The sequence below is a fragment of the Diadema antillarum genome, unplaced genomic scaffold, assembly GCF_040938485.1.
Source record: "Diadema antillarum isolate AM-2024a unplaced genomic scaffold, OU_Dant_1.0 seq00000693_RagTag, whole genome shotgun sequence".
NCBI classification, from domain to species: Eukaryota; Metazoa; Echinodermata; class Echinoidea; order Diadematoida; family Diadematidae; genus Diadema; species Diadema antillarum.
In genome coordinates this window covers 2,582,683-2,726,861 of record NW_027271598.1, presented here as the reverse complement: position 1 = coordinate 2,726,861, position 144,179 = coordinate 2,582,683, and the positions used below count along the sequence as shown (strand labels likewise).

At 38.2% G+C, this 144,179-nt stretch overlaps 5 protein-coding genes across 5 annotated transcripts; 1 reads left to right on the top strand and 4 right to left on the bottom strand.

Moving 5' to 3' along the window:
• Nucleotides 1-25,244: 25,244 nt before the first annotated feature.
• LOC139737488 (leucine-rich melanocyte differentiation-associated protein-like) lies at nt 25,245-30,115 on the bottom strand. Its single transcript, XM_071648162.1, has 4 exons — nt 29,928-30,115; nt 28,067-28,327; nt 26,450-26,576; nt 25,245-25,358 (listed from the first exon to the last, which is right to left on the bottom strand). Exons 1-4 carry the CDS (start codon nt 30,053-30,055, stop codon nt 25,245-25,247), a joined length of 630 nt encoding a protein of 209 aa, XP_071504263.1. The 5' UTR covers nt 30,056-30,115.
• A 609-nt stretch (nt 30,116-30,724) lies between these two features.
• On the top strand, nt 30,725-54,598 carry LOC139737487 (uncharacterized). Its single transcript, XM_071648161.1, has 13 exons — nt 30,725-30,839; nt 36,687-36,826; nt 37,552-37,617; nt 38,969-39,253; nt 40,114-40,216; nt 40,977-41,042; nt 41,879-42,133; nt 42,557-42,675; nt 44,490-44,572; nt 45,080-45,275; nt 45,846-46,235; nt 49,096-49,098; nt 54,423-54,598. Exons 1-13 carry the CDS (start codon nt 30,736-30,738, stop codon nt 54,497-54,499), a joined length of 1,887 nt encoding a protein of 628 aa, XP_071504262.1. The 5' UTR covers nt 30,725-30,735; the 3' UTR covers nt 54,500-54,598.
• A 7,525-nt stretch (nt 54,599-62,123) lies between these two features.
• On the bottom strand, nt 62,124-72,479 carry LOC139737458 (protein FAM114A2-like). The gene is made up of 12 exons (XM_071648134.1): nt 72,356-72,479; nt 70,533-71,140; nt 69,857-70,018; nt 68,870-69,012; nt 68,273-68,404; nt 67,467-67,572; nt 66,575-66,739; nt 65,756-65,844; nt 64,616-64,720; nt 63,738-63,877; nt 62,764-62,893; nt 62,124-62,225 (listed from the first exon to the last, which is right to left on the bottom strand). Exons 2-12 carry the CDS (start codon nt 71,122-71,124, stop codon nt 62,124-62,126), a joined length of 1,866 nt encoding a protein of 621 aa, XP_071504235.1. The 5' UTR covers nt 71,125-71,140; nt 72,356-72,479.
• A 7,716-nt stretch (nt 72,480-80,195) lies between these two features.
• On the bottom strand, nt 80,196-115,107 carry LOC139737486 (uncharacterized). Its single transcript, XM_071648159.1, has 24 exons — nt 114,830-115,107; nt 113,882-113,965; nt 111,971-112,021; nt 111,540-111,586; nt 110,696-110,768; nt 104,337-104,418; nt 103,287-103,465; nt 102,296-102,431; nt 101,135-101,199; nt 99,884-99,984; nt 97,755-97,888; nt 96,656-96,809; nt 95,801-95,887; nt 95,100-95,253; nt 93,934-94,063; nt 92,639-92,707; nt 91,896-91,954; nt 90,149-90,262; nt 89,039-89,219; nt 88,467-88,550; nt 87,983-88,023; nt 85,339-85,660; nt 82,532-82,720; nt 80,196-81,536 (listed from the first exon to the last, which is right to left on the bottom strand). Exons 1-24 carry the CDS (start codon nt 114,944-114,946, stop codon nt 81,175-81,177), a joined length of 3,015 nt encoding a protein of 1,004 aa, XP_071504260.1. The 5' UTR covers nt 114,947-115,107; the 3' UTR covers nt 80,196-81,174.
• Nucleotides 115,108-118,440: 3,333 nt separating this feature from the next.
• LOC139737419 (cyclin-I-like) lies at nt 118,441-142,305 on the bottom strand. Its single transcript, XM_071648093.1, has 7 exons — nt 142,106-142,305; nt 136,319-136,481; nt 133,617-133,751; nt 126,440-126,514; nt 124,835-124,975; nt 124,178-124,408; nt 118,441-123,339 (listed from the first exon to the last, which is right to left on the bottom strand). Exons 2-7 carry the CDS (start codon nt 136,436-136,438, stop codon nt 122,956-122,958), a joined length of 1,086 nt encoding a protein of 361 aa, XP_071504194.1. The 5' UTR covers nt 136,439-136,481; nt 142,106-142,305; the 3' UTR covers nt 118,441-122,955.
• Nucleotides 142,306-144,179: the final 1,874 nt, after the last annotated feature.

Sequence of the window (144,179 nt, the reverse complement as noted above, 5' to 3'; positions counted from 1 at the left end):
GCAGCTCGCGATGTCAGAATTGCTTTATCGAGTGTCCAAAATGCTTTGTGACATCATTTCGCAAATAGTGCTCTATTTGGAAAATGTCGTAAACAGTGACGTCATTTTCCAAATACTAGTAGTATATAGAACGGAGCGTCAAACAGGCCAACATTCAGAAATAGTTAAAAATGCATGGAATCACGTGAAGGTCTTTGAACCAATCACAAGAAGATTAATTGTTGATCAAAAATACATTGATAATTATGTGAACAAACAGATCCGTATCAAAGTACTTTCTTATTCAAGTCTAAAATGCGTTATATAGAAACTGTAGCTATTATCATTATAGATAGTACTGCTACAGCTAGTACTACTTTGATATTCAATTCATTTACATTGACTTTCGTCCAAATCAATACGAAATTACGTGAATTCAAGTGACTCCTTGATTACTTTTCTTTTTTTTTAGGGTGTGAAGGATTCGATCTTCCTATTGTAATATTTCTCTACTTATAAAGATGTTATTCAGAAACAAATGTACAAGAGAAGAAGTGAAAGAACGGTTTGTTCCAGATTTCTTTCTGTGTCCATATCATGATTTGGACATGTGGTCGTCTCGTGTGGTGAAGCAAGGAAAACGTAAGGGAGAGAGACCAATAAAAACTGTGGTTATTATTGACTTGATTGATGGCTAGTAAAGAGCGCCCCTGCGCATCAGACTCGGAAAATTATTCTAATGAGGCATGGCTGAGTGTGTTATTTGTTCACGGCGTGCGAGAAAAATGACACTTTATGAGCTATTAACATTCCTAAATTGTCTTACTATAAGCGGAACTTGTTGCGAGGAGGGAAGGCGGTTGTTGTTGTTGTTGTTCCTTGTCCGATGTTATCAATCGAAGTTAAATTTCGTGAGCATTAATGAAGAGGAGTTATAAAACTCTAGCTAGCTATTTCGAGCACACATGACAAGCGTGACAAAAAAAAAAGACGATGGCAAATATTCGTATGTTCAATTTGTCAACGCAGTTTACTGCCTGTTTTATAATCATCATCGAATTTCCTCTCCTTTCCCAACAGTTTATGGCATCTCACTTGAAATATTTAGGGACGTGCGCACACTGAATCTATTTCACAACTTTCATATCGTTGATAAACGATATATATAGTGGCACACAAGAGACTATTAGAAGAGTCTGATCTGTTGGCTAAAGCCCTGCCTCAGCTGAAATAACATTATATGGATGGACATTTACAAAGTCATCTTACAAGCAACAAGTCTCAAGTAACTAGACCTATTGCACGCTGTTATTTTGCCTTTAGGAAAGGAGATTCCAAAGAAACTTCAAATAATAATTATAATGGAAAAGAAAATCTTTCTCTTGATAAACATGTTTAAAGAAGCCGGTTTTGATAAACAAAACCCGCATCCTAGAAAGCGAATATTTGCGTACACCAGACTAAATTTTGTAATCACACAAATGGAATTCTAAGTTGTTGTTGAGTGTGTGTGTGTGTGGGGGGGGGGGGGGGTCCCCGAAGTATGGCAGTGATATGACCGACTCATTTACACGTGAACACAGATGCTCAATCAAGGAAAATCAGGAGGAAAAATCATGAAAATCTATGTCATAATCAACTTTATCATCCTCTCGGTATCGATGTCAATTCCAACCCACATTATGCGGCCAAATTCATTTTTTTTTTCTTGTCAATGTGGAAAATTCTCAGCTATTATGTAGAAAAATGTTCAAATGGAATATAATGATGCTCTGTTGCCATGTTGTCAAAGTTACGCTCGCGATTCAAAATGTTTGTCTTTTTTTTTTACTTGAGGAGAAGAAAATAGTATAATTTGGCGCTGTCCTGTGTTCATGTCGTATGGGTAGTAGTACCGATAAAGTAGCGAAAAAATGCAAGTAGACATTAGATATGATATATCTAATGTCTACTGTATGTCCGAACTGGTAATTTACTGTAGGTAATTTTACCGTAGTTGTGTGGCTTTACAAGATTATAATATGTAATATGCTTATATAATTTTGTCTATGTAATGTTTCGATATATATAAGCGCTCTGAAATAGTCTTTAAACAAATCACTCATTAAGTGTTCAGGAGTATCATTACCGTTTTTCCCTGTTATCACATGTACATAGTTTGATAGGCAAGGGGATGTACTGGTGCTAATAATAACCATTGAACTCATCTTTATCACCACAAACCAATAAAACAAAACAAAACAGCAACAACAAGACGTTGCGATAGTGTTATGTATGATTCTGCACTGCCTGGTAGGTCTACGTAATAGGAACGGTGATCCTGTTCTCTTCTCAACTTCGGCTTCATTCCCAAATCTCTTCTTCTTCTCCTTCTTCTATGGACTTTCGAGAGTTGTCATCACTCATTCGTTTGTTTGTTTTTTACCTTTGACAGTCATCTGCTCACTATTCACAGGAGAAGGGGAGGGGAGGAGATGTAAACGTTAGATTTCGATTGATTGGTATTTTTCATATACACTTGTTTGACACAACACACTTTCGCTTATACAACTACACTCTGTGATGGTCAATGACTTTTAACCAAAAAAAAAATGATAAGCCATACAGAGCAACTATACTACGGCAGAAAATCATCGTTTATGGAGATTTACGAAAGGTTCATCCAGTCTTACGTCAAATATGACGTCAACACATGACACTTTATCTTTATTAAGAACGCAATATCACTATTTGCGTACCACCCAAACTAGCAACACAAGTTGTTATTGCCAACTTCTTTCAGGACATCATCCATACTATATTTTTATGAGTGATTAAGATCTGTTGAGAAGTCAATCGAAATATTGCCATTTACGAACTAAATTAGGAACACAAATGCCCAAAGCTATAGCTTCATCGTCGTTTTACTTTATCATTTGAATGTTTCAGCTTCCCCATGAATCGAATTTTTTTTCCGAATTTTTCATACTTTTACATCGCACGCGTGAACTCCTTTCCTTTTATCAAATTTTGAAGTTACATTCCATTTCCCAAATTGCTCATTATTGCCGATATTATGATGAAGGTAATTTGCCATCATTTCTGTGTATTGATATATCCTCGGATGGGCTCTGACATCAAATTAAATCTAATTGACAATATATTACGCGATTCTTTCTGCTGTCGCGTGACAAATAAACACCATTTGTACCGGATGTTGTTGGTGTTGTGGTGAATACTAAGCGAGTCTGATGGAGTCAATGTATGCTTTACGAGCTGGGGGAGGAGATTATTGAAGATAAATTTCGTTTTGTTTATTAATTTTGTTTTGGGTGTGATGTGAGGGTTTGTGGGCGTGTGGACTTTACAATTATAATCTTGTCACATGTTAAATTTACTGAATTACCTTTGCACTAAATCTGTGGGAGTACATGACTTCTAGATCAGTCACTAAAGATAGGGAATAATCTTTGAGCGTGCTGTTGTCGATGTATACTGTATGTTTTCTGTGCTAAAAAAAGAGTAATGCACTCTGACATCTCTCCCCCTCCCCCCCCCCCTACCGTCCATCTGTTACACAATTTTACAATAACAGGCTTCCGTGGTGATTTTCGTACTTCTTACTTCTGATTCTTTACAGGAGCGAGTGATTTGAGGATATTTCACCTTGATATTTTTGTGTAATTTTCACATTTTGGGCCCACTTCCATTCCAATTTTCTTTCCTTCTTCTCATGATTGTATACAACATGTGATTAGGATGAAATATTAATTTTCATGAGAGGCACGGTTTATCATCTACAGAGTACCAGCATGCTGCAAAATCTTGCCTTGAAAATTTCTTAAGACAGATATATAGGACAATGCTCTGTAATTTGACTTTCTCCTCCCCTCCCAACACACACACACACACACACACACACACACACACACACACACACACACACACACACACACACACACAAGCGCACTCTCTTACGTACACAGCTATACAAGCTGTACATCTATCCATAATCCCTTCACACAAACAAGCACAAGAAATAAATGCAGAAAAAGAGAAACAGATTGAGAAAGAAATACTAACACAGCACACATTAACTAATTTCTTTTCATTCCACTTGGCCTTTGTTCTTTTCGAAGCAATCTAATCTGTGACGAATTAATTTTCTCGAAATTCCTTCAGCGCACGCACGCGCGCCGTGTCTGCTCTTCATTGTTTATCTGCGTCCAAATGGAAATGAATTAAGCAATATAGAAAACGACTCTAGCAACATAGCGATGTCAGATGAAATCTAATTCCGTCCTCGCGTGGTCCCCGGTCGAGATTAACGCATTTATACGAGATGAATTTTCTCATTCGATCTTGACCTTTAAAATGTCGGACAGGCGATTTTCCTAATCAAGGTGTCCTGGAGAAGATTTCAGGTTATCAAGATATAATTAAAGATGGATCTACACTGAGGGACAATCGTAAGTATGAATTCGTTTTTAATATGATGCGATAAAACAATGCAGACAGTCTGTCTATCATGCCGATTACAATCAAATTTCCATGACATTCATCTGCAGCAAGCTTTTTTTTTCTCAGTAAAAGATGCCATTATCGAATATCCATCTCTTGATTTTGGAAATGAAATACATCCGAAATCGTATTTCAATCGGTTTTACGTCAAAGTGCTTAAGCCATCGTAGAGAATCTTTTCTCCTTTTTCTGACAATCCTATATGTAATGTATATCTGGAAGCATGTAACAAATCATCTAAAACTGAGTTTCAGATATTTTATTATCTTCAGGTTGGGTCTCACGTTTAGAGCAGAAGTAGCCATGCTGATGATATATCAGATAGGCCCTATCTTAGTCAATAATACATATACATACGAGAAAATTGAACATATAACGTTGCACTGCGGTGTCAATGTAAAGGCTGAGACATTTAATGTAGGACTTTCAACACGAACTTCTTTTTCCAAAAGTAGGGCAGAAGAGTCCACACAGTCATGGTGATACTGAAACAACACGAGGCGTTCATTGCAACAATGCTTTCTCTATCCATTTACTCTCTCTCTCTCTCTCTCTCTCTCTCTCTCTCTCTCTCTCTCTCTCTCTCTGTATCGTCAGTTAAAGTCTGTGGTAGTATAAGCCAGTTCGGGGTTAGCTCATGTGCACATGGGTACAATGACCTTTCTTCTGTCTCAGTTGATAAGGCGCTCCACTATAGGTTTTCAAGCGGCAGAATGTATAAGCTTGCCGCGCGTGTTAATATTTATGGAATTCGTCAGTCATCGTTGGTCACGTTAAAACAAAGGATGAACTTGCATAGACCAGGTGTCCAGAATGATCCATCAATTGACACCTTGCATGGAAAGCATCCATTTCATTATTTTGCATTGAATGTATTAACAATGTCTTTCTATTGATATTGTCAAATACCACTTTTGCTGTCAGGTAGTGCTGGCAAGCAACACATACAAGGATTACATAAATAACCATTACATCACAGATGCTTATCTCAGTGAATTTAAAAACCAACATGCTCTGCTGGTACAAATGACCTTTTTCTGCTCATGCTCAAAGTGGAACCCCGAACTGGCTTATTAACCACATTGTGATGACGTCAAATCAGGTGGTAAAATCACGTGATATTTCAGACCTGGTGACCATGGTGATAGTAAGACGTCCTTTCATCTTCATAGCAGTTTCAATAATTTGCAGGTGCCTCGAGCACTCTGCGGAGAGTTAGAAAATATGTAACATGTACTGAACTAATAAAGCACATTTCTGCTTTTCTTGGAAAAGATCGGTAGACAAATTTTGATTAAAAGAAATTAGCGCCAGACAATTTATGATTTATTTGGAATGAACGGAAGTGACAGGGCAATTCTTCTGAAAGAGGAAAACCATTGTAATTCAACATGGCAGAAAAAGCATAGCATATTATTATCAATTATGTACCAACAATGTATCAATAATGAGAAAGTGCTAGCCAATCACTTTCAAATAATGAATGATTGTTTACTTATTATCGGCTAAATCGTTTTGCAATTTTCCGCAAATGATCTTTTTAAAATTCTTTTTAATGGCATTTTGAATGAAAAGGACATACGTCAAATATTGAATCTATCAGTCTAAGGCTTTTACTTAAAGAGAACGGCATTGTTCCGTAGGATTCTCATAGCGTCCTTCCCAATGCTCTTACGCAAAAGAAGCCACTCGAAATGTACGTCAGAATTAGAACATAATGACTGCGAGCCCAATGTTCTGTACAGTCATGGACCACTACCATTATAGGTAACTTCCTCCATCCCCCCCCCCCCCGCAAATACTGTTGTCCCATAGAGGGCTCTACGAACAGTAATACTTCATTAACGGAAACCCAAACCCAACAGAACAATGTAAATTGAGTGAAAGCAGCAACATTAGAAGAACATATCAGTGAAAGTTTGAGGAAAATCGGACAATCGATGCAAAAGTTATGAATTTTTAAAGTTTTGGTGTTGGAACCGCTGGAAGAGGAAACTACTACATGTTATGACGTATGTGTAGACAACAATATAAAGAAAATATAAAGAACACTCCACTCTGAAAAATTCAGTTAACATAATTTGTATGTCAGTACACGTTGTATCAAGTTGGTAGAAAGTGTAATTTTCATGAAAAATGAATTTTTGTGGAATTCCCTTTATATTTTCTTTATATCGTTGTCCACACATGACGCCATAACATCTAGTAGTCTCCTCAACCAGCGGTTCCAACACCAAAACTTTAAAAATTTGTCCGATTTGTCCGATTGTCCGATTTTCCTCAAACTTTCACTGATATGTTCTGCTAATGTTGCTGCTTTCACTCAATTCACATTTTCTCTTTTGGTTTGGGTTTCCTTTAAATCTGCGGGTATCGATATATTTAACTCTGATATGAGTGGGTTAATCCAATTAGGATGTAGGCCTATACCATGTCAGGTAAGATTTGAACTCAGGATTGTCCGATCGAGACTTTGTTGCGACATCCCCGAGATCCCACCCCCTCCTCCCAATCTCTTTCATATCCCTCGAAGATCAGAAATGCTCGGAAATATACGTTTGATGTATTCCGATATGATTAACTTTGTCTAAATAATGAATCTAATTTCAGTAAATGAATTACTAGTTGCCAGTTAAGTTGGGTATCGAGATAAATGAGAAACAAACATTATTACATAAAGAAAAAAAAACATATAGAATTTGTCAACGAAATACTATGCAGGGACATTCCCAGTTTGAATTAGCTCAATGTTGAAGATAATCATGGGACTTCGAGTATTCTTCCTTAACTCTGATGCATTCGAATGTACGACCAGTTCGAACTTATTCGATTCGATGTTGTTGGTACTACTGAATTTAGAGCTACGAAATACGAAGGCCTAGTCAATTGTTTGATGTTATTACCGTACTACAGATAGTTGGAAGGTAATCGAATCTAATGGAAAACAATATTTTCTAGATGACTCAACTAGGAATGATGTGCCTACTTCAAGTTATACTTTTCACAAAAGTTTTAAACGTGTTTATCATTTGCATGCATACAATTCCACAAGAGCTCTGTAAAAGGCGTTAATGTGTGAGTTTAATAGACGAACTTAAAAATTGAAGGTCGCACAAATAATTACATAATTCAGAATCTGTTCTGAATTTCTGCCTCCATCGAAAACATCGGGGTGAAGGCCTTTTCACGATTTCCTCACATATCTGTATTCCTAAAATAAAAAATTTCACACATCACACATATCATTATGTACTCAGTTTTTGACCTAACGCAGGGTTGCCATCTTTCAATAATTATTAACCTACACCAGTACCGATCTATCTGTGGACTTCTTCAGACGTCTATATTCTATCTTTCAAAACTTCAACACAGCTTCACTTCAGTGACATGACGTATATACACTATACGCAGGGTCGTTTTCGCCAATCGTTCTTCCTACGCTGATCCCGAAGCACTGAAACCACTTTAGAGACCTGTGCGTCGATCACCGCTTGCACTTTCATGTCACTTTATACTCTAGCCGCTCGCCGATTAGCGTGTCCACCTGTTTCAACGGACCCACCGAGCGGCGGGATTCCGGCCGACAAATACTCGGTGGCACTCCACTGCATTAAGGATCGATTTCGTATCGATCGCATCATGTCGCTCGATCGTCTGCCTGCGTTGCCCGGGTCAGTTTATCGGAAACAGGAACTTTCGATGACCTCTCTCCTTTTTACCCCAATAATTTGCACGTTAGGAGAAGAAGGGGAAGGAACGTGATTTACATTTATTTCATAATAAGGGTCTGCATTCAATCTTCCTCCTTCGAAGAAAGAATTAAAAAAAGGCACGTTTATGAAAATGCGTGCATCATTCCTGGCGCCACGTGGAAATACAAGGTCCAGAGAGGGCAAATGTCGAAGCAGGCCAATTACGATATCTTTTGTTATGTTTAGGAAACAGTTTTATTTTATTTAACATTATTTTGCATTGCAATGCTTTACTGTCGTGATATTCACCGTAATGAATAAGTGACGTTATCATCTATTTTACAACCTATCTAAAATTATTGTTATTTAGCCTTTATATTTCGATCTTTATCATCATAATACTATTCATTAGTCATCATTCATTAATTGCGGCTGCGAATATATGAGAATTTCTCATAAGCGTTTTTTGATACCATAATAACCTCATCAAACCTTATGGAAAGACGCATTTAAATTCGTCAACATTTACACTGATCAGATTTCCGTTTGATCAGATTTATGACAACTTTTGAATACAAGAAACAGTATCACTCCGGTAAGGTGCCAGCTGCTGATAAGTCAAACTGGTTTTTTTTCAACGGTTAAAAACGAAACAGCTTCAGTTCTTTAGTCAGCCTGGTGATGGAAACTGAACAACAGTATTTTATTTTTCTTTTTTTTTTTAAACCGTGTGGTTTACGATCTTAATCAGCAGTAGATGTTGACGTAGAATCCAGATAGAGCGGGGGGGGGGGGGAACACTCCTTCCTGCCACATCGGTGCTATAAACAAGCACCTATCAATCCCGGCATCTTTTCAGGATTTGATGATTATCGGTTACGTCATTCATATCCCCGCGTGTTCGGTGCTTAAGTTGAGTAACCAACAGGTTGGTTCACAGGTTCATAAAGTATTCATAGCAGTGTTATCCACTCTGTTCTCAATTCTCATTATCGCGCAGGACAGCTAGGAAGCTAAAAGCTAAAAGCAGGACAAAAAAAAGACAACAACAACACTGAAACACGAAATCCTCACCGGAAATTAGCGCTAAGATGCATTCCAAAATAAAGACCAAATTCCCAAAGTCATGTGCACTTACTTTTAGGCAAGTCTGTTTTACTTCCGGATGTTGTTATCAGTGCAAGTTCGTGTGTATTCTTGATCGAGTGAAATTCTGTTTTGATGATTCTATACGGGCAATTTATCATAGGCCTACAGGAGTCAATGCAGGTTTTGTTATGTTGATATTAGGTTTCCTTCTTTCGAATAATCTTGAAAACTGACGGACGGGTTTGAGTGTCTCTAGCTGGAAATGTCTAAAATCTACACTTGGCTCACAGACTCCCATCTAAACTTCCGTAAGGTTTTAAAGCACGATTCGGAAGCAATCGAGGACTTTGGAAAACTTGAGTGACTAATAGCTTTAGATTGAGGTGATCTCTCTGCACCTGTCTATTGGATGTGTCTACTGACTGATGTGATTATTTTGTCAAGTAATAAATATATATATGTCACTGATCAGACCAAAACTGCACACGTATTAAAGTTTACATTAATTTCCTACATATGGTATACGAGTATACGATTGAAAATGGACAACATACAGTCCACAGATTCAGACATTCATTCTATACTCGCTCCGTTTGTGTGTTTCTTTTTTCAATTCTGTTGAATATAGGACGTACACTCGTCAAGTGTTGTTGTTGCTGCTGCTGCTGCCTTTGCTGTTTTGCTCTCTCGCTCTATTTCAGAGCACCCTTGACTTTTCCGCCTGATGAGGTAATTCTCCATATATTTTAGTTCTTTCCCTCTCTCTGAACAAATGAAGCATTAACAAAACAGAGCCATGCAAATATAGGGCAAGACAACCAGACAGATTGACCGACAAACGATAATTGATTGACACTTTTGTCTTGATGAGGGATCCTCCTACGCTTTTTTCTTCTTCTTTCGTGCCTCCCTCAAAAATGGCAGAGGAGTTTTGTAAGTTCAGTTGCAATCAGGTAATTATGCGCTTAACCTACTTCTGCTGCCAGTCGCAACGCTTTTCCCGCTTTCTATTATCCTATATACTGAGAAACCTGTAGGCCAATGAAGCGAACCGTCTCGCGCGTGTAACTACAGCCATGTTTGAGGAAGGTTCGGCCATAATTACATGGACCTATTATTCAGCACGATTCTCGCTGCGCGCCATATATTGCCTAATACCACTGATCAAAGCCTAATACGTCCAACTCAAGGTCAGAGTCAAGCGGAGTATATAGAGGCGGCAACAGAGGTCGCGATTCAATCTCGCAAATGTTCGCCAAAGAATTAAGAATTCAAGGCTTCGCTCTTTTACATAAAGCCAAGGTTTAAGAGGCTGTGGCAGTGCTCACGTCGTGTTCGAAGCGGAATTCATTCAATTTCGCGCGCCAAGTGACGATATATGACGCATGCTCTCGTAAAGTATGATTGAGTGCAAGGCTACAAGATTGGGAATGTTCGCTAATACATCATCCAGCATGCATGTTTTGTTCTCATTCGTTTGGTTTTACAGAAACTGGACCACTTTGTGAACTAAGCCCCTGTCTGATGGTGCACTATAAGCCCTCATCAAGCAGTTACCCAGTTTCCCCCTCACATTATTATTAAGGCCTACTTTCAGCGTTATCGGCACAATGAAAATGTAAGCTTGACAGGCGTTAAAGAAAAAAGAAAAAAAAATCTTCCTCATTCATTTTCTCTTTTTTTAACGTCCTGAGACATTAAAAATTTGATTTGTTTAGTTGATTTTTTTAACAACCTATTGTCCTCTTTACCTCCTATAGCATCCAATTGTCTCTACGTGTGAAACATTTGTCTTGGAAATTGGGACAATAGTGTTAGCCATGCATTTGATCATGAGAGAAATCGGGAGATATCACAGGTTTTAGCCTTATACCGATATTTTCATATTATCTTGGAGTATGCTACGTCACAGAACGTCAAACAATTTACTTTAAGATGACTACACAAGCAAGCTGGGGGGGGGTTGGATAAGAATTTCTAAACTAAATGAAATTGCAATAACCCATTCGCACCTTAATCTGCGCAACGGTCATGTCTGATGTCTTTCAAATGGTTTTAATTCGAGGTTGTTGTTTTTTTAATAAAATGTCAATAGAATTTCAATTCAATTTCACTCAGTATCAAAATTCAATTCAATATAGTTCAGTACAATTCAATTACTCAAATTCAATTTAGTTCAATTCAATTCAATTCAATTTAAGTCAATTCCATTCCATTCCATTCAGTTCAATTCAATTCAAGTCAAGTCAATTCAATTCCATTCAGTTCAATTCAATTCAATTCCATTCAGTTCAATTCAATTCAATTCAAGTCAATTCCAATCAGTTCAATTCATTTCCATTCAGTTCAAATCAATTCAATTCTATTCAATTCAATTCGATTCGATGAAGAAAGAGATTTAAGGGGAATGACAGTAAAAAAATGGTTACCCAAAAAAAAGAAATCTTGCTCGTTTGCTTTTAATAATCGTTGTCATAAAGTTTTTAAAAAGTGACAGGTTGCTTTCACCATTAATTCTTTCTAAGTTTACCCCCCCCCCTTCCCTTATCTTTCTTGGTTGCTCCAATTTTCATTTTTGTTTGTTCCTTTCTCCGTGAACCACCTCATTTGCTTCCATTTGTTTTTACCACTTCCGTGACTGTCATCTTTTATGTTACATCTTTATTTGAGTCATCTTGAACTCACTATTACTTCTTTGTTAACCCCCTCTCCACTTACAGACTGTTTTTCTCGTGTTTCTTATCTTTTTGTTCATGTATCTGATGAATTCACCACTCGAGTATTGGGATCGCGAAGGAGACCCATTACGAACACGTAATTTGAATCTCGCATGCGCGCAATTGCTCGACAAGGCTTTCAAACTCGACCACAATTTTTTCTGGCCATGCATATCGCCCTCTTCGGGTTTGCTCTTGAAAGCACTTAATTTTTATCATTTCTTTAAATTATTCGTTCACAGGGGGGAAAAGTGGGCAAACAACAAAACCCTTCAGTCGCTTCAATGCATATCAAAGTGTTGAGTTTTCTTTGTCTGCGCCAAGTAATCAAGGTTACAGCGTGGTATGATTTCGCGGTTCAAAGAAGAGCCTTCCTTATTTTCAAGAGTCACTATCTCTATTTCAGCAAGCAGCAAAGTTTACATTTGTTATCCAAAGCTGGCTCTTAAAGCAATATTCTCTGCTCTCAGCAGAGTAATTCATGTTTCTGTGCCTCATTACACATCATATGGTGTGAATCATTGATAAACACGTTAATTTCTTTTGGAAATCCTTAAAATCAGGTACTAAGTAAACTATTGTTGTGATCGCATTGTTTGTGATTTTATTGAGCGAACTTTATCATAGACTTTCATCACACGCAATACAATGTCACGATGAACAAAGGCAGTGTATCTAGATATTTGTTTTAGAACTGTAGTTAATTTATCTTTGTAAGGTACAAATAATTCATTCGCGGACGCCCTTTGCAGTGTATGTGTGTGTGTGTGTTGGTGTGTGTGAGTGAGTGAGTGTGTGTGTGTGTGTGTGTGTGTGTGTGTGTGTGTGTGTGTGTGTTTGTGATATTATGTCATGTGAGCAATGGTGACGGATGAAGTACTAGAAGTCTAGTTTGTTTTGCGGCCAAGCTTACCGCCAGCTACTAAGTACTTAGTAATCTGAGAAAAAAAACCATTAAACTTTTTCTTTGGTGTGTGTGTGTGTAGTGTGCAGTGGCGTATCTAGGGGGGGGGGGGCAAGGGGGGCACGTGCCCCGGGCGCCACTCCTTGGGGGCGCAAAAAACGGGGAAAAAAACGAAGAAGAAAAAAAACGAAGAAGAAGAAGAAAAAAAGAAAAAAGAAAAGAAGAAGAAGAAGAAGAAAAGAAAAAAAGAAAAAAGAAAAGAAGAAGAAGAAGAAAAAAAAAAACCTCGCCCGGAAAGGGGGGGGGCAGAAAACCAAATCAAACAAGATAAAAACAAAACATGATGATGACGCGGACAAAATGACGATGTTTATTGTGTTCACACAAGAATTCCATGTTCTGTCAGCTGAAATACAAAAATTTTCGGCTCGCTCGCTGCGCTCGCTACAGCCAAAATTTATATAAAAAAAGAAGGTAAGAACAAAACGAGATGATGACGCAGACAAAATGACGATATCTATTGTGTTCACACGTGTCATTTTATATTTAGCAGGCAAAATGTTTCACGGAGCAGCGGCTGCAATTTCTTTCGTTCTGAAACGATCGCCAATTGGATCAAAAGAATTAAGGCGCCAACGGTTTCGAACATACGGGGGCGCAAAAAAATCAAGCAAGATAAGAACAAAACGTAACGATGACGCGAAAATATGCAAATTTCGGCTCACTCGCTCATACAATTTAGAGTATTTTTTCAAGTCCACAGTTTGTTGGTATAAATCGTTGTCTATAAGGCCGTCACTATATCTTGAATAGAATTGTAAGATTTAATAAGCAAAAAATGACAAGAGTTCCATGTTTTGTAAGCTGAATTACACAAATTTTCGGCTCGCTCGCTGCGCTCGCTCGCCAAAATTTATCAAACAAAAAGAAAAAAGAAGAAGATAAGAACAAAACGTGACGATGACGCGGACAAAATGACAATGTCTATAGTGTTCACACATGTCATTTTATATTTAGCAGGAAAAATGTTGCACGGAGTAGCGGCTGCAATTTCATTCGTTCTGAAGCGATCGCCAATTGGATCAAAAGAGGACGCCAACGTTATCGAACATTCGGGGGGGGGGCGCAAAAAAATAAATCAAAAAAGATAAGAACAAAACGTTATGATGACGCGGAAATATACAAATTTCGGCTCACTCACTCGTACTAATTTAGAGTATTATAAGTCCTCAGTTTGTTGATATAAATAGTTATCTATGAGGTCGTCACTATATCTTGATTAGAATTTTAGTATTTAATAAGCAAAAAATGACAAGAATTCCATGTTTTGTAAGCTGAAATACAAAAATTTTCGGCTCGCTCGCTACGCTCGCTCGCCAAAATTACGCTCGCTCGACAAAATTTATCCAAAAAAAAAAAAAAGAGAGATAAGAACAAAACGTGATGATGACGTGGAAATATACAAATTTCGGCTCACTCGCGCGTACTAATTTAGAGTATTTTTTAAAGTCCTCAGTTTGTTGGTATAAATCGTCATCTATAAGGCCGTCACTATATCTTCATTAGAATTGTAAGATTTGATAAGCAGAAAATGACAAGAATTCCATGTTTTGTAAGCTGAAATACAAAAATTTTCGGCTCGCTCGCTGCGCTCGCTCGCCAAAATTTATCAAAATCTATTACATGTAAATCACCCTCAAAAGACCCCTTTTAAGTGCTTGAAAAAGCATATCATGTGGACTTTGTTTACAGTCCCTATACCGGGATGGGGTTGGGGTTGAACACTTTCAGAAATTAGGGGCGCAATTTTCGCGCTTACCCCGGGCGCCGTTTTCCCTAGATACGCCACTGGTAGTGTGCGTTACGTGTGTGTGCGCACATGCGCGTTCGCGTGTGCATCCGTTCTTGTCTGTCCCTTTTGTTCTTTATGTCTCTCTGCCTAGTCTTTATTTCCCTGTTTCAGACTCTCTTTTGTCTCACCCTCTATCTCCTCATAGCAATGACATGCTACTAGTATTCGATATCATGTTCCTCCATTGTCTCCCCCACGCCCTTTCCTCTTTCCCTCCCGCCCACCACCCCCCCCCCTCCTCTCTCTCTTTGCCTTTCCCTTTCCCTTTCTTCACTTGCATGGAATATCAAGTGTGATTCCTTTGTTTTGGATGTCACATCATGGAACGTGGTGTTGTAATTATATTCGTATGGTGTTGTAATTACATTACATATATAATATAGGGCCTCATCCACATCAAGCTCTGCTTATGATGACGGTCACCTGTATTGATTTCTCCTTTGTTCATATATAGATACATTAATTATGCCTTTATGTTGCTTTGGTTCATATTTTATTACAGACTGACGTTGTGAAATTGACATTTCTTATATTGAATTGTATGTTATGCTGTCTCTTTTTTTTTGGCATACTCTGTTTCACTTTGTTTTCATTTATTATTGTATATGGAGAAAGAAAATGCAGAAATGAACCAAACCAAACCAAACCAATTTCCCATTCATGTGCTTTCTCGTTTGGTGCGCACTTTCCGTGCTGTTTCATCTGTACATTAGACATTAAATCAGCTTTTCGGCAAGACATTTTTCTGCAATCCCCCCCCCCCCCCGTCCCTCCTTATTCGTGTTTTTTTTTTTTTGTTCTCATTATGTCGAGTTTCTCGTTCATTCCCGAAACAGCGAGATTACTAATATGATCGAATGTTAGGATATGTGTTTTTCTATCGACCTGCACGTAAATCTTCACTCAGTGACAACTCATAAGGCCGTCTTATCAAGTGGTCGTATAGCTGTGATAATTCAACAGCTAGTGTGGATTTCCACTATACGTGGGTGGAAGTTGCAGCTGCCACAATATCGACCAAAGACAAGATTGTTCTATTTTTAAGGTAAAAACAAGTATAGGCGAGACTATGGACAAGGGCATCACCACCCTCATCTTCCATGCAGATGCGATGTCGAACTGTAAGATTTTATGACTTCCTTTAATGTGCGAATTTAAGTCTATTTGCTTTTCAACTATCACGACTATTTGCGAATTAAATCAGTTTGAGCAAGGAGTGGCATCCCCCCCCCCCCCTTGACTGATGCGGAACTCATCGTCAATTAGTAAACTTAACATCATAATATCGATGAGAAATGTAAACATTCTCGCACCAGCGGGAAGACACGTTGTAAGAGCTATCGACGTACAGACACCTTGGAACGTTAAACTTTTCCTTGCATGGCAATGTGGTATATACAGTTGTATACCATGAAGGCCTATTGCTGGAAGCAGTCTTGACAAAAATGACCCACGTATGCACCACATCAACAAACAAGAGAGCTGTTATAGATGCAAAGGGGTTCGAGAAATTAATCATGATGATCACAATGATCGTTGTATATCAACATTAATTCTCTCAAAATGCGGGATGCCGACACCACAATGTCCTTTCGTTTGCACCTTTCCGCAGAAGTTACCCTCATTCCACCATGAATGTCAAAAAATAAAGTTTTCAAACGCCTCTGGAATGTTTGAAGTCGTCGCAGTCTTCTCAGTAGTAAAATTCAATCTTGAATTTGCGCTTGAGCATCTGCCCCCCCCCCCCTTTAATTTTACGTATACGCTACACATAACACTAACCTTCGATGCTCTGTGGAGGAACAGCTGACTTGCAATTGTTGCCACATGCAATTCATTGTCGTATTCTAAAAGGCTCGAGTCTTTGGGAATTCCATCTCTCGAGTACAGACGTGAACGTGCAGATATAATTCAAGTCTTCAAGATATTGCATGATATGGAAGATTTTCGTCCACCTGTTCTCTTTAGTGATCAAGTTACACGCGGTCATAAGTTTAAGATACATAGGGGAAGATGGTGCATGTAAGAGGGTATAGGCTTACTCTTTAAGCCATCAGAGCTCGGTGAATTCTGATATGGAACGGTCTTTCTGCTGATACCTATTGAAGCACTATCAGTTAATACTAAACAGTTCTTCAAGTCCTAAACCCGATGACCACTGGAAACAGAAGTATTATAAATTTGATCAAGACTGCATAAACTGCCCAACCCGTGGATACGTCATTACAATTAAAAGTATTGAACTTTCAGGCTCAGGATTATACCTGTTGAATGGCCCTCTACGAGCACTTTTGACTGTAGTATATTCAACGTCATCGTATAGGTAATTCAGGAATTACGACGACAGGAAAGAACCGAAGGGGGGGGGGGGGGGGAGATTTACCCATTTCTCTTCGGAGTTCATCGGCAACCCCTCCCCCTCCCCCCCCCCCCCTCCCCCTCCCCTCACAAAGGCGTGGGAAGCCGACGAGATACACTGATAATGATTTTAAATACGACTTAATGTAGGCCTACTTACGTAATTGCGACTTATGGAACGATTTTGATAATAAAGAGACCAAGCATGAACGTATCCTACGCAAGGTTAAAAAAAAGGAAAAAACGTATCAAAGAATATAAGCGATTCATTATTAAATCGATCTCACTCGTACAGTATATTACACTTACTACATGTGTTCTCACTCGATCATTTTAAGAGAGAGGAAGAGGAGAAAATAAAGGGGAACATAGAAATTCATGCAAAGATATACATGCATAAAGAATATGCATGAGTAATTCATGTTCATGCAAACATGCCTACATATAATTATAATACATACATACATACGTGCATACATAGGGCCTATACTTACATACATACATACATATTCATCAAGGTTCGACACTAACTTTTTCTTTTGTTGACATGACCATAAAATTTAGTGAGTCGATCGGGCCACCAAAACATATCTTTTCTTTAAAAATGGTGGTCCGACTTTTATTTCTGTCGGACCTGCCAATGGACCTCCGGGCCACCATTAGTCGAGCCTTGCATACATAATTATTACACGCATACCTATACATACATACTTATATGTGTAATGAAGAGATAAAAAGACAGATTATATGTCTATGTGTTTTCTCAATCAAAACACAAGACACATTGAATTGATAAGAAATGATGGACAACCGATTTTTAAAAGTTTATCATTGCTACTGGGATTTTTATACACATCAATAGGTCATTTCAGTTCATCGTCTAAACTGTATTACATTTGACTGCTTTTAAAAGTCCTTAACGAGCAAAATTAAATTAAAAGCAGTTATGATGGGAAATCAGCTCCGAGTGGCGAAATCCAATTACTTTGCCTGGTAGGTTCCCTTTCCCAGTTAACGTCATTCGTGTTTGGTTCGAGTTGTTCCCCTTCAGATGATTTGCAGTAAATAAGTGCAATCTCCATAGGTGTTAATGAAAATTACCGTTATTACGTGGGAAATTGAAGAGTTGCGGTTGGTTCTCCTATAGTTCTCCTTTCATCTCATCCTTTTATCTTTTTTTGTTGTTGCTTATTTTGTTCTCCTCTTCTAACTTCTTCTTCCACTTTACATGCTTCTTTTCTTCTTCACTATTATGGATACACTTGTAGAAGTTTGCGCTCAGTGCACTCGTTAGTTTTCTTTGACCATCTCCCGAAATTTGGTACCCTGCTGTGGAGATCATTGCACGGAGCGGAGAGACGAACTATGAGCTTATATTTTCCCTCCGTAGTCCATTTTGACCGGCCAAGCTTTGCATAATTTGAGCATGAAGAAGGACAATGTGTAATTTGAGATTTGACATTTCTTCCTCCCCCATGATGATCTGCAGTCTGTCCAAGCCGCTTTCAGAGTCAAATTAACTGGTAACGACCTGGTATTTCGTCCGGGGGGATTTTAATCATCAAAATCCATGATTTCTCTCTTCAATTCTATCTGATAATAGCGATGGTAAATTGGAAAAAGGACCGGACACTTCTGTTCGTCCGCCTGCCTATTTTCTGTCCATTCCACTCTAATGAGCTCTTGGTGATATTTTCCAAGGAAAATATATTTTTTTCTTTTTTTAGTTAACTTTGACTATACCACTTATTAGTAACATGCGGACGATGCGGCATATCATGGGCACTAAGGGCTATATTGGTGTGCAAGTACATTAGTTCAAACCCCTGAAAACATATTAAATTACAAGGAACAGAGATTATTGCAATATACCGCACATTTTTGTGCGCTACAAACCCCCAAACAAATAAAAATTGTAATAATGACCTTGCTTAAGGAAAAAAATGCAATCATTCCCCCACCCCACCCTTCCAACGAACACAAGAAAATGAATTGCATAACAACGAAATGATAGTTAATACGCGGAGGGAATGACCATGTGAACTTCGTTATAGTTGTTTCCCTTTGAACTCATGGGCATCGACAATTTATAGCAACAAAATGAAATACAAGAGATAAGTAATGTTGTTGCCTATCTGTGATTTACACTACTTTCATGGTGACTGCAACAGTTATGCCGGTGTGTGTGTGTGTGTGTGTGTGTGTGTGTGTGTGTGTGCATGTGTGTTTTTTTTAACGAATGATTTCATTCTAGATTTGTATAATGTATTCTTTTTACGTATATGCTCTTGTAAGTGAGAATAAGTTACATGATTCAATTATTATATTCAAAGGATATAATTATGTTTGGCATATGTCAATACTTTTTCGTAAAGGAATTATCAGAGGGACTGATTCATAATCGTGTAATTTATGTTGAAGAAAGATTATGTGCCGTATAACTTGAAAAATGAATGTGTTTGTGTTTTGAATTGTATTTGTATTGTTTTTGTTTATGTGACACCCAAAATGGGTTGATTCATGACTGATTTGAATGAAATAAATAAATATCAAGGAAAAAGTGTTGTTGTTGTTGTAGTTGTTGTTGTTGTTGATGATGATGTTGTCTTGTTTTTATTTTGAAAGTTTTGTTTGTTAATGAGTTTGTTTGTTTTTTGTGTATCCCTTACTCACATATAGGCTGCTGCAACATTATATCAATCACTGACCCTCACCCTTTTGAATTCAGAGCATGGCTTTATCCCTTGTACTATGGTGCGACTCCAGAGCATGGTGGATTACTGGGTATAGCTACCAGACAAGTACTACTGTTTGTGCAAGGGTCGATAAGTGAATGACCTTCAGATCCTATAAGATCTATAGTTTCTCCCCCTTGTTTTGATACATGTATCAATTTTGATCGTTGTGCGCAATGTTCAAGGAAAACCTTGACATAAACATCCCTAGAGTGTACACAAAATCATGCATATATTCTTTCGTATTGATTCCTCTCTACGCTCATACTAGAAAATTCATGATTGTGCTATAGAATACATGTACACGTCTCGTGTATCAATGCATGTGATCAACACCCCGCCAAACAGCGCTCACTATTATGGAAAGTAATAATCAATTCCACCTATACAACATACATTTCCACTGACAATAACATCAATCTTTGATGAATCTTGCACATTTAAATCTCGGAATTACAGCGGTCAAAAGCGTCAAATTTCAAATCGAAATCTCCAAACTGGAGAAGTCATTCAATTTCTGTACCATTTTATTTCAAACACGTTGATACCGTGGCGACACGTCATTCCACATTGACCAAAGGAAAAAAAAAAATGTCTTGCTCATGTCCACACAAATTTAAAAAGTTTAGTTTGCATGATAACAATTTTGCAACGGAGTGACAGACCGACCGACCAACCGACCGCCCGTCCACACAGTGATTCCTATAATCCTTTTTATTATACATTGCACAGTGTATTATTATACACACTCTTGTGTGGGCGGGGGTATAAAAAGTGACTGTATATGATTGCACACAAAATAATATCATAGGCTGGTGTAGAGCACGACATAAGAAATAATAAGAATATGAAGAGGGGAGAAAACCCAAGCGGCGACTTCGTAAAAGATAACTATACAGCAGCCGCTTAAACGTCCCACTAACCAAGTCTTAATGGGGAGAGTTGGGGTCATATTTCACATCGCCTCGGCGCATTAATTTCTCTTCCACTTCCTTGAGTTTATTCTGACTTTGGTGACACGTTCTCTTCAACATCGATGAATTCAACATGTTGTCATGGCAACCATACAAAAGAAATTCCCTTGTAATTTGCGACTGCTTCTCCTAGAATTATGTTCCTACAAATGCAGCACGTTGTTACTTTGTGTTAACTTGTGAAGGAGGTTAGTTTCGAACTGTTTTTACGCGAAGGAGGTCAGTTTCGAACTGTTCTTCAGATGCTCGGACTTGTGGAAGAACAGCGTGTGGCTGAAGCAAGTGCCCGTGTAGAAATAAAATGAATGAATAAATGAAATTGTACATGCATATTGATTTTAATCATTTCAATAGAATGAATGACAGGTAGGCTTACTGCGTTCAATCCTCATTAATGAGAGTGAATTTATGATCACATGTGAATTTTTGAATAACCCATTAATCAAATCATTTGAATTAACTTGTCATCATTCAGAATGAAGACAGTAACATACGCTCTCATTGCCTCATGTGCCATGCTGAAAATCAATTACAGTAGAAAATCATCTCAAATTCACTTAAAGACACAACACACCATTGTTATTGTTATCAAAATATTAGAGTTAGTTTTATTGCATATATCATTTCCCAATAAACTGAAGGTATACAGTATAGATCTTTATATGAAAATATACAAACCTCTTCATTTGTCATAAATCAGTGTAGTGCAACATGCAGATATAATGTATATTATAGATAGATAGATACTTGTAGATAAACTGCCAGATGGATAGACAGATAGACAGACAGATAGATAGATAGATAGATAGATAGATAGATAGATAAATTATAACATTCATGATAAATGGTTAGACTTCTCAGATAACCCACTGCTAATTGTAAAACTTTCACTTTAACCACAATGACACCATCATTGAAATAAAAAAAGAAAACAAAAATAGAACAAGAGTTATCAAGATAAACAATCTTGTGAATTATACAATACACAGTGTACTTATCCCAGTGACATTTGCAGCTGTTCCAAGTCCTTTATAAGGATTTGAGAATTCTTAATCCATGCAGATGACTATTTTCTGCAGAATCGGATTGTTTCAAAATGACAGCATAAGCAATATTGCAGGGTTTCCCTTTGATAAGTACTACCATAAGGAAAAAATACAGCAATATATCACCAACATGTATTTGGTAAAATATGTACACTGTGCTATGAAAGCTGTAACATTATGGCAAATAAAGGCTTCATACTACACTTAACAGTTTTACAAACTGTAATACATGTACATGTATAATTTTTAAGCACAGAAATGATCTCGATACATTTGCACCTTCGCAGGCACACTCTAGTAAGTCATGCTAGCACTTTTACATCATGGACATGATGGACATGCATATGGCGGGAGGGGGGGGGGGAGGTGCTACATTTTAATAGCAGTGTGTTGGTTTCGCTATTTGTTTTCTTGACAGTGTATTCATAATACGTCTGTTCTATCAAACCTGAATGAAACTTTTGTTTTCCTGCACTGTCAATGTTTACATGAAGACAATGACAAGGACTTGACAGTTTTTCTTTTAATACAATGTACATAATTATTCAGTCTAATTTACACCACAGCACCATTGTGTCATGCGAATTCAAGATTCCAGGAAAAATAGTATTTTCAGCATGTGATATTGCTTGATATGGAAACATGTAACATTACTTGCTTGTATGTGCTTTTCATACAGTGCATAGTTGTGAAGTCAACCACGTAGTCTTGCAAGGGAAATTAATACAATAGATGAGGCCTGCCTTGCCATAGACAATATTGATTATCAGGTATGTCTAGATGTACTGGAAATTGATATGGCCTCAAAGAACAATAACTGCATTAGGGCTAATTATAAATTTGCTGTGCCTGTGATCAATAATCAAGTGCAGTGCATTTCAGATCATGCACTTTTCAGGTGGTATCTTGTTGGGATCAGTACTGTATCTAGAACCATAAATCCACATTACATCACAAAACAGTCAAGTCTACCAGAGCCATACAGAAAAAAAAAGACAATCAAGAGGATGAATTAGAGTCCAACCTCAGATACTGGCCATGATGGTCGATGGCCATCTGGATAATTATTGATATTTCTGGATAATCGAGATACACTCAAGCACGGCACTTTGTAGTGCAAGTTGTGTTTGGGGTATGCACAAGGCACTGTCAATTTGCTATCTTTTACAAAGATTTACACGGTATTTGCCTCATTGACAACTTAAATGATGTGGAAATGAAATAAAAAATGAGCAGAAATCCGCATATGCATCAAAACTTTCTTATTACCTGGTATTTGCACAAGCTTTTCTGCATTTTATAAGACACTGGTGTACTTTTTTTTTTGTCAGGATGATAGAGACAGCTGGAAAAGAGAGGTATTGACACGTGAAAACACAGAAATAAATCAGCACTGATTCCAGAGTGCACCAAAACATGTCATTTTTATCATATCAATAATCATGCAATGTCAAATGGCAAGAATGGTTGCTCCTTTCCATACTCCATCAATTTTGCCTAATAATATCACTCCTTTCTTTCTTTTTTTTTTTTTTTTTGGGGGGGGGGGGGGGGCTGGGGGTAATACTCTACAATTGATGATGAACATAACCAAGTAGAAATTCTGTTCTGTTTATGCACTGCAGGGAGAACTTCATTATAACAAGCTGCTAGGGATCATGAAAATTTCCTTGTTATATCCAGTATCTTGTTATATCAGGGATAAAAAACACTAAAATATAAAAGGAATAGGACTTGCAAAATCATTTCGTTTATCAGTTATCTTGCTTTATATATGACCCAGTTATAATGAGGTTCCACTGTACTACCTTTACTATTTTGTAGAGCACACACAGATGTTGCAGTACAATGTATTGGAATCAAAGCACAGCTAACAACATGATCCAACATATAAGACAACTGTGGGCTAAACAGACCGTCTGTAAAAGAATGTTCTGGTTCTTTTTTTGTTTTGTTTTTTCTCTCTCTCTCTCCTTTCTCAAGCTCCCCGAGCCAGAAAAAAAAAAAAAATTAATCATTTTGCTTCAAACATGTTTGGGGTATTTTGTCAAGTGTGTTGTCCTATATCAATATGAATTACACTGTATTGTAATTTGCAGGAATTCTTTATAGAGATGGTAATCTTTTGGTGGGAAAACTGTCACTTAAGTCTAAATTGCAGAGTGGTATTGGAGTACAAGGGCAAATGCCAGTTCTTTCTTTTGTGGCCGTGGCTTGTTAAATTCAGCAACTTAATGCAGTTGAGAGTTTGGTAAATGTTCTTATGTACAAGAACGGTTCCCACGCCTCTTAAAGAAAGAAATAAAAATATATGATCTCAATTTGGAGAAGCAGTATCCAATTCAGATAGAGTTTGATTTCAGATTACATAATTTTTGAACCTTGAATACCTGGTCATAATTATCACCAGTGCCACTGTTTCAGGTACAAACAAATATGCACACACACACACATACAAACACACACTTAAAATCTCGCTTGAAGTGTTACAGTCGTTCACTGGGGAATTGTAATTCATTCCACAGACTTCGGCACACTGCTCCTGCCCTACCTAAAGATGGGAGATAGGGGGGAAATGCATTCTTTGTGCATGGCCCGTTGACTCAATTTTACCAATGATGTGGCCCATACAGGGGGGTTCACTGATTTGGTACGCACCCGCAGACACCTAGCAAATACTTGTGAACGCTTCTGTGGAAAGCATACACTCATGTACTCTCATTATGACACAACTAGAACAGACGAAGCTCCATTTCGACGTGCAGGCTATGACAAACAGTCCATCCTGCATAAGGAGGGGTCTCTTTGGACTGAAAAGGAGGCTCCCACTTCACCAGTTATCTTCCTACTTGTAGATGTATATCAAATGCTGGATCAAAGCTCCGATGGGACGGATAGGGAGCTTTTGGCTCAGCCAAAAATTTCACTTAATTCAGCAAGGTTAATACATATGCGAGGTGGACTGTGTACATGTACCAGCTGGTAAGGGACATGACATCACACAACTATTTCAAGAGTATGAGAAGTGAAATACATGTGTCACATGCAGTGCTGAAAATTTGAATTACTGTTTCTGACTATGAAATTTGATATTTCAGAACTAGAAAACTCTTGCCCCCAGAGAGCTGATTGATCTTGAATGATTTACAGGGCGTAAAATAACCGCTCACTACAGAACACACACACAAAGTGAATATGCATACCAGTACACAGCGTACTACAGAATGATGAGTGGCAAATTCACATAAATTGGCTGACATACATAAACCCAATAACACTCAGCTAGAAGACGACGAGAACACATGGACACCTTTGTCCATGCGCTCTGGCGTAGGAGTTGATGTGAGCTGATTTGCATAATATGATTCAACAGTACTTTAAAGTGGGGTCAAAGGTCATCACGATTCTCCTGCCAGGTCTGGTAGGTCTGGTAGGGAGTCGACGATGTTGTTGGTGTCCTCCGCTTCACGGGACGACTGCCTCCTTGTCTTGGATGACCTCCTGCTAGTCTTCTGTAAACGTGTGACACCATCGGGTCATAGAGTGAGATGTGAAATGAATGATTGCATATGAAGGAGAATTCCAGTGCAGTTGAAAGTCAAGTCTGAAAAGGAGCAAAATTTTCCTAACACAACAATGAAAATTTGATCAAAATCTGATGAAATAAAGAAAGTTATGACATTTTTTTAAGTTTCTCTAATTTTTCAAGAAACAGTTCTTGAACAGCCAATATGAACATGCAAACAGCGAAGTGATTACTAGTATGTAATCTCCTCACAGCTTGCCGTACCCTTTTGTACATAAAATTTTGAAATTTCCAGTTTTCATGCAAACGCAATTACGCCCAAGTCTCAAATCTTGATTTAACTGATTATTTAAATTCTGAAGTAATTCAACCAGGAATTGCATCATGTTTTACACTTCAATAACAGAAACATTGAATTTTCATCACTTTTTTTTGTGCACAATCAATGGAAAATTGTGAGGTGATGACATCATCAGCTCATTCACTTGCTTATTCATATCAATTATATGAGAACCGCTCAGCAAGTTAGTAAAACTTCACAATTCATAACTTCCCTTTATATATTCATCTGGTTTTGATCAAATTTTCATTGCGACACTAGTAAGATTTTACTCTTTATTATCAGACTAACTTATAACTGGACTGGAATTCTCTTCAAAGGCTCTGCTGAATGACTTGTAGGGAATGAGATCAACAAAAGGATTTGCTTCAATGCAGATATTCAAATGCCCCAATCTTTATGGCAATGAACTAAATGTCATCACACAATCATCCTACAGAACAAGATCAGATTTTTTGAAGGGCAAAGATGAAACAATAGGATGTATAGTGGATAAACTTTGTACTTTCCAGCAGCAGAGATTTCTCAGTCTGAATCCCATCTGATGCTTTGGTGAAATTAAATAAAAATACATGATTAGTGTCCCCACCCACTTCCGTTTTGGTGGCCGCCAGCTTTTTTTCTTCATTTTGTATTGGACACATCCCACCCCACCCCCCCAAAAAAAGAGAAAAATACGATTTGCTGTAGCATTTTTTGTCATGATGATGAAATCAAGGGTCATCAAGAAACCATACCTTCTTTGACCTTTGTTTGGTAGTGAACATGGGTTTGTAGATCCGTTCCGCCTCCTGTCGCTCTTCCCACTTGATGGCTTGGTCGTCAAGCATCTCGAGAGCTGGAAGCTGGCTGATCACATACTGTCTGCAGAGTGGAGAGGGAAATTAAAACATAGCCCTTGAATGAGGGAGAAAGATTTGCGGTGACACCATGTGTATGTAGTCCTTAACCGGATCGTTGTTTGGCAGAAGAGCCTAGAAAGAGGAGAAATGGAGAGGGAAGCGACATATGGGGGTTGTGAGGAAGGCAAAAAGTGAAGAGTGGGGACAGTAATGGGCTAGAAGTTGAAGTTGCCCATTACTGTCCCCCACTCTTCACTTTTTGCCCTCCTCACAACCCCCATATGTCGCTTGCCCATTACTGTCCCCCACTCTTCACTTTTTGCCCTCCTCACAACCCCCATATGTCGCTTCACTCTTCATTTCTCCTCTTTCTAGGCTCTTCTGCCAAACAACGATCCGGTTAAGGACTACATACACATGGTGTCACCGCAAATCTTTCTCCCTCATTTACTTCACCATGCAAACCTTCAAACAACACATAGCCCTTGAATGTTTCTTGGGTTTTGAGTGTACTCCTTGAAACTCCCTCTAGAGTAATGAAAGCACTGGTACTGAATCACAGCAATATTCATTATTAACTTCTTCACCTTGGTCAAAATTTTGCAGCTATATTAAATAATGTCAGTCAAATCTTAGTTGAATAAACAAATACATGAAGACTAAAAAAAAATAGAAACTTTTACAATATGACAAACACGACAAGGAGGTATGATGTACAAAATCCATTATTCTCATGTGACTTTGAATATCTTGATGGGTCTCCATATACTGTATGTAAAAGTATCTAAGCTGGTTGCTTACAATCACTTCATTTTGGATGCTATGGGCTAATACATACTTTTAAGTCGTCTAGTTTGAGCCCTGTTAACAGTAATAAGATGTCAGAATTTGACACAGTGACCTCCACAACATCTGTCCAGAAATGAAACATGTACCGGTACCACATTGCTGTACTGCAGCTTTGTTTTCAACCAAGTTTGATCTTTCTCAAATGTATCTTGGTGACTTTGGGTGATATAAACCTTCCCCTTTGACTGTGGCATCACAACCCCTGACACAATGACTTATAATCAGTCAGCCAACCTTTGAATGATAATTCAAAGGTTGGCCAATGATAAACTACCCCACATTACAGAGTTATAAATTTTACTAAGAAGAACATTTGCCCAGATAGAGAGACAAGAGGATAAAAGCGTAGCATATCTGGTACTTTTGGTAGGAAGTTTTATAATTGGAGGTAAAAATGGATGGCTCTTTGAACAATATGAATACTGTAAAGCCATACAGTCAGAGTGAGATCAAACCACAAGTAGATAATTTCATTTGACAAAAATTATGTGTTGCTCTTCCTATCACAGAGAGCAGTGAAGGTTTTTCTTCTATTTTTTTTTTTACCACAAAAAGATATAAAAATTTATGATTATTACAAAAATAGAATAGAAACACTAAAAGTTTAAACTTCCATACAGATTACACTAATCCTAGTGAATATTCTGGAATCTGCTCTGGTACCTATAGTCCAAGAACTGTTGATAAGTTCCCCCATTGAAGTAGCTCGGTGCAGCAGGGTTGTTCATCATACTGAGGAACTTCAGGCCTGGGAAATTCTGGGCCAGCATCTCGACGAAGGTGGTGAGGTTGTTGATCTTGTTCCTGTTCACCCACAGCGTGTGCAGGCAGGGAAGTGGGGGAAACTTGGTGTGCGATGTGACAAGGTTGTTGTCCAGAATCAGCGTGTGCACATTCTCAAACGCCTCCAGGGTCCGAAGATCTCTGTGGCGCAGTTTATAGAAGTCAAAGAAATAACTGTACACTGCCACTGCCAGGTAGGTTTTGCCCGACATTGTTGGAAAGTGTCCACAACACTACCAATAGGTAAAATTTGAAGCTTGCAATCTGCTGCTGCAGTGCTGGAAAATTATATGCAATGTCCATATGCTAGATAGGTGGTGGGCCTGTACCTTATTTAGTGATGGAGACTACCCAATGTGTGAGACTACGAGTGGACAGTTGAATGTACTTTATTAAACCTACAATACCTACCACCAGTAGTACAAAGTAGTAAAAAATAGTGTCTACTCAGTAGATAAAATTAACATTTGTGTGAACACTTCAACTTCACATACAATACAGACTGATAAGTTTTCAGACCACCATTCAATTCTGTGACTTGTCTGTAGAGTGAGATTGTGGGAACAGCATAATGAATTTCAACTTAACCCTAACCAGGCCGGGCTTTTTTGGGTGTTCTGTGGCCGGGGAGCGGTTGATTCAACCCCCCCCCCCCCCCCCCCCCCCCCGAGATCTCGGCCGTCGATCGCGCAATTGCCATGAAATTTGGCACGTGCATTACCTGTGGCGTAATCTACCAAGCTATACATAAAGAAATGGAAATTTTCGTCATATAATTAATTATGCTAATATATGCATAAAAACATACATTTCGCTCTAAATCAGAAATTAAAGCTCCTAGAATCCTAATTTCTGGTGAAAACATTCTTTGTAGCATTCCTAACAATGTACTTGAAAAAAAAATTGGTATCAAAATCAATTTCTTAAGTATTTTATTGTTTTAAGAATTTCTTATGTATTTCTGTTTTTTAGACCTTTTGTTTTATCATTTTTTTCCGCAAACTTTATGACAGAACCTATTTCAAGCATAATTATGCTAAAATTAATTAGTTTCAGCCTATGAAAGTGAAAATAATCATATCTTTATGAATAAGAAGAGAAAACTCCATTTGCATAGACTTTATACACAAAATCACGTTTTTGAGCCATTTTCGGTCTGACAGGCATGTATAAAACGTTATGCAGCGTCGTAACGGTATGCGCGATTTTCGCAAAAATGGTGTCAAAAGATGCGCGAGACTTGAAAGTAAAAAGTCAGCGAACGGCGCGGTCAAAAAATTTCATGCGGCAGAGTAGTCACGAAAAATGTCAAGGGGGGGGGGTTGATTCAACCCTCCCCCGGCCTTTTTAGGGTTAAGGAGAGGCAAGGCCTAGGCCCTACTCTTTAAATCAGGTAGATATCAGCCAACTGATATCTGTATTCTGAGGCAGGGGCGGATCCAGAGATTCCAGAAAGGGGGAGGGGACGCAAAAAAAAAAAAATAAATAAAGGGGAGTGCACACTCCCCCTTTCATTTTTTTTCTTCTTTTATTTTAATTTAAAATAAAGGGGGGCGCACCCTGTGTACCCCCCCCCATCGATCCACCACTTACGTTAGCTAGACTAATAATCCTATAGAGAAGGCATTTTTGTGTGCTTTTATCACAGATGTGCGACTTTGTAGAAACATTAAAAAATTAAGAAAATAAATGTAGGCCTATAGACTAAGGATTCTAAATGTTGTGCAGAAAAAAAGGATACGAAAACCGGTTGTGGCTCAAGTCAACTGCAAACGTAGTTTTGGAATAATGCTGAATAATGTTCTTTGGTAGTTCGGACATCTCTTGGTAGGCTAAGTTGAGGCGATGTGGGTCCTCCGACTCTGCCATATTGTGTTGTGCTGAATAGGACGCTGATATTCAGTCCAGTGAAAAATGCCAGAGAACAACGCAGCACTCCTTTGAAGTTCGATTCTTCAGTTCTACTATCAGTACGAAAACAGTACAGTACGAAAACACTAATGTTACTAATCTAATACAGCCAGTCAGTGTAGTCCCTAGGAATCAATCAGAGTCAGACCACTCATCCCTCCTGGAGCGGAGCTGGAGCTGAACCCGCGAGACCGGTTGGACGAATGAATGGAGTCTTTGACATTGGAACTGACTCTGCTTAGCTCCCGTGTCCCATTATCCCATCTGTTTGATCCACTGTTGTTGAGGGTAAAGTTATGAACTTCAGTAATTTCGATTAGGATGTAGTGACAATCAGCGCCAAGTTTATACCTGCACCTGTATGTACATGACACTGGTAGCATTTCCTACCAAGTGTATGCATTTGCTGGTGAAACCACAGTAGCTGAGCGAGCTGTAGTAAACACCGGCGGCACCCACGAACTATCCACTCTGTTTACCATCCGGATTTTGAACGGTTACGGTTAAAACGGATCTCACTCATCGCACGTGTGCTCTGTGCGCGTAAGCGCGCGGGCGTGTGCTCTCGTTTCTGTATTCGTACGTACATAACCGAACCGGTGAGCGCTCCCTCTAACATCAGTGCAAGACTTTCGAAGATGGCGGGCGCCAGTGGTTTCAAATTTGGAGGTGCGACTGCGACTGCTGCACCTGCAGCCAGCGGAGGACTTGGAGGATTTTCCTTTGGAAGTGGCAGTGGAGGGTAAACTTTCCTTACCTTTAATGGGATTCAGTTTAACCAGAGTTCTAGCAAAGTAGCAAAGCAATGAACACGCGCTTTCTCAAAGCCAGGACAGTGTATTGTTATACAGCCAAACACAGCAGGCCACACGTTTCACGCGTGTCTTTATCCAGCCACGTAACAAGCGTGTGGTTGTATCCATGGCCAAAGTGGCTTCATACAACTTGTCTTCTTTGACGTTAATCTGGCCCATTTTAGCATGCACAATTTATTGAGTTGTTCAAACCTTTAGACGCCTAGATGTGCAACAGTTTATTAAAGTGCCAGTGGAACACTTGCTAAAGTCACATGTTACTTGTTCTAATCCTACTTTATCTTTACTACAAGTCAATTGTAATTCCCAAATTGTCATGTCCACTCATGATTTTTTTTTTACTCTTATATAATCCTACCATAGCAGCCATAAAGCACTGTTAGCGAGGCCGTAGAATCTATGTTTAACCATTTTAGTGTGGAATGTAGTGTACTTTCGCACCTCCTCCTCAAATGATTTTGAAACATGCACAAAACTCACCCTAGTTATTAAGTAACCTAAATTAATTGCATCCGAGTCTCCAAAGTAAATAGTAAATACAATAGAAGTTAAGTTTTAAAACTTTTAGTTTTACAAGTGTTTGGAATATCTCGATCGCTTGAAATGATGCTCTGTATGTACACAAGCAATTGACACAGAGTCCACAGTACAATTAAATACGTTCAGTGCATGTGCATGCCGTACGGTTCGATCGTTTAATCTGAATGTAGCGATCACAGCGGCTTTTTCTATCTATGGTGTCTTTAAAAACCTAAAATTTGTTTTTCCCTTTTCCTCAGCGAAGTCTTGCGGTAGCGGTTGTAGATCTAGAAACTTCAAATAATTGTACATGTGTCTTTGTAGCTTCTTTACAAAGCGGTTGAGTGCATGCAGTCCTTTATTTCTCTTTCTTTTCTATCTTTTCTCTTTTCATTGTCAGGTAGACCTACGTATTGCCAACTTTCCCTTCCGTCCTATTAATCTTTTGTGTGTGTGTGTGTGTGGGGGGGGGGGGTTCTACTAATTCTAGATTGCCTCACTTTCTCAATTTCCTATGCAATTTTACTTTTTGTCTAATTGTTCTTTGATTCCTTCATTGGTTATCAATCCTTACCTTTCCATTATATTTCCTTTCCAATATCTTTTTCCTACATGTATGTCTCGTTCTGATGTACCATTTTATTTCCTTTTCAACCTGTATAATTCTTTCTTTCCTTCCTATTCATCTTTGCTTTCATTCAAGTTTGATTCATCTCTCGTTCTGTTCTATACCCCTTTGTACCTAGTGCATTTTTTTGTTTTCTTCTGTGCTTTCCACTTTTCTTTTCAAATATAACCATCGCTCGCTTGTTTTAGTTGGCAGAAAGTTGGCAGAGTTTCTCTTCTTCTTTCTTGCCATTATCTTTTATTTATATTTTAAGCGTACTTTCTATTCTGTAAACTTTTGTTTCAATTTTTTCCAGGTTTGCATCTGTAGTATCTGTGTATTCATTTCCTTCCCTCTTTTTCTTCCTTTTTATATTCTTTTACCATTGTCGTATAACCACATTTTTCACAATCTTCTTTCATTCACACACGTACCCTCACACCCCCCCCCCCCCACACACACACACATACACACAGCACGAACAACAACCCCAAATCAGTCGCTTCCATAAGACTCGGTACAAGCTGAGGAAAAGGCAGAAAAACAGGTTTGTCTTTATAAAGATACCATAGAAGAACTTGCTGTAAATGGCTATGAGATTGCTACATTGAGATCAATCCCTGCTTGCTGCAGTGGCGTGAACCCTGAATGTTTGTATGACCATGCTGTCAACGGCGTAGCCAGGATTTCATCTTAGGGGGGGCGGTTAGTCTGCGAGGGAGCGAAGCGACCGAGCCCGAGCGAGCGGAGCGAGCGAGGGGGGAGGGTGTGGGAGGGGGGTTTCCCCCCTCCCACGGTAAGAACTTTTTGCATTTTGATGTTGTAAATGGTGCAATTTGATGCATGTTTTTGCGCGTTTTATCGACGTGAAACAGTCCCACTTGTTTATGGTAGCAGTTTATTTTGATGTAGATGATTATTGAACAATTTGCCTATAAAAGGGTATAATCTAGATACACTTCTTGTATTAATTCTTTTCACTGACTATCATGAACGCGACTGAACCCGAGCGAGCGGAGTGAGCGAGGGGGTAGGGGAGGGTGTGGGAGGGGGGTGTCCCCCCTCCCACGGTAAGAACTTTTTGCATTTTGATGTTGCAAATGGTGCAATTTGATGCATGTTTTTGCGCGTTTTATCGACGTGAAACAGTCCCACTTGTTTAAGGTATATAATATAGCAGTATATTTTAGTGTAGATTATTATTGAACAATTTGCCTATAAAATGGTATGATTTAAATACACTTCTTGTATTAATTCTTTTCATTGAATATCATGAACGCGACTGAACCCTAGCGAGCGGAGCGAGCGAGGGGGGAGGGGAGGGTGTGGAAGGGGGGTTTCCCCCATCCCACGGTAAGAACTTTTTGCATTTTGATTTTGCAATGGTGCAATTTGATGCATGTTTTTGCGCGTTTTATAAACGTGAAACAGTCCCATACTTGTTTAAGGTAGCAGTATATTTTAGTGTTGATTATTATTGAACAATTTGCCTATAGAATGGTATAATTCAAACACACTTCTTGTATTAATTCTTTTCACTGAATATCATGAACGCGACTGAACCCGAGCGAGCGGAGCGAGCGAAGGGGGAGGGGAGGGTGTGGGAGGGGGGTTTCCCCCTCCCACGATAAGAACTTTTTGCATTTTGATATTGCAAATGGCGCAATTTGATGCATGTTTTTGCGCGTTTTATCGACGTGAAACAGTCCTGCTTTTTTAAGGTAGCAGTATATTTTAGTGTAGATTATTATTGAACAATTTGCCTATAAAATGATATAATTTAAATACACTTCTTGTATTAATTCTTTTCACTGAATATCATGAACGCGACTGAACCCGAGCGAGTGGAGCGAGCGAAGGGGGAGGGGAGGGTGTGGGAGGGGGGTATCCCCCCTCCCACGGTGAGAACTTTTTCCATTTTGATGTTGCAAATGGTGCAATTTGATGCATGCTTTTGCGTGTTTTAACGAGTTGAAACAGTCCCACTTGTTTAATGTTGCAGTGTATTTTAGTGTAGATTATTATTGAATAATTTTCCTATAAAATGGTATAATTTAAATACACTTCTTGTATTAATTCTTTTCACTGAATATCATGAACGCGACTGAACCAGAGCGAGTGGAGCGAGCGAAGGGGGAGGGGAGGGTGTGGGAGGGGGGTGTCCCCCCTCCCACGGTGAGAACTTTTTCCATTTTGATGTTGCAAATGGTGCAATTTGATGCATGCTTTTGCGTGTTTTAACGAGTTGAAACAGTCCCACTTGTTTAATGTTGCAGTGTATTTTAGTGTAGATTATTATTGAATAATTTTCCTATAAAATGGTATAATTTGAATACACTAAAAGTCTTCTTGTATTAATTCTTACAGTACACTGAATATCATGAACGCTGTCTGTTCAGCAATCAAACAGAAAAAGCATGCACACGAGGCTGTAGATAGGGGCATATCCCCTGCCACACGAAGGGGATTTTGCGTTTTCAGACCTGAAATTCAGCGATCTGGTGCAAATTTTTGGTGCAATACTTTTTCATCGAAGTGTTAAAATCACGGAATTTAGCTCTTATTCCGAATGTGCACCATCTGTGTGTATGTATAAAGTCTAGTGAGGTAGAGCTTTGGGGAAGGGGGATTCCCCCTCCCGCTCGTGGAGCTTTTGCGTTTTTAGAACTGAAATAAAGCGATCTGGGTATAGCCACAGTCTACGTCTATGCGTGGCGGGGGGGTGGGGGCGAGCAGGGAGAAGGCGTGGGCGAGTGTTATCTCCACCCTTCCCTTCCGATGGAGCTTTTGCCTTTTCAAGGTTGAAATTGAGATATCTCCTATACGCATTGATGAAATCAACATTTGGGAAATCACCAAAAAAAAAAAAAAAAACTGATGGGGGGGGGGGCTGAGGGAGGAAAGGGTCGATTAAAAGGGAAAATTCCCCTTTTACATGAGGGAACCTTGATTTTTCGGAATATAAGTGATAAGTCTTGTGCACTCAGAATTATTCATAATTTTTTGTAAATCTAAAAAGTGTACTTAGCTAGGGAAAGAGACACAGAGGGGAAGGGTTTGGGAGGGGGATACCCCCTCCCAAGCACGAGAGATTTTGCATATTTTGAATTGAAATTCAACGATCTGGTGCACACTTTGAGTGAAATATTCAAAAAAAAATATCTTATTTGATGAAAGGTTGCAAAGGAGACCCGCTTCATGTGCATGCATACAGTATACACGCATTTTTTTTTCCGCCTCCCAAATCCCCGGTCCAAATCTTAGGGGGGGCGACCGCCCCCATCGCCCCCCCCTGGCTACGCCAGTGCATGCTGTGCCGTCTGCTCCTGTGCAACGCAGTTATCGCAGAGAGAACTTGCCTGATCAGATGCCTTGCGAACTTGTGTGTGCAGGGACAGGGCTGTGCTGCGTTCAGCATATTCCAACAATTGTAAAAGTGTCAAAACAGTGATAGTTCCATTTCTACTGGACTTGGGTCTCGTTCAGATGCAAATATTTGTGGTTGTTGGCTGTTTAGATTGAGTTTGTGCAAGTTTGGAGATCGATTGATGAGGAGGTGCGGAAGTACACTAGCGCCCTTTTAAAAAAGTAACAAAAAATTGGAAAAATTCATTTTAGCAACAGCCACCCAATTAAAAAAAAAAATGACTATGCATACATTTCGTATACAAACAGCTTGGAATGATGTATCATATATACCAATAATATATCAACTATATGAATCAAGATTAAAGTTTTTATCATCTGTACTCTATTCCTGTCATATAAAACAATGAACCTATGCAAACACATGTGCTGCCATCAACATATTCCAACAAGTGTAAATGTGTCAAATGGTGTAAGTTCCATTTCTAGTGGACTTTGGTCTCATTCAGATGCAAATATTTGTGGTTGTTAGATATTTAGGTTGAGTTTGTGCACGTTTGGTGACCAATTGTTTAGGAGGCGTGAAAGTACACTAGTGCCCTTAAAAGTTAAAAAAAAAAAAAAAAAAAAGATATTGGAAGACTTCCTTTTGCAACAGCCATCCAATAAAAAAAAAAAAATACATGTAATTGTACATACAAACAGCTTGGAAAAATGTAGATGGCAATGATATATCAACTATATATCAAGATTAAAGCTTTTGTATACTCTATACTAAATACTTTTATGCTGTATTCCTGTCATAGCAATGAGCCCATGCGTACCGGTAAGCAACATGTAGCAAGGGTGGGGTAGTGTAGTTAGGCTAACCGACCAATTTGTAGCCTGCTCGGTCGCCGCTGAAATTTTGGCACCGCCCAGCAGTTTTTGGAGATGTCGAGCAGGCTATAAAACCAGATCATAAGTTGCTTCTGACATTTTGTCACTATTTAGTTTTCAGTGACATTCACCATGATTTCACTCACACTCTTGGAAAGCATTGAAGTTTTGGTAATCATGAAGTAAATACATACATGTATGCACACTTTGTGGGTCTCTGCTGCAGCATTTCCCAATGGAATCAGAATTTGACGATAAAAAATGGGGAAAAACTTGATAAATCTATTGCACTCTGAAACACATGTATAGTTCAATTGATCAATTTGATTTGGCACAATGCTGCCTACTGAGTACTATGTTACATGTGCATGTGTGACTCTCTGCCCTGCCTCTCCATGCGTAGTGCAACATCTACAGCCGGTTCCCTCAATTTCAACCCTACCGGAAGTACCCAGGCACCGACAGGTATAGCTACAGGATTCAACTTGGGGGGCACAACTACTACATCGGGTCTGTCAGGCGGTTTGCTGCTGGGAGGAACTGGTAAGGCATCTGATGATGATTTGCTTCTGTGCCAAGATATGACATTCTTTGCAAAATTAAGCTCTGAACTCATAATAGAACAAGAAGAAAAAATGAGTGTTGTGATCCAGCTAAACTGACAAATGAAATGCACAATGTAGGAAGTAAGGTAAAAATCATTGTGATTGTTACTGCTTCAAAGATTATTTTCTCTTATGAATTACATGAGCGAAGTTTAGATCTACTGTGAGGTGAAAGGACGATCACACATGTGCCATCAGCCACTTGTCATGCCTGTTGGGGACTTGATTATTGTGGCCGCTACCACTTTTGCAGAGAAATGGTACTGTGTGCTGTCTAGATCTTATCAAAATAGCTCATACCTGTTCATGCGCAACAAATGTGTCACAGATGTATGATAACAAAGGAAGGATCAAGAAAGACAAAGAATATTCGGGTTGTCTTTGAAACAAAGCTTTTCATATCCTTCTGTGCTTATGAAGCTGGATTTTCCATGCATAAGTATATGCTTTCATACATTTTAGACAAATTCTATACAAGATTTGATATACAGTGGTAAGCACCCAAGTGATCATCATTCAGAAGAGCCATCAGTCTGAATGTAGTGATCAGCTGTGTGTAGTAATCCCTTTGCAATCTCCATAGAGCAGACTTTGTATGCATGTTTGATTGAAGACAACACCCAATACCATTTCCACCTCCTCTCCTTCCTTGACTCGTTCCAGCCACCACTAGCACTATACAACAGAAGAGTTTTTCATTTGCAACACCAACAGCAACAACATCTGCAGGTGAGAAACAAGAGTTCACTATTTTGGCTTGTATCAGCATTTCTACAATGCCCAATGTTTAAAATAGATAGAGGGGGCTGTTCAGTAGTGACCAGCATTGGCATTTTTCTCTACGAGTTTTAGAACCAAGGAAGATCAATGAATTTGCAGTGTTAGACACACTGTGGGTTTTCAAACATCCAAACTGCATTCTTGCAAAAGTGTACAACAAAAGTGCTAGTAAATGGCAGTGATAAATGGTACATGACCCTGTGATGACCACAATAAGAAGCCCAGGCTTTAGATTGTCTCCCAGACATATTGCACTATACCCACAACATACATTGTACCTCAGCAATCCAGCTCTCATGCAGGGTGTTTAATATCATGAACAGGCGCATGAGCATAATTTTTATATATCTTTATATGTATAATTTTGCTAATGTTTTGAAGGAAAAATTGTCTATGTGAAATTCATGAAACAAAAGCACCTGTCTAATCATTCACAATTTTTAACAAGATTTGATATAAAAGCTGGTGATGGTATTCAAGGCGTCAGTGAGTCACTTTTTTGTGTGTGACATGGCTTCTGGTGGGCATACAGTGTTTGTTGAACAAGACTGAAATTATGATGTGAAGTATGATGTATAATACTTTGTCAATTGGGACTTGTATGATATTTCATGAGTGGTTGAAGTGGCAATTAAGAACTGCAGTTACACAATAAGAAGAAAAAAATCAACACTTTTTGATAGAAAGATTAGTGATTTCCCACTGTGGATACCCTTTACAACACATTTGTGTTATGAGAAGCAATATCTTTGTGAACTGTTGATTTATTAGTAGATATTAGTTGACTGACAAAATTGAGGGGGGAAAAAACCCACACCAAAAACCTAGCAAAATATACCATGTATGCAGTGTTCAGTTCTGTGGATTATAGCTAATTGTTAGTGTACTTTCACACTGCGTCATTTCTTGTTTAACCCTTTAGCATCTACACAGACCACAGTCACACCTGTAAAAACACCTTAACAACTACCGGCGCCAGCTGCTCCGTTTGTGTGTCGGTGCTTATGTGTGGGAAGCGTTACGTGGATTTGATAAATCATATGATTAACCTGTATCACCCTCTTCTGCAATGTAATCTGATTGAATTTATTAATGCAATCAGTCATCTAAACCTGTACTTGTAAACAATGTAATTTCATTATTTTCTTCATTTAGTAGAAGTAGAGATTGGCAGAAATCTCATGGTGCTAAAGCATTGATACAACTTTGTCTCTTAGGTTAATTCCTTATTAGCTTTTAGCCTTGTTATAATATGAAGCATTAGAAAGTACAAAAGATGGCCTTATTCTCATTCTTGCAGGAACAGGTCTTGGCCTGGCTCCATTAGGGGGTTTGGGCGGTGGAACTAAACCTGCCTCAGCTGGGCCTGGTCTGACATTAGGATCAGGAACAGGGCTGTCACTTGGTGGTGCACTAGGAGGAACAAGCACTGGGACTGGACTGTCTCTTGGAGGAACATCAACAGGTACTGGTCTGACATTTGGTGGTGCTAAAACAGGAACTGGGCTCACTCTTGGCAAAACAACAGCATCCTCTGGCCTTACACTTGGTGGGGCAACTACAAGTACATCTGGTCTTAATTTGGGTAAAGTACCAATAACTTACAATCCTAATGTCAATTCTGAGATACATGTATAAGTACTTAAGTTAATAAATTCATTTATCAATGAACTTATTAATTAATCAGTCTATCTATTAGGTCATTGATTCCTTGGAGTTAATTATATCATTAGTGATGCATAAGATGGTCTGTGGAAGTCGTGCTGAAGTGATGAGAAGTGCCGAGCCAGCATGGTTTGCTCCCCCAGGAAACATGTAGTGTTTGTTGTTTTTGTGCGGTCCTAACAGTTGATAGGTATGGATAATGTGCTACTACTTACCTGACAATCATCAGAAAGCAAGATGATAGTGTCTTGATCGTATAAAAGCAGCATCGTTGTTCAGCTAGCAGCGCTTCTCTTTGCCAGTATGTTTTGTATGCGATGACATGCAAGATGCTGATTCAGATGGTGCCTTTTTGGTCCAAGTGTTGTTACAAAGAGAACTCAGCTTGGCGCACTGCACCAGCAGTGATGGATTTAGCTGAAAGGAAGAGATCACGCTTAGGAGTGACTTGACAGACCTGCACTTACAATATGTAGTGATGCAACTTTGAATAGCTTACAACATTCAATACTCACACACACACACACACACACACACACACACACACACACAGGCACATACATGTATAACCATAGAAATGTGTCATTTTCCGGAAATATTGGAAAACTTTATGAAAGCAAAATGCTTTTAAAGATAAACCTAGCATCAAATATACTATCTACTACTTCCTGAGTGTGCATCCTTTGATTACAAATGTAGCATGTTGATTTAACTTATTTCACATACTAGATAATTTTTATTGTCAATATCATTTGTGTTGTCACTTTCCTTCTATTGTAGGTGTTGTTGCACCAACAGCAAAGATAGGGCTAGGTGGTATCAACCCATCAGCACTTTCTACATCATCAACAGCAACATCAGGCACAACTTCAGACTCCACAAGGTAAGAGTCCGGGATCAAGAAGTAGAAGTTTGTTGTTGTTGTTGTTGTTGTTTTTGTTTTTGTTGTTGTTGTTGTTTTTGTTTTTGTTTTTGTTTTTGTTTTTAATCATTATTACACAAAGTCCTAACAAGACCAAAATGACAGGAAAGATACAAATCAAGGATACATGTATGTAGTGAGGTGCATCATCACACTGTATTCATGCTTTCTCCTCCTCATTTTTAGAATTTCGGGACTAGATTTTATTCTTGAGTGCTTAGTAAAACTGAATGTAGTCGCTGTTATTCCCATCGTATTTGTCAAACAGCATAGCATATTGGGAAAGAGTCTAATACCAATGCATTGCAAATCTGAAGTACCTTTAGATTCTATAAGACTTGTTCGTGCTCTATGGTAACAATTAAATTTCCTGCTTTTGCCTTTATTTCCCCCCCCCCCCAAAAAAAAAAAAAAGTTCTGAACTTGAGAAAACAAGAAAAAAAGAGACTAAACATGAGATCTCTGTTATTGCAAGCAATGTTTGTCCATCCGCCCAGCCAAAGACTGAAAGTATAACATGAGCTCATGAAACTTGTGTTTTGCTGTAAGGTGCACTGCATGCTCATCTATATGTTCACATCGTTTCTTCAAGAATATGAAAGCTATCCAGTTCCTGTTATCAGTGCAAACACACATCGCATGAAACACAAGTAGAATTATGTGATTTATTCAGCAACGCGAAAGTTGATTTAATCTTTGACCCTCATTTTACTCACTTTAGCAAAAGCCAGGATGTAAAGGAGACTGACCTTCCGCAGCCCATATACCAGAATGTCCAGTCATTCAAGTGAGTGCATTTGCCGCCCCAACATTTACTAAAGCTATTCTTGCACAAGCAGATGTGCAGCTGTGACTAATTGTGTGTGTGTGTGTGTGTGTGTGTGTGTGTGTGTGTGTGTGTGTGTATTACTGTCATTTACTGCAGGACTCTGATTAGCTCAGTAAACAACATCTGTGTCAATAGATGGCTTTGCTTTGATTGTGTTTCTGCTCTGGGAGTTGCCTTTTCGAAGCACCTGTTGATAATAGGTGATGCTTGTGAAGTGTGAAAAAGTGCTGACATCGAGTCGCTTTTCCAAATTGAAATACCATCAATCATTGACCCGATGGAGTTTGTATGGTGTACTGTAAACAAGATTATTAAATCGTATTCCACATATCACTTATTTTTATCATTCACAAATGTTTAGCTACCAGCAAGTGTAGATAACAAATATCCTAGTTTACATAGCACGTATGCCCCTATATAAAATGATAATCAACCTATCTTCGTAGTGTTTTCACTTCTTACTGTTTTTTGTCAGGTTTCCACTGATCTGGACCTGATAAGCATTCATTTCAAGCAGCTTTTTTTTAAAGGGTTTTAAACTTTCCCTTTTCTATAGAATCACTGGACAGCCATGCAAGGGAAATAATTGTCAAACATATTTGTAGTTTATAGGGAAAGAAAAACAGATAAGGCCAGAAGGGAAAGGAGTTGCCATACACATGTTTATAAAGAGGAAGCTAACATAACCATCTCATTGGACAAAGTCAGAGGCAAATGTAAGCTGTAGACAGAGTCTAACTTGGGATACACTGCTTCATTCTCTGCACTACTTTGTATCACATCTTAAACTCCAGGGAGTATGTGAAGAAGCAGAAGGCGACCCGCGAGGAGATCCTGCGCTTCTCCGACAAGCCGCTGCACCGGATCCGGGAGGAGACGGCGGCCCTCCACCAGCTGCTGCGACAGGCGAGCAGCAGTCTCCAGCGCAACGCGGCCGCCGTGCGCAAGCTGAAGGAGCAGGCAGCCCAGCAGCTGAAGGATGTGGAGATCGCCCAGCGGACCAGAAAGATCCCTGCTGCCCTGCAGGTGGAATACTTTGCACCGGACGAGTATGTCTCAACATCCATGCTTCTTTCTAGTCTCATCATTAATCACTGAATTAGTTCAGTTTCAGAGTATAAAGAACAGTAGACACTCTCAAAATAATATGAAGAAAACTTGAGACTCTTGCAGTATACTCGGAACTATAATGACCACTTTTTGAAGAGTAAAAAATGTCTAATCATTTCATACACTTCATCTTAGAGGTAAAGCCAAGTAGAATTCAGGTTACATGATGAGAATTTTCATGAGGTTTAGAGATTGTTAGCATGACTTGAGTTTTAATCCTTATCACACAAATCTGACCAGTTCATGAGTTGTCCCATATTTCCAATTCCAGTACTTCTGCAAAATCCTATCTGCCTGGAAGTCACAAGGATTGACGTACATTTTGAAGCAACTCCTTGTCAAAACACACTCAAATCCCTCAGGTACTTCCAGCGTCTTGTGGGTCAGTTTGCTGAGGACATGGTGCTGTGTCGGCGGCAGATTGAGCAGATGGAGAGCTTTATGACGGCAATGGACCGGGGGTCATCCTTTTCACCCCAAGGTGTGTTCTTCCATCTCTCCCTACTTCTCCCATGTCTGTCTGTCTGTATTCCTTTATTCCATTATTTCTATCTTTCTATCTTTCTTTTTGTGAGACACATTGTGGGAGCTTGGCGCCTTTGAATGTTTCTACAGATAAATGGCGCTATAAAAATGCTCTTTCATCATCATCATCATCATCATCAACAACATCATCATCAACATCCTCATCATCCTCATCATCATCTTTCTTTCTCTCCATATCTCCCCTCCTTCCTAGTCTTCTGTTTCATGTAAGTAGTACCATGATGCAGTTGTGGACACATTAGATTGAAATTTTGATTAAATTGTGATTTTACTGCTAAATTGCATATCTTATGATTGTTTGGGGTGAAGAACTGGTGTACTTACAAAGCAGAATATTCTGTATTACTCATCAAGATAGCCCACTAGTTGCATACATAGGGCCTGATGACAACATTTGATGTGAATATGTTGTGGAGGTCAAAACACACATCCTTACAATTGTAACTCATTTTGTCAGTATTTGGCGCTCCTTACTGCAAAGGGTCTGTCAGATCTTTATTTTAGGCACACCCACTGTAATGATTTGTTCAAATAAGTGCTGTCTCAGTATGATGTAGTTTGCCATCTATTCTTCAAAGGTCAAATACAGAAATATGATCTGCCCTCAACCTTTGTCTATGTGAGCAAAGGATGTCTTCCAGCTATTTCTCACACAAGTTGAACCTATTGGCCCGACTTCACAAGGATGGTTTAAATTGAAATCATGGTTTCAATTTAGACCATGGTCTAAAATAAGCGTGAAATAGGCATACTTTTGACATGTGCGTATCAATGCGCATTTGTTACTGGACATCTGTTGCCGTACCCAATCGTGTCAATTGTATTTACGCAGAAAAAATTTGCATAAACCATGGTTTAAAGTTGTACCACCTTTGTGAATTAGGACTATAGTGTTAACCCTAAAAAGACTGGGCTATTTTGGTAGCTCGAAAGACTGGGGGGGGGGGGCCTAAAGGGCCCCCCTTAAGATCTCGGCCGTGGATCGCGCGATCGCCGCGGAAATTTGCACAATGGTAGTGTGCGATGTAATCTACAAGATCGTATATTTAAATTTTCCAAAATAGTCTTCTTTTATTTTATTTTGATTAATTATGCTAATTTATGCGAGAAACCAGACTTTTTTATCTAAATCAGTAAATAAAGCTCCAAAAGTGCTCATTTTTGGTCTAGATATTCTTTGTAGCATTCTTAGCAAATGTACTTAACAAAAAAATCGGTATCAAAATTAATTTCTTATCTATTTTATTGTTTTATGAATTTCTTATGTATTTCTTTGTTTTTTCGACCTTTTGTTTCTGTTGTTTTTTTCAGCAAAATTTGTGGCAGACCCTTTTTGAAGCATAATACTACTAAAACAAATTGATTTTAGCCATTGAGAGTAAAAATACGCATATTTATATGAACCATGTGATAAAACTCAATTTGTATTGACTTTGTACACAAAATCACATTTTTGAGCCATTTTCGGTCTCATGTGCATGTACAAAAAGTTATGTAACTTCAGAACCGTACCCCCGGGCGTCACAAATTTGGTGTCAAAATGTGCGGGAAACTCGAAAGAAAAAAGTCATAGAGCATCGTGGCGAGAGCATTGCGTGTTGCTGAGTAATCGCGCGAAATGTCGAGGGGGGGGGCCTTTTAGGCCCCCCCCCCCCAGTCTTTTTAGGGTTAAGCCTACCAGCACAGGCAAGTACAAAGACCCTGGAATTCAAACATGTTTGATTCCTATGTCATCTTTTATCCCCTCAGAGTTGTCCACCATCATGGTGAAGCTGAATGAGACTTTTGTGGCTCTGGCCGCCCAGCTACAAGGCATCCATGAAATTGTAAAGGTAGGTGTCACATTGCCGTGTGAAACACTGATGGCGGTACTCTGGGAGTGATATCTGCGCCATAATTGTTCAAGTTCGAGTTCATGTTCAAACTTATTTCATTTTTCTACGTTAAAATAATACATAAACATAAATCCCACTTTCTTCATTGACAGAAATAATGCATGTAAATTTGTACAGAGAAAACAATAATTGAAAACTTACAGTAGGAATACATTGCAATGGTTGTTGAAGTAACGGAAGTGAAACAACTGTCAATATGCACTGTGTGAAAAAAAATGGAGGGACCCACTATGACTAAAAAGACAAAGTTTGTAGAGTGTGGACCCCTCTTGGATAAAAAATAATGTCAAATTGTCACAAAGAGGTGACTGCAATTGTTTTAGGTGTATATTGTGTATATATGTGTTGTGAGTGAACGTGAAAGTGCTTTAGCACAGGCTGCAAAGACAACAGAGAGAAAACAATGATTTAATCTGAGCTAAATCCAACTGATCACACCCTCAGGCTCAGAAGGAGCAGTACCTCAACTACCGCCGAGTGTACCAGGGCGATCACGAGGACGTGTTCTCGGCCCGCCGCAAGGCAGCCGCGAGGCAGTCCAAGGCCCAGGCCCAGTCCAGAGGCCCTCAGGCTTTCTCGCAGTTCTCCAACATGGCGCTGTTCATGGCCACAGCTATGCACTTTGCCCAGAAACCAACAGGTAAAGGAGGAGTTCAAGCTTAGAGGTGCAGTCAAACCAGATATTTTCTGATTGTATCAAGACTACCAAAATTGATAGTTTTCGTGGCAGTTTGTGTACAATTGAGTTTCGGATCGGGATCAACGTAAACGATCCCCAAAGGATATGCTTTTTCTTCATAGTCTCAAAGAGTGTAACATCCATCACATATAAACTACTGTAAACATGGAAGTATTCCACGGTGTGAAAATTTTCATGAATTTCCCACTCTGCTTTACTGGTGCAAGAAATAACACAACTATTTTGGGGAGAAAATCAATTATGTACAGAAATACTCTCATCTGTGGATTAACTGAATTTGGCTCTTTGCGTGAAAAAACTTTACCAAAAAGATCAATTGCATAAAAATGTTTACTCTTCCGAATGTCATTTTAAGTCGAATATTGTTCGCACAATCTTATTTTTTCTACTTCTTTGATACTGTATTTGGAGATAGATATAATAGAATTGTGTGACTAGTCAAAGCATATGTACAGGGGAACAATGGCCAGAGAAATGACATTGAATTATCAAGTTTTTCTTGGTTTTCAGCAGGCATGGCTGGTGGTTTACAAACGGGTCTCGGTACCACAACAGGACTGGGTGGCACCACAACCGGTTTGGGTGGTGCCGCCACAGGACTTGGCGGTGGAACAGGCCTGGGCGGTGGAACAGGCTTGGGCTTTGGTGGAGGCACCTCCGGCTTTGGTACCGGCCTCCAGAGCAAAGGCTTTGGCACGGGAACAGGTGGTTTTGGCACCGGTACCGGAGGACTTGGGACCGGTCTGGGAGGAACATCCACATTCGGCACCGGTGGAACTGGTCTCTTTGGGAGCAAGCCGGCTGCAACCACCGCAACCCCTGGTCTCACCTTTGGTGGCAGCTTAAGTGCAGGAGCGATAGGAAGCACTTCTGGTGGCTTCGGATTTGGGAGCACTCCAGGTATGTAACACCACAATGGTGGCATCCCCCAAATTTTGTAGGAGGCTATTTCTAATAAAGTCCCAATTTAATAGGTTTGGCTCAAGTGTTGTAAACTCAGTATTCACAAGTTGATAATATGATTTGGTGGGTTGATTTGTTTCTTTAGTTGACCTGTTGTGAAAGCAGGAAGCATCCATGGCTAGTTGCATTGTCTTAATCAGTTTTCTAGTAATGAATGTACATTGTATGATTTAAAGCAGTGAAATTTATGGTAGTAGCCTTGTTATCTCGAGCCCCTCCAGTGTCCAGGAAATGTCGCTTGTGTAGGGCAATTGGCATCAGAATAGTACACGTAATCCAAAGAAACTGTCCCATTTTGCTATCAGCAATGTAAATTTGCATAAAATATCCTGTTTTCTCTCTAGTCTTAAATTCTTATCATTTTCTGTGTGACAAAGCACCAATTCTCTTTCAAGATTCTACTGCATTTATCAATTCATTGTGGAAACCACGCTGATCAAATTGACTAGACAACATAGAATCAAACAAGCAGGATGATTAAAGTTTCAGTGGAATTAGACATGACATGAGAAATGTTATTACAGTTTTTTAAAGTGTCACATGTGTTCTTGAGATGGTAATTCTGGTCACAACAGTTTGCAAATTAGGGAAGACAATGTAATTGCCCCTACTCTTCATCTGTTTTGTGCATGAAAGTAAAAAAGTCATGTTTTGGTTGGTAATTTAGCAACTATTTAACTATAGAACATGTGATGTGGTCACCTAATTTTATGTGCACTCATACATTTGTGGCCAATCTATTTCATGAAAGCAAAGGAAAATGTAAAATTCATAAACCTTGTTATATCTCATTTCAATCTAGTCCTTATCATCTTGTTTGTTTGATTGATAATTCTGGAAACACTGAAATGTGGAGTTTTGATTTTGAGCAATAATGAGGCCCTTCCCATTAGAGAACACCCTCCTCATACCATGTTTTCAATCTGTTAAATTGTTCAAGGACAAGTTCACAGTAATATACATGTGGATTGAGTGAATGCAGAGCATATATCTGTGGAACACATCCGTGAAAGTTTGAGGGAAATCAGACAATCTATTCAAATTTTATGGATTTTTGCAGTTTCTGCACAGTTGCTTCTAGATGAGAAGACTACTACAGCTTTATGATGTCATATGCATAGAACAATGTAAGGAAAATGTAAAGAGAATTCCACAAAATTTCATTTTTTGGAAAAAAGCACACATCCTCTCAACTTGTTACTGACGTAAATTAAGGGTAATATCATACCCCTACCTTCTGAAAGAGGCAAGTCAATTGCCCTTATATTATGCAAGAAAAGTGAAAATATGTTGAATTTTCTTCTTTTTTTTCACATTGTTCTACGCATATGACATCACAAGCTGTAGCAGTCCTCTCCAGCGATGGTGGCACTGAAGCTTCATAAATTCATGACTTTTGAGCAAATAGTCTAATTTTCCTCAAAATTTCACTGATATGTTCTACTAATAAATTGCTGCATTCTCTCAATCCACATGTATATTGAGGTGAACTTGTCCTTTAAGATGTGAGAACTGTAAGGAGAATATACTCCAGATTGGAAATTATATAGCAGTAGTGTGGGCAAACAAAAGCCTCAGTTGAGAGAAAGTTGAGCAAGGTCACATAGGTGTTCTGAATATTCCTATTCTACATGAGTAAGTCACCCGATAGAATGTCTGACAGTAGTCACCTTGTCCAGTGGGCACATCTCTGTAGGCATTTATGGTCTCTAGACCTTGCCTGTTTATTTTGTGAAATATCACTCGATAAACTTAAGATTTTCTTTAGAAAAAATTTTTACCCAATGACTCCGAAGGCTATTTGTATTTTATGTCTTCTTAGACAGAGAGATATGATTCTTTCACACCAATTCCAGGAAATCTCATTTTGTCTTTGGTGTTATTGAAAGTGCAAAACAAGTGAGGCTTTAGGAAAAGCAAAATTATGGTCGTATGACATTTACAGCTACATGTATTTTGAGGTCCACAAAAGATGCCATATGAGCTAATTTTTGTTCAAACTGTTGTTACCTCAGTGATACTCGCTCAACTTTTCTCAAATCTTTGCTATCTGTTGCTCTGATTCTACATATTTTCATCAAAGTGAACTTAATCTGTCTGCTAAATATTCCTCAAAGTATAATTGACAGCATTACTTTTTCCAAACTAAAGTGTGATGGTTTCGGTAGTGCTAAATCAGAGGTGTTGGAGTGTTTGCGTGTGTGTGTGTGTGTGTTTGTGTATCTATGTATGTGAACTGTATGTATGTACAACGTATGTGGAAGAGGGGATTTGGGGGAATATACAGCAGTCACAGCCCAAACCAAGTCCACAGTATACAACTGTAGTTTGATTTCTCATGGTTTGGGAGGATGAGGTCAGTTGAGTTTCGACTAAAGAGGGGCAGGGACAACTTCTGTTTAAGAAGAGACTGGTATGATACATGCTGTGACTATAAAAAGCTGATATCACAAGATGACGATTCGTTTTGCAGTGATGGTCTCTTTACCCAACCATTCTCTTCTTAAACATCGATATTAGATTAGTCTGTGACAAATGTCCAGCTGCTCTCTGCAAAGAATGATACCACTACATAAAATGAAAGTTACCTCTGGTGATGTATCAGGCAATTCATAATATATCCTCTTTATTTGAAATTTGTCATCTTTAATATCTGTGGAGGATGATTTAGTGAGGGCTTTGACAAATAGTAAAACATTACCAATTGAAAGCTAGTTTTAGTCATATTTTGAGCCTCTACTGTACACCACAGGTCTGCCTTTGAAAGGATAGCTGTTAAATATTGCCCAGTTTCCAGCTGGTGTTTGATTTGTTTGCGACGAACAGACACATGCTATTTTCAAACAAACTGAATGAGCTGCACTTCAACACAGCCCGATTCTTCTTAAGAGCATCTTTTCGAGAAAGGCTGTGCCGTGTTGCACCTGCATCTTTTCCTCAAATAGATAATTATAGATTTCTTTCATGTCAAAGACGTCATCTACATGCTTGTTCTGTCCACTTGTTACGCCTTAGTAGCTACTCTGTCATAGGACACCTTTGTCTTTAGTTCCTTTTTCTGAAGAAAAAAATACTTGTACTATCTTATTGAGAGAGAACACAAAAAATAGCACATATGTTTTAAAAAAAAAATATGAGTAATTCATATACTTTGGGTGCACTCAGAAGAGATTGCTCTTTTGTATTTTCTAGCTTTTCATTCATTTTAAGTGGGTACAATCATGCCATACATCCCAAAGACATGGTTATGATATTCTGTACTTTCTTGAAAAAAGTTTATTCAATGCGCTTAGATTTGTATATATGCTATTACTATTGCAATTCCTCTTTCAGCTCAATATGATGCATAAAGATTACTCTGCCCCGGTTGATTCTGTGTTGTGAAAGTTTAACACCACATTGTCCCAAGCATGGCAAAGTTTGAGAATTTTTGCCTTGCAAAGTTTCAGAAGATTTGGTAAAAGGCCTTGAAATTCAATGATCTGTGCATGGCACCTACATTGAGCAGTGCTTATTTAAAGATGTTTAGAGAAATAAAGTTTTCTGGCTTTCATACAGAAAATACCACAGAGAAATAAACAGAAATTCTTACCCCATATTATACTCCATCGGTAGCTAATTCTATATTTAATTTATTGCACACTGTATATTAAATGCTGGAAAAAAAGTGATTCCAGTGTTTGAAAGTGTAAAAGAATGTGTAAGCAGAGTGTATAGGCAGTTTTGTAATTCAACCAGTCTTCAAATATCCTTTTATTATCTGGTAATATGGTAAATGCCTGTTATACTACAAAGAGGTCTTGCCTTTGTTATCCAGCCACTGGAATAGACTTTGAAGCCAGTTACTTTGCCATCTTCACCTTTTATGTTCAGTACCTTCTAATCTCTTTGACTGCATGCAAACTTGAATAGTTAGCTCTTATAGTTGTCTATCTATGTCTTCTGGATCAACGTTTTTGTTCCCTTCCTGTCAAAACATTTCAGCCCCAACGTTCAAGAAATTGTAGCGCAGCGCTATACGGCTAAAGTTTACCTCCATTGGTAGGTTCATTAAACCCAAAACTTAATGGTTTATGGCATTGGTATTCCCACAACTTTCCTTTTTATTCACTTGTAAAGTTCCCAGTATATTTCCGGGTAGCAAATATCAGTTGGTTCCATGCTCTCTTCTCATGTATTTAGAAGAAAAAACGAACAAATGTAATTTGTTTATTATTGTTATTTATTCTTCTCAGTTTCTGTCCTATCAAACGCATGCTTCACCTTTTGGTGGTGTTTAGTTTCCATTGTCTTGCTTTGTGCATCATGTAGATTATTTCTTCTTTTTTTTTTAGCATTATTGTTAATTTTGGAATTGAAGGAGAATGAGGCAACAATGTCACTAACTCAATTTTTCAGCCTATTTGCAGTTTCTCATCAATCTTACACCAAAAATGTTATGCATGATCATGAGCTTACCTATAACATGCTGTCTCCTTTAGTACACCACAGTGCTGTGTATAACCTTTCCTCCAAACCTAACTGTACCGAATGTAACAGCTGTAATATTACTAATGATTAATGTCTCCAACTTTTCAATCATGTAGAAACTTATGGAGCACAACTTTGATCATATAGAAACTTATACAGCACATTTTTTTTCTCTCTCTTAAACAATGTTCTCCTTTCTGGATATGGCTGGGACTGTACTTTTTTTTTCGTCATTACATCTCTTGTTAAAAGAAGGTCAATATGGCAGTCAAATAGTGTGAATTATTGTTATTATTATTTTTATTACCATTATTATTATTTTCATTATTATTATTATTATTATTATTATTATTATTATTATTATTATTATTATTATTATTATTATTATTATTATTATTATTATTTAATTTATGTTGTTCTGTAGTATGGCATTCTACCTTACACTTATGATAAGTCTGTCTTGTTCTGTGTGAGATATGATACAACTCGATGTATTTGCACTGTCTATTTATGGGTATGTTACAGTTTTGGAAGGAATAATGGTATATGCATCATGTGAATAAATTTTCCTAATTGAAAGGAAAAATATTATCCTGTACTCAATTATTCAGCTCCTCTGAAAAATAATTCATTTCAGGAGTTTCCAGAATGACAACACTTACTTGAAGGACAATAACTTGACATTTTTATAAGCAAAGAAGAACTTTTGGTCATTTCCTGTTTACACAACCTTTCATTCCTTTTTGCGAGAGGCATTTATTATTGCTATGCAGTTTACCGTGAATCATGTGTCTCCACTTCAATTTGAGCACTTCCAAAACTGTACTATTTTTTCCCCTATATTGATGGATGAATGCTTGTGGTAATGGGAGTTGTACATTTTCTTGTGTCTGTGTTTCAGAGAAATGTTGTGACAGTACCATTAGTGGTTGTTTGTGTTGTTGTTGATTGATGCAATTTCTTTCCCTGTTTGATGGATTCTTTTAAGTGTCGCCGTCTCTTTCCGATTTGCATCTTGTACGTGAATTGACTTTGAACACTGGGAGTGAATCTGTAATGTGTTTTCCCATGCTATTGTGGATGTGTCATGGTGGTCCATTTGGTTCGAGTATATTTTGTAGTTAGTTTTTGGCTTTTTCTCCATGGAAAGGTTCTTTTTCATTAACACCTCTCCTGTGGTCTACTGTTTGCCTGCCAATGAAGTTGATCTATTCATATGTATGTAGCTCGTGTCCTTGCAAAATAATTGTTTAACCGTTGTGATTTTACTTATTTGTGGAAGTCCAGTGTGTGGTAGAGACTTCTGGACACAGCCAATTTCCAAGATGGTTCTCATCAGTAGAAATACATGATGCTAATAAAAATGCACACATAATCTTCCATGGTTGACATACATTTGTATTTGCAATTTCAAACAGACAACATGCCAGTCACCATGGAATCGAAATGCTTGTCACAAAACATAAACATGCACAAATGTATTCGTGCATTTTTTTTTTCCATTTTAAAAACATTGCTATCCAACTCTCCAGTTAGAGCTATTGAGTGGTAAATTGCTTGTAAATCATGCATTTGTCAAAGCCATCCCCCATTTGTTTTATTTGGTGCATAAATGTGATCAGAAGACAGAGAACAGTTATGTAGAATCAAAGAAGTTTCTTGAAGAGTGGGATAAATCAAAATGAGGCATGAGGTGCCAATTAGATATAGCCCACTTTCATGAAAGGGTAAATAAAAAGTTCATAGCTTGTGCTACAAAAAGAAAATAAAAGTAAAATCATTTATGTAAACTTTGACATGCAGATTAAATGTCTCAAAATGCCATAAATGTTATAATCAAGGTTACATTCTTTCCTGTAGAGGCAGATGAATGATTTATGAGCAATACAAGTGCAATGTATTTGGACCAGTCAGCTCACTGATCACACTAACTGTATTGAAATACCCATTTGGTCCTCAATACATTCTGAATATTTCTTTTCAAATTTTACTATTTTTCTTTTTAATACTGGTGTTGCTGCTACAGCAGAACTGATCTTTAAAATAACACTTTAATATGTGAGATACATTCTCCACAAATGGTATGCTGTCAATACTGCAGTGGTGAAGGATTGTTTTTAATGATAATGCACATCCATTTACACAATAGGAACATGAATTGAAATTTGCAGTGTTATATTCCCAGCACATCAAGCAGGATATGATGGCCTTTGTAGCAATTGATTGTCCTTCTTCTTGTATCGCAGTCTTTTTAGCTTGAACCTTAGGTATGTCAGGTTGTATTGATCAAACGGTATTCATCTTCATCAAATCTATGCGATGTGTAATCAAAATGAAAAATGCCCATCCAGAACTGGATTTCTCATGCCCACATGTGTACATGAATTTCTTGCCCGCCCACTTTTTAACACTCTCTTCACCATGTTGATCCATTCTCCTCTGTATGAATTTGTTCATCTGCTCACTGACCTCATGCATTCTTCCCTCTCGCTCTTCTTTCACGACCTTTCTATGCCGTTGTATGGAAATCTGTGCGTTTGTCTGTTTTACCCTTCCTTCGCATTCTGTTCCTATCTCTTTCCATGCCGTTGGCCCATCATGCTGTTCTCACATGTTGTACACTTCAGCACGTTGCATATAATTGGAGATTAGCACTACGAGCCTTGTACTCCATCCCAGCATTCTCAATGATTCATCTCCTCCTTGGAACAGAATTACACACATTTACACGTGCATTGCCAAATTGAAAATCATCAGCAGACTATTCACAGTTAACATGAGTTCTTTTTTCTTTCTTTTATTTTCTTACATGGCCGCACCATGTTTAAAACTGAATTCATTACTGTAGCAAGCAAATAGTTGTGGATGTTTCAGTGATATCAGATGTAGTGTGAGAAAGTTATGAAATGTTCCAAATTTCCAGTGATTTCACAAAACAGTAATATTTCTTGCAAGAACATATGCACAGTAGAAGAGGCAGTGAAATCTTAATGTCAAAACTCTGTTCATGGTTTATACTAAAAAAAGGTAAAGACCATGTCTTTGGTTGATAATCTAGCAATTGGCAACCTTTCCCCCTTAATAGACATGATCAACAGCTTTTTACAATACTTCTACAATATTTTAGTGTGAAAGATACAATGTACTCTCAATTCATTTTAAAAAAACCACAAAATTCTGAAAAGACAGTGTACACAGTGGGTCAATCAGTGAAATGCAAAGCAGTGACATAATCACCTCCTTCTTTGCAATGCGGTTTTGACCTGTATCACCATTTTGAGAAATCATATGAAACTTGAAATCTCATAACCCTCTTATTTTATGTTCAATTCTCATCAAACGTTTACCATTCAGTTTGTGTGTGTGTACTCAATGTATTGAATTCAACTAAGGATGAGGAGTTTCATTCTGCAAGATGTTATGTATTAAAACCTTATAGGCTAGTAAAGGAAAGATTGTTTTTGGAGCAGCAAAATTGAAAAGGTCATGTTCAAGAGGGGTCCTAGAAAAGAGACAACTTTAATACAACAAAAAGATTCTTGAGTCCAACAAACGGCATACCCTCTCCAGATGATTTTATCAGTGCAGTGCCTGCAGGAATCCAAGATGTAATCAAGGTTTCCTCTGTTTGTATCTATTGTCTGTGCATGCCAGGTTCTTCCTTTGGGACAACTACGACGGGCAAACCACTGCAGCTTCAGAAGCCCCCAAGCAAACATCGAAAGAGATAGAATGAGAGATTGAAACAGGGCCGTGGGGGGAGGGGGTGAATTGCCCAAATTATCCTCTGGCACAAACGTTGTCTGTGCTCCGAAAAAGAAAAAAAGAAAAAAAAAGACCAAAGGAACTGTTTAACAACATTACCAGTGTAGAACATTGGAGCTGTATGGTCCTACTTCTTACCAGTATCTTTGATATTGTGTTGAAATGTGGCGATAAAAAAGAAATGCAGTCAAAAATGATCATCAATGTTCCCCCCCCCCCCCAGGGAAAAAAAAAGAGGTAAAAAATATAGGACCACATTAACTATACTCATTTTTCTCAGACAATAGTGTTAAAATGAGCCATTTTGAAAAGAAAGAAGATGAGTAGCATGATTATATTTGTTGATATTTATATATTGATATATACAGTGGTTATATGCTCAAGTGTTTTTATCTACACAAACATCATAATATAGCTCAGCTCCTGAAGTTTAATGTTTTTTTCTTCAATCAAGCCAACAAGAATCAAACAGTCTCTTTCAGACAACTGTAAACTGTCCCTCTTTTTTGCAGAGAGGTGATGATGACCAGAAGTTTGTATGAGAGTCTAGAGTATGTTTCATTCTGCCTCGTGATAGAGCCAATATGTTTTATCAACATGTTACCGTCATTATATCGTAACTCCTGCAGGGTTATAACGAGGGCATACTGGGTTCGTGCAGGGAGGTGTTATTGAAGTAGTGGAATCTCAAATTTATGCATAGATTCTATGGCATGACAATAATATTACTGTATGCTGAGCATTCCACTGGCTTTGATGTTCCATGCTCCAAGCCACCCTTCTGTAGAGTTTGGATGTGGTTCATGATTTTAACAATTGTAAGCTGTATTTCAGAGGAAATGTTGAAACCCTGTGTGGAATGGGGTGGTAATATTGTGCATGTATTGAACAAATCCTTCCTTTTTTTTTTTTTTTTTGTTATTATTAATTTTTTTTTTTTTTTTTTTTTTTTGGGGGGGGGGGGGGGGGCAAATTTTGATGTTATTTATGCCCCAGGACTGAAACAAAGGAACATTAGTGTTCAGTAAAAAGTTAAGATTTAAGGATCTAAGCCACATTTGTGTATTATTTTGTTTACCAGGTTTAACACTTGAATGTTCAGACTATATAATTAGCATGCTGCAGTACAATTTTTTACATTATACTTGTTGACATGTCCTGTTCTTTGCATGCTGAATAATTTGCTGCAGAAAATATTGAAAGGGACAGCGAACTGCTGCTCACTAGGTTTGTTGTGATACCCGGCATATGAATGATGCATACTTCAACACAAAGTGCTCTCTTTTATCAAAGCAATTGATTCACATCTGTGAGAGAGTGCATGATGTCTCTGCAGCATGGAGCGTGGGTACAAAGGAGAGATTCTACATGTAGTTTCTTGAGCAATTACTTGAGCAACTGCCATGGGCCAATAGGTAAATTGCCAGTCTTCAAAGTAGTGGGGCTCTGTGTGTGCACTGGCATATAAGTTTTTGTGCTGAAGAAGGCTGTACACACGTGTAGTTCAATGCTAATGACAAACTGGGGGTTTATTAGTTTTTCTGTCTTTTAACTTATCATTTTTCAACAGCTCTTTAAGCAAATAAAAGAGTCCTAACTGCTCCAACTGCTCAACTTAGTTCTTGAATTTGCCCTGCACAATTGTCAACCCATTCAAAATGTGCAGAGAAAATTGTGAAGATATTTTTTCGTGTTTTAGAAATTTGTGGTAGCCAAAAGCAGCGCGAAATACCTGGATGCAAAAATTAGTGTACTGCGAAAGTTTCCACGTTTACAGTAGGGGTCATACTGAATCTCAAATTTTCATGTCAGCTGGCTTACATTAGAGGAAATGAATTTTCATTGTAAGTCACTCAATGTAGGCACAGAATGGCTGAATGCTGGTAGGTATTAATGAGATGTTATACGGTGCCACTAGATTCTTTGTCTTTTTCCCCCATTTTCTTCTCAACTGCCTTTGTGCCAATAGCATGTCATGGGCGAGATCCTTTTTTATTTTATCCAGCAGTCGTAAATCATGGGATTGAATTAGATGGTTGTGTGTGTTGCCTAATGTGTCAAATAATGTAATGTTGTATGGCAGTGTGAAACTACCGAAAGGGAACATTCACAAGGTATTTTACACAGTTTGATTGAGAAAAAACCTGGCATTCTATGAGTTGTCAGACAGACAGAGAGACAAAAAGACTTGGATGGTTCATGATGTGATTACGGCATGTCAAGGAAACTGCGATGAAAAATAAAGTTGAAGTTTGATACAATGTATATGAAAATATCGTTTGAGCGTATACAGTGTTTTCATTGAGTGTGTGTTTGATGTGTATCTTTGTACAGATTTAAAGGGGAAGATTCCCCAAATGTACATGCAGATTGAGTGAATGGATCAACATCAGCAGAACACATCTGTGAAAGTTTGAGGAAAGTCAGACAATCTGCTCAATAGTTAAAAAGTTTCAAAGTTTTGGCGCTGCCATTGCTTGATAAGAAGACTGCAACACTTTGTGGCATCAGTGCAGAACAATGATGTAAAGAAAATGTAAACAGAATTCCCCAAAATTTAATTTTCCAGTAAAAGCAGGTTGTTGTTCCTGACTCACATCAAGGGTAATATTAGTCCCCCTGCATTTTGTAAAGTGTTCTTTCATTACGCTAGAAAAACGAAATTTTCGGAATTCCCTTGATATTTTCCCTATATTGTTCTGCTGTGACGTCATGAAGTGTTGCAGACTTTTCACTCGGCAACAGCGCCACCACAACTTTAAGAATTCATAACATGTGAACAAATTGTCTGATTTTTCTGTTACTGATGTGTTCTAATGATATTGCTGTATTTACTCAATCCACAATGTATATTTGGGGGAAACTTCCCCTTTCACAAAGTCTGCTATTACAGTACAATATTGAGGAAGAAGAACATACATGACAAAATACACATGAAATTTCAGTTCCATTTGAGACCCACTTTAATAAGAGACTCAAGGATATTATTTCATACAGCAAGATTTAAAATACTGTACATGTATACTTGTAAGAGTGTACAACACACTGCAGTCAGTGGCTCGTAGAGCAAATTCATGTGAATTAAGAATTGAAGGGGTCAGTGCAATATAGTGCTAACCCACACAGTAGTCATTTTGAGATAATCGCTGTTGAATGTTTGGAATGTCCATACATTGTGCATTAATAAAACATGAATGCATGCATTTTTTACCATCTTATTGGTTTAATTCAAATATGATATTTTCACGGAAGTTAGAGTAAAGGATAAGGATTATGAAAATGCATGTAACTCAATTTTTACAAAAGTGTGGGTTAGCACTATAGTGCACCGACCCCTTCAATTGTTATTGTGCTTTACTGGTACATGAACATGATTTACTTTTTGTTAGCAATACTGTGACATCATACCTATCAAAAAAACACATTTCTTTACCTTCCGGATGATATTTTTTGTTAGTACATGTATCTCTATCACTAAACTAGGAGATCAATGAGAGCTTTTGTTTTTTCAATGTTGCATTTGTTCCTACAACTACTTCTGTGTCTAAGGTTGGCAGATGTGTGATTTTTTTTTTTTTTTTACATTTGATTTTACAATAATACATTGTATAACTGTATTATAGAGTTCATCACTATCTGTCACACATCCAGTTCTATAGTGTTTATAGATATTTCAGCAAGCCAACATAGGCCTTAATATAAAAACAGAGAGAGAGAGACATTTCAGCACATACAGGCTATTGTCGGCTAGCACAAAAATAAGTCAGTAGATGCCTTCCCCACATGAGAGTGATTCCTTACAGAGTCATTTGAAAAACATCTAGCTCTAGATTTCTCTTCATAGATTTTGCTTTTTAGGCCCTTTCCAATTTTAAAACAGAACAAAACTAAGACTTCCTGCACAAATTATGCTTTTAAAGGTGCATGGTCCCGGTGTTTTAGTCAAATGCATAGGCGGGCGCACGGCGCAAGTTTCCTATAGAGACCTACGCTATTGACTCCTCTTTAGCGCTTACGCTTTGGCCCACTTCCCCAAGTCCAAAGAAGTCCGATTCACTGTAGTCAGTGGTCGGATCACAGTTCGGCTCATGATTCAGCTGAGGGGGATGACAGCTTTAGCAAACTTCTTTTGTGATGTCATAATAACAAGCACATATGCACGCACCCTGGCATTACTGCAGACTGCGTGATGCGCAGAGAAGACAACATCCACAAAGGCAACGTCACTTAGCAACACCTACGCACTTTACTCTTGATGACAGCTCAACTTTGGTAATCTTCGTATCAATGCTAACGGTGATCGGCAGTATCATCAACAGCGCCCTCTACACTACTGGGACTATGCCCCTTTAAGTCTACTCACAAGACATACAGCACCACTAATGTACATACAATTGTACATGCCCCAAAATCAGGATAACACACAGCATCTTGCCAACAAGAATGCTGATTTCATTGACAAAACTAGATATATCGCTACGGCAACTGATATGCCTCCGCCATAATGCATGCTTCTCCTAATAGGTCTATAGTACAATGTCTTGACAATGTGTGATGACAGTTTAAAACAATTGGCAAAATATTGAAATGACAGGTTTGACACAAATGTGCTGAGTGTTCACTTTCCTAGAACTAGGTTCAATTGGATGAATGATTAAAATGTCAGAGTGCAGGTATTTGGGGAACTGATGATTTTTACTTGACTTTTGACCCTTTTATAAGTTTATGCATTGAGTAATTTTTCAAGGTATTGAGAAAAAGTATAATTTCAGTATCAAATGGGAAAATAGCATTATCTAAACCTGGCCTTTGACCTTTGACCTTACAGTTCCAAAGAGAATCACTGTTAGGTTGAACATGCATAAATATGTAAGTTTCATGATGATACCTTGAGTTACTTTTGAGATATGGAGGAAAAAGTGCAATTCAGCACTTTCACTTGACCTTTGACCTTTTGACCTTTGACCTTTTGGCAAGAAACTTCCCACAGAATATATATTGGGTAATACATGTATACATCAAGTAAAAAAAAAAAACAACCTTCATTCACGGACGGACGTACGGACGGACGGACGGACGGACGGACGGACGGACGGACGGACGGACGACCCGAAAACATAATGCCTCCGGCCACTTTGTTGCGGAGGCATAAAAATGGCGGACTAGATTTCTATACGCCTCCATGTTATGACAGCTAACAAGGGAAACGTGAGTCACTTTTACCGCAACAAAGGCCAAGCCACTGCATATCCACAAGGACCCACAATCCATGGGCAGTTAGTTATAGACTCACTTTAATCATGAAACCTTGCCAAAGTGTTTCCATGCAATATATTCCTCATCTTTAAGCAGCATTTAATTGAATACACTGATACGTACAATTGACTGTAAACATGGGAACTGCTTTCTTTTAACTCCCATACTCTATACCTGGCAAGATTCTGAGATCTGCAGATATTGTACAGGCATAGGCAGAAATACTCTCTGTACATTACTGTGATACCTGTAGGGCATCAGAAATATTTTGGTTTCCATCTAGTCGATATCGCATGAGTCTACCTTGCATGAGTCAAAAAAAAAATGGCTTCAAAGATGAAGAAAAATTCCATGCAGGATGGATTTCTTTAAACGTGTTCATTATACTGTGCAAGTAGAAGAAATTCATGAAAGACAAAGGATTATTCCTCTGGTCCCTTTGGATTTGACTTGTGCATGGTTGACTGTGTTTGTCTTGAGAGTTTGACACTGACATGTCTGGAATTTCCACCTGTGAAATTGAAACCACTGAAGTGAAGAGGTAAAAGGCATATTTATAGCTTTCATGATGCAATTCTTGTTAATTGTACCTTGGTTCATGGTGTGCGAAGGCTTTCCATTACACCTGCCCCACAATTCTACACTGGCAGTCTCTGTACATCAGATGAATCAGAATATCACAGTTCTGTGGTATGCACTCTTGTCCACTACAAATTAAATTAGAATGAAACAATAGCTTAAATGGTATCAGTTATCATACCCCTCATAATGCAGTACTTGGTATTTACTTGGTAAGCATATAAACTGTTAGGCAAACCCCACTACTAAACACAATGTATTTTTGAGGTGTAGCTATGCTGTATGTGTGCATATTCATAATGTGTAAATGAATAATAACCAAAACACAGAAATAACAGCTAGAATGATGTAATCGACTTTGTGCTTCAGGATATATAATTATAATAGCATTTTAAACAAAGCTTGCTAACAACATTAAATATCTGATTCTATTGGGGTTTTTTTAGCACACAAATATAAAGTTTGTTGCTTCTGGAATCAAGCACTTGAAGACCACTTGATAAGAAATGTCCCATAGATATGACCCGTTCCAGAATGTACCCTGCTGGAAATGTGTTGTGTATTCATTTGCTCCTGCTCGTCATGGAATATTTCATAACTTGTGGACTATTTCAGAAAAGCTCATTTACATCAATATGGATAGATTAAGATCGTATCTATGGCTCTTGGATTTCTGAATACCGACACAATTCCAATTTTGAACAAGATGGCACAAGTCTAGGTATACCCTACAGCCATGTGTCACATATTGAGTTGCCTACTTCTTGACTGCTGGCAGTGTACATAATATGGTCCTATATAATTTGCTTCATGCATGCAATTTTACGTAGATGTCACATACATTTACCTAACATGAGTGAGTATATCAGTATACTACACAGCTAACAACAACAAATAAATAAATAAAAAATATAAAAATAAGATATTTGCACATTGATACAGGCATGAACACATTTTTTAAAAATTTCATACAGGCTAGTAACATGCAAAAAAAAAGAAGGTTTGTTTACACAAAAAATGATGCATATGGTAATCACTTTCACTTTTCAAAGAAAAGAATTGAATATGCCTGTACATACATAATACACATCATTGTCTACTGTAAAGCTTTTTTTTTTCCAGAAGGCTTGTCTGGAATTATGTGTTTACATGGTGTGTTTGAGTAGGTGTGTCTGACTGTTTTACTTTTCAATCATTTTTCTAGATTTTTTTTTTTTTTTTTTGGGGGGGGGGGGGGGGGTCGGGGAGAGTTCCACAGGGAAAATAATTCATATTTATAAATTCATATCAATGTAACAGATTTGGAAAAGTGCATCAATGACACATATTGAGTCAATTATGACATCACCTTTAAAGCATTTACGATATGTGGAGCTGACAAAAACTGAGTTTTGGCTGAGAACCAAAGGTTAACTGGTTCAACTCAGCTCATCTGGCTCACTGTGAAACATATATTTCATACAGGTATTCTTGTACTACTCTACCAGTCCATGTACATTGTTACGATGAACTTGACAAATCCACTCTGTCTGTAAAGTTCCAAAACCAAATGCGAATGTCCATCAGTATTGACATTGTTTTCATCATAACCAGCACATTTTTTTTTCCATCAGTTTTTCTGATTTTGACGCAATCTGTCTGGAATCCCATCACAAGGCATGTACATGTACGTCCAAAGACAGGGTCACTAGCCGAATGCCATTAGCGATGCCGATGTTCAAGAATTGTCGACGCGGATGAGGTGAGGAGGGGTTGCTATGACGACACCTCTTCGCTTCTCCTCCTGACGGCAATATCCTGCAGAACTGGAAGCAAAAGCTGGAATGCGTCCTGGATGTACGATGTGCTGTTGGAAGCCTGTAGCCAGAAAGCGATCACACACATTTTGTTGGCACTTTGTGGACATGCAAAGCACTCTTCATTTCAATGATCTCTTTGGAGATAAGCATTGAGATCTAGCTAGATTTTTGACTTCCCAGTCTTTGCAACTTACAGTATAATATGGTAATTGGCATGGTTCAATACAAGGCAAAGAACAAACAAACAAACTTGAAATTCATAAATTTAGATATTTTCTCTGAAGTTACTAACTTTCTGGTACCAAAACTATAGTGAGGAATCAATTGAACAAGTATAAAACATAAAACACTGATATTTTCATGAGCAAAGAGATTATGTGTTAGCTCTGGATGTCTCATAATTTTTACAATTAGGCACTTCAATTACTTTTTTTTCTCTTATATAGTATACTGACTGCTTCTCTGGACAAACACAGTAACTGCTTGATTACACAAATTCACTATTGTTACTGCTACAGTGTAGTGCATTGACAGCTACAATTCAGTATAATGATTGCATCAGAGGATGTGGACCGGTCAAGGTATGAGATGCTGACCTCGAGGTAAATGTTTGTGATGATGGTGTTGACCTCCTCTGGCTGCTGCGACTGGTCCCCCATGGAGCTCAGCATCTCGCAGAAACGGGTCGCAATGGAGCTGACCTCTGCCGACAGAATACTGGCCAATCTGATTGGAGGAGGGAGGAGAGGGGAAATGAATGGTATGGTTCCAACTTGGTATCATTGGGCAAATTGCACAGATGCTTGTACCCTCGCTAAAGTGAAGCTTGTTACCATAGTTATTTCAATCACAGCTACATGTAAAGGAAGACAACTTGTTGATAACTATACATAGACAGCTTCTTCACTACTTTGAACAAAAAAAAAATCTAAAATTGTCTTGCAGGATGTGGAGTAATGTCATGTCTATTTCTCTCTTGAACCATGCCACCATAACTTTAGCTGCCAAGCTGACCAGGGGCCCGTTGCATAAAAGTTACTATTATGGTAACTTTGCCATCCAATGGTAACTTCCATGGAATTCTTGATTTTGATTGGCTGTTGAGTATTGTTGCCATGGTAATTACCATTGGATGGCAAAGTTACCATAATTGTAACTTTTATGCAACGGGCCCCTGGAAAGTGCAGAAGACTGTGAGATCTGACCTTTTCCACTTAATCATGGACGTTCACCTCATACACTACATGACTTTTAATTTGGACTGTGTCTGGTCATCCCTTCTATAGCAGGAATTGTCTAACCTTGTGATAAACAGCTACAAAGATCTTTCTGTACTACATTACAAAATAACTTTGCAGATTGCTTTACCAAAAGAAGATTTGCAACACCATTCCACATGATGCTTAACACTCACCACACACATTACCACTTTGTCATTCATCTTAGTAACAACATTTTTGGTGAACAAATCACATTGCCAATCTAGGCAACATTTAAGAAAATGATAATAGATATTTTTATATATGGCAGGGCAGCAAATTTGGACAACTTCAGAAAACTTCCAGCTTACTTTGAGAGTGTGGTGGCACGTTCCACTGGTCCCTTGGACTGGTCCTGGTCTAGTAGCATGAGTTCTGCCACTTTGTGGAACTGTTCTATAGTCCTGGCCGTCAGCTCTGCCAGGACCTGCATAGCCTTGGCATGAACATCCTGACAAAGAAACAGAGCAGAGTTCAACATTAGTGGTGGTCCGGTGGCCCGGTGCCACTAAGAATTGGTGTCGCGCCGCCAAATTTATCTGTCTGTGGCCCGACTGGGCAACTAAGATTCAAACTGGATTGGTACTTTTGCTTTAATTTTCATGCCACTACATATCTTTTGGGGGCCATCAAAATTTTACATTTACAGATTTTAGTGGCCCGAACGGGCTACCAGACAAAAAAGTTAGTGTTACCCCTAAACAGAGAGTCATCGAATGATGAGTATGAGGAAAGGAGAACTGTGAGACTCCTATATTGTATGTTTTCTGTCACTCTCACAACAATGTTTACCAAGATTGGTTACTAGTACTTAATTAAACAGAGTTTAGACAACAAGTTTACCCACAAACATTGACGCTGATCCAAAGTATCACAGAAAATTATGACACAAGACTAGTATTTTCTACCAAGGTGAGTTTGAGAGGAAATCCTCCTTTGAAAATGGCAGGACTCAAATGAAATAAGTTGATTCAACTGGGAAACAAAGATCAATCATCCCGAATGTGTCTAAAAGTTTGCAGAATTTTCCATCCCGTTATTTTTCACACTTCTCAACTCAACAAGATACAATTATCTAAATGTCTTGAGGACTGCAGTCAAAGATTTAAAGATGAGGAGAAGGAAAAGGGAAACAGGATAAATGATGGATTAGTTTTTGAGTAGGATGTACGACAAAAAGTTATCACACCTGAATCTGAAGCTTGGAGTCCTCCCCTCCGTCTCCTCCGGAGGACTCTGGGGCATCTTTCTCAACTTTGTGCGTCGACAACCATTCCTTAGCCTCCTTCTGAACCTGTGCGGGGTGTAATGAGCAATACAAAAATATTAGATAACACCCACAGCAAAGAAAAAATATTCCAGCATACTGACTTACTTGGACTTGATAGATAAAAGAGACGCTTGCACACTTTGATTCAACAGACAGCTATGACAAGGTACAGGTAGCAGCTGCATAATATGTTCTCCATTTTGTATACACTCAAGGCAGAGCAGAGCAACATTATTAAGATGTTCCCTTTGTACTGCATCTTATGGTTCTGTTCCACATACTAGATAGATTGCACTGGTTAGTTTACTGGTCACTTCTCACTACTTCCAGGGATGCTAACATTGTAGACAGTATTGCAGTATTCTGAGGGCTAGAAAGGTGTATTTTTTTATGGAAGATCTACTTTTCCTGCAGTAGACATGTGAATTAATACTATTTGGGAAAAACAGTATTTTCCACGAATTTGCAGTATTCTTTGCAAAAAGAAGAAGAAGAAAAAAAAAGAGAGCAAAGTACAAGTTCTTGCGAAAAAGGTAACAGTTGATATCTCTGCACTACACTCTTGCCCAGAATCTTCTCAAATCTGAAATTTACAATGCATGATGTGAGGTAGTTTCTGTAAGGAAAGTTGTCAGGATACACTTCTTTTAGAAAAAGATAGAAGGGTTTGTCATTTTCGTATTATGAAAACTGTAGGAAAAATGTTTGACAGCATTATACAATAATGCTTACTGTAGTCCCACCCATGCAAACCTGCGTGTGTAGGCCTTTCAATTGAGGCACTGCAAAAATTCCCATGGATAAATCTTATTTCAAGTATTATGCAAATGATATGAGCTTTCTATAAGCCCTAAAGATCATGGTCATCTTTGCAACCTAAGCTTTGGTAAAATGAATGATCACATACTGTCATTCTCACAAAAGCAGCTTTTGATAATCAACATAATCCCGTAAAAGAACAGTATGCTTTGATTTTGGCAACTTGCTGCTAGCATTGCGCCTGGTTGTGAATTACAAACAACTATGAGAATGATCTGACCTTTGCACTCTCAAACTCACCCGCTGCAATTTGTCAGGAGTGGCAGCAATGCTGAGACTGAAGAGGAGCTCAGTGACGACATTCACAAAGTCTTGATCATTGGTGGCGTCTGCAACAATGCAACAATCGAAATACATCACTTTAAAAAAAAAAAAACTTAGGAAATCTGTAAGTGAATTTAAGTGTTACTGCCTAAATGTACTAAAATAAGATCGACTGATGAACAATTTGAGCTCGAAAAAGACAACAATTGAGAGAGAGTCATTTACAAATCAGACACGATATCTTCTGGGTATCATACTGAGACCTGTCTTTAGTTACTGGTATGTGTCTTGTACCCTCACTTGAGTAAGTTCTTCATGTTTTTGTGTAAGAAACTTCACTGTTTTTACTTTTTAATAGAACAGCACACATGATGTTGTAAATACCTGACCCACATAGTTATATCTGAGAACCATATGTAGCGTCATGGATGACTTCAAGTCTGACATGCCACTGATTACAGCTGTTTGCACCATTTATCCGAAACAACAAAGAATATGGAACTTCATTGCCATCTTATCAGCTACTTTGGTTATGCTACCTTGTTTGATAACAACTTTCTTCTCTTTGGGCCTTGTTTGGTTTTCCACTACAGCAGTATCAGGTTGCTAAAACAGCAAAAACAACAGAAAACTTACCCAATGCCGGCAACTTTATAAACATAGAATTAATGGTAAGTCATGCATTTATTTATTTATTTTTTAATGTTTACCTGGTAAATTTTCATTTCCAAATTCAAAGACCAAACTTTAAATGAGGCATCAAGCAAAGGTGGGAAAAAAACAAAGAATTCACACCTTCCTCAACTGTGTCAACATCCTCAAGCTGGAAGGCATCCCTGACCTCCAGCAGCTCGGTCTTGACTTCATCCAGGGTATCCTCTGTAACCGTGGCAACAGCCGACTGCACCTTGGTCTCGCTCTGGTTGGAGAGCATCTCCAGGGCTTCAAGATGGGCAAGACCTTTCACAGCAAAGAGAGATCAGTTCAGTTCAGTTCAGGTAAGTTTGATTTCATTTCTGCTCTTTCCATTAAAATCGTACATTAATTCACAGTACATGTTTCGAACAAAAATCTACAAAATAAATGTCACAGTAAAATGATAACGCGTATCCGGGCAATTACCCCCCGGCTAAATACTGGTTAGTGGTAAGCTTAGAGTAACGATTAGGGTTAGGGTTAGGGTTAGGGTTAGGAGTTTGAGTTAGGGATAGGATTAGGTTCAGGATTAGGATTAGGATTAGGGCCAGGGGAAGGGTGCGGGGTAATTGCCCAGGGGGTAATTGCCCTAGACCCTGATAACGATACTTTGAACAAATTCAATGAAATCAAAGCTTGGGGATCAAAGGATACAATCTTCTCTCATATGAAGATGTTTTCACTTGATACAGGGCAAAGAGTAAAATCTTTTATTCATGACTCCTTTATCATCACAAAAACGGTCATAGGATCATGAATAAGCTCCATAGAATTTCAGCACTTTGTAGCTGCACAACTCAGAACCAAAGACACACTGGAGATTTTTTGCCATTCATATGCACAAACTGAATTTCAATCTTTGTCATACAAAACAAATTCTATGAAATTGAATAGAACTAAATTCAATACGATTGATCAATAGTTAAAGCAACGCTCTCTCGAAAGAAAAACGAAAAAAAAAGAAAGCAAAGAGAAGCAATTGAAGTACTACCTTGAAATTGGTCAAAGAGGAGACCAAAGTTGAACTTCTGCAAGTCTTCTTCTTCTTGCCGTCGCTTTGCTTCAGCCTCGGCCTCCTCCTTGGCTTGCCGTAAGACCTGACCAGGGATGATATTGAAGTTTGTTGAAAAAATCGGAAATTAAAATTTTCAGGTGATTTTGATTTATGGAAAAAGCAAAATGTGTGTAGATTTGAGAAAAAAAAATCTAAAATCAGATCTAAATCTACAGAATATCATGCCTGCTGACAAGAATATCAGCAGGTGCTGTAGCTTACAAAACAACTTGGGGGGGGGGGGGGAGGGGTCACCAGATGAATCCCTTTAATTTGTTATCTTTTTTTTTTAAATAAAAGAAATTAAAAGGGAAAAATTAAAGGGGCACATTCGAGGGTATTTACATTAGTGTAACATGCACGAGGCACAGCTGAGTACATGTGGCTCAACTTTGTGAATACCCGAGAGTGAGCTGCATCTCCACTTAAGCACCAAAAACTTAAACCTGTGCATTATTTGTTTTATAAAATGCTTCTCTGGGTATCAGTCAGCCACATGCAGAACTTGCTCAAAGGCCAAGATGTCCGAAGAAATGTTCCAGACACACTAAACATGAACTTGAAAATTGTTTACAGCAAGTAAGTGATTGAGCGGGCTGGCTTGTAACTGATTGAGTGCGCACTGCTGAAGTATGCAATTGTGATGTTAGTGAGCCTGAGTACAGATAAAAAGGTTCACATTCCATAATAGGAATAATGCTACGATAGTAACAACAATAACAATTGCAAAGCACAATGCTTACTTCTGACAAGTTGACCTTCTCTGACCTGGGGACAATCAAGGCCCGCTTCTTCTCCAGTCGAGGGTCCCCTTCCTGCAGGATGTCCATTGTCTTCCGTCCAATCATCTCCAGTGCATCCAGGCCCCCTGTCACCTGTTGGTTGTCAAGGCAACATAGTGAGAAAGGATTTTTTTCTTTTTGTTTTTACACAATATGAGTGAACTATTGTGTTTTGGTATGAGTGACATGACATTTCACTAAGAAAATTATGCCTTATGAATCTTTTGTGGCAAAAGGAGAAAAAATTGTCGGAAGTTTGCATTCTTTCACGCAATCTAATCAAAACGCGCAAAAAAGCATAAAATTGTACATATGAACATGTTCACCTGAATAGGGCATCATATCAATGCACATCTTATGATCGATTTTAAGATGTGCGAAAATCATATTTACAGAAGTCACTTTTATGGTGATATTCATACCGTATGCATGAAATTATACCAATTTTTAAACATCACTTAGCATCATACAAGGAATGGTATAAGCTCTCTATATCAAATGGTCAAAATCAAACACACAAGAAATACAATCTGTGTGAATCACACTGATGGCACATACTGTTTTCTCCATGACGTTGGTGAAGGCTGAAGCGCCAAATGAAAAGAGCCCACCGATCCCAGCTCCTTCTCTCTGCTCTTCACCGGTCTCTTCCTTGCCCCCAGATTCCCCCTCCTCTGCTCCACCAGATGCCTTGTCTGCTGCTGTGTCAATGGAACAAATAAGAAGGTCTTATATCAAAGGTTCCTTGGTAAAAGACAAATATAAATCAAAAGAAAATAGGAAACAAAACAAAAACTTGAAATGGAAACATACAGTGGTTACTTCTGTAATCATGGAGACTCGCTGACTTCTGGACAAATTCCATGTTAACCCGTTCAGGACGAGTCCTGAGTATACTCGGGCAGGGGTCTATGGGAAATGCATGTTGTACATAGCAAAATCAGTCCGTCCTCAATGGGTTAAGATGTCTCATTCACACAAATTGCCAAGGCGTCTTCTCATGGACCTGCCGGTACTGCAGTTCTTCATACTATATAGATACAGTACACACTGCATTCACCAACTGCTTGGTTGACATTTCTTGGCAAGCTTTATAGTAATCTGTTCATGTGTTTCCCAATTTATCAATGAACCATCCATGTACCTGAAATAAAACTGGGGATAAGGCTATTTACATATACCAGCATTGGCAGAGGAGTGGATAGGCCTACAGAAAACTTGACTTTGGCTCTTTTAAATGTATTGTCATGGCAAAGTCGTGCATGTTTGTACACTTACCAATATATTTTTGGATGCTGTTGGTATAAAAGTGCTGGCTTATTAATAATTTACACAAATTGACAAAACAATAAAACAAACAAACAAAACAAAACGACCTCTTATGATGTTACTGATCTCAATTTCTGTATCCATTTACTATTATGCTCAACAATGTATTCAAATGCACCTCATCTTGTCATGTATATTCTGGATCATTTACTACAGAGCATCAGCACACATTACAGACAGACCATTGCTGGCCAATCACAGCTCTCTCAATTGCACAATGATATCTGTTGCTGGTCTTACCTCCAGACAGAGCTGGTTCCTTGATGTCAGCAACTTGTTCCTTCTCTTTCTCCTTCTTTGCAATCTCTCTCAGCTCCTCTGGTTTGGGAACACCAAGCGTTGACTCAACATTCTCAAGCACAGATGTCAAGCCCTTTCCTGATAGAAGTAATATCAACAAAAATATGTATTAAGAGTAAGTTTTCCATACTAATACTTATTCTAAAGCAACAAACACCTGACAGACAGATAGATAAAATAAATTAGAATAAAATTATGTTAAAGTTTGTGTGTCCCATTTGCAACCCTGAAAACTAGATTCATTTCATAAGCTGGTATATTGCAAAGGTAGGTAATTTAGACTTTTCCTCAGAATAATAAAACTGGAAACTTTTTTTATGATGGAGAGGGAAACAATACTATAGATTTCCAGCAAAGTCAGTCAGACCCCATAAGAATTTCTACCCTTATTCTAAATACAAAAGGGTAGCACATTCTCTGAAAGTGACATGGGTTAGTTTTTCATTTCTTTTAAAAAACTTGGAGGTGTATTGCTGTAAGATTTCATGGACAATGTTCCCAGACATTATTTTCAACCATGCAAAATTTTACAACATTTGCAAAAAGAATACACAGTCTTTAAAGATAACAAAGGAACAATGCTCACACTTACCAACATTGTCAGAAACTTTGGTGACTGTGGCCGCAGCAGAGGAGAGAATGGAGGAACCCCAGCCACCCCAGCCCCACCCGCCGGACCCCGCCCCTGCTGTGGCGTGCTGCGGCGTGCCGCCGGACATCGCATCACTCCTGACATCCCCCGCTGCACCTCGGTCCCTGATTTCTTCGGCCACCGGCTCCTCCTGCCTCTTCTGCTTTTCCTCCTCCTCCTTCACCGCTTCATCGGTTTCCGCTCCAGTCTTTGATTCTGCATCTTTTGCCTCTGATGTGTCCGGACTTGGCATCAACGTGGAATGCTCAGATTCTTTCTCGCCTCCTTCATCCCTGACTTCACTTTTAATATCTGCTTGAGCCTTGCTGTCTTTGATTTGTTCTTTTGACGTCTCCTCCTGTTTAGTCCTACCAGCAGCACCACCAGATTTCTGTGTGTCTTGTTCTTTTATGTCATCTGCAGCTGGACCAGCGGACATTGCTCCCTGGGGGGCATCGCTCTTTTCACTTGATTCTGTAGCTTCTCCTTTCTGCACATCTTCGTCACCTTCATCTGCACTCTCAAATGACACCTCACTGTCAGTGTCTTCCATGATGAAAGTGCTCAGCCTGAAAACAAGCCATATGAAGAAAACTTAATTACACACCTCTTCAAATGACAGTATTTCAAACCATTCAAATGCATCACAGTTAAAAAAAAATTAAACCATCAATTTCAAGGAACGTTGTACCATACCAAAAAGAGCTCTGGCCTTGATAAGTTTCAAATTCAGTGTTTGACACATTTTCAAGATGTTCGTCATTTACAAAAACACAAACACACACAATATAAATGATAAATGATATCAGGGCGTCTCACCTCCCTAATGATATCTCTTTGATTATCCTATTCCCATTCAAAGTGTAATAGCAGGGAGAAGTAAATAATGGCATTCATGTACATTGAATGATATCGAGGAAATTTCATTTTAAAAAAGTTTTGCATTTCTTAAAGGTAGAACACAGTCAGTGGTAGTACAAGGTTCCTACTCCAAGCCTACTGAAGTGCTCTCCGTGGTACCTCAGGGCAACGTGCTGGACCCTCTACTTTTCCTTATGTATATCAACGAACTACCAGACGGTTTGGAATCCAATGTCAGCCTATTGGCGGATGACTGTGTGGTGTATCGGCCTATCAAAACCTTATCAGATTGTAACCTGCTGCTGCAGAAGGATCTCAAACTCTTGGAGAGATGGTGCTCCCGTAATTCATCAACAGGCAGGTCATGATGCATAAGAATATGATCCACAACAATGTAGATCTCCCTATTAATTTACAGACCACATTCAAGAAACGAGACCCCTCTGTACGTCTGTGTCTACAAGAAGATCTCACCTGCTCTCCCTTGAGGTTCCTTTTAGCAAGACCAACTGCTTTCAACAGTCTTTTTTCCCCAAATCCTCCAAAGATTGGAACTCCCTCCCCCACTCATTAATTTCCATCAAGGATTCAATGGCATTCATTAGATTCAAACAAAAGCTAAAGGAGCACACAGCTCGATTAGATACCGTTCTCTCAACGTTGAGTGATGTTCCAGATGGAGCTTTTCAACACTGAAACCGTGAACGTGAAACTCGTATGTTGCTTTTGCTGTGTTGCTGTTCTAATATGACTCATTTATTTGTAATTGTAAATGTAATCTCAAAGAACCTAGTCTCGTAGAACGAAATTCACGACGCGAACGGCAACGAGTGGGACTATAGCAGCTGTTCATTCATTTTAAGTCACGAACACCGATCAAATCTACGAATAATTAAGAAAGGAGGAGACTCATGGGTACTCACTCGAGTTTAGAGGACGACAAAATCTTTCACTTGCAGAAATTCAAGCTGATGAACTAATTCTTTCTCGAATGCGCTGCCGTATTGCAGAAGCCCACTGACGTGACGTTTGAGTTTTCGTGAGTCGTGTTCGCTGATGTGTTTACGTACACGTCATTCACTCACGAACAGTAGATGGAGAGATACCAGAGCTGCGGAGAGAGAGTTCCCCCCCCCCCCCCCCCCCCCACTCCCCCGGTCATCGCTCCCTGGGGATTAACTTCAAATTATGTAAGGCTGTGTGTGACTTCAATAATATTCTAACTTTCATATAAGAATGAACATTTTTGGAGACTTTTTCATACAGATACTGATTAACAAAATAAAGTATCAAAGAGACACACGATCTTTTAACAGTTTGAAGTGGATTCTGAAAACAACAGATAAACCCAAGGAGCTTCAACCCTAAAGAGAAACCAATGGGCATACCATAATTTTACTTTCAAATTAAATTCTTTGTGAAACACCCCCAGGAATAGTGGTACAATATGCTAAGAGGGGGGGGGGGGGGGGAGTGGTACCATGGACCCTTGACCAAACGACCAACAGTATTCCCACACACACCACGGGCCCTGCAACCCCCCCCCCCCCCCACACACACACACACACACACTGTACACACAGACCTAAAAACATTCCTTGGCCTCTGAAAAGGAGATTGTTACTATCTCACAATTCTTAAACCAGTGGCATTTTTACTTTTCAATCTAAGCTATGCCAAGTTCCCCGCCTCCACTTTTTTTTTCCTCCCGGATGTGGCACCAGAAAAATGTTAAGTCTTTTTGTTGTTGTTTTGTTTTTCTTTTTTTTTTGGGGGGGGGGGGTTGTTTTGTTTTTGGATGGTCAGCCGATTAACCCTGTAAGTGGCACTAGAAAATTGTGGTTAAGTCCTCTTTTGTGTGTGTGCGTTTTAATACAAACTGGGCCACCTCACTTTAAAAAATGTACAGCGCCGGCCCTGAAGCTTGCCAATATATAATACAGGACAGTTGCCAATGTTCCCACATTTTGTTACAAAATTGCACACACAGCACCAACACAAACAGATATTGTGAGAGATGGATATACCAACATGAGTGGCCTAAAAGTACACAAACACTCACCCACCTACACATCCACATACATACACACACATTCACCTTATCACACAAATATACATTCACACACATACAAGGACACATTTACACTTGCAAAAATTTCTCACGAGGTGACAACTCTTTGTACTGCGGGCTGTAGAGAATTACACAGACATGTTCATTCATTGTTTTACTTATCAATATATTTTTCTTCTTCTTTGTGAAACAAAAATATCATGAACAGTGTTCAAAGAAATATGAATACTCAAACTCATCTTGAACCAAAGTGAAATAGCAAAAAGTGAAAGACGAAGACTAAAAAGTGTATAAATTGCTAAAGAATGAAAGTCCAATTCTAAATATAATATCTATAAACTACTGGAAAGAATGAAATTAATTAGTCTATAAACTTACATACGACTATCGCCTATGAAATGTCAAAAATCACAATAATCTTTGATGGAAATCAGGCCAACAACAAAAATGCACATTGAAAAGACCCTGTTTGGATATCACATCCCTCTTGCAATATAATGACATACGAGTTGCCAACAGACCTAGCCTCCATGTCACATGGATGCCGGCAGCAGCGTCCAATCCTAGGATCCCAGAGCTACAGCAAACCAGCTCTGACACACCGGTGTCTAACTATGGTACATACTTTCTAATCATCTTTTTTTTTTTACCTTTCTTTTTAGTGTTTTCACACACGACAAACTTGAATTAGCATTCAAATCTTCCTTAATAGTAAACTTGCAGTGCTTTTATGAAAAGAGTCCTGAATAAGCCCTAAATCACCGCAATATTATCTGTAGCTGAGAAAAGATTTCACTTCCCTATAGGAAAAATGGACATACCGGTAATTGAAAGACTCAGTCACATCTTATACACTTTTCATGTATCCTCAGGAGTCAATACAATTTCAAACCGTGTCAAAGTTGACTTTGATGAATTGAGTAAGATCAAATAAAGAGAATGATTGATGCTTCTTGAAGTTGGACCTAAAATAATTTCATCAATTTCATATCAAATTGCAACGACATGTGCCGATTACCAAAGAAGATAGCTGTCGACTCAAAACTCTCTTATTGGTTCATGCACAAAATAAAAATGTTTCTGCTGATAATTCAACATCTGTAAAACTCCCCCCTAAGAGTCCTCATTGCTAGAACACTGCAACTTATACATTTAAAATATATATATATACAAGGGTAGAACATTTTTCTTTTTATTTCAGAGAAAGTAAATTTGGTAATGGTATGTTGTGAAGGTCAAAATGAGATTGGACACATGACATCATAGCATTTATTTTCCTGTGTGATTGCTACTAATGCCACTGTTTCACAGGTGCATGAGAAAGCTTACAATTCCATTACTTTCTTTCATTATGTGTTTCCATGACACTTGCATCATTCTCTTTGTCTGATTTACTCTATTCATTAAATATGACTCAAATGGTGTGGAATTACACCTTAAAAACATGACAGTATCTAAAAAAAAAAAAATCCATAATCCATACTTCATTGAATTATCCAACACACTCATGTAATCAACAGACACGGTATTATTTTACTTCAAAACAGGTCGATACTTTTGCATGGAAAACACCCTGCAGTCATGACTATGAAATGAAATACTACTATTGCTTTGAAATAAGATATATATAAATACAAAAAGGTTTTAAAAAATATGTACAAAACTAAATTGCTAAACAACGCTCTTGCACAAATATTGTCATTCATATTAAATGGTTGGCACATGACTCCAATCCTTCATACAAAACTTAACTCCCAGGCAATTGTTCATCTAGAAAACCAAAATAAAACCTAACTGCCATGATATAGACAGAACACAGACCGTTCATTAAAAGATTATTGGAACTCAGTAACCAAGAGCATTTTTCAATACTATTCTCTTTGTCAATAAGGAACAAGGTCTATATTGGGCTGAAGTCCTTTTTCATCTGACCTTTTCTCATGCACAAAGTATCGTCTTTTTTGTTGTTTTTTTTCCAAGTACAAATAAAGGTCACTTACTTTCTTTGGTATATGACTTTTTATAATATTCTCTGTACATTTCATGTGCATAATGAAGATGTTCACTGCACAGCAGTGATCTATTACGTTTTATGAACTCAGATGAAAGTGTTCTTCACTCAATGCACTCTAAGACTTTAAATCATTAAAAACTAATATATGTAGCAATATTATAAAACATGTTCATACACAAAGGTAATGTATAATACGGGCTGAGCATTGACACTTAATCCTACTCTTATCTTGCCTAACAAAAATCATCATTATTCAAACTCTGTCTAATATTCTATTGGCTAGCCCCACAACAGATAATATGGGGTGAAACAGTTGCTCAACTAAAAAATATATGCAGTGACTACTTTTGAGCTATTGATAAAGTGAAAGCATTATTTCTTGCTTGACAGATGTGTATTTTATCTTCTTCTTCCTTTTTTTTTTTTTTAACTGAGGTCTATCTGAAAATAATCTGTGATGGACTAAAAACTGAGGTTTGGAAGAAGTTCCATCAATTTGAGAAGATGTTACATACATAGAATTATTGCTCAAGTTGTCTCATGGCACAATCTGGAAATACATTTCCTTCTTTCTAAACTTGCTCAAAAGTTGTATGAACAGCACAACCTGTACAAATATGGCTATAAAATATGAATCTAAAAATGTTTTGTCTGAACAAAACTCTAAAAAAATGCATGCCGCTTAAAAATGGTGGTAAAATTATAAATAGTCCAAAATGTGAAAATCTAATTCTCAAATACTTCATGGAGCTCAATAGTTGTAAAATAAATTCCTATACAAAATAAATGAGGCTATGTCAATGAAGCCTTAGTAGACTTAATTACATATGAGTCCTACATTTCAGAATAGTATGAGTATTCTTTATCCTACAATTGAATGGAAGCTCGACTTAATACATTTTTTTTTCTTTGGGTCATACTATATGATAAAGTAAACTATTAGTTGATATGCTACTAAAAAAAAAAACCAGCAACATAAAACTGTTTTTTTGTTGTTAATCTAAAGGCATAGGGAAAAAAGTTCAATGTCAATGCTTAGAAAGCAGAAGTTGTATCATTTCGTTGTGTGCCTGGAAGAACGACACTAACCCACGCGAGGAGTATATTAATATACGCACTTCGTGTACGTTTGCGGTGTTCTTCTGGGCAACTGAAGATTTAGGGAAAGCAGACTAAAGCAAGAAGCCTCACGTCAAATCAAGACAACTTTCTTAATTCTCTCAAACTTAAACTTTTTCAAATATTATTTTCTGTTATGAGTGCTTTGTCTCAAAATTATGCATATCATCCCCTCTTTGAGATGGATCTTTCCAGAATCTCTTTCTACGACAAGAAATAAACAACAACATTAAACTCATTCATATCTTTCTTTCTTTTTTTTGCAAAATTGTATCAGACATATCAAAAATACTCCTATAATTATATCAAATACATCTTTTTCATATTTGTTTGAACTTTTCAAACAACTTTGCTTCACTTTCACAGCAACTCATATCTGCCCCTTTTTCTTACACTTTTGCAGGACATTCTCTAACAAAAGGCATTTGGTCTTAAAATCATATACCTGGGTATAGTCCCCTCTTTGGAATAGATCTCTCCAGGACTTCTTCCATGACAAGAATTACAAAACCAAAAACTCATTTTTGGGCAAAAGTGCCACAGAGATATCAAAAATACTTTTATATGTAATCTCACAACAAACATCTTTATCATTCTTTTTCTTCCTTTAAATCTTTAACATCTGTTCACTCTTACAGCAATTCATATCTTCCCCCTCTCTGCAATATTTCTGGAAAAAAATTGTGAAACTGAATTTCAGAGACACTTCTCTGGCATGTTGAATTCTATTCAGAAATTAAATCTACAGAAAATGCAACATTTTCCTCATGCAAATTACAGGTCATTCACCCATTCTGATAAATAAGCTGTGATTAATCAATTTCATCTATTCCACTTCTGATGAAAATAAGCAAAATCAATACAGAGCAGTTGTTTCCTTTTGACAGTAGCTCTAAAATAGTAAATGTGATGGTCCCATAGACTGAAATAACTTTGAACTATGTCCACAGAATCCTTTGTGAATCCACACCATGCGCCTTCAATCATACTTCTTAATACACATGCCAACAACATGAGGCCCTATCAGGCACACTCTTCCTCTCCCTTTAATGCCGATAAATCAACCCACCGTTTGTAGAGGATGTGCTTAAATCACGACACTAGCATTCAGCCTCTAAATATGAGAGTATTACACAAGCATACAGGATATTCTTCTGATTGAATTCAAGAGGAAAATGCTCAATACTAATGAATTGCATGCAGTAAATCTACTGGTCACAAAACCAGGCACGACTCAGAAAGTTCCAATACAGTGTTGTTCTATCATGTTGACCATACAAAGAAAAATAAACAAGAGCAATAATAGCAAATAACATATAATAGAAATGATGTTAATCATGGATCTTTTGTGTAAGGCACATTTATCCTCTATCTCCCCCAACCCCCCCCCCCCCCCAAAAAAAAAAAAATATATATATATATCACCACCACTCACTCCTACTTTTTAGTACCAAAATGTGACTGATTCTTCTATACTACTTAAAGAGCAGTACTTTATCAGAATATAGTAGTTTGGCAAACAGCAAAACAATGACTTCAGATATTACAGCTTTTGGAAGAGTTCAGAAAGTCAATAGAAAAGAAAAATGCTGCCACCTTATCTGACACATAGCAACTTTTTACATCATCTGATCCAAGGTTTCACTGAACCGAAATCTAGCAAATGTCACACAGACCTTGTACATTCTACACATGCTGACTTTGCACACACACAAAATGAAGCACCATAAATGACACACACAAAAAAACAACAACCCATAGTAAAGAGAAGCTTTTTAGCTTTCAAACATCAGAGTCAACATAAACAGCCGCTATGCACATTTGGCAAAATATTCACCCACATTCAACCCTTCCCGTTAACACAAGAAATGCAGAGAAATATGTTTTTCTTGTAAAGATTATATACATGGCAACATATCATGATAAACCAAGTTGAAATACACACCTCCGATGGAGATCAATTCATTTGGCTTTACATAAAGAGAGATGCAAGATATTACACACAAACACCACATTCACACTTCACAATACTTCAAAACACACATATATTTCAATCCTAAACTAATTCATACACCGTCAATCATCAAGTACTTACACCATTGAATATTTAACCACATGCGATAAAGTACTTGGGCTAGTAAAGCAAATATACAGCGAGTCAGTATCTTTTATGCACGTTTGGCCGAGTTACCTACCAACACAACATACCGGGTACTCAATACATACAATCTTTACATCATTCTTACAGATACAGACAACTGCATATGTAAGATATCAAATCACTTTACTTCTACTTCTACAAAGTTCTATGATACACCTATATATCTAATTTGTCATAAATTTAGATGTCCTTGCGTGTTACAAATAAGACAACCAACCTCTTCTGAGAGAGTAATGGCAATATACCACTAGAATAGAACTTCAATTGTAGTAATGTTGTGTCAAACACCAGGTACAGCTACAGACACAAATAACAATGGAATAACTGCCATCCCCCCCCCCCCCAAAAAAAAAAAAAAAGAAAAGAAAGAAAATCAAGAGAGACTGTTCTACGAATGAAACATTGTTCTGGCATGTAAACCCTGCTGGTACAGGTTTAAACAACATTTTGCTGCAAAGTTGGATAACTCTTCAAATACTTTGCTAACATTCACTGCAGATATGACACATAGTTTTGAGGGTATCTGATGAGAAAATAGTATTACCGTAGCAATCTGTTTTTGTTTGTTTCTAAATAATCCTCATTCGCCAAGAAAATTTCTTCTTTACTAGCTACCTCTCAACAAAAGACAACAAGCTTCACAGAGTTGGTTTACCTTGCAAAACATCTTCCTTGACCCATACAAAAACAAGCTACAAAAAACAAACAAACAAACTCAAGACTCATCTTACAGCCATAGGAAGTTTCTTTCATCCCACAGGATACATGGCAAGGGTAAAAAGAGTATTGCAAACAATATTTCTGGCAAACTTATGAGGCATAACACAAGAAGAAGTTATGTTTCACATCTGAACCATCCCTAGCACTATGGTAAGTTCACTGAGTGATACTTACGGGGTAACAAAACAACATAACTGATACTAAGCAAATATTGAACCTCAATTTGATTGTCTCAATACATTAATATATAGTGAGATAAATGAATATTTCTAACTTTTACTTTTTGAACTTGAATGTACACTCAATCCCTTCTATTTACATCTTCGCCACTCTCAAGCACAAATGAAAGTATTATAAAAAAACATAATGACTCCGGCAACACTTCGTGGCGGAGGCATAAAAAAGCACCAAGAAAACAAACAATACTATACAGCATTCTTGAAAAGCTGAAAGATCAAAATTAACTTATTTGACACTTCTCGTAAGAAACATTGAAGGTAAGGGACAGTGCTTGGATGAAGAAAAATTAAGCATATACACATACAGTGAGGACAATACACCCACACACAGCTATTTTGCAATCTGTCAACTGAATATTCTAAATCAGAAACATCAACAACTAGCACCAGAAATTTATTTCATATTCGAGTTAAATCTTCAGTAATATATCACCTGTCCAAACCATTAATGCCATAGATTGGGGTTTAACACCATATCTGCTTGAATCTCATGTCCAAGTAAGAGAATTTCACTTTTCACAAGCTCTTGATACAAAGCTGTGAACAGCAAGGAAGGTTTGTGAGGACAATAATGTGCTTAAGACCATTCCTATTCACCAATTCAAATCAAATTACATTGATCACAACTCTATAAAGTGGTACATATGTCGGCTCTGAAGACACAATAATAGGCACATAAGTTGCTGAAAACCACTTGTTATATGAAAATGGTTTGAGACCATTTTCTGACCACAATCATATTGTAAATACAGAACTCTCTTGTCTTTGTATACTAGGGCTATCAACACTCACACACATACAATCTACCAACACATTTTATAAAGGAGTAATACCTTCTGTAGTTGCCATAGAAAACATTTATGTTTTGCCTTTTTCAGCTGCAATTTGGTATCTTTCAATACCATAAGTAGGTCAAATATAGTGATTAATACAATGTTCATGCAAGCTGGAATCACCAGCAACACACAAATCCTGCTGCTGATTAAGTAGACACATCTATTCAGTAATTCTACCATAACATCAAGAAGTGATCACATGAATTCTTTTTCTATTTACTTTACCTGTCATAAAACCAAAGATTTACACAGGAACATCATTTACTTGCATACGATCACGTAACAAGGAACTGGTTCACAATTATGCTACACAACTGAACATTCTATAATCCTACACATGACTACAAACACAAGCTCCATACATACAACATTCTACAAACCATTAGTATACAAGCACTAGATGATAGACAGACTGGCAGCACAAAAACACGTAAACTGTTAACCTCTTCGACACATCACAAAGGACAAACTGCAGAGCAAGCTCAACACACACAGGTACATGGAGTAAACACTACTGCATAGCACCGAAAGAAATATCTGAAACAACTACAGCAGTCAAGTTTTAAGTAAGCCTTCCAGCTACTAACCACTACTGGTGTATGGCACCTGGGTCGGGCTTGAGCTCAAAACGCCACTGTCTTGGCTGCTGCAACTACTGTTGCTGACAATGGAGGTGCTGTGTGTGCCATATTGCACACCACTTGATGGTGTTGCAACCACACTCCCACTGTTTGATGGTGTCATATATCCTTGTGGCTGATGATGTTGCTGCTGCTGCTGCTGTTGCTGACATGCTGCCTGTGACGTCATGTGGGCATGAGCGACTGGAGCACCGGAGTAGGTAGAATGGGGCACACTGGCTTGGACTTTGCCTCCTGGGTACCCCAGTGACCCAGCCAGCTGTTGTTGGTACATGTACACATTTGGGTTTGGAGCAGGCGACACTATAAAATGAAGTTTTAAAAAAAGAAAAGAAGCAGCAGACAATTACAAGTTTACACCTACTTTTTTCAGAAGCTAACTCTTCATGTGTCAAGCACTTTAATCATTAAACTTGCCGAGCTTTTTCATAAGCATTTAGTAATCTATCCAAACTTGACCTACTGGTAGTTATAACGTTAGGAAGCCTACTCAGGTGTAGTAATGTGCCTCAGACCAACAGAAAGGTCACGATGACACAATAGGGGATTAGAGGGATTAGGCAGGGCTCGACACTAACGGTGGCCCGGTGGCCCGGGGCCACCAAAAACGCACGTCGGGCCACCAAAATTACAGAAATAAAGAATTTGGTGGCCTGATCGGGCCACCATAAAAGGTCGGATGTTTGCCTTTGGGCCACTAAAAATAAAAGTTAGTGTGGAGCCCTGGATAAGGTAATCTCTAATTGACAGTTTCTAGACATCAGTGCCAATTGGAGAAGACAGCACTCCAACACGTTTGTAAACTGACAAACACAGCCAAGAAAAACATTATCTCTGGTTCTCTACACACAGCATCGTATGAAACAATGCTAATGAATTTGATAATGTATCAGTATGATGCTATAAACTACATTATACATGACGGCAAACTTCAATGAACACTGCCAAACCTTTAACCAAATGACATCACATCACACTATACTTTCATGTACTGTATACGCCACATATTTTGCGAGGTTTTCATTTTTGTGAATTTCGTGAGTCAGGTGCTATTCGCGAAATTAAAGACACACGAAAATATTGACTCTGATCCCAATATGAATGTGACATACACGTATACATTTCTCCGTTCAGTACAGGACTCCATGATCACTAATTTAAGCACTCGCTAAATCGTCGCCGAGTCCTGCTTCACAAAAATTTAGACTCGCTATGAAATATATGGCGTATACAGTACTCTGCGTTGCTCTACCAATGTCATCAATGAAGTACTCTGGACTGGTAGAAAAGTTCTTCACCTGGAAAGGAGACAGGATGAGGCATGCCTTGGTGGTAAGTCATAGGCACGTATGTATCACCAGCAGGCCCCGCGTGGATGGGCAAGCTGTAGGTGGGGTTTGTAGAAGGTGGCATGCCGGCGGGATTCAGGGAGACAGGCTCTGCAGACATGTAGCCAGGTGTGACTGAGTTTCGGCCAGATCCAGAACCTGGGGTTGTGAGTGACATCCAGGTATAACCGAGCTTTATGACAGTAAATCTTGACACTTTGACATGATTGCCATATAATTATAAAAATTTGCTCTGCTCCAACCTTTTGAATCACACAGAAAAAAGGGGTCCCAGGGGGCTTGATGGTCACGTGAGTTTCTAGAGTAGCATCATCATTGCTGCAGTGATACAATAGTTAAGTGCCTCTTTATATACCCCATGAGCAACCATTATTCCTAATTTTTTTTCCCCACAATCTATGACGTATATGTACTATTCGTGGACAGAGAGAAGACGTTGTCTGAAATTTACCATGTCTAGCTCTCAAGAATTCTGTCCCGAGGTCCACATGGGGACCATGTGTACCCTGTGAACAACATTTCATACCTATCCTACTGAAGGTTGATTCCTACTTAAAGGGAAGCAGTCCTGAGATTATCACTGTACTGATAATTAAGAAGAGTAAAAAATATAACCTTTCACCAATTTATACGCGTGGACATCAAAAATTGTCTCCGTACGCGATTTTTAAAAAATAATTCCTGCAAGCGATCGTGTAAGAGCCTGCCAAAAGGTGCAACGTCATTGATGCCCTACTCTCAAGTTGACAGCCGTGCCTCAGAAAACCAATTTAAGTGTTCAAAATGATCATATCTGATTTTTTCGTAAAATGTGACAATATGTGGTTTTATTATTTCAAACAAAATATTTCAAGCTTATTTATATATACAATTAATATGAAAATAAATAGTAAACATGTATTTATAGATAACTAGGGATGACGAGCAGAACACCGCTGGAAAGAGTTGTGCATCGATTACGTATGACTCTCCGCCAAGACTTGCTCATTTGCAGAGTCACAATTTTTTAACCGAAATGTACGAGCTTATTTGGTGATTTGAAAGTTTGTTTTTGATGAAAGTAGTTCATTGGAGGTACCAACAACAACATATTTTTTTAAATTTCGTGAGGACTGCGTCCCTTTAACTCTGATCATGCACTGTCGAGAACTTGAATCCTTCACAAGGAAAAGTAGAAATTACGCCGTGCGTAATATATGTCCCCGCCGGAAGTAGCATTTTGTAGCAAAATGTACAATACAGGTCAAAAATCAAGGTCAAAGGTCAAAAAAGTCAAAGGTCAAAATTCTGTGTAGAAGTTTTGAAGCCCTCACCTAGTGCCATCACATAAAGCAAACGGAATCGAAATCGGGTTAGAAATGGCGAAGGAGTAGCATTTTGTAGCCATGCAATGTACAATATAGGTCAAAAATCAAGGTCAAAGGTCAAAGAAGTCAAAGGTCAAAATTCTGTGTAGAAGTTTTGAAGCCCTCACCTAGTGCCATCACATAAAGCAAACAGAATCGAAATTGGGTTAGAAATGGCGAAGGAGTAGCATTTTATAGCAAAATGTACAATACAGGTCAAAAAATCAAGGTCAAAGGTCAACGAAGTCAAAGGTCAAAATTCTGTGTAGAAGTTTTGAAGCCCTCAACTAGTGCCATCACATAAAGCAAATGGAATCGAAATCGGGTTAGAAATGGCGAAGGAGTAGCATTTTGTAGCAAAATGTACAATATAGGTCAAAGGTCAAGGTCAAAGGTCACAACTGAAATTCTGTGTAGAAGTTTCAAAGCTCCCATGTAGTGCTCTCATATAAAGCAAACAGAATCAAAATCGGCTCATAAATGACAGAGAAGTAGCAAATTGAACATTTTGATCACACACAGACGCACACACGGACACACGGACGGACACACGGACACACACACGTACGGAGCCCGTTTCATAGTCCCCTGCTCGAACTCGTTCGGCGGGGACAATAAAGATATGCAGGGAAAATGTCAATTAAATTCAAGCCCTTCACGAACATGTCATCCCCGACCCTATCACCAGCTCAGTCAGGTCAGCACTGTCACTGTCGTGAACAAACTTACATATTTTACTTCTACAAGTTAATATAATAAGACTGAACTATACTTTTGGATCTAGAAAGAGATTGGAATTGACACAGCTTGGATGCTTAAGGGCCTACTCTTGGGCCTCCGCTGTGCCAATCCTACCATATGAAAAATCTTTAAATATCCCTAGCCACTTAGAATGATTTGGATACAATGTGAAGACGGGCTTTCCAGAATATGAACGTGTGATAGAAGTTTCACAGATGATGGACAACAGGTGAAATGGCACTAATAGCTCACAACAGCCTGTGGCTCAGGTGATCTTTAACCCGTTGAGGACGGACTTATTTTGCTACAACACACATTTCCCATAGACACCTGCCCGAGTACACTCGGGACTCGTCCTCAACGGGTCAAGTGTCATCATATGAGAGATTATTGGATTGTATGGATGTTGTGCCTGCATCACCGAGTTCTACTAGATTTCAGATATTGATATCAAGACGTAACAAACAAAGCTCATTAGCAGGCACTTTGATGTAACATTCTTCGATTCCTATCTTGCTATTTTGGAAATTTTGCAGACACTGGGAGAATAAAGGATGTTACCACTCAGACAAACTATGAAACATCTATGCCTGCTAATTGCAAAAGGTTAAAAAAAAAATTAGAAGCCTACTTTATGAACTCAATATCATGCATGGAAATGAAACTGACCATTGTAGGCAATCTGTCCATCACTGGGATCACTATCCTCTTGACCGTTGGCTGCTGGACTGGGCAAGGCCACTGCCCCTTCTGGCATATCATAGGGACTCTTCATCATGGCCTGCGCAGGCATGCCCATGCCATTGTGCTGGGGAATCCCTGGGCTGTAGCCGCCAACAAGCCCGGGGTGCTGCTGGGGATGGTGCTGCTGATGTTGCTGCTGTTGCTGTTGCGGGTGCATTTGGTGGTGGTGCTGCATGGGCCCAGCCGCTGCCTGATAGTGGTAGCAGTGCTGCTGTATGTGCTGCAGCAGGCACAATCTTCGATGATACTGGTAGCAAAGTTGGAGACAAGACGACATGCCATGAGCACACAATAGCAATAAAGTCCCAGTTGGTTGCAAGACAAGTCATATCTTAAATATACATAAAGAAAGCAACTCACACATAAATTTGACAGAAGTTCTTGTTAGACATTCAAGGTACCACAGGTTAAAAACCACTATGAGATTGAGAAGCCCCACTATCTTTCTATTCAGTTTTCTCTCGGATTTTCTGGAAGAAACATTCATTCTCTTCTACCCCCCCCCCCCCCATTATCTTTTTTCTGCTTGGCACTAATTTCATCAAAGGAATAACCTTGCCTTCGCTTTTTTCTCATCTACCTCCTTCTCCACTGACTATAGTATATTCTCTATAAAGACAACTACCATTTATGGTGCGCCCATAAGCCAGCCAATCAAGATACAAAATTTGAGCCTTGCTCCATACATGAGCGTGTGAGCATGGTTTTTTTGTGGGTTTTTTTTTTTTTTTTTCATACAGCCTTTTTAAAAATGCCAAAAAAACAAGGAAAAGTAGAAATTACGCGGTGCGTAATATATGTCCCTGCCGGAAGTAGCATTTAGTAGCAAAATGTACAATATAGGTAAAAAGATCAAGGTCAAAGGTCAAAGAAGTCAAAGGTCAAAATTCTGTGTAGAAGTTTTGAAGCCATCACCTAGTGCCATCACATAAAGCAAACGGAATCAAAATCGGGTTAGAAATGGCGAAGGAGTAGCATTTTGTAGCCAATGTACAATATAGGTCAAAAATCAAGGTCAAAGGTGAAAGAAGTCAAAGTCAAAATTCTGTGTAGAAGTTTTGAAGCCCTCACCTAGTGCCATCACATAAAGCAAACGGAATCGAAATCGGGTTAGAAATGGCGAAGGAGTAGCATTTGGTAGCAAAATGTACAATACAGGTCAAAAATCAAGGTCAAAGGTCAAAGAAGTCAAATGTCAAAATTCTGTGTAGAAGTTTTGAAGCCATCACCTAGTGCCATCACATAAAGCAAACGGAATCAAAATCGGGTTAGAAATGGCGAAGGAGTAGCATTTTGTAGCCAATGTACAATATAGGTCAAAAATCAAGGTCAAAATTCTGTGTAGAAGTTTTGAAGCCCTCACCTAGTGCCATCACATAAAGCAAACGGAATCGAAATCGGGTTAGAAATGGCGAAGGAGTAGCATTTGGTAGCAAAATGTACAATACAGGTCAAAAATCAAGGTCAAAGGTCAAAGAAGTCAAATGTCAAAATTCTGTGTAGAAGTTTTGAAGCTCTCACCTAGTGCCATCACTTAAAGCAAACGGAATTGAAATCGGGTTAGAAATGGCAAAGGAGTAGCATTTTGTAGCAAAATGCACAATATAGGTCAAAAATCAAGGTCAAAGGTCAAAGAAGTCAAAGGTCAAAATTCTGTGTAGAAGTTTTGAAGCCCTCACCTAGTGCCATCACATAAAGCAAATGGAATCAAAATCGGGTAAGAAATGGCGAAGGAGTAGCATTTTGTAGCCAATGTACAATATAGGTCAAAAATCAAGGTCAAAGGTGAAAGAAGTCAAAGGTCAAAATTCTGTGTAGAAGTTTGAAGCCCTCACCTAGTGCCATCACATAAAGCAAATGGAATCAAAATCGGGTTAGAAATGGCGAAGGAGTAGCATTTTGAAGCAAAATGTACAATATAGGTCAAAGGTCAAGGTCAAAGGTCACAACTGAAATTCTGTGTAGAAGTTTCAAAGCTCTCACGTAGTGCTATCATATAAAGCAAACAGAATCAAAATCGGGTTAGAAATGGCGAAGGAGTAGCAAATTGAACATTTTGATCACACACGGACGCACAGACGGACGGACGGACGGACAGACGGACAGACAGACGGACGGACACACAGACACACACACGTACGGAGCCCGTTTCATAGTCCCCTGCTCGAACTTGTTCGGCAGGGAAAAAAAAGGTTTGTTTGTTTTTCTTGTATAAGTATGTCAGGTATAATGAAATGAAGCTACAATTTCAGTCAATACATAACATGAATCTCTGAATGTAATACTCAGTAAATTACACCTCAACGATTTCAAAATCATACCACTAAGTTATGTTTGATTAAACTCAAGATAATCAAACATAACTAAAGTTATGTTTGATTAAACAAGGTTATGGTATTCACTTTTAAAGCATACCATAGCCTTGTGTTTCCTATGATTTTAATGTCACTAACACAAAGCTTTTAATAAAAATTCTCATGTAATAGCCTTTGTCAAATTTTCTTTTTTCTAACATTAATGTGAAATTTTGAAATTACAATTTAATAAAGTAATTAAAAAAGTGTCATACCTCAAGACCCAGATTGTAGAAGAATCTCAGGGTACAAATATCTGTTCAAGTAACAAATTGAAAACAAACATAAATATTACTGAAACAGCACTGAACTAAACATTGGTGATATCTTTTGCATTTATGCAAGTGTTAACATCAAATATTCCCATAAAGCAATTTAGCCATTAAATGCTGTAATACAGAAGAATCCAAAAAGTGAGAAACATATTGGTACATATTTCTTTTCCTCTAAGAAAAATTAATATGTAACAAGGATTCTTCAAACTGTCTGATTAATCTGATTCAAACTCTGATAATAAACAATAGGAAAAGAACTAATTCCTAGCAGAACGGCTTGCTTTCTGCCTGAACAACTTAGCAGTGCTCTCAACTCGAGGACTCTGGTACAGCTTAAATATCACACCAGTGCAAATTTAGGAATCTATGAATGAGCTACGATAGAGAAGAAGATACAACTTCAAAAGCACTATAAATATCTCACCTGTCATCGGCAGATCAGCTCCATTGGGGTCCTTTGAGATCAGGGCATGCCAGTTGACTGGTCCAGTCAAATTCCAGTCATTCACTGAACAGAACAAAGAACAGAGATGATGTCTTCATCATACTTTCCTGACACTTTTCTATTTTTTTTTTCTGAACACTATGTCATATTTAATCATTTCAATCATTGATCCCTCAAGAAAGTTTTTTATGGTAAAGTGAATTGATGACACGCAACAACAATCACACAATGAACACAATCGAACCTAGAGAGGCATGTTTAAGTTTTGCAGATAAAGACGGATTTACTGCTGAAAAGATTATAGTGCATCTTTGCTTTATTATACTCACACAATCATTGACAGCGACATCAAAATGTTCAGTTCTATCAAAATAAACTGACATGAACTCGATTAGTCATTACAACAGTATGCATACTCTTGGCACACAAAAACACACAAAGCTGGAACATCTTTGTCTAAGCCGATGCTTTCTAAAGGCAGCAACATTACTACAATGTAGATACAAAGGCAAACTGCCAATTGTCACAGAGCAAACATATCGTATGCTTACTGGGAATGAAGAAGTGGTAGAAAGGAAGGCCCATGGTGGCGAACGGTGGGACGTAGCCAGCCGGAGCGATGTTTGGAGGCGAGCTTGCCTGAGGGTCCATACCGGGACTAACACTGAGGCTGGATGGAGTCGCACTCTTTGGCATGGACAATGGTGATGGTTGCATCATACCATCATCAGACTATTAAAGGGAAAGGTAATGATGTATGAATGGAATACAAATGCCGCAAAACATATCCTTTGTCTTGCAATTATTAAATTGACACATTAATTTTGCCCTGCAGTTTCAATAAGAGATAGAAAATTTGTGTTGATGCTTTTTTTATTGCATCATATTGAATTTGTACTGGTAAAAGGTGAGAAGTTCTAGATCTCTATAAAGTTCATGGTAATAAAGGTTATACTAATTGTAAAATGATCATAAAAAAAGTATTGGAATGCATTCTTGTTTTTTACGTATTTTCAGGATTATTATTTGTTGTTGTTGTTTTTATTATAAGATTGCAAATATTCTTCTTTCAGTTTTGTTATTATTAATGCAAACATGTATTTCCTTTTCATTTTGTATCATCAAACACCAGCATCATCTTTACAGTGGCATAACTTGCAGATGACAGTCATATTCCTGATTAATGTAAATGAACACTTTCAAAAGTTCTGGAAGGAAAGCTGTCTGCACATTATACAACAAACATTTTTTTTTCTACATACTCTCTTCAATTATAAAGAAGTAGATGAATAAACCATATCTTTATAAGCAGAAAACACACCACATGGCTGATAAAATGATGGGTATATTATCATGATGAAATATTTCATTCTTGCCACTGTCATTAATTGTGTGTCATAACTTGGAAGCTCTATGCATTGTGCATCCTAATCAAGTTTGTACTATATGCTCTCATGCCTAAACTTGTAATTCCATTTCATAATAACTATCAATGAAATCAGATATGTTTGTTGATATCATTTTAATTTGTGGAATTGTGACTGTTTTCATGCCTTCACAGTAAACTTAATACACATTGGTGGTATATTGATTTAGTTATTGTAGGTTTTATCAAAGTTTGCTTGAAGAAGAAAAAAAAAATACTTAGCCAGTGGCTATACCATTGTGCTATTTGTTGCAGTTACTTCCAGATGATTTGGTTCCACATCACACTCAGTGGTCACTGCAGTGACGGGCTGTTCTTCGATTGGTTGTTTTGAGTCGTTGGAAGAGGTCTTTGCGTGAGAAGCACATATAAAAATTCACTGCATTTCCAATGTAACCTCCTGTGTGTACTAGATGTCTCTACTCTACTTCATGCAAATTATCAGCCTTGGAAACTTTAAGGGGAATAGTGTATTAATGTTCTTATGTCCTTTTAACGTATGAATTTACTTTTAAAAAGTTACTTTTAAAAGTAACTGCATACGTTAAAGGTTTTAAAAAGTTACTTTTTAAAAAGTTACTTTTTATAAGAGCATTTTATTATGTGTGGCCTTTACATAGATTTGAATTCTGCAAAGTTTACACTTGCTATTGATCCACTAATACATGTTGAGTCGCATACAGAATTGATTAAATTTTTTAGTTCACAATCATGCAATTTCCTGTCAAACATACTCAGCCAATGGTTACATCAGTGTGGTATAATTATAGCTAGACGGTTTGGTTCCGTACCACACTGGTCATTGCAGTGACAGGCTGTTTTTCAATGGATTCTCTCTTATATGAGTCAATAGCTCACATAAGTATTAAAAAAAAATCATGATATTTTCGAAAGAACATCCTAAATGCAGTAAATGTCTTGTTATATGTTGTACACATCAATTAGCCAGAGTCTGTAACTGTATCATACATTTTTTCATTGTCTGTGTGTGTGCTTGCAGTTACCCTATTTTAAGATAAAATTTGGAACATCAGTGACTTTACATTGATTTGAATTAGGCAAAGTTTAGACTTACTTGTCACCCACTGACACAAGGTTGGCAGTCTACTAAATTACTAGTTTTTTTATTATTATTATTATTATTATTATTATTATTATTATTATTATTATTATTATTATCATTATTATTATTATTATTATTATTACTGTCATGCTCATGCAGTTTTATATGAGAAATACTTAATAGTCAGAGTCATAAATCTGCCATTTGTTGTGTTTACTTCTAGATGGGTTGGTTCCACATCACACTCATTGGCCATTGCAGCAATGGGCCGTTCGTCAGTGGGCTGTTTTGAGTCATTTGTAGAAGTCTTTGAGTCATTGGTAGAAGTCTTTGAGGAAGAAGTATTTAAAAACAGAATATATTGGTCTCTCAAGCATTTCATGAAAGCCAATTTACTATCCTTTTATCATGATGTGATGCGAAATACATTTGTAATAAGTGTTCTTTTTGGGAGTGTACAGCCACATGAAGATTGGCTACCAACACAATTACACACCATGGGATGAGTTGACTCTAACAATTTTGATTGGAGTTGACATGATTCCAAATCACTTCCAACTACATGCACATTGTTTACAAAATAATGTGGCTTGTTACTTCAGTAGACATTATATGCACACTTTACGATGTGAAATGTGATGACATTTTTAAGCATAGCCAATTTTAATATGTTTCTAGAAGTTATCATCAGGATGTCATGCACACAACCCACACAACCACATACACTGTAGAAACATGCATTAGAGGCTGGAGCTCTCTATAAGCAAACTAAAACAGAAGACAGAGATTCACATTCAACAACAATACACAATAATTCTCCCCTTTCAAATTAATTTTCTATGAACCAAATGTGTTTTGAAATCTAAACAATTTGAAAAAAAAAAACAACATACTGCAGGTGTGTTCAATATCTGCTTACCATTTGAGGCATGGGACTGTATTGCCTGTCAATACATGGACTTTCATTTCCGACTTGTTCTGTGGAATGGGAGATGAAATCTGGGTTATATCTACAAAGCATTCTAGGCTACAGACAGAGGTAAGAGTTTATCAAAAAAATTTGATGACTCAAGATGTATCTAAAAGAAGAAATAAATCACAGTAGAATCCAGCATTTGTAAATGCATCCGTCACTACATGCTCAATCATTTGATTTTCTTTTTACTGATTAAGACGATATAAATTATGAAAATTTTGATGATAATGGAGACAATGACACTGAAAGTAAATCACCATAATTGCCACCTTTACTATCACTCTTCCTACATTTCTTCTCCTTCTTTTTCTTCTTCTCGTTCTTCTTCTACTTCTTTTTTTTTCTCATTATCATCTTCACCGTTGCCTCCGTCATCATGACCACTATCAATTCATTGTGACTTTGCCTCTTTTATACAGTGCTAGATTCAATGCAGTAACTTCAGAATCTTGAGTTATGTTACAAGCAGAGTAGTTTTTGTACATATCTAATGGATAATAGTTCGACTTCTGCCACATGAAATACACAAGCATGAAACATACCACTTTCTCAAAACTGAAACATTAGGCAGACATACGTGTAACCCCAAAGCATTTATCAGACTCTATGATATGCTGATTTTGAGGGAAAAGGGGGTATTAATTGAAAAAAAAATATCAGAATACATACGAAATCTGCTTGCTCACCTTGATTTGCAATCATCATATCTGAGAACTGACCAGACAGCACACTCTCCATTTGATCCGATCCCCTCTCTAGGAACCAAGAGGTATTCAGCATTAAATTCACTATCAACCCGTTGAGGACGGTTTGATTTTGCTACAACACGCATTTCCCATAGACGCTTACCCAAGTATACTCGGGATTCGTCCTCAACAGGTTAAATGGACTAACATACATGCATGTCACAGGAAGAGGGAAGGACTAAGGAATGACCAAAGACAACATACATACATAAAACAAGAAAATAACAGATGAATGTAATTCTACAGCATTTTCTGCCAGCTACTACTGTCAAGTGATTTCAAGGACTGAGGAGCGCATTTATATATTTTGTCCAGCATTCCAAGCACATTCATATGACAAAGAATGACACAGGTATACAACTTTTCATTGAAGAAGGCTGTAGACTTAACCAGAGATGTTTTTTCTTTTTTTTTTCTTTTTTTTTTTTGCTGTTGTTTTTGCTTCAGATGGTCTCTTTCTAGTGGGATCACATGATATACAAACTTCCAGGGTTATTAATGTTACATATGAGCAAAATTTGATGTAAATTGTTATACATGGCTTAGTGCAATTTTTCACTCATATCTCTTTTTCAAGTGTGAAATCACAGGTGGATTTACAGCTTGCAACGCTAAGGCAAACATCAAGTAATAACTAGAATGTTGCTATTTTCTTTCTTCTTTAATAACTTCTACTTTTTAAAAATTATACAAATCCCTGCAAAAAAAAACCCACAAACATATGCAAAAAACAAACAAACATATAACATGCACACATTTACAGCATTAAGAATTAATGAGATGAATCTATTTATTTATTTATCTATTCATTTAGTCATATTTATACAGGGTGGCCCTATCAGTAGTCAATGCACTGTTCTCCCTAGAGGCCCTGAATTTACACACAATCTGCAAGAAAAAAGAAAGAGGCAATAGGGGATACAAGTTTACACTGCTGAGGGTGTTGTTATATCTCTCATGTTTCTCCCTTGTTAGTGTTATCTTTTTCATTAGACAGGGAATAATTTTACTCCTCAAATTTGATTAGCAGTTTTGATCAATGGGAAAATACTTTAGACAAAGTTCTGTACAGTCCTACATTTAAAAAAAAAAAGAATAAAAACCTGCTACACGCAAGAAATTTCATATAGCAGTCATATAAAAAATGGATAGCAAATTGTGATAAAATACCAGGAAAATTATTTCCTTTTAGATATGTTTCATAAGTGCTCATAATTTTCAGTCTAGATACATACTGTCTGACAGATGAGGTGATGGTGTGTCCACTCGTTGCTGCGGTGATATGCTCCTCCTTCCGTCCTTCCGCAGTTTGTTCCAGAACTGGGGCTGCTGAGTTCCTGGTGTACCCTGGGGCACACAATTTATCTTCAAAAGTGCCAGAAACAAAATTATGGCTTGGAAACCCCAGAAGTTAAGCACATACTTCAAATCATATCACATGAAGTATTTTGCTCTCAGGTAATGTACAAGTACAAAATGAGTTGTACATGTTTTAATGCAGTCATTAACCTCTTCTCAGTTCATTTAAGTTTAATAGTGAAACACATTATCAAAAAAATTGGGTAACAAATTTTTTTCTCGACAGAAAATGTTACCCATTATTGAATCAATATGAACTCACACACAAATACATATATTTTTCTAAACCATCTATAAATGACACACTCCACATATTAAGATATTTAGAATAGAAATTCAACATGATAGACTTTATGGGACTTTTATTTGCCATCATTTGTTAAAACATCATGAATCATCTTTCATTGTTCTCACTGAAACACACAAGTGAACACCACTGATGATCTGAAGAAAAGAACAATGAGTATTAAACTCCTCTCAGTAATAAAAATGTTTGTAGAGAGAGAGAGGAGTCTAAATATTGTGGGTTTTGCTCTGTTCTAATGGGCCTTGCACGATGCAGAGCAGCATACGCCTGTTTGTACTCAGCTAATGTGTGTACTTCCTAAATAACCTTCCTGCTTTCTTCTTCAATTCAGGCATTTCATTCGTTATCAAGCGACATAATGATTAAGCTTGCTTGATGTAGCAATTTATGAAAGTCATGTTTAAACAAAGTATGAACTTAAGTAGACATGGAGATCAGAATGTCCTGTCAATTAATACTTGGGAAGCATCCATTTCATTATTTTGTAAGAACGGCATAACAATTTTTTTGTATTATTACCAAATACGAGGCTTTCATGATCACTTTGTTGCTGTCAGGTGGATGTGCTAGCAAGCAAGATTTATAAGGATTACATATTTAAGCATTACATCACAGCTGCTTATCTAAGTGAATTTAAAAAGGCCAACTTGCCTGTTATCATCAAATGATTTTTTTTTGTGCTCATACACAAAGCGGAACTACAAGCTGGCTTATTGACATGGCATCTTCACTTACAGGAGATAGTGATGGGAAGGATTGATCCCGCAGCTCATAGAGGGCAAAGGTATCTTCAAAAGTCTTTCTGTCATCTAGATCGTCACTTGGGTGCTCACCCTCATAGCAGCCCCCAGGTCCTGGCTGGTTGTACATTCGTCCAGTCCTCCCTCCCCTGCTTGTGAAGTAAAGGTAATTAAAAACATGCAGACAAATTACAAAAGACTAATTGACCCTTTTCTCTCACATGAGAAAACTAATCAGGAGTTTTCAAAGCTTCTATAGACTGCCCCATTTGCTCACTTTCTGTAGAGAGAAACAAAAACATTACATCAGAAAAACACTGCCAGATCTTAGACATTCAATGGGGTATTTCATTTCCTATCTTCTTGTACTGAACATTGGTCATATGTAAATCAGTCTCGGAAGGTTTTCAATAAATGAGTTTAATCATAAAACCAATGGTCCCCAATAGTTTCAGCATGCAATTACTGCTATTACATACTTCAGAACGCAACTCTCTAATAAGAATATAGGAAAATTGCACAACTTTTAATAAACAGATAGCGCTGTTGACTCTCTTCTCTAAATCTGGGAAAGACAAGGCATTTGCCATACGCTGCTGTCATGTGCTAAGACACAGGTAGCACATTTGTGGTCTTCAGGTGTTAGCAATATTGCAACTTTGGCAGCCATTTCCCAAAATGATGAGAGGGGATCACCTGAATGGATGCCCCTGCATCACTTGGTTGCTAGGGTAATTTGGCAGTCTCCCTCGTCCTATGTGCTCAGCGTGTCCCTCCATAACTCTGTACATAAGACAAGATGGAGTTGTGGTGCTTGTGAAGGACTTTCTTTACAACTATAAACTCTTTCACCAATATTTTTCTTACACTTTTGGAAACATAGTACTGTATACGCCATGTATTTAGCAAGTGTAGTTTTTTGCAACTCTGGACTTCCCGAAAATTTCACTAGTGGTTAAATTTTCAATCATGGAATACAGTAATGAACACAGAAATGCATGCATGCATGACGCATTGAAAATAAAAACCCCTCAAAATATAAGGCATACACAGCACTATACTGGCATTTACCTAAACACACAACAATCAAATTACACCTTTCCCTCTGCATCACTCCCAAATAGTGCAAAGCACAGGTGCAGCTGGTTAGAGGGAGGTCAGCCTTCTAAGCTAGTGCTATAGAGCTCTCACCACTGGTGAAATATTGAAGTTACTACAGTGCATCTGTACAACACATTGGCATACAGGGATGGAAAACTTGGTAGCAGCTTGCATATATCTCAACATCATTATTTAAAAAACAGGCAAGAAATTATAAATTGCCTTCATCCAGGTTTGTGACTTCTGGATTTACATGTTGTTATCGAGTAGGAAGGTGGTTCACAAGTTTATATGCTGCAAGGTTGTAGACTGTAGTGTATTTCTCTACTAATAGTTGTTTGCTTTAACTTTGTTTGCTAACATTCATAATTTACTTCCGTACACATTTACAAAATGTACTTTCAAAAAGCATAGCAACTTAATAAAACTTTGAGGAGGCTGATGTAATACCGGAATGGCGAAGGGCCTCTGAAAGCTTTGTCCGGCTGGCTGTGGATGTGCTGGTCGGACATCACATCTCCACCAGGGGGATAGGATTGGCTCACCATCATCATCCCTTGGCCTCGCCCCCACTTGGCAGGTGGTCTGCCTCTGTTCCTGAAGTCTCAAATACCAAATGATAAAAGATATTTGCTCATACTACAAACTAGTCTGCAGAGAAGCCTGTTATTGAAGGACTGAAATCATCATGCCTTTATGGTTTTTTGTTTGGTTGTTTTATTTCCATCTGAGAAGATGGCTGGATAGCCCATATTCAGCTGCAATAGCTAGTCTTCGATGTGGTACAGTTGGATGTAAGGCGGGACCACTAGTACTTCACCACGTTAAACATCTTGCTCTTTGCAATGAATAAATGAAGCGGGATCTTTTACGTGCATGAGTTGTGACTCTCTCACACACAGGACCTCCATTTTATGTCCTTTCCGAGGGACAAAATGTTTTGCCTCTTACTACAAGGGACGGTATGATTACACACAACATTGCTCAGTGGGACCCGGGGAATCGAACCGGGGTCCTTTGGATCCTGAGGCAGATGCGCTACTGACTGAGCTAACTCACCGCCCTTATTGACCTTTGAAATTAATAAATTAGACATGATATTAATAGTATTTTGGCATTTCAAAGATTGACATTATATGCTTCTTGCATGAATATGCATTAGATTCAGAAAATAATACATGAAGCAATTACACAGGCCAAAAGCTGGTATTTCAGAGGACTCAGAATGCAAATTCAATTATAACCTATCAAAACTGAGTTGACATGCATAAGATTACATATCATTTTGAAGAGGACCTTTTCACACTAAAGATTCACAAGATTTTTTTCTGATATTCATAAAATTACGAAACCAACTTCTTGAGCACCAGAGTAAACAGGATTTGATGAAACTAATCCAGAATCTCGGCAGATGAACAGGTAGGTGGACAATGGACTTCCATGCTGCCTTCAAAGCATTTGGTGTGGATGGGTGCCAAGCTGGTCACACTAGTTTACATAAATATGCAAAGGAATATCTAATAATGCATAATTTTTTATGCTTACTTACCAACACCATTCGCTCCTCCATTGGCACATTTCTGGTGGTAGGCCATGTTTTTGTATCCTCGACCCCCTACAACAGTCCATGGTCGGGGAGGGTTTAAGGGGTGTGGCTTCACGTTCTTCAGTGGTACTTCATGCCTGCGTAGTGGTAGAGGAGGAGAATGTGAAGTGGTTTCAGAGAGGCAGAGGAAGAAGGAAAGAAAGAGAGATAGATAGATAGGCAGACAGGTGAGACAAGAAAAACATCCTAATTTCAAAACACTGCTTTGCAGATGAAACACAGCTGTGTAACCTTTTAATAGGCTATAAATGTGTTTAGTTATGAAACAACAAGCTCTTCTCTGAAAGACTGGGCTAGATGTGTGATACTTGTTAACTTGGATCACAGTGTGTGGTTGGGAGATTATACAAACAATAGAAAGATACCAAATACAATATTGTCCTTGCTCATACTCCTGAAGGTATGGAAAATTGAAGAGTGGACTATGTGCTAGATTATGAAGGGTGCAAGGCGCAAAGCACTGTATTCATGGTAGGCTGGCAGTAGATTCCATGCCTGGCAGGTGGTAGCAGGAAAAATGTAGTTGTCATTTAGTTTCGATTCCCTTCTCTAGCAATCATGGCCACATGCCTGGTTGGGTCTCGCCGAATTGACAGTCATGATGTCACTGCTGAGCCATGAACAATGGCCCCACTCAGAGAAAAACAAGCACCTCTCAATCTGGAACCAATTCTCATGAGGAGCATCTCATAAGAGCAGGTGGCTAACCATCCCTGATTTCATCAGGTGCTGCCGCATGTCCTGCAATAATCATTACCTGCAAAGCAAAGAGGCTTCCATCACTACCTCCCATACTCGACTACCGTAAAAGTGGAAATTTTTGCGGTGTTGAACCTTTTTGCACATTTCGCGCAACCAGAAACTAGCGCGAAAATAAAGCACACAAATATTTTGGCTTACTATGTGTTCCAGTAGTTAAAGGACAAGTTTAACTTCATAGACATATGGGTTGAGTGAATTCAGCAATATTAGTAGAACACATCAGTGAGAGTTTGAGGAAAATCGCACAATCCGTTCAAAAGTTATGAATTTTTAAAGTTTCTGCTCAGTCACGGCTGGATGAGAAGACTACTATAGCTTGTGATGTCACATGTGTACAACGGTATAAAGAAAGTATAAAGCAAATTCAACTTATTTTCACTTTTCTCGCATAACAAAAGAACACTCGACTTCTCTCTTTCAGAAGGCAAGGGGAGTAATATTATCCTTAACGTACATCAGTTACAAGTCCAAGAAATTTGCACTTTATTCAAAAAGTAAAGTTTTGTGAAGTTCTCTTTTTTTTTCTTTATATTGTTGTACGCATGTGACATCATACACTGCAGTAGTCTTCTCATCCAGCAGTGATTACGCAGATACTTTAAAAACTCATAACTTTTGAACGGATTGTCGGATTTTCCTCAAACTTTCACTGATGTGTTCTACAAATATTGCTGCATTCACTCAATCCACATGTATATGAAGGTGGACTTGTCCTTTAATGTCCTGATTCCGCAAAATTAAAAACACGCGAAACTCTTCTAAGCCCGCCAAGCACAAAAAAATTAGTCACGCGAAAATATCCACTTTTACAGTATCATCTCCGCCATCGGAGAACCCTGACCAAACACAACACACAGAGTCACGCAATCCCCCATAGAAACAGATCCTGCTTTTCCATCAACTATTCAAAACTTTAAAGCTTTGTATAACCAGTATTCCTTGATTGTAGCAAACTTATTAGTCTGTTAATTTTGCTCCACTAGTATCCCAATGCAAAATTTCTAGCACTTGTTATGATTTCAATGTAAAGGTTAACATTCGCAAAAATAAAGACACAACAATTTCTGTAATTAATCCTATCAGTTTTTCACAATTTGCTTTGCTTTGATCTTGGCCCTTGTCACTAAAGCTTGCATGGCCATTATTAGCTGTATGGAATGCAACATTGAGCTGAACATTAACCCATTGAGGACGGGCTGATTTTGCTACAACATGCATTTCCCATAGACCCTTGCCCGAGTATACTCGGGACTCGTCCTCAACAGGTTAAATGCAAACAAAGGAAGAAGCAAGGATGTCATGATACTCACTTTTCTCCTAGGTCCTCTATGAAGACTGTAAAGGGTCCTTGGTCTGGCTTCACCTCCTGGATGTGAGCATTGTACCACTTTCTATGATCATCCAGGCACACCTGGAAATACAAGTTTGCACAGAAGCCTTATTTCAATGGTATTCATTAATGTGGGGTCACCATACCTGAAAATGGCACCTCACCAGCATATATTTTCTAACATTGCAGTGAACTGATGCATTCCTATTCACTCATTTCATTTCACCCTAGTTTTCTTTTCAGATGCCTGCTTTTTATTTCATGGGGTTTTCTAGTTGTATTGCTGGACAAACCAAAATGAAAAGAATAAGAAAGTTATGTATTATATTACAGCCATGACTTCATAACTATTGTTACATTGCCATTATGCTTGGGTTATGTTCATCCAATTATTTGACCATGATGCTCTAAAAGACATTTCCACTGTTTTGCAAATATGAGCTACTACAAAGGAAATAAAGCTAATCAATATTTGAAAGACAGCCTTACTGCAAACAGCAATCCCAGGGTTTCCTACGACAAGCTGAAATAACATCTCTCATATTGCTGATATAGCAAGACAACAGAGTACAGTTCTTTAAGCGATGATGTCACAGTCTCTTGTTATAGCTTGGGTTGGAATCAAGTGCAAGCATGGTTAGCAACAATAGTGTTCACAAAATGGGCCAGGTAAGGTTGTTTGGAACCAGTTTCCATGGCAATGAATGGCCAAGACATCACACATTGGTACTATACATCAGCAAAGAAACCTGAAATGTCGTCGATGCAAGCACAAGGATGACATTACAAGTACACTACCAGTGTAAATTTCCCCTGATGTAAACAAACTATGAGCAATGCACTACGTTATTAGGGAGCTTTAGATTTTTGATGCGCGGACGTTCAGAGGGGAAAAACATGTCCTGAGCATGCACAGAAGCGTGCGTCAAGTCGATCTATTTTTAGCTTGCGTCGCCTGAGTTTTTCACTACGCGTACTGGGCTATTTTTACGTCCGCACAGTTTGCAACGTAGAGAGCTGCTTCATGCACCGATCATATGGGGGCGCGATTTTATTTTTTATACGTTGCGTCCCAGCGTAATCTAAAGCTACTTTTCAGCACGACGCAGGGGAGAGGAGAACGTCCAGCGCAAGCGTCGTCTCAAACGTCCGCGCGTCAAAATCTAAAGCTCCCTATTGTCTTTATGCAACAACCAGCATTCATGCGTCTGACTGTGTTCTAACATCTCACCTGCACTTTGTCTCCAGGACAAAACTGTAGACCTGAGGCCATGATGTAGTCTTGATGTAGCTGTTCTGTATTTGGAGTAAGCAAAACAAACTGCATTATTCTCTCTATTATCCTTTGTCATAAATTCAATTCACTTTCTATGATAAATAGTCACAATGCATGAATTTCAGCTGATCTGAATAGCCTTTTTCACATCAGCCTGATAAAAATCCAAGCTCAAGATATTTTTCGCGATCGCAAATTAGCGCGCTATTTCATTTCCTATTCACATCAGCCCGAAGAGAATTAGCCCGAAATTTTTTCGAGCTAATTCGCCAGCTGAGCATGCGCAAACAGTGTCGGGTATACCAGTAGAGCGTGCGCTTTCGGGTCACACATGCTAGGCATGATGTGATGCATCGTGCTAATTTCTTGAAAGGTGATTTCACATTATCAAATAGCGCGCTAGTTTGCCAATTATCCCGCTATTTCAGAAATTTCCCGAGTTGGACTCGAGAAATTTTCTTGATCAGAGCGATACAATTAGCGCGCTAATTTGTGTTCACATTATCAAATAGCGCGCTATGTCGTGAACGGATTAATTTCCCAAGTCAGAAAATAGCGCGCTATTTCGAAACATCAGGCTGATGTGAAAACGCCTAATGTGAATTGGGTGACCTTTTGATTATTTTAAACATATGATAACTAAAATTCGCTTGCATTGCTTGATTCGATTGCATCTCAGTTATAGATCAATTTTGACCCTGGATCACACATTCACATTTGTATTTACACTCATAACGGGAATAAGACAGAAATTACTGAAATAAAAAAATGAACAAAAAAACACTTTTGGTTAAAAATGTAATTTCAACAATCTAAATTCTCATATGAGAGCCCCGTTAGTTTTTGGCATCTACAAACAACAAAGCCACAGCAAATAAAAAAAAAAATTACCATCACCACTTGGGAAGTTCTATCATTGCAATCACATAAAAATGTTGCACTGTATAGCGTCTTATGCTAACACAAAGCTGTCACTATAAAAACTACTCCGGGAAAGAGAACATATTTTGCTCTTTATGCTCCCATCATCACAGCAATTTTCACTCAAACTCATAATGGTCAGTCCTATGCATTTCAAAATACAAACATATTGAAAAAACCAATCGCCTATTATACGTTTATTAGCCTCATTCCAGCAGTCATATTCCACATTGCGGTAGAGGTCTGGGTCCAGTGCTTTGGCCACCTTGTAGGGCAGTGGGGGCCGTCGTTTCTCTATCCTTGGTTTTCCAAACCGGTCTCTCTCATCGTCCTGAAAATGGATTTGACACAACAAATATGAACAGCCAATGTCCACTTGCAAGAGACAAGTAGCCATAAAGGGAATTATCCCCCTCGAATATTACATTTGTTGGCATGTTTGACAGATTTTGTGTCTGCAACAACAACAAAAAAAAGAATTGCTTGCATCAAAGTGTGCACCATGTCATTGAATTTCAACTAAAAAATGCACATTTTTGCAGGATGATCCCCATCCCCCTGCTCAATCCCTCGCTTGCGTGTCCCTGAAATATTGAACATCTTCTTGCCTCCCCCCCCCCCCTTTTCCCCCCAGGTTAGGGCATATTAATGTTACCATTGGTGTTTCAATCCCCCCCCCCCCCCTTTACATGAAATTACCACCACTGGGTGTACCCATATACATTATAAAATGGGCTTTAGAATCTCTGCAATCTGATTGGTCAATTGTCATGCATTGATTTTTACTGACCCACACTGAGCCATGCGTCCGGTAAAATCCGAACGAATGGCTATGCGTCCGGTAAATTCCGAACACATGGCTCAAGTCTTGTACAGTGTTGTAGGTGTACCGGATGCATGATGGGGAAAATGGTTGTATTTCATGAATTTACAGGCCCATTTTATAACACAAATGATGCACAGACCTATTTCGTGGATCAGTGAGAATTGGATGCTCTCGTTTAACTTTGGAAACTGTCTAAAACACACTCGCTGCGCTCGTGGGTTTAAACAGTTCCAAAGTTAAACTCGCGCATCCAATTCTCACCAATCCACTCTGTCCTGTGCATCATTTGTATACTGTATGTATACACTGTACATATAATTATATACATAAATCTAGGAAGGTATATTGGTATATTCTCACCCCTTGTCTTCGTGGTGAGTGCTGATCTCTGTCTAGTCCATCGGTGTTATTGTTTCTCTCCCTAAACCCATATGGCCTGGGTGTCTTCTTACTGGGAGAGCTTCGCAGGATCTCTACAGCTTCGTCGGCTTCTTTGGCAATGTTGAATACTCTCTTGTAGAGAATCTCGTACACGATAGCTGCAATTATTGAGAGTACATACAGTATTCAGTGAAAGAGCCACACAATATTAAATCCCCACAACATTTTATTCTGTGAAAAATAATCCACAGGCCATAGTTTAACACAAATAACATGAATGATTTTTTAAATGCAGTCACATACACAAACTTGTAGTTACGCCATAGTTACAGAGCAAAATTTCTGCTTTAATAGTCATACAACAAATCCAGTCCCTCCTACATGCAGAATAGCAATTTGATTGTAAATGATTGACAAACTGTCTTTCATCAATGTAAACAAATGATTATTCAGTGTTTGAGTAATAGCCATGATAAAAAATCATGAGCACATATACCCATCAACGTAACCAAACATTGATTATTCAGTATCAGAGCAAAAGCCATGATAAATAATCTTGCGTATGCATTCTCAGCATGTACATCTATGCCAATGACTTCTAATCACAGCTTTTACTCGGACACTGAACAATTGATGTTCATTTCTGTTGCTGAAGGGCAATTTGTCAATCTGTTGCAATAGACACATCTTGGTGCAGTAATCATTAATTTGCGGCACTAGCTGAAGTCAATCTGTAATCAAATAATTGGCTGATATGAACACACAAAGGGGTCATTCAAAATGCAAAGCTATGATACATCTTCATGAACATTATCTTTCCTCTCTTTTTTTTTTCTCCTTTTCATAGGATTTGGGATGAATGTCTTGAAGAGGAGCATTTCATTTTCCCATGTAACAACTCCGTAAATTCTCATGCTTAAAAACATTACCCAAAAAGAAAAAAAAAATGGGGGAAAAAATAATACTTCCTCTGTTACATACAATATTCTCATGAAGTACATTCTACAATTACCTGGGTGGTATACTTACATTGACACACAGCAAGACCACTGTGGTATGACTTGGAGAACACACTGTCATAATGGTTGTTATTGGTGAAACATAGAAGCACCTGAATACCACAAAAAAGAAAGAAAAAGAAAGAAAACAAATCATCAGTGGTATAAAGGCCTGCTTCTCAACCAGTGGGCCGCAAAGATCTTGCAAGTGGGTTTCGATGTCGGCCAAAAATGAAATGAGAAGATTTGTATTTTTAAAATCTTACTGGGCCTCAAAAATGCATGCATTCTATAAAAGTAGTCTTGATAATTCTGCTCACTGCTGACAACATAGCAATTATCCTGTATTTTTGTTTTCTCACCTTTGGATTCAGCTTATCTTTCAGAAAGAAATGCGAAGAAAAAGCCTGTAACAGTTTACTTTTGTAACCTGTGATATTATATTACATCATTATCACACATACTTATTATCGACACAAGAGTATGTACAAGCACACACAAAAACATCGAAACAGACTCAGATTCAGACAAACACAACACACACACAAATAAACAAACAAAATGACAATCCCAATTTTGCATTCATTTGGAAACAGATTGTCTCGGTAATGTTTTCAAATCAAATTCATGTTTTTGTCACAAAAGTTGCCTTAATCAACTACAAAGCTTCTTGCACTACCGAGCAATAACTAAGCAAATATCTACCAACGGGAGGAATGGTAGGAGACAGATATATTAAATGCCTTGTTACTGGGGTGCAGAAAAAGCAACATCCACAAACTGCAATACATTAAAAGAAATGGTCTATTACTTTCAGGTGATATTTCCAGCAAACTTAACCAATCAAGCACAAGACTGATAGCAAAATATAAAAGCGATAGCATGACTCTGGTTACAGGTGTATAATTGCAAGAGGTAAATTCCACATGCGAAAAATACAAAAGCAAAGTCCTTGTGTCATTCTGCGTTCGTAATGCTTCATAAGCAGGAATTTAGACAAAAGAATCCATCCAATACTTGGTTTCTGTCCCATGAAAATTCCAAAGAGTCTTGAAGTACCTGATACTGTCTAGGAATTTTTGCCAAGTCAAGGTATGTAGACTGATGTATTTGAAAAGAATAAAACGGATATATTGAGCACAGCATAAACTTCAAATGTCATCTGTATCAAAACATGAGCTGAATCATGGCAAAATATTACAGCTGTCATCACGATCTACCTATTTAAACAAAGGGTAAGGTCCAAGTAATTAGCATGACAATTGTGTCTTGCTTCATTACCTGGCTTTGGCTATTATTACTGTGATATGTTACATCTTCATTGTAATGTGTAATAGGGCATGTAATGATGCAAAACAGACATACCTTTCCAACTTTATGACTACTAACTTTTTAGCAAAGGCTGTTCCTTACTACCAAAAGGCCTTCCCAACATAGCAACAACTAATGCACACAAACTGGATTCTACGTTATGACACATTTTTTAGTTCCAAAGGCGGGCATGGAGGTTGAATAGAACACTGTATAAGCTTCGCTAGGGTTTAATTTTCACAAATTTCGTGAATCACTGCTAGACCGCGAATTAAACAACATGCGAAAATGTTGCCATACGCTAGGCTAATAGTACACTAACAATAAGCCTGGATGTCAAATCATGAAAACAACATCTTGCGAAAATGTATGTGACCTCCCATTGACAAAAATATCTGTATGTGAAAATAACAGCATATAAAGTAGCTTGATACTCATCCTCAGAAGAAAAAATTCATCAATTTGAATATATTAGTACTGCGGTTCTTTAGACAAACCCACTGAAGTTAGGTGTGACAGAGTGGCAGTCCTGTAAAAAGGCAATGGTAGAATACCATTGACCTACTTCACACATGAACATTCATCGCTCATTAATGAATTCATGCACCTGTTTCTGTAAAAAGCGTCACAATAACATCTTAAAATACATGCTTTCCTGCTTTGATCCCATCGAAACCTCCTACAGCCAGCCTGGATAAAAACAAAATGGCGCTTTGAGGAATCTGTCTAACTCCTTGTTCACCGACAACTAATATTGGGACATCTGTGTTGACTGGCTAACAATGCATGAGAACAGATAACGCTCATTGGTAATTAAAGCAAAGTAAGCAAATAGAGATTAATTTAGTCATTACCATTAGCAACCCCTTCTTTAACAGTCTTTCACAGTCTGAGAGTTGTGTCAGTATTGTGCTCTTTCTGAGGATACATATGCTTTAAATTTACAATGGGAAGAATAAATTATACATGAGGCACACGCATGACATAACACTGAAATCTAATTTTACCATCTGAACTCATTCCATTAGTCATAAATGTGCTATGTAACTCATGACCCTTTTAAGTGTAAAACAAATTTACTTAACATCTGTATAAATGTCTCTTCTTTATTTTGCTCTTTTTTTCCCCAGACTATAAATTTCATAGTCTGAAGCAACTTTGATAGTTTTCCAAGGAGCAATTTGATGCATCCTACTTTGGAATAATGCCTCCGGCACCACTTTGTGGCGGAGGCATAAAAAACAAGATGAGAGGTATTTTGTGATCCCTTCCTTTAAACTTAATCATATGTACAATTATGCAAGACAGGAAATGTGTTGCATCTCTGACTGTATGAATAAATTAGAGGCAAGTGGCATTCTCCAGGCTGAGTTGAATAAGAAATCTAAATCTGGAATCTACCTTTTGTGCAAGTCTAGGTGAGACAGGAGGTAAAATGTGGGCAAAATCCTGTGCAGAAAGTATGAATACACACCTCGTGCACAGATTATACTCTTAAGTTCTCAACATATACTAAGTAGTCTACCTGTTGAAACATTATCAAACTTTTTGGAAGCAAAGTTTAGTAATGAAAAACACTTCCATGCCCAAGACTGTGAACAAAAGATTCTATTTCTGTAAAGATCAAAATTTGATGGTCTTTGCGAGAAAAGTTGATCCTGAGCTACTTGTGTATATCTTTATTGCTATTGGAGCCAATGGTGTAACAAGATTTAACTGCTACCCAAGAATGAGGTTCACAGGAGAGTTACAGAGAGAAAGAGATAACACACACATAATCAACATTTTTCACCTAATCCTATAAAGTCAGTGATTGAAGTGCCGAGGTAAAATCAACAAATAGGATGTGGGCAGCCACAGCACTGAGATTAACTCACGACTCAAATAAGAATGCCTTGGCTCAGTGCAAAGCTCATTAGAGATGGTTGGTAGTGTGGTTCAACATTTTGTCTCCTGGTTTTACTTTCATTAGCTTGGTAAATCTTGTTTGTATGAAACTCAAGTGTTCAGTTTATTGACAGGTTACATGTAATATTATCAGTATGTACTTCCTCCATCCTTCATTTCAAGACAGTAAAATTAATCTGATCTACGACTGTAAGACCAAGGCTATTGTATGTTCAAACAAACAAGAAATGGAAGTATGTATATATGCCAGATACATGAGGTATCAAGTCTTTTATTTAAAAAACTAGATATATTGCTACGGCGACTGATATGCCTCCGCCATAATGCATGGTTCTCCTAATAGGTCTATAGTACAATGTCTTGACAATGTGTGATGACAGTTTCACACAATTGGCAAAATATTAAAATGACAGGTTTGACACAAATGTGCAGAATGTTCACTTTCCTAGAACTAGGTTCAATTGGATGAATGATTAAAATGTCAGAGTGCAGGTATTTGGGGAACTGATGATTTTTACTTGACTTTTGACCCTTTTATAAGTTTATGCAGTGAGTAATTTGCAAGGTATTGAGAAAAAGTATAATTTCAGTATCAAATGGGAAAATAGCATTATCTAAACCTGGCCTTTGACCTTTGACCTCACAGTTCCAAAGAGAATCACTGTTAGGTTGAACATGCGTAAATATGTAAGTTTCATGATGATACCTTGAGTTGCTTTTGAGATATGGAGGAAAAAGTGCAATTCAGCACTTTCACTTGACCTTTGACCTTTAGACCTTTGACCTTTAGACCTTTGACCTTTTGGCAAGAAACTTCCCACAGAATATATATCGGGTAATACATGCATACATCAAGTTAAAAAAAAAAAAAACCTTCAGGCATTGCATAAATATACGGAAAGTAGTGATATTTGGAGGAGTTGACCTTGACCTTTGACCCCTGACCTTTGAACCATGACCCCCAACTTCCCTAGATAATCACTGCCCATTGGAACAAGCATATATACTAAGTTCCATGAAGATACCTTGAACCATTTGCGAGATATGGAGAAAAACATGAATTTTCAACCTTTTTTTTCACAAAATAACCTGTGACCTTTGACCTTTGACCCCGTGACCCTAAAATCCAACAGAGTATTATCCCCCCAGGATATACCCTAATACCAAGTTTGATGTAAAACCACCACATGGTTCTTGAGATATCAACAAAAACAAACGGGACGGACGTACGGACGGACGGACGTACGGACGGACGGACGTACGGACGGACGACCCGAAAACATAATGCCTCCGGCCACTTCGTCGGCGGAGGCATAAAAAATATTTGTGTAATTTTTATTGCTGTTGATTTAACCTATTTTGAGATGGTCTTCTCTTTAAACACATCTATTCATGGAATCAGTGTACACTTAATGTAACTCACATTAATGCTATTACTTACCAAATTTTGGCCAATTGCTATTCACAAAATCTTGACATGCAAAAACACTGCAATGATACACTATCATCTGGTGGAAAATATTGAGAAAGATTGGTGAGCTCTAAATTTGCTCTTTTGGAAATTCACAGCAGAACATGACTGCAAAATTTATACCATCCAGTGGATGGATCTTTCTCTTATTTTGTTTAAGTTTCTTTAAACAAAAACAAAAATAAACAAGAGACCCGCGGGTCTAGCGCTCACCTGAGTATCGCAAGTTCACCTTTCACGCAGTCACTAATCTAAATTATTCACAGCTCTACCAAAATTTGACCAGGCACTCTCAAGTAGAAGATGAAAATGTACAATAAGGTCCCATTTTTTTAAAGATTCCTTAATTTGGGGGGATTGGGGCCCCCTGGGGCCCTCTGGGTGGGGCATGGTGCTCATTTTGATAAATTGTGATCCTGATCCCCTAGGGATGCTACTTGCCAAGTTTGACGAAAATCCATCATGAGGTTTTCAGGAAGAAGATGAAAATGTACAATTTAGGCCCCCATTTGGACCTTCCCAACCACCCCCCCCCCCCCCCTCCCCGAGGGGCACCCCTGGATCTCCTATGAACAAACTTGAAACTACAGTCATTAATGTACTCACTCATAGTATTATCTTAGCTCTATAACTTCTGATACTAGAGAAGATTTTAAAAGATTCCTTCATTTTGGGGGTGTGGGCCCCCCGGGGGCCCCCTGGGTGGGGCATGGTGCCCATTTTAACAAATTGAGATCCTAACCCCTTAGGGATGCTACCTGCCAAGTTTGGTGAAAATGGGTCATGGGGTTCTCAAGAAGATAAAAATGTACAATTTAGGCCCCATTAGGATCCCTCCTCACCCCCCTCCCCTGGGTCCCAAGGGGGGCACCCCTGATTCTGCCATGAACAAACTTGAAACTACAGTCATTAATGTACAAACTCATAGTATTAACTTAGCTCTATCACTTATGGTTCTAGAGAAGAAGATTTTTACAGATTCCTTAATTTTGGGGGGTTTGGGCCCCCTGGGGCCCCCTGGGTGGGGCATGGTGCCCATTTTAACAAATTGGGTTCCTAACCCCCTAGGGATGCTAGCTGCCAAGTTTGGTGAAAATGGGTCAAGGGATTCTTAAGAAGAAGATGAAAATGTACAATTTCGGCCCCATTAGAACCCCTCCCCACCCCCCTCCCCTGGGTCCCAAGGGGGGCACCCCTGATTCTGCCATGAACAAACTTGAAACTACAGTCATCAATGTACTAACTCATAGTATTAACTTAGCTCTATCACTTCTGGTTCTAGAGAAGAAGATTTTTACAGATTCCTTAATTTTGGGGGGTTTGGGCCCCCCTGGGGACCCCCTGGGTGGGGCATGGTGCCCATTTTAACAAATTGAGTTCCTAACCCCCTAGGGATGCTACCTGCCAAGTTTGATGAAAATCGGTCTTGGGGTTTTCAAGAAGAAGATGAAAATGTAAAAAGTTTACGCACGACGCACGACGGACGACGGACGACGGACGACGGACGACGGACGACGGACGACGCACGACGCACGACGCACGACGCACGACGCACGACGCACGACGGACGCCGGACGAAGGGCGATCGCAATAGCTCACTTGAGCCTTTGGCTCAGGTGAGCTAAAAACCACAAAAACTGATAGTATGAATATGATACAGTAGAACTTGTGCTAATTTCTTATATCATACTAGAACTTACCACATCTGGAAAGCCATTCTGAGTAACATTGCTTGGAGGTTTCCCCATGTCCTGATAAATGATAAAATCTCTCCTGCAAATAATACAGGGGTTGGGAAATGGAGACAACAGAAACAAATAACACTGAAATAGCAACAAATCAACACCCACATCAACAGCAAAACTTTGGCTCTGACATTTACAGATCTATACAAGCGTGCATTAGCTTCCGTCTTCAACGTCTTGCCAATGTGATCTCTCTGGTCTTTGTTCAATTTTCTTCAACCTGGCAAGAAGCACCTCTGGAGGCAGACAAAGCTCAAAGAGTTGAAATTCTTAGTTCCAATAAAATTCATAAACATCACTGTTTCTTTGTAGACAAAGCCGTCCTATAATCTCATTGCGACCTTTGACCTACAACATTCCAAGAGCTAAAAATCATTTTAGGAGATATCCTGGCAAAGTTTTGTTTTGGATCATGGTTACTAAAATTATGCCTGATATCTCAGTAGATTCATCCAGGTATTTCAAAAAACTGTCCTCATATCACAGTATAATAAATTTTCTTGAAATTGTCATTGTATCTTTTGATATTCTAACATCACATACTTCAACCTTGCCACAGAAATGGTAAATGGCTCTGTCAAAATTTATGTAAATCCTTCTTGAATTGTACTCTGTTTGTACTGATTTGTTGTATTTTCATTTGTTTGTTATTTTTTTGGTGACACTGATATCCTATGATAGACAAGGTATGCATTTATGGCACTTATTATGTTTTCAATTTGATATTATTTTAGCTAAGGAAACTAACACATCCCAAATTTCATTCAGCTGCTATCATCAATGGTAAACAATTACTTACTTGTACATCAGCGATAATGCACTTATCTCCACTTGCCCTGCCCATTCCTGTGGAGAAAAAATGAAACTATGTATACATATCTGCTGGAGCAACTTAAGATGTAGGAAGTAACATTAGAAGGGATGAACATACATCATTACTCTTAATTATTTGAGTTGTGGCAACACATGTAGAATGTTTTATAATCAAAATGTAACCCAGACTACATGACACGCCATCCCTCTCCTCATCCCCCTTTTGTTTCGAATGCAACATACTTCTTGCTTAAAATTCAGTTCAAATATGTTCATGCATTTTATTTAATATCCCAAAACAAAAACATGAAATGAATTAATCAAGAATATTAAGTATGATAGATATCCCTAAATGTAAAAATACATGTACATATCACAAGAAATGAAAAAACCACAAGTTATAAGAACAAAAATCACCTTTGCGTTCCTCAGTTTTTGCAAGTGCTCATCAAATGATCCTTCAACAAACTGCATGACGAAAGACAACATGACAAAAGCAGTTCTATGAATTCCTAAGAATGTTAAAAATATCCACAATGGGAATTTCACTAATGCTTTTGAAGTGTTAGCATATTACATAGTTCTAAATGAGCAATGTCTTAAATGCATCACAAGTTGGTAAAATAATTGTAGATTATTTTAGCAATGAAATTACAGTAATTAACAGTGATTTGATAGTCAAAAGAAAAAAAGAAAGAAAGATTGGTTAACTTCACATATTTTGTTCCTAAAATATCCATAATGTGATCACATCCACTGATTATTGAAATTACAACATACACACAAGTGTGACTTTGACCTTTGATCCTTGACTTGAACACTGCATTTCAAAAGACCCCCCCCCCCCCCCAAAAAAAAAAGGGGGGGGGGTTAGTGAATTGCTGTCTCTTTTTTTTTTCATTTATTGAGAGAGACAATTTACACTCACAAAATTATTGAACTTGCCATGAAATTGCAAATTTAATTTTTTTTTTCTATTATCATGGCAGGCAACAAAAATTATGTCATGTTTGATTACATTTTAAAGCCAACCAGATTTGATGCATAAAGATAGAATTAGGATTAACCTTGATTTCTGATGACTAACAATGACAATTCCCCCCCCCCCCCCAAAGAAAAAAAAATGTATCTGTTTGACTGACATTATTCTACAACTTTTTCTCAAGTGTGATATAATTAGCATTACTGTCTACACATTGAGAGTGCAATATGTGCTCTTAACCTTTGACCCCTATGTACTATCTTGGCACGACTGTACTCCAAATCTATTCTTAAATTGCATTCTGAATTACATTTTTACTGTTAGTCTACATTCTCTTTGGTACTTGAATTTCTTGCAAGCAGAATAAAAAACAGAACCCCATCATTCTTGCATTTGGAAAAACAGCCATTATCAAGGTATTATGGAACACACAACTTCTCAATGCTAAGATGGTTGTGTCATCATCATCTATATCTTCCCGAGTTACACTGCTGAGAGAGTGTCTTTCTATTTGGGGACCCAGTCATGTACTCTTCATTTTTTCTATATTCCTTACACAATATATTCAGTGTATCAATATTTCAAGATCCATGAAGATACATTTACAATTAAACAATGACTGGCATTTGATCTATAAAGAAATAACCTTCAAATTACACTAACTAAAAATTGCATAATGATTAAAAAAACTTGCAACAACATTGCAAACATAATCATTTATCAAAAATCTTTCAACGAAAGCAATTTGGGTTCGTACAAATAACTACCTACAGTTGTACTAATCTTTGACCTCCTCCAGTGCAAGAATGCCTGATAATAAATTCTCATGCCGGAACCAAAATCTTTGACTTATGGATACATCTGACCTTTAAACCTTTTATAGCATCAAGTTCTATTCAAAAGAAAACAATATGACATGGGTCATTCCCACCACAGAATAATGAGATGATTCATATTCACTCAAAGTTCATTTAAAAAATGTATCATTCAATCTGCAACTCACAGTCAACAAGATATTTCGAAAAAAAAAATCTGATAAAAAAGCAGTAAAGTATGAAAGCTGCTCTGTAAATAATGAATTACAAATCTGGGCAGTGAAGATAAATGTCATTCATTAAAACAAGACAAGTTCACAATAATGCCTAAAACATTTTTGCAGAAAGGGTACACACAAAAAAACATCAAACAAAACAGGAAATGACTATTCAAAATGAGCAGTATTTGAACTTTTATCGGTTTTCAATTCCTTTGCAATTCATCTAATATCTAATCACAGATTTAGCATTCTCAGTTGTCATCAGCTGATCCACTGTGTATGCAAATTATCTTGAAAACTGCTTACTTACTGGTTCAAAGTGTGCTCGATTTCTTTCCATATAGCGAATACAAGCTTGGCGGACAGTATTGTGGAGAGCTTGAGTGTGAAAGACCTACAAGGGTGAAACAGGTTCGTGAATGGCTGTCTGCTCGAAAGACAGTGAAGCAAACAAAGATATGAACAAAGTAAAAAGCAAAAGAAGCCTCAACAACAAGCAAATGTTCAGCAAATCAAGCATAACCACCCCTCCCCCCCCCCCCAAAAAAAAAAAAAAAAAACTAACAAAAAACCCTGTCAACTTAGAATCAAGTAAAGTTACTTTTTCTTTACTAGTCTAGGTTTGGTTACATTTTGAGAATCAAAATCCAGGCTGCAGATCAACATTATATCATGGGTTATAACAGACAAAGTCACAATGAAATATAATACTCATTAATAGATGACATCAAAGAGCAGTGTTATGGGCTGGCTCACTTACTTTAAGTCTGCCATTCTTGCACACAAAGCTTTAATTTACTAGATATTCCACACCAAACACCAATCCCAAGTACAAGTCTATGCACTACCAGAGCTATGCAAAACGTGAGAAAATATATTTGATCTAACATTAGGGGGATAGAATATAGAACGATTTAGACTGCAAAAATGATAAAGAGTTAAATACAACTCGAGTACGGAAATGGGATCGATTTGTTTGACGGGTATTCCCCCATGGCGTTCGGTCGTGAGTCTTGTGTCATAGTGCCAGCGGACAGCCAGCACAAACTGTGAGTTGACAGCGCAGACGGCATGTTGTCGAAATCATAGCTGATATCGATCAACAATGTCGCAACAGAATGCTCAACCAAGCATGTTTATTGTTAGTTAAGCAAGAAGCGATAAGACCAACACTACCGCCTCTCTTAGATCACGTGCAAAAGCAAATCCGAAACCTACGGGTGTCACAATGAAATTGATAAAATTAATATAGGTCTACCTGTTCTGCAACAGCTCGAAAGAGACAAGACCCATCCTTAGCGGTAAGTTTTCGCATCAGTCCTTGCGACGCAAGAAAGTCGTCGATAGGATCGCATGGCTTCATATACCTCGGCATTCTGGAAGCCCGTGAAGCCCGACTTGCGAAAACTAATTTTAGAGAACAAACACTCGCTGAGAAAATGAATATACACAAGTCATTTGACAATGTTTACACGGCCGACTTTCGAACACAACAAGCTAAAATAAATTAATAAACACCATGATATTGACTACGTCCCAATTCCGCACGTCGCCATTGCCGTCACAAACTGAATGTTCCAAGACATAGAAACGCGGCCTGTGTGTGTGCATACATCCGAGGATCACAGGCAGGGAGGCCTCAGGGACGCACAGTACTGAGTACTCGTATGCCATACTCCGCGTGAGTTTACGTCCCAGTTCGCTCTGCGAGCACGTGCATCGATGTTTATATCGTGGCGTGGTTCACGTACGAACACTGGAAGGACCAGGGAGGTTCACCTCCCCGGAAGGACAGAGCATCAATGTTGATACATAGTGAATACTCTTCAGAACTTGATTCGGAAAGAGATGGAGCTAACTCAGCCGTGAAACAGTGAAATCGGACAGACAACAATGAGAAGTGTTTGGAATCTAAACGTGGCTTAATTGCAGAATACCAAATACCCACGTTTCAATTGTTTTCCAGTGGTCACAATGGGATTAACCCCTATTACATGCAAAATGATTGATGAGGCAATGATGTTTGCCCAACAATGTTTAGCCCGTTGATTTACTTAATTGTTAAGAGGAGGAAACCGTTCCACCTCTCTGATGTTTGGCCTACCAAAACAACAACAACAACAACAACAACAACAACAACAACAACAACAACAACAACAACAACAACAACAATAACAACAACAACAACAACATAAAACACGTGGCACACACACACGCACTCACACGCTGTGTTTATCTGAAATCTTAATAAAATATACACATCATTAGTTGATGTAGATTGTGAGATTCTCCATTTTTCATCTCATTACCGCACACTGTACTTTATAATAGTCAACATACCACTGGGGTAGTAAAGAAAACACATTTTTGTTGATTTTAAGTTTTGCTTTAGTTTTAACTTTTTTGGGGGGTGGTCATGGTTCGCACTGGATCGACAGCATAAAATTCATCGCCTTCTAGTAAATACACACACACACACACACACACACACACACACAAATACATAAGTTGATAATAGGCCTGTAGGCCTATAATGGAAACAGTACGAACAAGATGACTGATATATAGCAGCTACAACTTGTATTTCCAAAAAGAAATCAACCGACGCAATGCAAGATTTTGATAGGAATTTTCTATGAGGAAAAAAAAAAAAGAGAAGCAAATCTGACTTTTGATACCCAAGCCTTTTTCGTCTGACTTTGCTAAGAGTTAGGAAGGCATGCACAGTTGACAAAACTTCGCGGGTAGACGGCGGCTGACGAGTTGTTGAAGTTCGGCAGGTCGACAAGAAGACAATTGCAATGATAAATTGTCACGATGGCTTGTTAAATGCGAAGGTGAGATGGAAAAAAAAAGGCAGATCCCGACTTGCCGAGTTTTATCAAAGCCGGTCTTCGCTCGTTCCATCAGAACAGTCGACTTGATGCATGTGTTCCGCCGTCAGTTCGTCTTCTCTTCTCCTTGTCTTTCACGCGTCATCCGTGTCATCTTTGCCGAGTTTCAATAACCTGTCTGCATGCTCCGCTCGCACTCTAGACGGTCATAGAGATGGGAATGCGACTGATGAAGCTGTTGTTGCTTCAGTGCTTCTCTGTACAATCTCATTGTCACTACCCTCCAACAAACAAACCATCAGAAAGTCGGGGTAGATAAAGAATTATGAATGATCACAGATGCGAGATCCCCGGCCGCCTGCTAAACTCACCTGACGCTAATTATAAAGCCTTCTCCCTGTCTCCTCAAGGTATGCTTATACGACGGGCTATAATAAATCATCAGAGTCAAAATTGAAAAACGAAAACAATCTACTCGTGGAAACACGAATTAACTTTCATTGTGTGACCATGGAGCTACTCTTGTAGCTTCATACATCTATAAAAACTACTAACAAACAAAACAAACAAAAACAAAACAAAGCAATCACATGATATGTGACTGTCACTTGAGGCTACTTGAATCCCATGCATGCATACGGTGATATAGGACGGTGCTTGTTCCTCGATCGAAGCTTGTAATCTCAAATGTTTGTATTTTCCGTGACTTGAGAGTTGAATATGAGAAAAGCCAATCGTCCTTTCATATTATTTCTTTATGTTTAACATTTCGAGTAGTTTTGATGGAATTGAGGCTGCCCGGAGAGGCTTTCGGACGAAGAACTCACTCCTTATGCCGCCGGCGTGAAGGATGCCAGAGGGCATTATTTTGCCGATGCTGTTGCTGTTTGTTTGATTATTACTTTACTGTTTTGTGTCTGGCGTTTTGTTATTAAACAAAACCTCACCAACCACATGTTGGCATCACACACACAAAACCAGAGGTATACAATATTGCAGTATGATTCTTGCTATATGCAGATTATTGTACCTCCAGTTGTAATTTGACACTGTCATCAGCAGCTCCTATCGCGCGCACCGCAAATGCCAAGGCGAGACGTTACATGACTCAAGAGGGAGTGCTTTCCTTTTCTGACACGGAGTCATACATGTAAACATTGCACGTACAGTGGAGATAGGGCATCTGGTTATTGCATCAGAATTAAAAATCAGATAATTTCACATCGAAAGCGAGCGGAGACAGACAACTCACTGCACATACACTGCAGTTCTATTGCACGTAATTCCCTACTCTCAGTAAGTCGTAGTAGGTTCATGGTTGTAGAAAGAACTGCAGGAAAGGCATGTCTTATTTTGATGAAAAATACAAACCAAGGAAGTATCATTCAATCCCACTCTGATTTCAAATTATGGAATGTAAAATTATCTATATAACTATCTATTGTATTGACCATTGGGCACTTTCTTCTTCTGGTTTTGCCCACGTCCGTCACTTCTGAAAATTACTATAACCATTTTGTTGTTGTTGTTGCTGAAATGAGTGTGCTTTCCTAGTTCTTTCATTAGTTTGGGCAAGATAAATGTTGAGCATATGTAACAATTTATTGTATAATAATTGTTAAGAAAATTGGCCTTCTGTCACCGAGCATGAATATGAAACTACAGATATTGTCCTTAGCATATCTGAATCATTACCAAGTGAACATACGAGATGAATCATGTTGTATGTGTGTGTATGTGTGTGTATGTTTGCATATAGGGATATATGTGTATAAATATATGCAAACAATAACTACAAGTATCCCTCCTCAATAGTTGAAAAGGGATGAAGAGGAAATTTTATTTAATTCCTTTTAATGGCTGTCTTCTCTTTATTGATCTATTATAAGTACATATTCTTCTAGATCAATGAATAGACCTCTCATTCACCAGTAGATTCTTTCAGCCACACTTAACTATTATTCTTCACTTACAGCACACCGGATGCAAAATGGCAAAAGAAAAGCAAAGAATACTCAACAATGACTAGTTTTCAGACAACACAAAATGCTTAAGCCTTTATTCATCCCCTTCACATCTAAGCAGTTTTCCTGATTAGACGATACAAAATGAAAACAAGCCAACAAGAAATGTAGCAGGACAGAATCTCCATCCTCAACATCATTTTTCCTCAGTCATACGGCAAATTGCGCCAGATTTATAAGAATCCTTTTGACAGGATAAATAATATATTGACAGACTTCTCCCTCCTTTCTGCTTCAACCTCTGGGATATCTAGGAAGAATTAATAAATAAGTTCTAGTCCCAGAAGGATGGAATGAAGCATGGCACATTTGAGACACCAAACGGTGTATTTTCAACGATGCTCATCGAGAATACACAGATACTCAAAAGTTTAGGCAAATCAAATGTAAATCCATCCCCCTCTTACCAAACAAAAATTCACAGTGAAACAGATTTTGAAGAACTAGCTTGAACACATGGAAGTCAGAAGAAACAAGAATGTGTGGAAAATCTGTGCACATTATGCAGACTGGCTGGACAGTACAATCAAAAATACAGGAAAACCTGTTATCTCTGAACAATGACTTTATGATTCTCCATATATCTTGGTTGAGTTCCATGTTTGTCACTGCTTTTAATTTTTCACACTACATGGACAAAACATCAATAACAGGTAGTGACATTCAAGTTTGCATATGCAAAGCCTGCACAAATTGAACAAACTCCCTCCCAAAGACCAAGTTCCCTTTTTTTCTCCCTCTATATCAGTTCCTTATATAACAAAATTAATAAGCCAATCAAATTAATACTCATTTTTCACTGCTTACTAGCAGTATCATTTGAATACAACAAGCCTCAATAATACCACTTGAATGACTACATTTGACAATTATTAAAGCAGAACGAAAAAATAAATATGAGTTGCAATTTTAGACCCACAGGAAAATCATGTTTCATAAAATTCACTCAACACACGATGGGGACAGCTCAGTAAAAATGGGCTCTATGTAAAAATGTGGAGTGAACAAATTATGAAGGATGCCAGCTGAAAGAACAATTGCGAATTCGTCTCTGCTCCTTCCATCTGAAAAAAAAAAAACCAAGCCATTTTATAATTTTACATAACAATCTGTGCATTCACTTATATTTTCCCTCATATTATAAGGAAAAAGTCCATGCTAGATTGACAAGCACAGATCATTTTCAGAGAACGGAAAAATAAAGCTGATGTACACATATTGTCGATGCTTGTAAGTCTCCTCACTGCACGACACATATTCTCAAGATTTGGTTCACTTGGCCTATCTAAAGGCATCTTGATGGCTAAGGAGAGTGGATAAACCTTTGCAAGGTGGTTTACCATCCCACTTGTAATTGGTGCTACATTGGTAGCATGGGTTCCAATTCCAATCAATGAAATAAACCACATCCACCTTCCCACTTACACATCAGAAAAGATGCTAGGTTCCGGCGATGTATAATATGCTGATGGGTTTTGTCAATACACCATCCCTCACCACTCACAATATAAAAATATAGATTTCCTATTGCAGTTTACAAACATACTAAGACATTAAAATACACATATTGTAACACAAATGGGAACACAAATGAGATAGACTAAAGAGTAGAATACTGTGATTCAAGAAAGAGGTAAGATACTGGTATGAGGAGTCTAGACATGCTCTTCTTCAAATAAATTCAAACTGGTTATGTGGAGTCAAAAATCTTCACCAAACTACATGTGTACTTCTATGCATCCGTTCCGGGATGATCTGCCTAGACACGAGCTCGTGAAATCTCACAGCGTGATTTTGATGTTGGTAGTGAGCTGGCTATCACAGAAATGAGAGCATCAATGACTAGACTCCCCAGTACAGTATGCAAACTTGAGATATTAAATTGTCCACAAAATAGGTCTCTGGTCTCAGTATCTTATGATGGTGGTCTGTATTGTACAAGAGACACTTTGGAACATGTGTGCAGCAAAGCCTTTTTTTGCAAAACACACACATTACTTTATTTCCATGCAACTTGCAGTCTCAATATGATTCACAAACCCCTTCACTTATAAAGTCTTAGTCTCTTCTACTTCTGTCCCCTTCCCTTTCCCCTTCGCTGGACATTCACCAGCCAGGGCATGGTAGCATTCACCCAAATATCACCCATTCCCTGCATCAATACAATGCTTCCACTCCTCTATGCTATCAATAATACAAAACTATATATACATACGCTAAATGTCACAAAATGGCAAGGGAATATCAATATACTCTTTTCTCTGACTATATTACACACCAACATCTTCCAAGGAGATTGAACCCACATGACAAAAAGAATTGCTTTCAAGCAGTTTCGTGACAAGAGGAGATCAGTTAAAAACTCTTGTGAAATGGAATAAATGGCAATGAAGTGATGAACATTTTATATGCTTTTTAAATCGCCACACATGGGGCTTTTAACACAGTTGTCTTGTTTCCACTGTCCTGTGACATCTTTGGCATGGTTCTCCCTCAGTTGTTTCACTCATGAAATGTCATTGATTCTGCATCTGTTTTAAGCATATCCTCCATCTTTATGACTCGGCTCAGATGACATCAAGGATACCATGAAGCCGAGGGAAGTTCATACTATACAGAATCACAGTTTTTGCCTTTCAGCATGCAAAGTGAACGAGTTTCTACTGGATGATGTCACCGTCTCGCAAACAAGATTACCATTTCAAAGTCCCTGTTATATTCCATACAATGATATTCAAACTGTCAGAGCCTGTTTTTAAACTCACTGATCTTCTCGCTGTGATTTCAAAACAGCTTTCTACGGTGCATTCTCCTTTGGAATTTTACCTAGAAAAACTAGGTAGGGTAATACAAATTCCATGTTTCCACTTCAGATTTTTACAACAAAGAAAAAAAAAAATGATACATAGTACATTCAACAGCCATAAACAGAATAAATAACAATAATTAGATTTTTTTGGTCTTTTTTACATTTTTACATCATATAGAGGCCTATAAAACAAGAAATTTTGTACATTTAGGTTATAAAAATGCTCCACTACATGTTAGGGAATTGAAATCTAAATCATATACAAATCTGAGCAGCACCACGACACATGAAGCAATCACAAATGAGTGTGTAGATCAAAACAGCACATATACTGACCAAGAACTGATAGCTATTCCTATATCCTCTTTGCTTCCCAGAAACAATATGCGCAGCATTGTACTATCTCGGCATAGGCTCACGCAGTCACGTTCTGATGAGAAAGGAATGCAATAAAGCGATATCTGCCGTGAAGACTCTTCAAACCCTGTGCTGTGGCCAACTTATCTTTGTAAACTTCACCTCAGCAAAGCTTACTCTCTGGTGCTGAGAAAGTGAAGATGAAACAGTAACAAAATTTAAAGATATAAAGACAAGGTGCACACAAACAAACCATCTTTTTAATCGTCCATCTTTGTTTTTCACTGGGAGACTACCCAACTAACAAATACTTTGACCACTAAAACTAATCTCACTCTTGCAAGGAAAAACAACAAAGAAAATGAAATCTCCTTCTCGCTTCCACTGGTGACTGCTACTCCTGTATCCACAAAATGGCTTCGATGAAACATAATCACAGTGAGATGTCCAACTTTTCAAGAGGTAATTGATTTCAGTACAAAATTTCTGAGGGTAGCTCCCCAGTATCAAATAAGCCACTTTCATGACAAGAAATACTGTTGGTGTCATTAACAGTAAACTGTACAACATATCCATGTGTTGCTGTGGACAAAGGCTGCCTGTTTGGCAGCAGAAAAAATTGCTCAAATATCCAAGTGGTGAAGATTACCTGTGTTTGTTTGTTGTATTTTTTGTATTTGGTGTAATTGCCACACACAAATTTCAAATATCTGTCCGGTAATCATCTCTTTTAATACTAGACAAAACCCCAAAATGAGCAGTCTGGCTATGACCTACAGTCTTATTTTTCTCTCCTTCCATAGTGATCACTTGCTTCACATGGCGATTCACACAAAGATGTCGGGAACAAGTTCACAGCACATTTTATGAGCAGCTACAATTCTGTTTCTATGCAGCACGTTTTGGCATCAACACGCTATGATCAAGGTTATGGGAATAACCCCATTCGACTGTACTGTCTAGCACATTGGAATATATCTTATTTTGATATATATATACAAACACTACAATATTGCTGTACTATACAAATCAATTTGGTGCAGTCAAAGAGGTGGATTCTACACAAGTTTCTAGGCACTGATGAAACATGGCATTTTGTCTACACAAAAAGTAGGCTAAATCACATCAAAAGAACAGAATATGAATTTCTCAATATATTAGGATGATCTTTTTTTTTCTTTTTTTACTTCGAGTAACAGCATTATCTACAATTTGCCAATGAATCAGGAAAACTCCATCACAATTACTCTTTACAAAACATGTACATAATTGTTGTCATGACAAACACTGTTAACAACACTACAGGGCTGAGAGGCTCACAGAAAAACTTCAAGCGAGGCTTTTTCTTGTGGCTGCAGGTCTAAGTGACTGGAATGGAAGTCAGAGGAGGGTGGACCGGCACACTGTCATCCCCATCGGTACGAACCTCCTTCCCGCACGAACCTGGGGGAGAGACCGTATTCTTCCCCGGAGCAGGAGGGTTGGGAACGGGGCACGATGGCAGGGCCACATCACAGGTCTCCTTGTCGACGAGCCGCTTCACCGCGCCGTACACGTTCTCGCCGAGCTCGCACTTCTTGCGCTTGGCCGTGTTTGCGGTGGCTTTCTGGGAGGTGTCCCCTTGATGTGAGGCAGAGTCGGGGGGAGAAACTGGGCGAGTGCTCGGCATGCGATGGGAGGCAGAATGGCCAAACAAGGTGAACGTAATCAGCTCACGACAATGGATGAGCCATTGACTGTCAACCTGAACAGAAGAAAGTAACATAGAATTGAAAATAAGATAGAAGAATGTTCAAGGCCTCCTTTATCATGTGTACAATCAATAACGGCTTCATGTGTTTCATCTTCAACTATAAAGAGCAAACACACATGTATATCATTCATTCTATTTAAGTGTCACACTCATGAAAAGCTGACATAATTGCATCACACTTTCATAGCATGAAGGCATTGGTGACTGAATATCTAAATACAATCAATCTATCAAATGAACTTACAACTGGAGAAAGCTTAATAAGCCTACTTGAAAGCAAATCACACTCTACAACATAGCATTACTCCACATTTATTGTCCATGTTTGTAGTGAATTAAATTTGCATGATTAAACAACTTATGTAAACAAAACCTAACATAAAATCGTCTTGAAAAGTACTTTAGTTGGCAATCCGCAATTCTGATACAGATGTTTTTCAATTCACAATATTTGATATTTCAGTCAAAGCAATCAATAACAGAGCAGCCACTACAGAAATTGATTTCACCAAATCTGTAAAATGTGTGTGTCAACAGCAATAAGGCAAATCCATGAGACATCACACTTATCAAGCGCTTGAGGAAATGTCCAATTTGACTGATTTTGCTGAAATAGATACAGTAGGACCATGACTTGAGCAGTGTCCCTACCCGGTTGCCATTTACAGACACAGCAAAGCAGAGTGATACATTTCACTAGGCTTTGTCCTCAGTGATTGGCTGCACAAAAAGGTATGATTTGTCTAGCCAACATATCCTCAGTAGACTTGGCACCCCCCCCCCCCCCCTCCCAAACTCAAATGTAACCTGAGTAAACTATTAAACTCACCTGAACCATGCGTTGCAGCACAATAGTAAGGGGAAGCCAGTCAGCAGCAAGCACTTCCAGCTCCAGGCTGAGCATGGCCAGCGCCAGAGTGGAGCCCCGGTGGGCTGCCAGCTGGTGGTTGGTCATGCACTGGCTCAATCGGCCAGTCAGCATGGAGAGGTGGCGGGATGGGGTCATGTGGTGCAGGTCTTCCAGTAGGGTGGGGCGCTGGCTGAGCAACATGGCATGGAACTGTGGGCGGGGACAAGGATGGACATGAAAGTGTGTTAGCCGCCTAAAATCTTCATGAAAAATTTGATCAGTTTCTATTGGTGTTTCTTACTGTTTTCTGTAAATATTTCCTCCTACTGATAGTTATCATTAAAGGGACAGTTTTACTCTGCTATATCCTCATGCGGCTGCTTTTTGTTCTTTACTTTGAACTTCTGCACATTACACGCAGTGATTCCATTCACACATTTCATGGTACTTTTGGCTAGCACACATTCTTTAACCCTTGGCAGGCAAGTGCAAAATTATTGACATGTATCAACCATCATATGACAGTATGCAGTAAGTCATCTGCTTATGCTACCCAATAAATAAAACATTTGAGGCTCTACAATGGCCAACACCTGTGGCTTCTTGAACAAAATGATATAAAAATCAAATACTTACTATCTGTAGAAAATCCAAGCAGTTGACAAAGTTAAGCTCCCACTTGAGTTTGTCAAGCACTACGCGTTCCATGCGTAGCACTTCACTCACAGTACATCCACACTGACTGTCACGTACAAAGTCCTGAGTAGCTGGCACCATCTGTGGAGATGGAGAGATAATCATTACAATAAATCTGACACTGGGGTACACTGGTAGTAAAACAGAAAAGAAAAAAATTACATATCTATATGTGTATGAAAGGCAACACTCGCAAACTTGCATACATTTACACAAATATACACATAAACAGTTCAAAGTGAACATGGCATTAGCAATGACATTACTGGCATTAATTCACAATGACTTTTAACATGTTCGTTTGCTTTGTAACCGTTTCATAAAATTGGAAGAATGTACGCGTACATGTATTAATTTATGAATAAGAGAATGGAGAAAGTACAGGAACTGGTATTTGCAATGAGGGGGATTTTCATCATGCACGATGCACTGGTACCCTTCAGACTAATCAAAATATGTATGAATGTTGTACAACATTTTATTACCAAGATGCATTATCTTGGGTCTATAAGTCAGAATAATGAAGGTACAGTCAACAATCACAATATTTGGCTGGGTTTTTCATCCTTTATTGCTAAAAAGCAAATCTGAATGCAATCTGATGAAATGCGGATGGTAAAGCATACACAAATATGGGAAGAATTCTAGAAATTGCACGTCACTCTCAGTTTTCCTGGAATGTCGACATTTCCTTGTTTAACAGGATTTTTCTGCCCTACAGTCTACCAGTACTTCCCCTGAAACCTATTCCCAGCAAAATTGTGTGTACATGTACAGTATGCAAATATGTAACTGTACATATACAGAGCAGATGACCATTAATACCATGGTACGTCATAACACTGGCTTTGAGCCAGGTGTGACCTCCTTGTGACAGTGTTTATCAGATCCACAACTTACACATCAGCCTGAAAAGAGTCAAGTCAGTCTGCACAGTTTGTACACTGTTTTCAGTCACAGCTTTTAATGCAATGCTTTTGTATAAACAGCACTGAGGGTCTCTTGTTAATACAATGTAGTGTTGATACACACATTTGTTGTGTGTGCATCTGAATTATCAAAAGCTTGGAAAAAAAAACCTTAGAAATGTTATGTCTCGGCCTCTGACATAATGCAAACAGTAACCTTAAAGGTACATTGTAAATCAACAGTGCAGTAGTTTTATTGTCATATGAAAAATATTCTAGCCAAAATTCACACAACAACAAACATATTAGGTTTGGCCATTCTGTGGCCATTTAAAAAAAAAAAAAGGAAAAAATCAGTTTATATTTCTATATTTTTTCTATGATTCTCATCAAATATTTAATAAGGATGTTACATACTTTCTTCTTCAATATAACAGAGGAAAATCATTCCATCCATTACAAAGACTGAATAAAAAATTATAACGTTTGCTCAAAAAATAACAGCAGAAACACGCTATGTATGTCAGTCACACTATTACAGGTAACTATTTGATGGTTGTGACAGGCTAAGGTTGCTACAGGACACCACAGCAAATATTTCTAATTGATTCACATGAATAAATCAATGTCAATTTACCTCATCTTCCTCTTTCATCTTTGCTGCCAAGAAGAAACATGTGATGGCAATGCATCGCAGGTACTTGGGTCTTGCCTACAAAGAGAATGCAGAAATACATAAAAAAAACATTTGTCAACATGTTCCAACATACATTAACTCTGGCTTTTGTTTTCTTTATTTCTGCTGCAACCTATTTTGTGATATTAAGAAAACATCCTCTGTAACAGTTGCCAAAATATGGAAACTGATGTTGAAAACTTTCTAATCACAAGGCACATGTATGTATTGATCCTCTACATTTCTCTCTAAAAGTTCAGCACTCACATGACATATCACATCAAGAGTCTAGTCCTTTCCTTTCTTTTTTTTGACATCAAATGTTTGGCCAGGCAGGACAAACAAAAAGTAATAACAGAAGGAAGTGACACACAGCCTGCGTAAGCATGATACCATGCACGCAAACTGCCATATCCGCCCGTACATGTATTGTACATGTATGTACTTGCAAATCTCCAATTGCACCCTGTTCAACATCTCCTTATCATTCTCCTTTAACATGCTATAACTACCTTTTACACTGAATAAATATTGTGAGACATACCGCAAGACTAGCTTTACAGTTGTGTCATCTGACTAAACAGATTTTAATCGTTACATTTCAGGTCCATTTGAATTAACCACTTTCTGCTCTCCATTCCAAATCCCCTCAAAGATACTATTGAAGGAGACATACAAGTAGCAGTTGTCTTTTCTAGACATCTACAAGGAAGACAAGTCAAGAAATTAAGTGTACATTGTACTCTGGTCGAGCTCCCCTGTGATCTGTGAGCCAACACTTCAGTCACGTGAGGTGATTCATTTTCTGTTGCATACTATTTATACATTGACCTGGTATCTGACACTTGACAAATAGCTGACGTCAAGATGGGAGAGAAGGTGCTGTCTTCACAAAGAGCCTTAGCACTGATAATATCAGGCAGATAAGGACTTGCCAGATAACATAAACTTTGTCCAGCAATTACTGATCTACTGATCTATATGCTTATTCTCTTGAGCTGTACATGCAGCATACCAAACATGTCTGAGCAAAGGTATACAATGCATTACTAGATGCTGCCATTGCACTCTAAAATTTTCTGATCAGCTCTCAGTGGAGTTCCTCTCCTTGTGAGACAATGAAGTCTGAGGAGCCAGACTACCTGGTTCTAGTTTACAGGGCTCATGTACTAAGTGCTGTCAGGTTGGTCCTCTTATCTGACCTCAGAGGGCAGACCATGTTGTTGATCTCTTCTACTCCTGACCTTGCCATGTCAACATCAAGTCTGATAGCATCTGAAGGTTATGCCTTTCTGAGCCCCTCCCCCCACCCCCCTCCTGCATATTCTGATACATGTAGGAAGGAGAGCAGTCTGAACACAGGCGCACACACAGAGTGCTATGTACAGTGCACTGGCCGAGGATCGAGATTGATAGCATGAACCCTACAAACTGTACCCCTGGGCAGTATAATCACACCTTCAAATACATAGAGTGTATTAACATGCAGTGTATCTGAGACATCTGTTAGAATGTTTTCCAATAACATTCTTGCTGCAAATCATGCTAGTTCAGATGCATGATACAACACATACGAAGGCCAAACAAAGCTCCCCATTTTACTTGTGTTGTCATAAAATAGTGATATAATAATAATAATTTAATAACTTAATAAAAAGATGATAATAATAAAAAAACAGTGCCTCATATAATTGTCTGTAAGTGTGCAAAGGGCTTTCCATCTCTCTCTCCAGTACAGACAGCTTAATGTTATCATTACACAGGAAATTGCATGTAGCATGACTTCATACCAAAATCTAATTTTTCCTGCTACTTGGCCTCACAGGAAAATAATAATAAAAGATAACAACAACACACACATGATGTGAGCTAGGAGAGATGCAAAATCACGATCATGAAGCGGCCTCAGTCCAACTATGAAAGATCTGGTACAGTATTCAGAGGCCTACTGCATATAATGACAATCACAAGGAACTTTAATACAGCTGCTGCTGTCAATTATATTTCATTGAATGAATTGTATTTTGGCATCAACCTACACAAATATAGTTCATGTTTACTGGCCTCTAAATTAGGATACGCGCAAATCAGTCTCTTCCCTCGAGAGCATTACCGGATTATCTTTTCAGCTGACTCTGGGGTGTCTGGATAAGCTGTCTGAGTACTTGCAGCTTTGCACAGAGGGAGTAATTGTATATGATCTCTTAAATCTCTCAGATCCCCAAGTCTAGATAATATCATGCTGATTTATTTTCTGAATGCATAAATAACTAAGTTGTTGTTGGCATTGAAGTGAAATGTAGTATATTTTATCTTATGAAATGCCAAAATGTAGCCTTAGTATTACCTTATCATTTTGCAGCGTGATGACCAATGAATATGACAGCAAGCAAAATATCCGTCATTAAGATTTTCAATAAAATGAGTCTTGTCTTACAACATGAATCATTGTGTTTGCTTTGAGCAATTCTTTCCCTTTCTCCAAGATTTTGTTGATGACAGCTGGTATCAACATGTTCAGCTCAAACTGGTAATTGTGCATGCTTTTAATGTTATGAAAACACATTTATTCCTTGATTTTCTTGCAATTCCTTTTGGGGCTTTTCTTCTTCTTCTTTTGTGGTTTTTTCGTCTTAAATCATCCTGAAATAGACTTGCATCAAGGAACATGGAAGATGTACATGTACTTCATGCAACATTTTGATGATTTTTAATGTTTCAAAATGTCTAGCATAGGACTTGTTGTTCCACATGTTTAATACTGCACTGCACATGCTGTCTGTTCAAGAGCCCACCAGGCCTCCTCCTTCCCCTCAGCAAGACACATATAAATTGTACAATGCTTTGGAAATTAGCCTATAGATGAGGATAACTGCAAGTTGTGGACAGTGTGTTTCTTGGATTGTGGTACATAACTGGTCATCGTGGATATAATTTTCTGCAAAGACAGGAGGAGAGTGTTAAAATACTGTTGTATTCAAACAGTTCAGGATCTGTATAGTGAACTCACATCCAATAATACAATGTATTGTTTGCATGTACCAGGTACCTACAGCAGAATTGATGACATTTTAATACTTGCCTTTCATAGGTTGCTACAGCCAAGCTATAAAGGGACTGCGCAACAAAGGATAAACCCCTGCTCACAGACTTCTCTTTTCTTCTTTTGTTCAGGTCCCCAGACAGCGTATTCAGTTTGTGCTATAAAAGCCTTTAAAGTCAATACTTTAGCAGTAGAACTAGAATGCAGATCTCTGCAATTGAGCAACGCACAATTGTACAAGCTATCATGCATGTGATAGAAGGGTTTGTGTCATGTGAACGACAAATGAAAAAACAGACATGAACTCTGGCAATTTTCCACATTCCATGAAATCTGTATTTATGACTACTTGCTACATTCCAAGTGACTTAACTACTGTAATCATCAACAAGCATTTCACATACTGTTCACGAGTGTTGTTGAACACATTTCACTTTTATTCAAACGCCATGTATTACATGTGTAGGCCTACAGGTACATGTACCAGGGAGGTGTTTTCTCACCTCCCTGCATGTCCAGCACAACGTATGCAAATCATACACTGGCACCACTAGTTACGCTGGTGATTTGAATATTCTCTGTTTCTCTAAGACACTGAAAATATCTTGTATGCTGAGTATTTCTAATTTCAAGATATCAAATTCAAATACTACTTGTACAAATACAATGTATGTGCTATAAACACACAGGTAGAGGGGAACAGAGCATTGCTCTGTCATTGCATCAGTACAAGCCTGGATTGCAGTACATGTACTGTAAGAATGGTGCAAGAGGGCAGGAGTGAGGTTAGAAACACAAACAATAGACTTTGCACAGAATGAAATGTATGTGCAATGAGGCTGCAAATGGATAAAAGGGGAAATTACTTCAGCTTATGTGAATGTCAATAGATGCAAGTTCGATCAGCCACACCTGCTTTACTAATTGCCAACTCGAAAACTGATAAGTACGGGTCATGTACGTGCAAATTACCATAAATTATATTATCCAGATGGATTAAATGACAGCTACTTCCCATAAGACTAAATGAGTACATTGTGCTTGTTACTATGATTGAGGTACCTTCTGTCCTCTGTCTTTGGCCATATATTGAAAATACAAGACCACTGCTGTGACTCAACAGCATAAATCTTTGATAGCAGGCTCCAACTGCATGTTACTGCATGATACACCACAAACTCACCATAAAGTAAATAATTACAAATAAAAAGAAGAGAAATGACTTACCCGCAGAAAACAACTATTGACTGGATTTAATACGAGCAGCGACTGCTTACTACATTTTACTCTGTCACTGACTAGTCTACTTTTACCAAAACAGTTACTTAACCTATTTGGAAGAGTTGTTTGTTTGTATGTTTGTTTGGGCATTGCCTTTTTCTTCTTACTTATGTGCACATCTGATGGGAATTTTGAAGAATATGATGTAATTGTCATAGTAACAGTTCCGTTTTATTTTGCTACTGTTGTGATGCACAAACCTTTAAGACTACAAGGGAAAAAATCCAAGAAATATATCGGTGTGGTCAGGAAAAACCAACCAAAAACAAACAGGGTCTGGCAAGAAAACACCCCAGATGAAACTAAGCTGCAAGCGAACAATTCAATACACAGACAGCAGTAATCCGTGACCTACGTGCATGTTAACACGTACGAGTCGGTGAAGAGCCTGGACTGCACAAGGTGTATGCAAGTTTGTGCACATTTCCCAATGCTGAAGCCCACATTCTGTGAGGCTGGAGAGAGCAAAGGTCATAGATCCAAATCAATACAACCCCATTCCCAACCCCACACAGAGCTTTCCTAGTTGTCATGTTCTGACATGAATACCTGCACGCATTCTACTGGAGTCTATCTGAATGACTTCTTCACAATTTTCTTGAATGCTTGGGTGTAAGCCAAGGGGAGTGCATTGCCATTTCATACAACTCTACTCAAGTGTGAAATTATTGTAAAAGCAGAATAGCAATATTCAACAGATCTGCCTATCTCTTTATCAACATCAACGACAGCCATCACAGACCAGTCTCAATTTCCTTTGCATTGAACACAATTGCTGCCAAGGACAAACATACAAACAGAGACTCCAACTCTCCTGCTTTCGACGGGAGACCTCCCGCCGAAAGCCCGTTTTTGCAAAATCTCCCGTTCTCCCGCTTGAGATTTAATTTCTCCCACCCTGGCTCTGTGTCTCCTGTTGGAAAGCATTTCTTTACTTATTGCCACTGTATGCTTAAAGATCAGCTTTAGATAGCACGAGAGAGCATCTAGAACTCTAGAGCTTGGACCCCGGCAGCAAAGAACTTTGCGCTCGTGATGTGCGCTTCGCACACATCAACTTGGAGTCTCCCGTTTGCTAGGGGTTTCAGGCGGGAGAATCTCCAGATCAGAAGGTGCTTGGGGTTGGAATCTCTGTACAAAGTCTACACAGGTTAACATATGACGTTTAACTCTGCTACTTGTGTCATCAGATTAAAACAAAGGACAATTATTATGATAACCTTAATGAGAACGTCAGAGTATTGATTTTTTCAGAAATTAGATACACAGCACTTAACGGGGAGAGAACAAACTGGGTGACACTTTAAGTCTTATATGTCAAGTCATATGAACTGTTTACTGTATTTATCATGACCTGACATGTTTGCTCAGGCATTTATGGGCGTATGATTCATTAAAAAATAATGTCATAAAAGCTTACCCAGCCTGATTATCTTACAAATCTGCATGTGACCATAAAGCAATAAAAGCAAATCAGGTTTCAAGAAAAGGCAGGATAGGACAACAATGCTTCACCAAATTTGAAGTACCACTCATAGTAAGCTTTAATCCATTAATCTGTTTCAACTAAATATGCATGCTTTGCATACTCTACTTTAATAGTTTGATTACAGGAAGATTTTTGTGCAGATTATAGATTATTTGATAAGTGTTTCATGTGATTAAAAGTCCCCCCCCCTCAACATGTCTCATGAAAAGTGTATGATAAACCTTCAGTCTGAGCCCTTGTTAAATGGGCAAAGTCAAAGAATTTGCAATGTTACATGCATGTTACATGTACCACCTTTTAGTGTGAGTAGTCTTGTACAGTGGTTCTTTTGAAAACCCCTTCTCTTTAATTAAAAACTAGGACTGCATAATACTGAACTTGCTGCACAATTTTGGAGAAAGACAATTACAACACACAACTATTAATAACATTCAAGAATAGAAACAAATTTTGTCACATATTTCATCAAGCCAAACTATATAAGCTGTCTTGTCTGTCAGACTGTCACGGTGTAGGTTTAAATATAAAAGCAAAGCTCTGAGTCATCCATCTGGGTCTAATTTGGGAAGCACCCCTCCGAACATCGCTGGCCTCGATACAGTCACCAACACTCATTCCCAATATCCAGAACCAGGTCTGGCTACGAATCAATTTCCCTCCTTCCTATTTTCCTTTCTCCCCAGGTCACTAGCAACAGCTCTGATTAAATCACCTTTCACAAACTGACACTGCTATCATGACATACAAGGACAGGTTAGAGGAAGAGAGATTGAAAATAGAATACAGTAAAATCTCCTTCATCAGTCCTCTCTCTCAAGTCCCCCCCCCCCCCCCCCCCTTGATCCTATGGAGCTTCAATACACGTATTTAAAGCAGAGATAGATACATGGTGTTAACATGAACTGCACTAAATTTTGATTACTGCCAACTACTGCGTATGATTTGTGTGCACTAACAGCCTGCTTCTCTCAGTCATAGTGTAGAAGGTCGTACCTTTAACAATCTGATGACTGCCTTTAATCCATGATGGAACTACATTTTGAAAGGATGTCCTACCAGCATCTGTGAATACCTTCTTTATTTTCCACAATGACATTTTCTCTTTTATCATGGCATTTGAGTTTGGGGATCCAAAGTGATAAATGAAACATCGAAAGTAGAGCGCAAAGCCAAACAAGTTGTACTCTTTTGTAGAAGACCAAACAAGTTGTACTCTTTTGCAGAAGAAGCTACTGTTAAAGTGAACAGATGGGTAGACAAACGCAAAATAATTGTTCAAGGTGTGGCACGAGGTATTTAAGTTGGAAAAATTGTACCAAGCCTACCTTCACTGCCGTGAGGAAGTGATCCAGCAACGTGACACTTAGCATGAATGTTTCTGGACAGAAACGGAACTTGACATTCAGCTCCAACAACCACTGCACCATCTCATCTCGCTGACTGGGCCCGATCTCTGCCTCCTGCACACATAGGAACATAAAGATACTCGTCACATAGATATCCTAATTTTCACCTTTTGTATACAAGCACTTTGAAGTTGAAGCTGCTACTACATACTATTCATGACAGACAAATGCACCAGTACATATTGACCCTTCGCTAAAGAACTTGACCTCGTTAGAAAAGAAATAATTTGTTCAAGTTTTTTTCTTTGTTTTGCTTTCATGTTTGTATTATTTTCTTGGAGGGGGAGGGCATTGAAGTCAAATGTAATACAGAATCAGCAGATACAGGGAATAATTTTCAAACTCAAATTTGATTAGCAATTTCAGCTGATGAAAAATATCTTCAATGATATCCTGTACACTTCTATGTACAATGTAAGAAAACTACACAAAAGTTAGTTTGTGTAGCAGTGGTGTAAAAATGCATAGCATATTGCGATGCGATACCAGGAAAATTATTCCCTGAGATAGAAGATCGCTAGAGAACAAATTGATACATTACTCTTGACAAAATTCAACAAAGATAAATAAGACATTAATATTAATTAGAGTTCTACACTGATTACCTGGTACAGACATAATCTTCTACCAAGCTCCATTTTTAATACGAGTATAAAGTAACTGAGATCATTTCCTCTCTCCTCATATGCATATGGGCAATTCCGCAGTTAGGTGGACATGACATGGATAAAAGAAATGTGCCTCTTTATCTTACTCTTTGATCTAGGTATCAACTAATGCCATGGATGTTCACCAATCATTAAGGTCTTTGAAATTCAGTAGATTTTATCTTTCGTATTGATTGATTTCGCGAGATCTAAAACCATCATTTAAAATGTACATGTGGGACTGGGGATGCTGAAATTCACTTAAATGCAAATTACAGTGGGTTCCTTTGAAATTTTTTCCTCAAAGTTTTGCTAAAGGGTAAAAGATAAATACATTTAAATATTCCAAAAGTCATGTGACATTTTGTCAATTACAAAAGGGTGAAATGACCTGCGGAATTACTCCGGACAAATGTAACGTTACTAACCGTAACGTTACTAACCATGCTTTTGGGGGTCTAGCTAAGAAATTATTGGTCGAACTGCTAAAGAACATTGTGTGAACATTTGTCATGATGCAATAATTGAAATTAATGCAACACTTTGTTTGAAGTAACTTGAATTTTTGCACACTTTTTGTTACAAGACATTGATTTTTTTGTCATGTCCTTTTTTCGTAACGTTACTAACCAGCCCTTTAAGTTGCCATAGCAATGCTATTATTTCTTGGATTGTATTCATTCTTTTCTGTATCATAAACCTGGGAATGATGAACATGTTTTTGACAAAATTTTGGCTTGAAATGAATAAATGGTAATTTAGTAGTAAAAACAAATATCTAAATTTGTTCAAATGTAACGTTACTAACCGCGGAATTGCCCAAATCATATTTACTTAAAAATAACATTTGAATGGTAACCACATCTCTCTTAAAGTGTTGGAAAAGAAAGGAAAAGAATGAGAAAACAGAACTTTTAATTTCCTTTTTTCATACTGTGAATACCAAACTTATAACATTGAAATTGTTTGAATTGACCCTGTGCTACAAGAGTCCAGTCCAACATTACCCAAAAACCTTTATGCACTGGACATGTTATGTTTACAACTCATTCTGCCCATTGAAAGGTAACAACGAGCAGAATGTACGTATGCACAGACGAATCAGCTGCAAACACCCTTACCTGTGGCCCCATGCTAGTCAGTGTGCATGTACAGTGGACTTTTATGGGCATCTTAGATGGTGTGTGTGTGTTAAAGAGCATTTCCAAAGTGGCCATTTTTTTTTTTTGGTGCTTGTTTGTATTTTATGATTATCCCATGAATCCATGATACTGAACATTAAATTAGTTATTTTCTCATCATGCTTACATTTGCAGAGTAGGATGATCCTAGATCATTGTGTATTTAATGAAGTTGAATGATTGCTGTTTTCGTTTCTACTTCCAATTTTCAGACTTACACCCTTAATTAATCATACCTTCAGCAATTTACAAAACTGCTATTAGCCTACGGCAAAAATCTTTCCAACCTTGAGATTTCGACTTTTCCTTTACACATTTGGGTTCTTTTTTATCAACTCTGAATGTCGTATTTAATGCTGGGTGTGAATGTTCATATCTTATTTTTGGAGCATAATTTCTAACGCGATAACATATACTATTCATCATACCCCATATGATTTAGCACTTGGGTTGTCTTCTGGGTATAGGTCTAATAGTTGTTGGTTCAACAAACTCCTCAATCAATGAAAAACATGCCAAAATCTACTTTGAAAATAAGTCTTAAATGAACTCACAATTCACGCATGAGAATGGTTAAGTAATTTACAAAGAGGGGTCCAAACAACTAGTGCTTTCATGGAAATTCATTACGTGTAAGTACTATATCTAACTCCTGGTCTTATTGACAATATCAAGTTTTTTCGTTTTTTAATATCTAAAGAATGAAAACTGAGTACAGATTAAACAAAGGACATATCATATTTACAGATTGACTTCATAACTAAAAGAAAAAAGTTGGAGGTAAAACACTTACACTGTTGTTTGGGGGCTTTATGAGCAGAGGTTTCCATGACTGGTGTTCCTTGTTGATGGCGCTGCACAAACGAGTGCGAAGCTCCTTCAACTGGACTCTTTTAACAGAGCTGTCCAACATTGTGACACCAGTCTACCGTCTCACTCTTAGCTACCAAGGGGACCTGCCAATGAATCGATACATTTTTATAAAATAAATCACACAATTCAATACCAGTATAATCTCATAACTGATTTACTAAATCAGAGAATATGATTTAGTGTTCCATGATTTGAGAGTATAACTTTTTTTGCATCTCATGTGTAATATGAACAAGTGTCGTGTGACCTGTGATAGATGCACAAACATGATTGAACATACAAGGTAATTTTCTGAGATTCCAAAAGAATGCTAAGGATGATGCTATACTAAGTACTCAATTAAGTTTAATCACAACTGCTTTGATATTCATCTTATTTTGCTTTTACCAAAATGTTTACATTCTCTTTGCCTTTCTACTGGTTTCTTTATGGTTACACAAAGTCCAGAATTTTGTATTAGATGCTATAGATTTACCACCTTAAAAATCTCCAGTTGGCATTTTGGCCTGAATGTCGATAACATTATTAATTGCTCAATTCACATGAGATTCACTTACTAAATACTAGTACCTGACATGGGAAAAAAATTAATTGATCAATATTCAAGCTTATTTTGGTTAGATTCTAGGTCAAAGTAGGGTGTCTGAAGGTAATTTACAATATTGCTTTGAGATGTCTTTAAGAGATTTTGCTTACATATTTGATAAGAGATATGTCTAAATACGAAATGTGCCAAATATCAAGGCTCACAGATGTTTTAATCACGAGATATAAGCTTCGAAAGTTGATGCCAGATTAGACTATTTTGGCCAGAATCGCGTGAAAAAAGTGGTTCACAGCGCGAGTGCGAGCACGTAAGATTTGCCCGCACAGCCCGGCTCGCGTGCGATCAATTGATGAGCGCACAGAGGCCATTAATACGCAACCTTCCATAGCCATTCCCGGCTTGGATACGCACTCGTTAAGTCCCGCCCACTCTAACGTACGGCGCACGTTACGCTCTGCAGTGTGTACTGTATACTGGACATAAACACGGAAGCTGTATGAGCTATCTCGCCATGTAACCATCCATCGGCCTGGCCTGCATCACCGGGGCCGGGGCCGCCTAGGGATGGGCCTGCAGATCGCGCCCGGTCGAACGCATACTGCCGGCATTAAACACTTACGAAGAGCCTGAAATCAGCGCTGATCAGATCGGAAAGGGTGTGTAAAGTGAGTATGATCGATATTGAAGTATAGTTTGACCTAAATTGTAAAATCAAGAATTCAGAGTCGGCGGTGTCTACCTTACCGATATGCGTTTTGATTCCACTTTCATACACGTGGCCGGCTTCTACATTGCTCTGTGTACGTTTCGACGCGCACACGTGTACCTGTACAGCAGTACGAGTATACGACTCAGGATTTTAGCTATTATTGCGTTGAAATTTGGAAGCGCAAGCACGAACTTTGCGCAGCTTTTTTTTTTTTTTGTGGTCATTTTGAACACTTCTCTACATTTTCCTCTTTCCGTTTAAAAGTATATTTTATTGATTCTAGTGGTCTATTATTTTTCCCGTGAAAACTGTACTGCTCTGGTATAGTGGTAATGCTTTTTCATACATGTATTCCCCCTTTCATTTATTACAAGATATGTTTTTATCTTATTTTGTTTTTCCATCTTTTTTCATCCAAACTTCATCGCCTATTTGTAGCTTTCCTCACTCCTTCATTGTCTTGTTTTTTCTTCCAGGTATGCTTTTGATTTCATCAAGGTTCCAGGCTCTTGGTTTTCATCACATCTCTGCAGAACGGAACACGCAGACCTTTTTATAAAACGGACATTTTTTTTTTTTATTCCATGATCAACATTTTTAACGAGTGTTTCATGTTTAGTGAAATACACGTGAATAATCAGCCAGTCATGTAACTAAGCTTATACATTTATATTTTTGTGGATTTGCATTTGCTTCAAGCACTCAACCAATTACATCCACGCTGTGAAGTTTCACGCTATGAATAACTTGTCTCCGTATTAAATGTTGAATGGATGTACAATTCAAAATGCTAAGGCTTCTTTGTTATCTCACCCCTGTATTTGTATGTCACTCGTTGAGAGTTATAAAACTTCAATAGAAATACAGGCAAAACGATCAATTCTTCATAATTTTGACGAGAAACAGATAATGAAATATTCACATCCTCGTATAGGCCCTATCACACACATTAATTGGTGTACTCTTGTTTCAAAATATTGTACAGTGATACATTTTAGGAAAGAAATAATGTGAGAACAGTAATATGTCCATCATCGCATTGTTGCTGATCGAGTATGACGTTCAATTTTCGTTTGCTCTTGGGTATAATTTGTGAGATTTGGAATCAACATTTACGGAAACGGAACGCTGTTATCGACTTCCGTTATCGCCGGACAAACGATTAGTGTCTAAAAATGAGAATATCAAATATCATTATGACTGGAAATTAATCAGAATAAAAGCAAAAAACAAAACCAAAAAACAAAAAACGGAACAGATAGTTATGAAAGAAATAATTATTGCGTCTTTAGCTTGATTTGTTGTCTCTTGTTTTACGTCGCGACGTGTTCGAAGCAGATGATTATGAACGGATCTAAACGGAGAATAATCGTTCCTTTATGCGTATTTGGTATTATGCGTATTTATGCGTATCAGTTGGCGTGAGTTTGTGTGTGTGTGTGTGTGTGTGTGTGTGTGTGTTTGTAGGGATTTATTGTGTTTTGTCATTATTTGTTTATGTTTTGATCAGTGCTACATAATATCGCAACTCCGTCCACGTGTGTCATGAAAACGTAGTGCCTCCGACTTTCTAGAATATGCGACAGTCATTCTTCCGCTGGAAGCAGTAAAATGTATATTTCGAACAGATAGTAACCATCGTTTGGAACCGTGAAACTTGACTTCGATGTAACAGAAGTGGAGAGGTAAGTTTTTTTTAAATCTATTTTATCAGGTTTCCGATTTCCCGACACACTAAGAAAGCAAATGCAACGGAAATTTGTCTGCATTGAGCTGTTCATGCGATTGAGCGACACATTTGCGCAAGAAACAATTGTGGACAGATTCTCTCTTGAAGGAATAAGATTACACAGATTACAAACGTTAATCAAAACAAATACCCTGATTTTTTTTCTTTCAATTAGTCATTAGTTGCGGTTGAAAAACGTTCGCATTAGCGTATTATAAATGCTTTCAAAAATAGCATAAAACAAAATAAAATCAACCCTTGTGTGCGCAAAGTCACGCGTATGCCGATAAGGGAGAGCAAAATGACAAATCTAAGATATGCATGAAATTATCTACTTTGTAAAAATATTATTTTGACAAATATCAAAATTTGACATTTGATTAAAAAAAAAAATACGGGATCCCAGGCGGAAACGAAGACTTGAGAAAACAAGACTTTGAAAACGTAATTCTTGGCAAGCTAATTTACTGTTGATCGGCTAAGTGCAGTCATGAGGAATGAGCAAGTATTCATGATAATGTGAAATGCTTTAATAATTAATGAATTTATTATTTTCTTTCATTTTTCAATGTCTTATTTCGCGACTATTTAACCTCCGTTACCTTACGCTTTTGAGTGCTACGTGTGCTATGTTATGCATGTCAAGTACGTCACACGTATCGGGCGGGCCGGCTCTGTATGCATTACGCGAAGCACGTGCGGGCCTAATCTTCGCGCTGGAAGCGTCATTGTGGCTTGTTTCGCGTAAAATGCATATGCATCAGTCCGCTTTACGCGTTGTCGCGCTGAAGTGATGAATATGCAAGCCACGCCTCCTCCGTTCGCTGAGCTAGGGAGTGAGTGATATGGGTACTTTCAGCACACTTTTATAATATGATCCCGTGGAGCTAGCAAAAAACTAACCGTACCAATGGATTCCGGATAGCCGAAACCTCTTAACACTCAGTCAGCATTGCAAATAACGAATCCGTCTCGGAATAACAGCTAAGTTTATGTTTCTTTTGCCGATTTTCCCCAGAAATACTTCGAATTTTGAAATGCTGACTGAAGGTAGTATGGAGCAAACTCTGCCCTTTCAGATGATACCTAACTTGTCGAGATTGTTGATTGGGATCAACCTAAGAAATTGCTGGAAAGGTGATTTTTTAGCGGAAAACCGTGACCACTTTTTGATGCGCGCGCTCGCCATTCATAATACACGCAGCGCCACGCAAAACCTATGGGGAGAGATTTCGGGCGACACAACTCGGTGCGCGATCAGACACCCTAGTCAAAGTTTCTATATCATTGTCTTTTCCAGAAGGCACTATTCAGATTCGCCTGCTTAAAAATTGCCAACAATTTATCCACATCAGACAGAGAGCAAAAATTTACTGCACTGCTGGTACGAGTTTTAGCTTAAGGGAAGGCCAAACTTTGTAACTGAATAGTCTACCTAAACAAGCAACAATAGGCCCGTTCACACACAGGGGAAAAAGTGAGATTTAAAAATCGATTTTCTTATCGCGATCAAAATTTTGAAATTTTTTCCTGTGTGGACAGAAAAATTTCACTAATTTTCGCGACCCTAGTTGCGATCCAACTCGCACTATTAGTGCGATTTTTCAGAATAATCGCAATTATTTTGCCTAGCGTTGTGTGTGTGAGCGCGATCGACATTCGGAAATCTGTATTTTTAATCCCATCGTTCGTAGCGCGTGAACGTCAACATTATTGGGACCGCGGGGTCAGTCTTCGGTCATGCAAGTTTCGCGCAGTTGCAATTTGGCCTCTGATCGTTCTTTCCTTGCTGCGAAGTGTGATTTTTCCTTGCGTATGAACGGTCAAAAAAAAAAATCGAAATTTGGATCGCAATTGTAATTTCGATTTTCGTTGTGTGTGCACGGGCCTTATAAGTGCAAAAGCTATTGACATCGCTTCATATTACATATGCTCCGTCATCTTATCTTGTCTTGTCTTGGCGAAGCGAAGATGCCCACAATCAATACATGTAGATGTAGGTTGATTATCATGGCACTAGGGATGCCAACCAAGCCTGACCTGTCCTGCGTTGACCTTCAAAGCTGCTACTTACACTGTACAATATTTTTTTCTTTCTTTTTTAAAATAATCTATTTGTACATTGCGCTGCATTGCTAGAAGAACTAGATTCCAGATCTAACGTTAGATCTAGTCAGTATACGTATGGTAGTGAAATACAATGTCAAGAAAGTTCTAGAATGTGAAGTAGACTTTCTCTACTGGTCTAGTTAAGATGAGAAGAGAAAAGACCATCTAACATCTGATATAAAACGTCTTCTGTCTAACCGTTACTACTGTACGAGTCAAGTGGTCCCACAACAAAATTGTCAAAAACAATCACCGGCTTGATCACTGGGTGGACACTAAGGGTAGTGTTAAAAAAAGGCAAAAATAAGACAAATCACTGAATAGATAACAATATTCTTAAACTTACCTTCTCATTCATTCCTACTATGAGATTCCGTAAACATTATTGACCCATCACAATCACTATCAGAAATGACAACACACTCAGGGTCTACGGTCTAGTAGATAGGATTCAAAACCCCTAGGCCTACTTTGTTTTGTTACGAGCCGGAGAAGTTCGTTAGGCGTTACTGCAGAAACCGCCCAATACACAACGGCCAGCAACGCTGGGTTGCGTCGACAGCCTACGCTACCGGCTCGGCAGAAATAATTTGCCAAAACTGAATCGTCTTACCTTCTCCCAAAAACAGCGGCACAAGCGACGCCTGAACGAACCACCCTGATCCATAAGCGTCCGTGAAGACCTGGAAAGCCGATCTAGTTCATTGTTGTCTCCATTTTGATTAACTTACTCTAATTTAGGTATAAATAATAAAAATAAAAATGAAAACAATTCCGGACCCGTACAGAAATTTTCTTCCGTCGCCGGCTTCGTACGGGGTACGCTTGTTTACCACACAGAGCCAAGTCGCCCCAATCATTGTTTACTGGGCCTATTCACATGTCCTAGATGACAAATTAGTCCGCGTGTCAATGTCAAAAGTAAGTAATTGTTTGAAGTTTTCCATGTCTTGATGATCCCTTTATAGGCATGATACATATTACCGTAAAACAGTAACACAACAATCATATGCAGATTTATTACCCGTTTGAGGCATTTATATACCAGTGACTACATTAAGATTACGCCAGTAGCGTAGTCATATCGATCAGCTGGTCTGTTGTGCTACGACCTTTCAATCATGCAAAAATCCCCTTCGTCACGTATTGTACGTCACTTGAGCTGTTCACGATCGTTTTTCCTCATCCCAACCCACATCTAGTTCCGTTCTTACGCTCCCGGAAATCGGTACGAAAAACTGCAAAATACACCGCAACAAATTAGTAATTTCTTTGCAGATATTTCCTCTTTAGAAAGAAATGTCTCTACTTCTATAGATCTTTCTTTTTTCTATCTTAACAATTATCGTAAGATATTTTAAAACAAATGAAAGTCATCGTCAGGAGTTCCATTGCCCATATAAACGCACGTACCCTACTCTCTACGCCGCTGGAGCTGATAACGACGATTTCGCAGCTAGCGAGCCGAGAGTGGGCGGGCGGATAATAGGTGGCAGCTGACGAGAGCGCCAAATTCAAACGGTCTCTTGGCTTTTTGTCGGCCCCTGGATATTCGTACTCACTGGCTGTTTACGAAGCCATTGCTCTTCATTGTTTACTCGCAGACAAAGGGGCCGGGTACTGATGGCGGCTTTTAGATATATGGAAGGCGCTCGAAGTTCAAGAAGTATTTTTTTCCCCCAAACAAACATCGTAAAGACAGTGACAAAACTGATCTATATATTCTTTATCATAACTTAGAATGTTTTAATCACACTAAGCATATTTTTTGAGTGACCGTTTATTGAAACAAAAGACCATCGACTATTTAAAACAATAAATCTAGTAATCTCACTTGCGATATATGCTATGAGATATACCATAGGTTTCTTGAATGTCCATAATACTACAGTATGTAAAGCACTTTATTCTGTTCAAAGAGATTTTTCTCCTCCCCTTGATTCTGTTTCATGTCTGATTGCTTTTACTGAGTTGAGAAATTTGATACAAGACAGTGAACTACTGAAGAACGACCACTTCCCTAAATCATGAAACCATAAATTCAGGATCAGGGTGTTGACATTGGTTCTGCGGATCATATCAAATTTTGATGCAAAAATTAACTGATAAAGACGATAGAGCTCGAATTACAAAGTAAATGCATGGCTTGTCTTGAACGTGTATTTCTTCCAACTAAATATGCAAAAGCCTCAAACCGATAGTGTGTATTTAGACCCTGCAATGTTACCCAATGCCCTAAACGTGTTTCCCATGTTACGTTCGAAATGATCTTCGCGATAAAGTTACATGAAATACATCATGTCATCGATATTATACATATATGTAAATAAAAAAAGAACAACAGACTTAAAGTGAGAAGAATTTAGACCTACAAAGTATATAAGGCATTTAACAATCGAAATTGAGGCATTATCAATGACTCTGCGTTTGAATAGCTACAACGAGAACGCTGTTTAGGTGCGTTTGTGCATCATGTGTCATTATCACATAGGTCACATTCGATTTTGTGATACATGACTGTATACATGTACAATGAAGTTCTTATGTATAATATGCCAGTTACGATTGTTGGCATCTCCTATGCAAATTAAAGGAGACCTCCGGATGATTTTCAGATTTTTACATTTGAACAACTATATAAATTAGTTATACTGAGGACAGAGTTTCAGAATTTGTGATGATTGGGA

Bases quoted from the DNA above. Each gene is read 5' to 3' on its own strand.
- LOC139737488 (XM_071648162.1), bottom strand. From the start codon at position 30,055: ATGGCAGAGTCGGAGGACCCACATCGCCTCAACTTAGCCTACCAAGAG. The intron at 28,328-29,927 runs GTATCCTTTTTT...ACTGCGCCACAG, and splicing joins TTGAGCCACAACCGGTTTTC to AGATCTTCGGACCCTGGAGG. The intron at 25,359-26,449 runs GTATGGTTTCTT...ACACGTTTACAG, and splicing joins CCAAACAAAGGTCAAAGAAG to AAGACTAGCAGGAGGTCATC.
- LOC139737487 (XM_071648161.1), top strand. From the start codon at position 30,736: ATGGCGGGCGCCAGTGGTTTCAAATTTGGAGGTGCGACTGCGACTGCT. The intron at 42,134-42,556 runs GTATGTCTCAAC...CAAATCCCTCAG, and splicing joins GAATACTTTGCACCGGACGA to GTACTTCCAGCGTCTTGTGG. The intron at 45,276-45,845 runs GTAAAGGAGGAG...CTTGGTTTTCAG, and splicing joins CTTTGCCCAGAAACCAACAG to CAGGCATGGCTGGTGGTTTA.
- LOC139737458 (XM_071648134.1), bottom strand. From the start codon at position 71,124: ATGGAAGACACTGACAGTGAGGTGTCATTTGAGAGTGCAGATGAAGGT. The intron at 68,405-68,869 runs GTATGTGCCATC...GACAACCAACAG, and splicing joins CCAACGTCATGGAGAAAACA to GTGACAGGGGGCCTGGATGC. The intron at 62,226-62,763 runs GTCAGCATCTCA...TTCTGGCTACAG, and splicing joins TCACAAACATTTACCTCGAG to GCTTCCAACAGCACATCGTA.
- LOC139737486 (XM_071648159.1), bottom strand. From the start codon at position 114,946: ATGCCGAGGTATATGAAGCCATGCGATCCTATCGACGACTTTCTTGCG. The intron at 97,889-99,883 runs GTGAGTATCATG...ACCACTACGCAG, and splicing joins ATAGAGGACCTAGGAGAAAA to GCATGAAGTACCACTGAAGA. The intron at 81,537-82,531 runs GTGAAGAACTTT...TTCATTTTATAG, and splicing joins TCATCCTGTCTCCTTTCCAG to TGTCGCCTGCTCCAAACCCA.
- LOC139737419 (XM_071648093.1), bottom strand. From the start codon at position 136,438: ATGTTGGACAGCTCTGTTAAAAGAGTCCAGTTGAAGGAGCTTCGCACT. The intron at 126,515-133,616 runs GTAGGCTTGGTA...TTCTCTTTGTAG, and splicing joins ACTTCCTCACGGCAGTGAAG to GCAAGACCCAAGTACCTGCG. The intron at 124,976-126,439 runs GTAAATTGACAT...CCATCTCCACAG, and splicing joins AGATGAAAGAGGAAGATGAG to ATGGTGCCAGCTACTCAGGA.